Raw genomic sequence first — 144,179 nt, 5'->3', positions numbered from 1 at the left:
GCTCACTAGTTGAAGTTTAACGTCACTCAACGTCAATAACGAGTATGCCCCCGTGAGCATTAATAACTGCTTGGCATCTCCTGCCCCTGGAAGCGATGAGATGACGAATCACATCCTGTGGAATGGCTGTCCACTCAGCCTGCAAAGCTGCTGCAAGCTGAGGTAGAGACTGCGGTTGAGGTTGTCGCCGTCGCAGTCGTCGGTCCAACTCGTCCCAAAGATGTTCGATGAGGTTTAAATCTGGTGATCTGGAAAGTCAGAGAAGAACGTTGATGTTGTGGTGTCTCAAGAAGACAGTGGTGAGTCGGACTGTGTGAGGACGGGCGTTGTCATGTTTAAAAACGTCATTGACGTTCACCATGATGGGTTGCACATGGGGCCTAAGAATCTCGTCGACGGTTGCGTACGGTCTGATCGGAAATCCTACGCAGCCCTGGTATGGTTGAAACAGTAGACGTCGCAGCGGTGGTCCTATCCCGAAGGTGACGTAACCGGATGTAGCGATCTTGTGCGGGCGTGGTCACACGAGGTCTGCCAGATCGTGGACAGTCACAAGCTGATCCATGTTGTTGGTGACGATTCCATTGCCTTGTGATGGTGCTTGGGTGCACATTCACAGCTCTAGCAACATCTGATCGAGATTCGCCTGCTTCCAAGCGACGAATGGCGTTGTTGCGTTGTGCTTCAGTCAGTCTTGGCGTAACTGTATTGCGTGTCGGTGGCTTAACACTGAGCTATGGAAACCGAGAACCCGTCACTTTTATAGGAATTTTGCACATGTTGCACTTGCATAACATGCAGATCTCTCAAACAAATTTATTGGACACGAATGCGTTTTGGCGAAAAATCCGATGTTTTCCTCCGTTTTCAAAGTGCACAACTTTTATTGTCATTTTGGTCTGACAATCAGTGCCTTAACACGTGTAACATCACATACTCTGAGCTTGTAACGTTATTACATATATTTCTCTTTAAAATAACAAAAATATCCCTTTTGCGTTTCTTTTTTTGAAGAGTATAGTATAAAACTGAGTTGAATCTTAAATTTAATTTGGTAGTTTATTAAATGTAGAGATTATCAAATTTATATTTGCTGACAAGACTGATACACAAATATATTTTAATATATAAATAATAATATAGGGTATAATAACGGTTATTGCAAAGAGTTATTACAGATAATGATTAATAAACAAAAATTGTACAAACTTACAAATGATATTGAGTCTTGTATCTTGTCTGGAGCTGAATATTTTATCGTCTCTTCACGATGAGCGAATTAGTTTTGAATTGATATCAGTAAAGTTCACGGGATAGCTATCTAGATCTCCATTCTTGAGTGGTCTCGTGACATTTACAAACTTATTAATCACCGACAAAGATACGTAGCTTTCTCGTAGAAATACTAACGTCTGAAATTAATTCACTGAATTTAAATGGCTTATAAATTTCGAAATCTATAGACGCTCCCAGTCAAATATCTGTAGTTTCTCGATTAATAAGCGTTTATCACAGTTATAGCTTCGGAGGCTTATAATATACTAACTGCAACAAACCAATAATATACTGTCTCTACACGTGTTGCAATGGCTACCTTTTATATTCATTAAATGAGGTTTGCCAAATTTCAGTTGGAAACAATACAGACAGTCACTTGTGTTTACATACCTGCATGGTACATTGTCGATTCTTACACTCGAGAATCTTCTACAAATTTAGGGAATAGGCGGAAATTTTGCCATACACATTTAACAATATATTTATAAATATATATTCAACTAAAACAAACAATAATGTTAAAATGGATATATAACAGTAAATCGGTTACATCAGTCACAAGCAAATGGAGTAAAAATTCCTTTTGAATATTGTTTTTTTATTTACTTACTGGTTAGAAATCCTTAAATATTATTAGTTTATCAGTAACAGAATAGATTCATTCTTCCTCAGCTGTTAAAATCAATGATAGTCTGTCTGATAGAAGCTGCCACACAGATAGATATTGATACTATTGTTTCATCAGTATTGCTGGTTACAGAATTACAAAACTACATAAAACTCTGGAATGTGAAATTACAAATGTAAGCGTTTATTATATGGATAACTTTAATCTATACGTCCTGCTATCACTCAAAAGACAGTTTAACTCAACTTGGGCTTGTATTCTTCACATTATACCGTTTCAAATTAATAATCTCATTCATAAAAGCAATTCATTAATTACTTTTTGTTGTATATGTTTACGCTGAAATTACATGAGGGCAATTTGCGTTTTATACCAACAGACTAGAGGAAAAGCAACTAGTCAAACAGTACCCACCGTTAATTCTTGGGTACTCAAATCGAATAGTCAAACAGTCTACGTAGCACGATTTTGAGGCAATGGGGTACAAACCTATCACCCTAATTCACAGTTTGGCATATCTTCGCTTAAACCACGCTTGGTGCAGTGCCTTAAATATAGCAAAGACCCTCTGAAAATATAAAATTAACTGTACGAATTTTTAAAGTATGTCTTTTCAAGGATGGTAAAAGAAAGCTTATATATCTTATAATTATGAGATGAATGGGTTATTAAATTATACTGTTTCTTTAACTTTTTCTAATGAAAAATTAAGAAATTCTTCTTACATTGAACAGCTGATAGATGAAAACAATATAAAACAAAACTATATTTGCATTAAATGTTTAACTTGTTAAGAAAAGAATTGGGAAGCTTAAAGAATGTTAAATAATATTTCCCCACAGGTTTTGATGAAGTTAAGAAATGTATATGTGAGGTACTTGGTAATATGTTTTGTAAATCCTTAAGTAGTGGAAAGGTACCAAATAATTAATTTGAAGGTACCCAATGCTACGCATCTTATCAACGGACATGATAAATTTGCCCTGTTTATTATTGATCTATTAGTTTCATATTATCGTCGGGAATAGTTTTGGAAAGTATGGTAGAAGGTGCTTTGAAAGTATGTGTCATGCAATGTCCCATAGCAACGTACTGAATGCACTGAAACTGATGCACTGTATTGCCGCTCCCTGTGTAATGCCATTCTATCTTGAGCTTTGACGAAGATTAGACAACCACGTTGATTTCAAGTTACAACAGATCATCAGGGATTTAACTTGATAAACCAAAGGTTTCACAGGTATTTACCCATTAATTTCATTTATCTTTTATTGAAAAGTAAAACATAGCATGCATGTATAAGTGTATTATGTATAGGTCAAAACTATGAAGCATTTAGCCGGTGTTGTGTTCTCTGTGAGATCATTTTGCATTGTGTATCAGCCATCCAAAATTGTACTGATGATTGTGGCATACACTTAAAATTGTGACTTGCAATCCAATTAATGTTATACTTATGATTAGGTAATAACCTTACATGTTAACTGAACAAATAATATTTCTAAACAATTCTAGAATGAATTTTGAAATTATCATTGGGCTATTTAATGTAATGTAGTAGTTACATCATTGTAACAGGTGCTTGTCACACATAATAAGAACAATATCACAATCACAGTTTGGCCTGTATGAATAATGTATACAAATACGCATATTTTTATAAACAGATTATTTTTAATTTGTAATAATGAATTATTAATCAGAGTATGAGTTTCCAATGAAAACTGCATTGAAAACACAGCTCAAAATAGCACAGCTTTCTGAAATGTACCTTGGTATTTACATTATTATAATTTACCATCTATACTTCATATTGATGGCATTTTGGGAAGCCCCTCCACAGTTTACTTCAGCCCCCCCCCCCAACGAAAATATCCTGGCGCCGCCACTGAATAGCACAGATTAAGGAATAGTCAATAATTACTTAAATATGCTAATGATATTAAGTTCATTGTTGTCGTTGGCTAAATTTTAGAATTTGGAATTTTAAATCTTATAACAATGTATCTTTTATAGAACTCTTAATAGGTTTTACATGAAGATTTTAGGGACCAGTCTTAAGTACGAATTTCTCGTTAATTTAAGTTAATTGTTATTTGTTTTATTAAATAACATGCAAAGGTACACAAGAGCTACCTGTGTTAGCTATCACTAATTTTGAAGTCATTGACTAAATGCAAGGCAATTAGTCAACATCACCCACAGCTGACTCTTAGACTTCTCTTTACCAACGATATTTAGATTAAATATAACTTAATAACGCCCTTACGGCCGACAGTTCAGTGACAGGGTTCTAAAGTTTAAGTGAAAATCGATAGTTTAGTCTTTTATTCTCATCTAGATATTTATTTTCAACAAGTAGCAAACAGTGTATGTGATTTTTATAACAAAACCACATCGGCTATCTGCTATGTCCACCGAGAAGAATCGAGCTCCCTTACTTTAGCATTGTAAATCAAAATACTTACCGCTTTCTCACCAGGGCACTAAAGTTAGTACTAAGTATAGTGAAATACGTATATACTACTTGTAAGTCATTCTTTCACATAACTCTACATACATCACAACTGGAATCCGTAAATTTAGCTTTTTAAAAATGCGATTATGAAAGTCACGATCTTTCGCTTTGCTTCTTCTTTTTGGGTATTTGGGTATGTTGAATTTTTTTAAATACCCAGGAGAGTCAGGTGCACAAGATCTCTTCCTCCATCTCTAGCTTTTATATCGGCTACTATTTTGTTGTTGTAGTTTTTTTGGGCCAGAGTACTGTGGGATACTCTGGCCCTTTTCAGGGCAATGTCCTTGTATTATATTGCTTTTCCCTTACCCCCCTTGGCCCGGCATGGCCAAGCGTGTTAAGGCGTGCGACTCGTAATCTGAGGGTCACGGGATCGCATCCCCGTCGCGCCAAACATGCTTGCTCTTTCAGCCGTGGGGGCGTTATAATGTAACGGTCAATCCCACTATTCGTTGGTAAAAGAGTAGCCCAAGAGTTGGCGGTGGGTGGTGATGACTAGCTGCCTTCCCTCTAGTCTTTCACTGCTAAATTAGGGAGGGCTAGCGCAGATAGCCCTAGTGTAGCTTTGTGCGAAATTCAAAACAAACCAAACCTTACCCCCGTTTATTTATTTTTCCTCTTTTATTTCATTTTTATTTTTTTTCACTTTTATTCTTATGTATATTTTTTCTTTCCCCCTTTTTTCATATATATTTATCTGAAAAGTAAAATAATAATAATAATGATAATAATAAAAATAAAACAAAATAAAAAAGAAATAATACTAGTTTTAAGCGTCTAGTGTATGGTGGCCAACTTGATTTATATTTCTTAAATATGTATTCATAGGAGAGAGGTACTTAGGACTATGTTCATCATGTACGTAGTATCTGTCGAGATCACATAATAAATCATTTTATACCAATTTTTATTAAAATAATTTAGTGCGTTATGCAAGAGTCTTACCGATATTGTCCCTATGTTTGCATACTTGTGCATGAATGTGGATGAAGTAACACGTGGTACTTTATAGGCTGAAGTTACGATTATATTTTGTATTTTTTGTAGTTTGTGTAATTGTTTTCGTGTTATGTTTATCCAGGTAAAACATGCATATTCTATTATAGTGTCTGATGTATGTTTTGTAGATTTGTATTATATTATCAGGTGATGTACCTTGATTTTTACCTGACAGACTTCTAGCATAATTTGCTCTTTTCCAGATTCTAGTCAGGATATTGTTAATATGCTGTGTCCACGTTAATTTGGTATTGTAAGTTAATCCTAAAAATTTAGCAGAAGTAGCAGTCTGTAAAAGTGATCCGTTCGTGTATAACTTTGGTGGATCTTTTTTTAGTTCATTTAATCTGCTGTTTCGTATTACTTGGGTTTTCGTAATATTTATTTTTATACTATATTTCTGGCAGTGTTCTTCTAAGTTATTCAGAACTGGTTGGAGGTTTGTTGCTGCTATTGAAGGAGTGTAGTCAGTGTTCCAGACCGCTACATCGTCAGCAAATTGTGATGCAAAACCTAAATTTAGGTCCGACAGTGGCATGTTATTCACATATATGATAAATAAGATAGGGACAAACTACCCCTCCCTGTAGGATTCCTGCCTCGGGTGAAAAGGACCCTGAGTTGGACCCATTGACATTTACTTTACACGTTCTATCGTCCAGAAAGTTAGATAGCCAGTGAATAATTCCCTGGAGTAAATCCATTTCCGTTAATCGGTGGCGTAATCTGTCATGCCACACCGTGTCAAATGCATTCGTTTTTGTTAAAGCTGTCTGTAATTGTTTCTGTTAAGCTATGTAGGTGGTCTGTAGTTTGTCTGTATTTTCTAAATCCGTTTTGAATTTCGGATAATTTTGAATTTACTTCTAAGTATATAAACAGTCGGTTACTAATTATTCTTTCTAAAATTTTGCCGATGCAACTGTTTAGGCTAATTGGGCGGTAAATGTTTTGTTTATTTGCTGGCTTTCCTTCTTTCTGGAACATTAATATTACTGCTTCCTTCCAAGAAACAGGGATATATCCGGCTAATAATGATAAGTTAAATAAAGCTGTTAGGTGTTCATATAATTTCTGAGTACCATGTTTTAGGAGGACAGCTTGTATACCATCTACTCCAAGAGCTTTGTTTGTTGTGTTTTTGATAGCTGTTAGTACTTCCGTTACTGTTATATCTTTTATTAGTTGATGAGTGCTCCAGTCTATTGTTTTCTCTGGTTTTATTAATGTGTTTACTGGGAATTTTGGCATGTATTAGGTTGAGGAATAATTCGTGAGCGTTTTTAAATAATTTCCTTCAAGCATTGCATGCAAGACTATACAATACTTCAATGCATGAACACATTACACCCAAAACATTTATTATGATACTTTATTTCATAAAAACACACCATTTATTACAGCAAAAAATTATCTACCAAGTGACATGAAATATTTTGCGACAGCGTTTCATTTATGAATATATTTTTTTAACTTGAAAAAACGCTCACGAATTATTCCTCAACCCAATATATGGGTTGGAGAAATTTCGTAAATTTCGTAAAAAAGCTGTTCAATGAAATTTATTATAAAAGTATCTGTTCATGTCTGGTTCATGGTGTATTTTGGATCATGATCTTTCCAAATTCTTCAATTTCGAATTTGAAAGTGGGCCTATTTTTGCATTTTTCACCATAAGTATCGCTCGCATATTATGAGCCCACTCAACATACTTGCTATTAATAATCATTAACATATTTGTTGAATTTATGTATATGAAAGGAGAACCGCCCTTGCCAGTTTTCCTTCCCCTTCCCTTTCATTTCAAAAGAACAAGCTCAGTAGGTAGGTTTGAAAACAAATAAAACGCATCACTAAAATTGCACCCGCCCGTGTGGCGTAATCATTCGGTCACTCATGACAACAGAACACGCAGTTTTTCCCGCCATTCTTTGTCGGAGCTGCTGACACTTGGTGGTATGCATTGACCTCGTGCATGTGGTGACCTTGTCTTGTAAATAAAGACTTCTTCGAGAACATAAAGGAACTAACACACTTATTAAGGCTTCAAAACTAAACGAAAAAAAAAAAAAACCGTGAGCAAAGGAACCTGGATTATAAATGTCAGTTCCCGTTGTTCATGAATGAGGAATGAACAACAGAGTTTTCTGCGGGCAGTTTCGATGAACTTGTCTTTTGTCAAATTTCCCTTCTTTGTATTCGCAGTTAATTGTATGTTTTTTTAAATGTAAAAGATAAGGTGGACGTGTACTCACGTTAATTTCGCAAACCTAATATCTATCTTTAGGTTTGGCTATCTTTCAATCTTATTATTTCTATTAAACCTCTTTTTTCTTTGAGTGTTTATCCCGTACCTACCAAAACGTAACTAAATTCTTCATGTTCACAAACTATTTAAGTGTGTGTTTGTCCTGTATACCTGCTAGCATGTTTCACTGTGTCGGTATTTGGGTATTGATGTTGTTAAATACCCAGGAGGGTAAGGTACATTTGACCTCTTCCACCCTGACCTCTTCCTCCCCTGCTAGCATGTTACTTGTTTGTTTGTTTGTTTTGAATTTCGCGCAAAGCTACACGAGGACAATATGCGCTAGCCGTCCCTAATTTAGCAGTGTAAGACAAGAGGGAAGTCAGCTAGTCATTACCACTCACCGCCAACTCTTGGGCGACACTTTTACCAACTAATAGTGGGATTGACCGAATATTGTAACCTCCCCACGGCTGAAAGAGTGAGCATGTTTGGTGTGATCTGGATTCGAACCCGTCACCCTCAAGCATGCTACTTAACTCCCCATATTCACAAATTATTAAATTGCCTCTTTCTCTGTGTGCTTGTCCTTCACCTATCTGGTATGTTACTTAACTCTACATATTCACAAATTTATAGAAAGTAGTTTCTAATAAAAATAAGAATTTTCGAAATTTACTTATTGTTTGCTTCACCACATATTCTAGAACTATGGCTTATATTTTTTCGTTTTGACCCTAATATTCTAAAGCTATGTCATTTAATGTGGCATACCTTATTCTTACTGTTATCCTTGCTAAAAAGGCATTCAAGTGATGTTTATAGATCTATCAAGCACTTACGTAACATGTTCATTTAATTCTTTGTTTAAAAAGTTGTTTAGCGTGTATTTTCAGCCATCGCAGCCATGTTCATGGATCCGAATTGTAAGAGCTTGTAGTTAATGATGAAAATATATTATCAGCTACATTTTATAGCCCAAAAAGAGTTTGTTTGTTTTAGCTACTCGAGGGCTATTTACACTAGCCGTCCCTAATTTAGCAGTGTAAGATTAGACGGAAGGCAGCTAGCCATCACCACCCACCGCCAACTCTTGGCTACTCTTTTACCAACGAATACTGGGATTGACCATCACATTATAATGCCCCACGGCTGAAAGGGCGAGAGTGTTTGGCGCGAAGGGTATGCGAACCCGCGACCCTTACATTACGAGTCGCACGCCTAAACACGCTTGGCCATGCCGGGCCGCCCCAAAAAGTGAATGAAAGCTCATGAGAAATGTTTTTATATTACAGACTAGCATCATTTTCCGAACGTTGCCTGGATATTAGCTGAACAGAAGACCAATATTTAGCTATTTTTAAATAAAAACGATCAAAATCCATCACATGGGGCAAAATAGTAGTAAAAAACGCAAACCCGCACATAAAAACCGCAAAATACCAAACTCAAAATTTGTATGTACTCTCCATGACCTAATGAACCTCCATACGAAATTTGTTGAAGATCCATCTACAGAGTACGAAGTAGTGGTAAAAAAAGCTAAAACGCAAAACCGAAATTTTTTGGGTCCCGTAGACCCAATGAACCACCATACCCGTTTTAGTGACTATCCATCTACACCCAGCAAAGTAGTTACATAGATGTAGAACAGAAAGTACTATTGTATTTACATAGACTAGCTGAAGGAGATATGTGAATTCATGATTAATAAAATGAAACACTACTTCCCTTATATGTACTTTAAAAAAATGCAGAAACGCTTATAAAAACTACAAAACACAAAATGTAAAGCCGCAAATTTGCATGTATCTCTTCATGAATTCAATTAATCTCCATACCACATTTGGTAAAGATCTATTTGCAGGACTCGAAGTAGTATATACAAAACGCCCATAAAAATCGCAAAACTGAAAATTTATATGTCCTCCTTTATAGACCTAATGAGCCTTCTTACCAGTTTTGGTGATGATTCATCCACACACTGTGAAGAAAATACAACAGACAGTACAATTACATTTATATAGATTTATCGTAATTATTCACATTTAATAACTTCATTACAAAATGCTACTTATTGGCATCCCTGTGTAAGACACCCAAATCATTTTATAATTGCGTACAAGGAGACTCCCCAAGCGGCATAGCGATATGACTTTCGAGTCATATAAATCGAGTTTATATACTCGTCGTGGACGAAGTACATATAACCCTTTCTGTAGCTTTTTACCAATAATCGCTAATCGCGTACGAGGTCTTCCAACTAATTAATAATATCATAGATACAAATACACCTTTGTAAGATATTCAAACCGGATAGAGATAGCATATAAATACACCCCTGGTGAAGACATTTTTAACTGTAACATACCTACGTCGGACGTCAAAACTGGTTAATGATGCCATACAAATACAAGTCTGTAGGCTATTGAAACGTATTAACTCTAGCACACAAATACACTTCTCTAAAACAGCTACCTCGGTTAATTATAACACAAAATACAATTTTGTTGAACGTGGAAAGTGGTTAATAATAGTATAAAAGTACAACTCTATAGAGCATCGAACGTAATCAGTAATATACTCTTCAAAAAAAGAAACGCAAAAGGGATATTTTTGTTAATTTAAAGAGAAATATATGTAATAACGTTACAAGCTCAGAGTATGTGATGTTACACGTGTTAAGGCACTGATTGTCAGACCAAAATGACAATAAAAGTTGTGCACTTTGAAAACGGAGGAAAACATCGGATTTTTCGCCAAAACGCATTCGTGTCCAATAAATTTGTTTGAGAGATCTGCATGTTATGCAAGTGCAACATGTGCAAAATTCCTATAAAAGTGACGGGTTCTCGGTTTCCATAGCTCAGTGTTAAGCCACCGACACGCAATACAGTTACGCCAAGACTGACTGAAGCACAACGCAACAACGCCATTCGTCGCTTGGAAGCAGGCGAATCTCGATCAGATGTTGCTAGAGCTGTGAATGTGCACCCAAGCACCATCACAAGGCAATGGAATCGTCACCAACAACATGGATCAGCTTGTGACTGTCCACGATCTGGCAGACCTCGTGTGACCACGCCCGCACAAGATCGCTACATCTGGTTACGTCACCTTCGGGATAGGACCACCGCTGCGATGTCTACTGTTTCAACCATACCAGGGCTGCGTAGGATTTCCAATCAGACCGTACGCAACCGTCGACGAGATTCTTAGGCCCCATGTGCAACCCATCATGGTGAACGTCAACGACGTTTTTCAACATGACAACGCCCGTCCTCACACAGTCCGACTCACCACTGTCTTCTTGAGACACCACAACATCAACGTTCTTCTCTGACTTTCCAGATCACCAGATTTAAACCCCATCGAACATCTTTGGGACGAGTTGGACCGACGTCTGCGACGGCGACAACCTCAACCGCAGACTCTACCTCAGCTTGCAGCAGCTTTGCAGGCTGAGTGGACAGCCATTCCACAGGATGTGATTCGTCATCTCATCGCTTCCATGGGCAGGAGATGCCAAGCAGTTATTGATGCTCACGGGGGCATACTCGTTATTGACGTTGAGTGACGTTAAACTTCAACTAGTGAGCGTGGACTTCGCCTTTGCAGACTTTAAATGTTCAGCAGTGAATGTGCAAAGTTTCACACATGTCATACAGAACTACCCGGAATAAACGTGTTAACAATATGTCTCAAATTTTGCCTTTTGCGTTTCTTTTTTTGAAGAGTATAGTATAGAAATACTCTTGTATAATACATCGAACTTGGAAACTCGAAGAATATATATAATTAACTACTGTCACATGTTGAAATAATTAGAATACAAACATGCCTTTGTAGGACATCAAAGCAATTAATAACAGTGTATAATCAAACCTCTGTGGGTATCTCACTAACTAATGATAGCATATAATCAAACCTACGTAGAGCATCGAAACTAGTCATTGATAGCATCAAACACTACTGAATGTTGCATTCAATTAATTAATTAATAATAATGATATAGAAACACACCTCTGTAAGATATCCAAATTAATTTAAAAAACATACAAACATGACTATGTTGGATATCTAGCTAACTAATAATATAATACAAGCATTCAATTGTTGTGTATCTAAACTATTTAACATTAGTACACCAACGCACATCCAAATGTTAGCAATTATATAGCAATACACTTGACAAGACATCGAAACTGGTTAATGATAGCATAAATATACATCTCTATATTACTTTTAACCTGGCCAATGTTGGCACAAAAACATAACCCTGTATAATATAGTATATTATTATATTTCTTTAAATCATGGAAAGTGAATAATGATAGCATATAAATTCATCTATGTACGACATAGAACCTGAGTGTTGATAGCATAGAAATATACCATTGTGTGGGATGAAAACTGGTAGTAATAGCATGCAAACAGACCGCTGTAGGATGTTCAACTCATTAATGATTGCCTCCAAATACATCTCGGTAAAACATCCAAACTACTTATTAATAGCATATAAGGACATCCAACTACGTTAAAATGATATACAAACAAACATTTGTCGAATGTACAAACTGACATTACACCTGTATAGGATGGTTGGTTGGTTTTGAATTTCGCGCAAAGCTACACAAGAGCTACCTGCGATAGTCATTCCTAATTTAGCATTGTAATACTAAAGGGAAGGGAGCTAGTCATCACTTTTCCCCCCAACTGTTGAGCTACTATTTTACCAATGAATAGCGGGATTAATCGATACTTTGTAACGCCCCTACGACTGAAAGGGCGAGCATGTTTGATGGAACAAGGATTTGAACCTGCGACCCTAAAATTGAGTGTCGAGCACCTTAACTATCTTGCCATGCATCTGACTAACCATCGTTAGTCAATCACAGCATATAAATACAACTCTGCAGGACTCCCAGACCCTTAGATAATGGTTGGTTGGTTTGGTGTTTTATGGCATAAAGCAGCTTGGTTATCTGCACCAAACATCCGGTAAAAAGTTAAAATTGAAGTAAATTTACTAAAATTCATAAGAGGAAATTAAGGTAAAATAAAACAAAGCTTTAAAAAACATAAATATCATTATAACCAATGTTTACATCTAGTCTACAGCGATAAGAGAAAAACTACAGTAATAAAAGTTGTAAAGGACTTTCTGTAGCATAACAGTAATTATCATAACTCACCAGGAAGACTAACAGGTAGATTCAAAAACCACCATCAGTCACCTGAAGTTGGTCTTTCTAGTCCTGGTTCCAAGTTATTTGACGTTATGCCCATTTTCAGAAAGTAAAGCAATAAAGGTTTTAAAAGACTTGTAGCAAAATTTTAATAACAACTCGCCAGGATGACTAACGAGTAGTTCAAACGAGTAGTTCAAACAGCAGCGTTAGTCACCTGAAGTTGGCCTTTTCAGTCCTGGTTTCGAGTTATTTGACGTTACGGCCATTTTCTAATTTCAACTCGAACTAGATATACTTTGATTCTTAAAAGGGAATCACATTAAAAAATGTCTAATGTATAAATTAAAAAAAAACTTAAATGGCATTAAAAAGATTAATGGCCTGTATAAAACTAAAAACATTACCAAGGTGGACAGTGTCACCATCACCAATAACACTGTCTAACGTTATGAACAAACCTTGGGACGGAACATGTTTAAAATGGTACCGTCATTGAGAACCATAATGATGGCAAAACAGTAAAATGTGGCTACTTGTGACCTGAGTGTTTCTCAGACAATACACTGGTGCATCAGTCCCAGATAAAACAAAACGATGAGTTAAAAAACTGTGACCAATGCGTAGTCCAGTTAGAACAAAACAACTTCCTTTTTCGATCCTTACGAAAGTAAAACGACCAAAGTCCAGTATAGGGTTTTATTTGGAAAAGCTTGTTTTCGTGTTGCTTACTCCAAGTCGACTGCCAACTAGCATGGAGCCAAGTCTTGAATACAGGACCATGATCTAAATATAGAACAGGCACAGTGGTGAGAGTGCCAGAGCAGATAGACTTAGCTGCAGTAATGTGAAGCAATTCCAGGGCCATTACAGAACTAAGTGAGTCAGTATAAATAGTGCAGTTTGAGTACTGCTTAGCTTTTATGTGATCCAGGGCAAGATAAATGGCGCACAGTTCAGCAGTGAACACAGAAGCTGTAGAGAGGATTCTGTGTGCAACAACCGAACCACAACAAACCGTGGCAGAGCCCATAGAGTTACCTAATTATGAACCATCTGTATAAATAGGAAAGGAAAAATGGTTCAAAAGATGTTCAACAAATAACAGACAGTATTTTCAATCAGGAGTGTGTGCTTTTCTCAGATGACTTGAAGATATGTCACATTTGGGGCCTGTAAAAAGCCATGGTGGAATGAGCTGACCAGTGGATACAGCAATGCTATTCAAGGACAGACCCAACTCATCCAGCTGCAACCGGATACGAAGGCCAAAAGTGGCAATGGCAGATCTTCTTTTCTGAAAAATTATGGCTCACTAAGGAATGAAAACACAACCCCAAGTGGGATGGTTTGGTAAGAAACGAAGTTTTGAAGTATATGGTAAAGACAGTTGCAAAAGGTGGAGGTGCAAAGAAGGTTCATGAGACTCTATGTATAAACTCTGAACTGGTGAAGTGCAGAAAGTCCTTGATGGTGAATGGGGTCCACCATCTTTAAGGCTGAGGCTTGGTAGAGCCATAGACCAGTGATCCATAGTAGAGTTTCCATCGAATAAGATTACGATATATCTTTAGCATAAAACATCGATCCACTCCCCAAGTGGTGGAAGAGAGGACAAGAAGGATGTTCAGTACTCTTGTACATTTGATCCGTAGTTGCTTGATGTGTGGTATAAATGTCAGCTTATGGTCAAACATAAGCCACAATAACTTGTCTCAGGGACCACAGGCAGCACACCAATACAGAGTTCAGGATCAGGGTGAATACCTCATTGGCGGCAAAAGTGTATGCAAACAGTTTTAGAGAGAGAGAAGTTAAAGCCGTTCGACGACTGACATGAGATGTGAAAGTCGTTGACATAGAGTCCGTTTGCAATAGCCAGAGGGATTTGTTCAGTGATGGCATTAATTTTTATACTGAAAAGTGTGACACTCAGAACACAGCCCTGAGGAACTCCAAGTTCCTGTAGAAAAAAAAACAGGAAAGTGTCGAACCCAAAAAAATTTGGAATTTCTTGTCCATTAAAAACATTTTAATAAAAATGGTCAAATGGCCACGTAACCCATATATATGGAGGTCTCGCAAAATTCCATACCTCTATGTTGTATCATAAGCTGTCTCAAGGTCAAAGAATATTAATACAATATGTTGTCGTTTGAAAAAGGCTTCTCTGATTGACGTTTCAAGTCGAATCAGGTGGTCCACGGTAGAGCGCTGTCGTCGGAACCCACATTGGGTGGACGAGAGGAGATTGTTTGATTCGAGAAACCGAACAAGACGAACATTAAACATTCTCTCTAAGGACTTACAGAGACAGCTCTTCAAAGCAATTGGATGGTAGTTTGAAGTAATCTTGGGATTCTTCCTAGGCTTAGAGAAAGGTAAGACAATAGCCTGGCGCCAGGCATGAAGAAAAGTATTCTCCTGTCAAATCCGGTTAAAAACAATTAGAAGAATAGCAAGAAAAACAGGAGATAGATGGCGCAGCATTTCATAGTGTACATCATCAGGTCCAACAGATGTACTGCCAGACCGATGAAAGACCAGTTTGAGATCCACCAGTGTAAAGAGACAATTATAGTCATAGAGACAATCAACTCGAAAGGAAAGAGGTGATTGCTTTTCCCGAGTCTTGGTGGCTAAGAAGGTGGAGGAAGAAGTGGAAGTGCTAGATATCCGGCAAAAGCTTTCACCTGGAGTATCGGTGATGCTCAGGGCATCAGCTACTTCCTGGCTATCAAAGAGCAAGATCGAGATGAAGACAGAATTATATTGCCCACTCACCTTTCGATTCTTGTACCATATGACTTTGGAACTGGTGGTAGAAGAGATGCTAGTTGTGAACTTAATCCAATATTCCTTCTAGCTTTGACGTCTTACCCACCGAGCATGTGCACGGGCCTGCTAGAAAGCGATGTGGTTCGAGAGTGGGATATCTACGGAAAGTATCCCAGGCACATTTTTGAGCTTTTTGTTCCATGTGGCAAACAGGATTCCACCGCGGACGAGGATATCGTGGAAAACGTGTGAAGGTTTTAGGAATACATTGAGTCGCTGCTTGTATAATACAGTCAGTTACTGCTGCCATTCAGTTGTCTATTGATGGCTATCAAGTTCTGCGAGAGCCGTGAGAAAGGGCCATTTTGCTTGATCCAGCTTCCACCGGGGCACGCGGGTTGGGTGGCATCAACCACGGCCAATCTTTCCCAAAATTATAGGAAAATGATCATTGCTTCGTGGATTATTGGCAATCCTCCATGAAAAATGGGAGAATAATGAAGAGGAGCAAATTGAAAGATCAATAGCAGTAAAGGACTGACTAGGTGCATAAAAATAAGTGGAAGAACCAGTATTGAAGAGAGAAAGGTTGTGATAAGAGAGCCCACGCTCTACGGAGCGATCCCTCCTATCAATATCAGCACTTTCCCAGAGGGGATAATGTCCATTAAAATATCCTAGGTTTGAAAAGGGAAACGGAAACTGTTCAATGAGAGCATTAAGGTTTGATTGATCATAGATCTCTCCAGGTGACATGTAGAAAGAACAAACAGTGATGGTACGACGCAAGGAAACACGGATGGCTCTGGCCTCCAAGGGTGTATTGAGTGACAAAGACAGGGTGGGCACATGCTGATCAACCAACAGTGTCACCCCTCCATGCACTCGTCTATCACACAGTCTGTCATTTCTGTACAAAGAAAACCGTTGAAAGGTGACTGTATCGGCAGGTTTCTGAAATGTTTCCTGTAAGGAAAGACATACAGGAAGCAATCAGTGTTTTGATGTCATCCAAATTAGAACAAAAACTTCAACAATTCCATTGTATCAAGGTGGCCATTTTTATTTATGTGTTGGCGATTTGGGTGGAGAACCCTTCTGTTTACGACCACGTCTTTTTCTTTACAGTCTTTATTTGAGGGAGGTCTATCAACCTCCATGGATCTTGCCCTGGGTCAACTGTGCAGGTCTTTGCTGTTGGAAGAGGATTCCAGTGACTGAGGATGTGAACGAATGATTGTTTTGCATCTTTGGGTGGGAGAAGATGATACACTTGAGGAAATGCCAGTACCCTGAACCAAAGGAAGTGGATCTTGAGATTTGCTGGAATATATGTTTCGACAGAGATGGGTGTTGAAGTTGATTCATCAACCTTTTTAACATTGGAGGTCAAAAGACTTTTCATTTGGTTTGAGAACGATTCTTTTGGAGGCACAAAAAGATCCATCTGCACTCCCACTGTAGCGGTAGAATGAAGTGCAGCAGCATACGTCCGAGATGAAGTGGTGGACAGCAACTTTCGAGCCTCAGGGTAAGTAATGTTTTGAATCGTTTTCAAACGCTGCACCTATTTTTCTTCCAACCATTTAGAGCAAGAATGAAAGTCGGACGGATTTAACGCAATTAGGGTCCATTTCACAATCATAGGCATCGTGGTCCTTGCCACTGCAACAAGCACACATCAAGGAACAACGACATGACGTCTTTGAGTAACCAAACCGCTGACACTGGAAACATCTGTGAGGGTTTGAAATGTATAGCTGTAACCTGCAATTAAGATAATCTGATTTGATGGTAGCAAGTGAACGTGGTGATGTAAATGTCAGAATGAGGACATTGGTCGGAATTGTAATTCCATCTTTGCGAGAGGAAATACTCCACATTAAAGAAATACCTTGGGTGGAGAAACCAACAATAACTCCTTGTGATGAATTCAAAGTAGCATGAGGTGTAACCTCAATAGATATATTCCTAATCACCTTTGAGTGCAAGAGGAGTTCACTGTGTTGAGATATGAATCTTTCCACCACTATGTCACCAGATCAAAGCTTCTTTACTGACTTTGTAGAGCCAGCTAGTCCCTCTAGTCCCTTCTAAATAAAAGGGAGACGTTTGCCCTAAAAGTTTGTCTGAAAGAGAATGTGGAATAAGAAAATGAGGTACAACATGTGTTACAGATGTTGAAGATTGGTGCTCAAAATGACACCATACACGTGCACCTCTGTAGAATTTGAAAACTGGTTACAGACAGTATACAAATACACCTCTATAAGACATGGAAACTGGTTGACGATAACTTTAAAATAACCTCTGTAGAATATCGAACCTATTAACAGATAACATAGAAATAAAACTGTAAGATTTTTAAAATATTTTATGGTAACAGAACTGTTTAAGACATCAAACATGTAAATAATAGTATACAAATACACCTCTAAGGACATTTAAACTTACTAATGGTAAAATAACATTATAGGACAAAGAGGTTAATAATACCATACATTGACACTAATTAATAATAACATTCAAATTTTGAGCAGACATTATTCGAACCGTGTGACATAAATAAATCAATACTGTTTGAGTAATGTATTCTGAATACAGCTGTTAACGGTAATTAGAACATTAATTAAAATAAAGCAGAGAACATCACTTACCTTTACGCAAATAAAACATTTGTTCCACAGTGTTTTCCAATACCATATGAGTCACTTATTTTTTTTTCCATGATTCTTCATGGTTAAGTGCTTTTATTCTAATATTGTTTGTGGTTTGGGAGAATCTGATATCATCCACCTTTCTCCAATAAATCTTTTATTTCATAGAATTTCGCATTACCATGTGATATGCAGTAATATTAGTTTTCAACATTTTCATGATCAACTTTTTCTAGTTTGCTATTTGTCAAAAATTAGATATCACCCATATTTTTTTCCAGTAAAATATTCATTGCATAGAGGTTTTCAGTACTGTATGAGATGCTGTAATATTTCTTTTCGAACGTATACGTTACCCACATATTTGTTATACACAGTGTCTATTATGGCAAATAATAGTTGTTTTAATGCTATTTTCCCAAGATTCATCACGGCCACGAGTGTATTTCTCAATGGTTATTTTGTAGAATTAGACATCACCCACCCGTATGCCAGAAATATATTTATTCCATAGAATTTCCAAGTACCTTGTGTTGCAGTAATATTATTTTTTCATAGATCCTCCACGATTCAATTAATTGTTCCTAGCTTGCTATTTTTTATTAGTTTATAAGAACCAGATATCATTTAGCATATACTAGCAAAACATTTGTTCCATAGTTTCTCAATACCATCTGGCTTGTGATATAACAAATTATACTTTTAATATGTTAAGGTTTTGTTTACCTTTCATTTGTTATTCCTTCTAGCCTGAAGTTGAAATACAATTTTTAATCACATTAAAGTGCTAATTTACAGTCTATGAATAACACTTTTATTTAAAACATGTATGTATCATGAACCTTACAGAAAATTCCCCTAGAGGTGATGTATTTATATAATTCTGTGAAAGATTTTATAAATTTATCGTAACAGTTAGTCACCTGAGAAGTAGCCTTGTGGTTAACCATTGAATAAAATTCTTTCTTCGTCTTGAAGACTGGTGAGTTCAGAAAGTATAGTTAGAAAGAATTATTGCAATGTATTTATTGATCGATACTGGTTTTAATGTTATGAAGAGGTATAAATTTTGAAATATTGTGCTATTCTGTGCGAATTAGTTTTTTCCTTTTCCTAGTTCTTTCTTTATTCCTTTGAAATTTATCAAATTAATAACACTGGGATTCATTCTTTATTGTTTAACCATGGAAAATCTTGGAAAAAATAATCTTATAGTAACTGGGAAAGTCTATGGAACAAATGTTTAACTAGCATATAAGTAACCTGGTGATATCAGGTTCTCCAAAATTAATATATTAGAAATGATTAACCATGAAGGATCTTTAAAAAAGAAATATTATAACAAAGCATATGCTACTGAAAACGGCCCAGCATGGCCAAGCACGTAAGGCGTGCGACTCGTAATCCGAGGGTCGCGGGTTTGCGCCCGCGTCGCGCTAAACATGCTCGCCCTCCCAGCCATGGGGGTGTATAATGTGACGGTCAATCCCACTATTCGTTGGTAAAAAGAGTAGCCCAAGAGTTGGCGGTGGGTGGTGATGACTAGCTGCCTTCCCTCTAGTCTTACACTGCTAAATTAGGGACGGCTAGCACAGATAGCCCTCGAGTAGCTTTGTGCGAAATTCCAAAAAAAAAAAAAAAACAGCTACTGAAAACTCTATAGAACAAATGTGTTACAGGTATACAGGTTGGTGATATCAAGTTTTCCAAAATTAAGGAACTAGAATCTCTTACCAGGCAATCTTCGAAAACTAATATTACAGCAAATGATTTGGTACTGGAAAAATGTACCGAAATATTTTCATGCTAGCATACAGGTTGAAAACATCTGGTTCTCCAAAAATCGCAAACTAGAAATACTAAATCGCATGAAAGTTTGGGAAAAGAATAATATTACAGAAACTTATATGGGAACATGAAACTTACGAAACAAATGTTTTAGTGAATATCAAACTAAGAACACTTAATAATCAAAAATCATAAAAGATGGAAATAGAAGTGCATAATTTTAGTGCACATCTCATACTTATTTTGCACTGTTTTACAAGTTTGCATTTTATTATTTTTTGTGTATTTTACAAAAATATTGTAAAATTTATTAACTCTACCAAGCTGAATCTCAAGATCTAGTTTAAAGTTTTCTATAATATTTTTTTCATTTCACAGTGACCAAAAATCTATATTTGATTTTTTGAAAATTATTTGGTTGGGTTATCATGAATATTTTTAAATAAAATTACGAAACAAGTAATAATTTGACAATTTATTTAACATCATGCACAAAGAAATCTATGTAATGTTAAACAAGCAATACAAAACTACTATAATCAACAAAAAATAATGTGTTTAGTGAGCTCCTTAGTAGCACAACGGCATGTCAGCAGACGTATACTGCTAGAAACCAGGTTTCGATACAGGTGGTGGAGAGAGCATAGATAGCCCTTTGAGCAAGTTTATAGCAAATAACAAGAAGTGTCTTGTGAAAATAATTGTAAGGTGGGAATCTGTTCAGTAAATATAACAAATCTAAAATTGATCGTCTCCTTCTACAAACGCTTTATATTTACACCAGACATTTCCCTGCTTGATATATGCATACCATATTTTATCAGTTTTTAGTGTTGACAGTTTCAACAATATGTTTGCATTAAGTATGCTAAATAAACAATTCCATTTACAAACCCCTGAAGCTATGTATATGTATATCTTGAATATCGTATGTGATATAATATACAACATATGTTTTACTCAAAGTGTTCTTTTACTTCATGAATGTTGCTCATATTTTCTTTCGAGACAAAATCCCTGTTAAATGATATTTTTGCTACCTAAAAACTTTAGTAATTTTGAGAACATATCTTGTCAAAATGATTGCTCTACAATACCTATAACGTTTAACTATACAGATTGTAAAATATTTATCACAATATATCATACTGCTCTGAGAAACCAGTGCAGTCAGTCTTCAGGAAACGTGGAAGACTTTAATGAGGTAGCTAGAAAAAAGATGAAGCCTAATAACATTATGTAACAAAATTTTTACTTTTTCTCGTTCATGGGCAGAAAGTGTTATTTCTCAATTGCTTATGCCTAAAGTAAATGGAAATTATCTATTTTTCTCTTCAAACTTTGCTTTTGTGACCAGGGTAATGAAATTTTCAAATTTACCCATTTTCCAGTAAGAATTTTCAAGAACCTTTTAGAATTTTCTCGAGCTTTCCATAGTAATATATATATAGGGGCTCACCACTTCAGTTTAGTTCTAGCTGCCAAGTGAACAAATAGACGTACCTGATTTTATCAGGGATGGCATCAAGAAGCTGCAAGCATTCTCCAAACGCATTCTGCTATGTATGTGGCCAATTTACCAAGACAAGAGCGAAAAAGCACTCTGTGACAGCATCTAATAAAATGTATGAAGCCTTCAAGGCATATTTCGGCATGTCTGTCGGGAATTAAGACAAACCCTGAGCACCTCATTTTACCTGCAAACACTGCAAAAAATTCTAGAAAGTAAGACAGACAATTTTTGCTTTATTGAATAGTAAGATTTTATATTATACACATTTTAGACCTTTTAAAACGTAAATATATTTTAATTTCTTTTTAATTTTCAATAGATTAGAAAAATATCACATATAAAATATATTGCATGAACCTCTTACACACTAGGCTTTACCAAGTTTCCCTGTTATTTTTGCTTTTGGGACAGCAGGGACATCGCAGCACACTACAACAGAAAGCACTGGCCACAATGGACCGAGTTCTCTGTCGGGTGGCATAATGTCAAATGTGAGCCACTAGTGAACCTCCAGAAGGTGTTGTTCCCATCATTGCAAATAAAATTGGGTCTTATGAAACAATTTGTTACAGCTCTTGATAAGGAGTCTGCAGCCTTCAAATACCCTCGAGATTTCTTTCCTAAGCTACATAAGGCAAAGATCAAAGCTGGTGTCTTCATTGGACCACAAATAAAGATCCCGGAATGCACAGAAGGAAAAAAAAGTTTGGGGCAGCTTAGTCACAGTAGTTCGGGGCTTCTTGGGCAATCACAAGGCCGAAAATTATGTGAAACTGGTTGAGGCTCTGGTGAAGAACTACGGCAAAATGGGCTTCAGGATGTCCCTGAAAGTCCGTATCCTTGACGCTCATCTTGATAACATGGGAGCATACTCAGAAGAGCAAGGCCAGCGCTTCCACCAAGATATACTGCACCCTGAACGTCGCTACCAAGGAGCGTATAACGAAAACATGATGGAAGAGTATATTTGGGGGCTGATACGTGAAAGTGATTTACATTACAGTCGCAAATCTCAATAAACTACTCACTTCTAAACATTTTTGTATAACTTTAGTATAGATACTTGTAAATCTTGATTCATATGTTATTTTATATGAAAATGTGCAAATGTGCCTCTTTTTACGTAGAAAATAGGTCAATTTCTAAATTTCATTATCCAGTTTCCAAAAGCCAAGTTTGAAGTGAATAATGGCCATTTTCTGTACTTTTACAATATAAGCAATTAAGAAATAACACATACTATCCAGGAACAAAATTTGTGTTACGTAGTGTAATCGAACGTACAAAAAAACACAAATAAAGAACTGCTCGATATAAACAGTGGGTACCATTTCGCGAATTAAAACAAGAACTTTAAGTGTGAAAACGCTTGTCAAAAACGACAACAGAAGTAGTAACTAGTAAATGTCATAGAATGTTTCAAAACTAGCATTTTGTAACAAATTTTGCCAATTTATCTACATCTATCTTTTTAACATATCAAATGATAAAGACAGGCAAAATTATTAATCCAAAATCTGTCCAAACAAGCGTAAGTGGTCAAGTCATCCAAGCAACTAACACAAATAAATATATTATACAATTGTTAAAGAAATTTAAGCTTATCGTGATCATACAAAAATAATTCAAGTTTGCAATACGACTTATAGGAAAAAAAAGTTTTCAATAATTTTATTTTCCGGTGGTAAATCTTATTTAAAAAATAGCAAAAAATATTCAATAATTTGTGAGAACTGGTAATAAGAATTAATAATTAACTTACTGGCTATTTAGATTTACATGGTAACTTATTATGGTTGTAAAAATCTTGAAATTTCAGTCTAAGAAGCCTGTTTACAAAAGCTAGATGATGTCAGAAAATAGTTAAATATCACTATAAAAATAAAGCAAAACAATAAATTAGAAATATAAAAATCATAAATGGTAACGAGAAAAATGAGTGCAAGATTTTGACTTGAAAAAGAAGTCTCAAAAACTGAATTATTTCCTGACACTCAGTCCAAAGACTGAACCGGTTTCCAACATTAGCAACTTGCAACCTTTTCTCAGTAAAATAAGTACTAAAATGCAACCAAATCGGTTCAAGTAAATATTTAACGACCGAAATGGCTAATTTACACATTGTTAATTAATGTTACGTTTTTCTTGATTGAAAACTAAATGTTCACTGAAAGTTCGTATTTCCCATTATATGTAGTTACAAACTGTGGAAGATCCTCTTCAGGAAAGTATTGAATATGATAATTTTCGATTAAAAATATATAGACTTAAAGTTCAAAAATCCAGTTTGGACACAGGAGGTAGACCGATGTTGCTTTGTTCGAAAGTAAAACATTGAAACAATAAATCAGACAATTGTGTCTTCATACGACTTAGCGATTAGTGTGTAAAAAAGTAAAAAGTAACCCCTTGTAATTTAAAATCAGTTTAGCAGCCTGTGATGTTCAAAGACCCTTGATAAAGGCTTAAGCCTGAATGTCGGGCACAATATAAAAACAACAACATTACCTGAATTTGTTTGCCGTCTTCATTGAATAAAAATTTTATTCTTAAATCATCTAGAATTCTCTGAAAGTATAGATATATACTCTTTAAAGTATTCATTATTTGAAAGTATATAGAAATCTTATGTTAAAAATATTTACTATTACTTGAATGTAAAGATTTTAATTCCAAAACATCCAGCATTATTTGAATATAAAAAATTATATTTCTTGAAGGAATAAAATGCTCTATTTCTTAAACTTTCAACATTATTTAAAAGTAAAAATATATTACTTTTAAAATATCCAATATTATTTTGAATTACAATGTTTTAACTTTAAAATTTCCAGCATTAGTTAACGGCAAATACATGTTTTATTTAATTAAGCAATAATTTGTGTAAGTAGAAAACAATAACAATATGTAATAATGAAAAAAGTTCGTTATTTATATCTACATTAGAACTTTTGAATTAAAACTACTTGTGCTAAGGTAATTAGTATTTTCTCCTTAGTTCGTATTTTAATATTTGATTGCTTAAAGCATTATACGTATATTACTAACATCAAATAATTTCTGTTATCATAAAAAGAAATGTGGCAGTCTGATAACTTTTCGATTCGAATGTTCAGAATTGTTTAAATACAATGTACTTAACTCTCTGTAATACTTGTGTATAATTCTCTGCAGGTTGTAAAGTTCTCGAAATAATTAAACAGAGTTAATCTTAAAACGGATTATCAAAACATTAATAGTCTCTTCAAAACACTTACGAATGAATTTGAGCTGATAATTTTGTATATTATTGAACAAAGTAACTTGCTGAATTTGCTTTTACACATGTAATCCTCCCCGATAGTACAGCGGTAAGTCTACGGATTTACAACGCTAAAATTAGGGGTTCGATTCCCTTCGGTGGGCTCAGCAGATAGCCCGATGTGGCTTTGATACACAAAAAACACATACACATGAAAAGAAAATAAATAATACAGTTCGGTATTTCAACAACACTTCACCTCAATGGCACAGTTGTGTTTCTGTGGGGTTACAGAACTAGAAACCAGGTTTCGATACTCGTGTTGGACAGAGCACGGATATACCATTGGGTAGCTTTGTGCTTAACTTCAAATTGACAAATCAATGATACTTTTAACTACAAACTTGTTTCGCTAAACTATAAACCTTTATTGAGATACAACGTTTCGTTTAACTTAAGTTTGATTACACTACACAACAAAGTTTTTGCTTCTTGAACACTGTTGGGTGTTCCTTATAGATTTTTGGCTGCTGATCACGAAATTCACATCCAAATTTTCCCATCACGTACCTTTTCATCGAAATCTTCAGTTTCACCAGGACATTGCTACAATGAAAAAACGATATCAGGGCATCTGGAATCCGTCAATGCTTGCTGACTACTGTTTGACACTGCAACGTGATGCACGGGAAATTGAATACAAACGAAAATCAGGAGCAAAACACTTTTAATTATGTTGAACTTAATAGCGTATTAGAAACATAAACGCAATTAAATACGTTATTGCTAGTAAAGAGTTAACTGTCTATTTCTTAGAGTTCCTGCGTGATGAAGTAAAACCAAAACTGTATTTGTGCATACCCACCAGTAAAGATTTACAAAAACTTTTCAAAAAAATTGTCGTGCAGTGTTATGAGATAAATGAAACGACAAAAATTTATTGTAATAAACGAATACTGTTAGCTTAATCAAAAACAAATTAAATTAACGAAAATGAAAAGAAGTTGTGGACAGACAGTCGGTGTAAATCTCTTAATTGTAAAGATATACAAGTAAAATATAGTCGTATGAAACTCTTTGTTCTAAGTCTTTAGCCTTAAAGAAATTGTTTTGATAGAGATTCTTTAGCTAATGACTGACAAAAAAGTACAAACTAATAACGTCTCTGTCCAGACACAGTTTACAGCGTCCTCTAGAAGTCAGGTCTCAGTATCTTCCGTTTGATCATTAAATTGTGTTTTATATAAACCACAAACCACACACCAACATAACATTTTTACTGCTTCCCTGTAACGAATATTAATAATGGTCTCCAGTTAAACAGCAATTTTAAAGTACAAATAATAAGAGCATTTTGTTAATGATAAATATTATTTAATATGACAATATGTATTTCACAGAAAGCTATAATGTTTCGTTTTCTGTAAAGAACATAACAAATGAATACCATATTTCACATAAAATAAAGATGTAAACTGTAAGCAACACATTCGTCATGAAACGATACAACTATTTTCATTGTGCTCTTTCCAATACTGATAGTTGCAATGATAGTTTAAATACTGAAAGTTTCAAAGAATTTTCCCTGTTCTGATCATTTCAGTGAACTTTTTTTTCTGTTTCCTGATATTTTCAATAAGTTTCCCTAAATTGTTTAGTTCAGTTTTCCATATTCTGATATTGTTATAGAGAATTTCGCTATGTTAATGTATTCGGTGTGATTCTCCTTACTTTTGTAGTTGGCCCGGCATGGCCAAGCGCGTTAAGGCGTGCGACTCGTAATCTGAGAGTCGCGGATTCGCATTCCCGTCGCCCCAAACCTGCTCGCCCTTTCAGCTGTGGGGGCGTTATAATGTGACGGTCAATCCCACTATTCGTTGGCGGTGGGTGGTGATGACTAGCTGCCTTCCCTCTAGTCTTACACTGCAAAATTAGGGATGGCCAGCACAGATAGCCCTCGAGTAGCTTTGTGCGAAATTCAAAAACACACTTTTGTAGTTTCAGTAGAATTTTGCTATTGTGATACTTTCAAGAAATGTTTTACTCGTTTAAGTAATTTCAAAGACGCCTTATAAATTTTATCAGCCTCAGGGAGCTTTAATTAAACATTACCTCTTGTTACTTACATAAAGTAGGTAAGTAATTCATTACAGCCACATAAACTGATATTTTTGCTTTATTAATTAATAACAGGATAATAATAGTGAAATTGTCACCTTGAATAAAGATGTTATTCAAAAATATTTATCATTCTTTCTTTTATTTTAATAAAATGAACACCTACAATAAAGATATTTCACTTTTTCCGTCTAAAAAAATATATGAAAGTTTTTCATTTGGTTAATAATAATAATGTGTTATATGTTTAGAATCACCTGAAACATACGCAACCCTTTTCTTGCGAATATGAAAAAGAAGAAGAAAGGAACACCCTGATCGGCATACTTTCTAAAAACTAGCCCATTTATTTAGATTAAATAGCTTATAATGTTTTTCTTTATCAAAGTCGACTAATTTGAAAAATAAATACAAATTTAACAACAAAAATGCTTATAGTTCTTGAATGTTTACAGTAATCAATATTAAACATTGCAATCACTAGTTTATTGCAGCTGCTGTCACCTAGTGATGCAAAATAAAACTATTGACTTGCTAAGTTCACCATTTTTATTATACTTGTAAAAGGCTACTGGCAGTTAAAACCATATAACTTTAAACACTTTCTACTGTTGTATGAAATTATTCAATAATAAATGTAAAAATTGGTAAATAGTTTAAACATTTTTTAAGGATTTAAAACAAAAAATTGACGTGATTTACACGAAGTTTTATAAATCCAGAATAAAAGATTATAAGTAGACAAATAATTATTACCTTGAACATTTATTTTTAAACACAAATACCTTTATAAAATGGCTTCAACAGAAATTCCAAACTTTTCTTATAGTGTACATTATTAGCTGTATTTTAACACTGCTTCCAACCTACTTATCATGTACAAATGTTTCCCTATATTTCATAAGTTTCCAACATCCTCTAATCATGTACTACTCTGTACCATTTAAACAGTTCTCCCCACCTATTTTATCACGTACCATTATTCACCTATTTTCATACAGTGCTTTCAACCTCTTATCTTGCACCATTGTCTGCCTATATTTCAATTTTGTAACAATTGGTTATTTAGTTCACGCTGTGTCTCAGCAAAGAAAGTATTGTTTTCTTTTCTTTTTTGCTATCTTATATTCAAGTTCGTTTATTTCATGTATTAATACCAAATCCTCGATTGTTGTGTACCTAAATTCAGGATATCAATTTAATTAAATATTCACCTAATGACTCATTATTGACACATTTGACTTCATTCTATCTAATGTTTTTAAAAATGACATTTATCTTCTCCCCCAATTTGTCCAAGGTAACTCCTTGTTTCAACAAAAAATTTTAGGAAGTTTATTTGGGCAAACCGTTTTTCGCTAAATTCGTAATAATTTGCCTGAATTTATCATATATTACAGTAAGCTATCAAAAAATAAATAAAAATCTACCTTTCTAATCTCATTAAGAAACAATAAACATCCTACAGACAAGGGTTTCGTAAGAGTAAGAGGGGTTATAGAGCACTTCGACTTTACTTTACTATTGAAATGCTGTTAAATGGTCCAAGCGTTTGTCAGAGTATATAGATATAATATTTCTTCTCAATTCAGGTCTTGCTTTTGGAAACAGTGGATGAACGTCAAGAAGAATGAAACATTAAGAATTGATCCAAACATTTCTATCAACACAATTAATTTGCGAGTAACACTTTGTGAATTTTTTTTTGCTAATGAAATGTTTCGTTCTTAAAAAACAAAATAAAAACAGTCATATGATGGGTGTTTTCAACTTCAACAGCATCATATACAACAACTGGACTAAAGATTTTGGTCAAAAACCGTAAGACTCAGATGAATTCAGCTATAATTTAGAAATTCTGACAAGAGTAAGTGTACCCAATCAACAGCATCTGCCGCTTATGTAACTATTTATTAACTGAATAGCGTTAAGTCTTTGGATTTACAATGCTAAAATCAGGGGTTCGATTCCTTCGGTGGATACAGGGGATAGGCCGATGTGGCTTTGCTATATGAAAACTCACACACACATACTAAATAGTGATATTCATTTCTACACTTATTTGAAAATGTAGAATGTGTCTAGTCCCAATTTCATCTTGGACTTTTCAAGTTCACAATTCATGCAAAACTCCAGGTCACGCATGGTTTATTTCATAAAATGACTACCAGAACTATATCTAATTTCTTTATCTAACGTCAAATTCAAGAAATGCATTAAGTACTTCACTGAAAAATTCTCAATACACTTGAAGATTCATTAGATTTACCTACCCTCATTATACGACATACTGTTGAAGTATAAGCCTTAACCAATAAAAACTGTTGAAGTAAAAAGCTGAAAAATTATCTATTTGATAACAAACTACGAAAGTAGAAATTAACAGCCATTCTACAACTGTAAATACAATAGTAGAAAATAGTAACCATTCATTAACTCTAAATAAAATACCAGAATTATTAACCATTAATTAATTTTATATTCGAGAGTATAAAGAAACAGTTATTCATATACTGTAGACATAAGAGTAGAAAGTAGTAACCATTTACTCTAGATAGAATACTAAAAAATAACCAATGGTCATTAATTTTAGATTCCAGTGTAGAAAGTAGCAGTTACTCATTAACTCTCAATAGGAGAAGAGAAAATATTAGTATTCATTAACTATATATATGAGAAATGAAAGTAACATTCATACATTAACTCTAAACACAAAAGTAGAAAGTATCAGCAATTAATTCATTCTGACTACGAAAGTAGTGAGCAAAAGTAATTCATTAACTACAGATAGGAGATTAAAAAGTAAGAGCCTTTCATTAACTACAGATACGAGTTAGGATAGTGAGAGCCATTCATTACCATTAGATATAAAAAAAGAAGAAAGTACCAAGACATTCAATAACTGCAAATAGGAGAGTAAAAAGCCATTAACCAACGATAATGATTTTTGGTTTGCTTTGAATTTCGCGCAAAGCTATACGAGAACTATCTGCGTATTAGACTAGAAGAAAGGCAACTAATCGTCACTACCCATCGCCAACTCTTGGGTTACTCTTTTGCCAACGAATAGTGGGATTGACGGTCACATCATAACGCCCCCTTGGCTGAAAGAGCGAGCATGTTTGTTGCGACCCTCAAATTACGAGTCGAGTGCTTTAACCACCTGGCCATGCTGGGCAACAACTTTAAAAAACAAAGCACAAAATAACATTCATCCATTAACAGTTAACCCTAGATACGAGAGTATAAAGCAGCATCTGTTTATTAAATCTATATATAAAGTATAAAGTAATAGTCATTAATTTACTATAGATACGAGAAAAGAAAGTAAAAACCATTTATTAATGCTAGATATGAGATGGAGTTGTAACAAGCAATTCGTAAACTCTAAACACGAGAATAAAAAGTAAAAACAAGTTATTAACAAGAGATACAGGAGTGAAATGTAACAACCTTGACTGACTCTAAACACGAAAGTAGAATGTTTGAGATATTCATTAACTATAGAAACGAAAGTAGAATGTAACAGTTATTCTTAACTATAGATACGAAAATATAAATTTAAAGACTCTTCATTAATTGTGTATAGAATAGTAAAAAGTAGCAAACCATTAATAAAGAATAGATACGAAGGTATAAAATTGCAGCTATTAACCAACTCTTGAAACAAAATAAACAGCCATGTATTAACTCTAGAGACGATAATAATAAAGTAACAAAACATTCATTTACTCTAGATACAAGAGTAGAATGTAACAACCCATTCATTAACTCTACATGCAAGAGTAGATAGTATCAGCCTATTCATTTACTATAGATACAAGAAAAGATACAAACAACTCATTAATTAGCTCTAGATAGAAGAGTAGATGGTAACAACCCATTCATTTATTCTAGATACAGCAGTAAAATATGTCAGACTTTCATTACCTGTACACACTAATGTAGAAAGCATCAGCCATTTGTTAACCATAGATTTGAGAGAAAAAGGAAATGCTATTCATTAAATACAAATGTAGAAAGTAATAGCCATTCATTAATTTCAGATACGTGAATACTAGGTACCAGTGAGTCATTAACTGTAGATATAAGAGCAGAAAGTAACAGCTTTAATTAACTCCAGATACGAAAGTAGAAAACACCTGCCATATATTAACTGCTGATACATGAGTAGAAAGTAACAGATATTCATGACCTATAGCTACAAAACTAGAAAAAAAGCAAACATTTATTAACTATACATACGAAAGATGAATCTAGAATCCACCAGTATACTTTAGACGCGAGAACAGAAAGTGAATGCCATTAATTAACTTTAGGTACAAATGTAGAAAATAGCGGCCATTCTTTAACTTTAGGCACAAGTGTGAAAAGTAACAAACATTTATTAACTTTAGGGACAAGTATAGATAATTAAAGCCATTCATTAAACCTAAATACGAGAGAAGAAAGGAGAAAGGAAAGAAGAAAGAAATAACAATTATATTTTGTCCTTATGGTAGACAGTCTAAAGCGCTAGATGTGTAGAAAATAGTCCTCTTCATTAATTGTACATAGAAAAGTTAAAAAACAGCAAACCATTTATTAACTCTAGTTACAAGAGTAGAAATAGTACCAGCCAATCATTAACTATAGATACAAACTCAGGAATTACCAGCCATTTATTAACTATAGATACAAAATTAGGAATTACCAGCCATAAATTAGTTGTAGTTACGAGAATAGAAACAATTATAGATTCATTAACTATAAATACAAAAAAAAAGTAACAAGCACCCCGAGCTATAAATACGAGACAGCAAACATCCATTTGTTAATTCTAGATATGAAAGTAGAAAGTAACAACCATACATTATCTGTGAATACCAATGTAAACGTTGAAGCCATTCATTAACTGTAGATAGGATAAGTAACAATAATTCATTAACTATACCTTGGAGAGAAGAAACTAGCAGTTGTACATTAAATACAAATATGAAAATAGAATTTAACATCTTTTTATTAAATGTAAATACCATTGCAGGAAGTATATGTCATTCATGAAGATTCTAAAATAGGAAAAAACACTAATTCCTTAACAATAGATACAAAACAAGAAAGGAGTATTCACTCATTAGTATTAAATATGATAACAGTATGTAACAACCATTCATTAACACTAAGATAAGAGAGTAGAAAGTACCAGTCATTCAATAGCCCTAGATATGAAGAAGGAAAGAAAGAGAAATTCGTTAACCTTAGATAAAAGAGTAGAAAGTACCAGTAAAAGTACCAGTCATTCATTAACTCTAGAAAAGAGAGTTGAAGGAAACGAGGCTTTATATATAAGCGTAGAACGCACTAAGCAATTAACTTTGATTTAAACTATATTTAGTTTCACACGAAACCATCTTTTTAAATATAAACACCACACTTATCAAAAACTGGTTATAAAAGAAAGTGCTGTCCCTCTTTAAGCCTAACACTAAGCTTTTTCTTCAAATCATTTTTGTAAGCGTAAGAAAATAGAACCAAAGCAGTGTCACCTATGTCAAAGGCCCTGTTCATGTTCAAAATTGTGTGTTCAGAAAGATGCGTTTCTCCCACTCAGTCCCAACCTTTTCCAGTCAGTAGGTTGGGGCGGATTTTCTGGTTCACGTGTCATAGCGTGTTTTGACAGATCAAGGCTTATTTCCGCCCCTTTACCGTTAATTTTGTTCTACGTTTACACCTTCAGTAAACAGATGCCATGAACGAACAAAAGTGTTTTAAAACTACCCAGCGTATAGGAACAATAGACGTCACCAGGGGGCGGTGTAGGGGCATCAACACTGGTATTGTAACGTTTGTTGGCCTGTCAATTTTCTAAGGTGAGTTTTGAGGAACACGTTCGATCGAATCTAAATAGACAAGGCGGGAAGAGACCTCTCACTGTGACCCAACACAGCTCAGAAAATAAGGTACTGTCATAGTACTGTCTTGTCTTTTACCTGTGATAAAGAGAGTTTTTTCTTGTTTATGAACTACGTGTTCAAATTGTTAATCGACAACCAGCGGGAGTCCTGAAACCCCCTGGTGGGCGTTTACAAGCATCGTCTTCTGTGTGCTACACACAACTTAAACGAAGAAGACCTTCACGTGATGTAAAAAACAACTGTGACATGACTCCAGAACACAGACACGTGAATGTTTAAACCACGTCTGAACGGGTTTTCTGATGGGTTAAACGTAAATCGCTAAGCGCTAATTGCTTTTCTGGAGACTATCCATGATATGGCTATTTCGTAATTCGTTTAGAAACCTGTCCGAATATGTTTAGAAAGACTTGCCAATTGTCTCTTAACCTATTTTAATTTTAATCGACTACCGTAGGAGACAAACTGTAGGTGAGAGGAGATAACTGGAGAAAGTGTGGTTATTAGATTTGCATTATTAAGTCTCTATAGGATGACCTTATCATCCTTAAGATAACCTTATCATTGTGTTAATGTTACAGCAATATAGCAGGTAAACTCTTAATATTCTGAAGATTTGTCAGTATACCTAGTTGACAATAGTGTATTGTTAACAATAATATTTAATGAGCGAGTATAATGCATAAAACAACATTCTGTAGAACACATTAAGAATGTTTTACAATATATGAATAGCTACCCACATGGATAAAGAGCCATATAATATTAGTTTTCAATGGGAAATTTTTACTGTAATGAATTAACTAATGTATATTTGTTTTAATATCGATGTTTGTTTTAGTTAAATATATATTTATAAATGTATGTAGCGTACATTTTTAAATGTATATTGCGAAAATCCTGCCTGTTCTCAAGATTTATAGAAGATTCTTGAGTGTAAGAATTAGCAATGTACTGTGTGTAAGTTAAGTATTATTGCCAACTGAACTTTCGAGAACCTCACCTATAGTTTACAAATCGACGCACCAAGAGACAATTTTCATAATATTGTTGGTTTGCTTATTAAGTGGAAAACTACAAATATTTGAGCAGGAACTTTTATAGATTTCGAATATCACAAACCATTCAACTTCAGAGAATTAACTTCCGAAGTTAGTATTTCTATAAAGACATTGTATAACTTCGGAAGTGAAAAAATGTACGTGAGACCAGCCAGAAATGGAATTAGCTAGCTTCCCATCAAGTGAATTGTACCTTTGTATCAATATAAAATTAATTCGCTCGTTGTGAACTGTTCAAAAAGTATTTAGTTCCAGACCAAATAGACTCAGTATGGTTTGTAAGTTTGTATATAAATCATTATCATTTTATATATTAAAACATATTTGTGTTAAGAGAGAAAATTGTGTCTATCAATCTTGTTGGTAAATGTCATAAATTTGATACATATCGACACTCAATCAAATTCTAAATTAAAATTAAAATTTCCGATTATCTGAAATCAAAGTATTTAGCAATAAATCGGAGACATTATAATACGTAACAATGCACACCATATAAAGAAATGTAATCTGTTTTTGCTGGAACTTTTTTACAGTAGTAATACATACATATATATATATATACATATGTACAAGGTATGTAATCTCAGTTTCACCTGGTGCACAAAATAACTTTAAAAATGAAAATGCACATCCGAAAATCTATTGTTAAACGTCACCTTGGTCTTTCATGAACAACACTGAAAACATTTTACGAGAGTAACACTTGCCCACACGTGCATATAAGCATGTGATCTCAAAATTCCTTGCAAGACTTTGTTATTTTTTTTACAATAGTTATATATACCTACAGGTGCACAGAAACACATGATCTCAATTTTCTCTTGAAAATTTTGAGAACACTTTATAATCGTATTACACGTCCACATACTCATAGAGAAATAGATATCTGTTTCCCCTGAATAATGATGAAATCAGTTTGAAATAGTAGAGCACTTACATATACGTGTAGAGACATGCGATGTCAGTTTTCCTCTAAGTTATGATGAAACCATGTTAAAATAGTAATACACTCCCACATATGTATAAAGACATGTGATTGCAATTTTCCTTTGAAAATTTTTATATTATTAATACATACCCACATATTTATCGAGATTTTTGACTTCAGTTTTCTGGAGAAATGTGGACTTTTTGTACTAGTAATACACAACTAAGTATGTACATTGACATGTGAGTTCAATTTTCCATTTGAAATGTAGATAAATGCTTTAAAATAGTAATAGAAACGAACTTATGTATGAAGATGTGTGAGTGGAGTTGTCCCTGATAGCAGTTGAGAACAATTTACAGATCCACATATTTATATAGTCGTATCATATTAGATTTACCTGAGAAATTTAGTGATATTTTACAGTGAAAATACACTTACAAAATACACAGATTTTGTTACCTCACTTTTCCCCATGAAATATGAAAGACATTTTACAGTAGTGATACACACCCGTACTCGTGAAGAGACGTGATTTTTTCTCCATGGGAAATATTCATATCATTTAACAATAAAAATACACGCCAGCATTTTTACAGAGTTACGTTATTTCAGTATTCCCATGGAAATGTTGCGAAGGTTTTGCGACGTCTTTATTTTAATATATTGATATATATGTTGGCTTATCCTTGCCCAATCAAAATGTCTTCATGACAGGCACGAGAAAATAATTACAACAAACATTTAGAGCAACTAGGGGCTCAGTTTAATGCAGCTAATGTGTTTTCTGTTCTACATCCATCATGGTAATCGAATCAAAATGTTGAGTGTTTAAAACCATCTATCTGAGCAATCAGAGGACACGTCGAATATTTGACTTAATAACTTGGCAAGTTTAAACTTTTTTACTCTAAGTAAAAATTGATATTACTGGACGATGTTTAATGGTATAAAACAGAGCAAAAATTATTTGGTGCTAAACTTCTAAGGTACAGATTACTGTTCTAACTTCACAAAATATTAAAAACACTAGGCTAGAAAGCCGTGTACATAACCCGCTTTAAATGTATTCAAGATTAAGATCCAAGACAGGTTTAATATTCAAGCTGTAAAACTGTGTGTAAAGCACGCTTCAAAGTGACAGTATTGAAGAATCAGAACGTGACTCAACGTTTGAAATATGAAAATGTTTTCATTCGTTTCCTGTTTCCTACCAAGTAAGTTACCTCTGCGATTTAGTACTTGTATGCTGTTTTGAGCAGATTTTGATAACAAGCTTGCTTTTCATTCATGGTAAGTGCATCTACTACACCAAGACAGTGACAAAAATACTCCTACATAGACAGGAATGAAGCAGAGAATGATTTGAAAGAGCGTAACAAAAGAGTAAAGGTGGGAAGATGGGAGAGCGGATTAAATATGCACTGTAAACTCGATTCACTGAACCTGTCAGTGGTTCACTGTTAGGCTTAACGCTCGTCAATTTTCATTGTTAAATTGTGTTGGCTGGTTCCGTCGACCTGGCAGCAGAGAAAGTCAAATTAGCCCCCATGTAGCTGCCGTACGCTAAGAGGTGCCTTGTCCTTTTATGAATCTCCAGATGGCAGTCGAAACTCAGACTTTCCCATGTTTAGGTTCAAAGAAAGACCTCAGATCCAGTTTGTAGAGTCCGAGCGAATGGCAATTGTTTAATTCCATCTTCCTTTGTTGACATTGCAAAAGCGTTTACAGAATAAATTGTAGAAGTATAATTCTTATGGCCATCCTAATCATAGTAATCTAATTAATTTGAACAATGTTTTTTATTTTCTTTAATTATCAAATAAAGTTGTCATTAAACTGAAAACTTTCACATATGTAAAATAAAACATTAGATTCGTGATACAAAATAATGAACGAGATTCGCATTGTCGATAACTCACTAAAACTGAAATTATATCTTCATTTATGAGCCAGTTATTCGTTTCTGTTTTGATCTCATGTGAACATAAAAAATGGAAAAACTTTAAACAACGTTTTCAGTTATTTTCGTTTGTATGAAAGTGAGAGAAAATTACTACATGCTGTAACAATCTCCTATTTAAAAAAATTGAAATACTTTCCCTTTCAACATCAGAAAACAGGAAGTAAACTGTGATATTCTATGCAGTTTTTCTGTTTCTAAAACCATATGCATACATTAGAAGTAATAAATTTTATTGTATAAAGTGCTGTTTAGATTAAGCAGAATCAGAAGAATCATATAGATTGAAACGGAAATAATTTGACCTAAAATAATAAACGTAGTGAGAAAATGTTTATAGTTTTTACGTTAGTTACAGCTCTCATTTAAGGCAACTTGTACAGAAATTGATTGTTTAGTTTGTTTGCTGAATATCATGCGAAGCTACCTGCGCCAGCCGTTCACAATTTTGAAGTGATAGACTAGAAGATTTCTTTCTTGTTTCGTTTTTTTGTGTTAAGCACAAAGCTATACAATGAGTTGTCTTTGCTCACTATATTAAACACCATCCACTGTCATATCTTGTACTACTTCATTATCAACGAGTAGTTAAATTGAATGTCACGTTATAACGGCTGAAAGGGCAAGCATATTTGATGAAGGGTTTCAAACCAGTGCCCAGCAGATTTTTAAGTAGAGTGCTATAACCATCAAGCCATTCCAGACCTAATTATTACTAAAAGGCAAATATAAACGACTCATAAGAGCTTCGTTTTCTTACGAATTTATTGTTTCTCTTAAACTTCTAAGGATAAAGTTGTTTGTTTGTTTCTGAATTTTGCGTAAAAGGTTTGTTTGTTTGTTTTTTGAATTTCGCACAAAGCTACTCGAGGGCTATTTGTGCTAGCCGTCCCTAATTTAGTAGTGTAAGACTAGAGGGAAGGCAGCTAGTCATCACCACCCACCGCCAACTCTTGGGCTACTTTTTTGCCAAAGAATAGTGGGACTGACCGTGACATTATAACGCCCCCACGGCTGAAAGGGCGAGCATGTTTGGCGCGATGGGAAAGCGAATCCGCGACCCTCAGATTACGAGTCGCACGCCTTAACATGCTTGGCCATGCCGGGTCCCGCGTAAAAGGTATAAGAGAAGTATCTGCGCTAGCCATCCCTAATTTAGTAGTGTACTAGAGAAAAGGCAGCTAGTCATCACCACCCACCGCCAACTCTTAGGCTACTCTTCTATCAACGAAAGTGGGATTGACCGTCACATTACAACACCCCCACGGCTGAAAGTGCGAGCATATTTGGTGTGACAGGGACTCGAATCCACGAATTACGAGTCGAGCGCCTTAATCACGTGGCCATGACGGAAGGATAAAACTGAATTTATAACAGAATAGAATTGGTCATAAAATATACTTAATTAATCACGTAAGAAACAGATAAGCAGACATTTTGTGAAATACACTTCACGCACGTTTTATACATTCCATGTGATTAACTATCCTTTAGCCTAAAATATTGAAAGTCGGAACACAGCTAGAGTATAGATTAACACAGCCAGATAGTACAAACCTGCACCGTTTGAATAAGCCCCTCAGTAGATAAATGGTAAGTCTGAAGGCTTTACCGCTGGAAACTGGATTTCATACCCGTAATGGACACAGCACAGATTGCCCATTGTGTACCTCTGCAGCTAAAAACAAATAAAATTGCGATTAAGAGAATTTTAACACAAACACCTAGGTGGAGCACCCTGTAACTTGTTTACGTAGCTTACCGACCTAAAAACCTAAAAGGAGTTAATTACCTGTAGCTTATCAAAGTGGACACATAGAAGTCATGTGTAATTTGTTAATGTGGACACCAACTACTTCCGCCATTCAAAAATATCTCCTTCTTGTTGTAGCTGCCATCGACATACAGTCATGTGAAAGCCTGTGGATTTTTGTAACGTTGTTGGATATATAGATATTTAATCTCAATTTCAACGATACTGAGAGATTATAGGAATATAACTAAACAATTAAAACTGAAGAAAAGACTTTTCAAGATCTTCTGTAAATGTAATTCTACAAAAATGCATATTCTAACTGAGGAAAAAGTTAGGACACCCCCCCATTTATTCACACTTAAAATGGCTCAACTCGCACACGGGTGTATCACACCAGGTGCACATGATTAGAAGATCGTTACTCAGCATTTTTAATGCGGCTTGCCCTACTTAAACCTCAGACATTTAGTTTGGTGTGCTCCTGACTGTTGAAGTGAGAGTGATCATCATAGTGAGAGCAAAAGAGCTGTCTGAGGCTTTCGGAAAGAAAATTGTAGCAGCTTATGAGTCTGATAAGGGATTTAAAAAGATCTTAAAGATTTTGAGACTAGCTATGTAACAAAAATGTTAGAAAAATACACAGGCTTTCATAGGGTGTCCTAACTTTCTCACATGACTGTATGTATTTTACTAAACTTTTTAACAGAACAATCTAAACCAAAGTTTCAATGTTGCTGTTTCTCCCATCACTGTGTGTGGTTTATTCCACTTTTTAGGTTACCAACGTGAAATAACGTTAAACAACATGCCACAAGTTTACGTGGTTTATTCAAATTAACTGACCTTTTTAAAACAATGTCAGTCAGAGGTATTAAAGTATCTTGCATTTTAACTGACCATTCAAAAATAAACTTGCTTATACCGCAGCTTCCATCAGTGAGTAAAGCTCTTTAAGTTCATTCGCCAGTTTGATGTTGTTTTATCTATGACCAGGGTGTGATTCTTTATCTCACTTTTTAAATATAGAGTTTCAAACTATGTTTTATGGTACTGCAGCTACCATCAGATTGTGCGGTTCATTCTTCTTTTTAATTGGTCATTCTAAAATTAGCTCTCTTTTCTGCTGAACTGTGTGTTGTATGATTTTCTTCTTTTTTTTTTTTAAATAACGAACTTGAAATTATGTCTCTCCGTTATTGCAGTAAGTGTGCCTGGATTTTAACCCACCATTCAGAAATAAATTGTTCGCGTTGCTCAAACCACCATTAACGTGTGTTCTTTAATTTTTGTTTGTTTAACTGGTCGTTCAAAAACAGTGCTTTCGTGTTGCTGTAACTGCTACAAGTATTGGTTGATTTCACTTTTTAAATGATCATCAAGTTAAAATTATGATTAGTTTGAAGGGTATTGATGAATTCGATTCTTGTTTAACACAAAACTACATGATGGGCTATCTACATTCTGTCCACCATAATGATTAACTTCAACAGCTGAAAGTGAGAAGAGCCTGTAATCGTATTCCATCATCTACCATAATGGGTTGTTGCTTATTTCACCTTTAAATCGCTAGTGTAAAATAATGTATTCGTACACATCCATTTCTTGGTAGGTCGTATGAACTATTCTACTTGTGTCCAACTTAAAATAATGTCTTTCTATAGATGCAATTGCATCAGTGTGTATGGTTTATTATACTTTTTAACTAACTATTCTGAAACAGACTAATTGCGTTGCTTCAAGTGTTATCAATGTAGTTTATTCTATTATTTATATTATCGATATGAAATAATATTTTCTTCTGCTGCAAATGTTCTCGATTAGTTAACTTTATTCCACTTTTAAGTGACCAGCCTAAAATATTGTCTTCATGTTGTTGAACTTGTCACCAGTGTGTGTGAGTGTGTGTGTTTATTTGTTTGGCATACTCTATATTTTAACACTTCAGCACAACAAACTTAAAATATTATCTTTATGTTGCTGAACTTGTCATCAGTGGGATATCTGCGCTACCAGTTCCTAATTTACTAGTGTAAAACTAGAGGGGAGGCAGTAGTCATCACCACCTACCCCCAATTCTTAGACTACTCTTTTACCAACAAATAGTAGGCTTGATCATCACATTATAACGCCACCAAGGCTGAAAGGGCGAGCATGTTTGGTGTTACTGGTATTCGAAGCAGCGACCCTCAGAGAACGAGTCGAGCGTCCTAATCACCTAGCCATGCACGGCCTCTGTATTTTCTTTCAGTTAAGTTTTTCACAGAGCGTCGCTTACGTAATCCACATAAAAATATGGTTTATGTCATTTTAAGATACTTGATGCCTTCTTTGTTAAGAAGTCAAATGATAATTAGTGGTTGCCACGCCCAAGCGCTCACTGATTATAGCGAACGGTCATGTTGGCAGGGTATGGTTGTATGCAAACCCGGCTTTGTTAATATTATGTTTTGTACTTAAAGCCAGATTTGCATTTTTTGTGAGTTTTAGCTTTTGCATGATTTAAAGTTACAATGTTTGAACTTTGATTAAATTATCAGGGTTATTTTGCATGTTAACCTTTGTTTCCGTATAACTTACAAGAAAGATCACACTAAACAGGTAAGACAAATCGATTAAAAGTTTCTATTTCTTACAATTTCAATACATTCACCACCCTTGTCCTTGCTCTGTCTTGTGTTATATATTGGGACGTTTATTAGGTTTTTATTTTTTTGTAATAAAGATCATTGTTACCCACCATATATGTGGCGTTCTTTTCTTCCCGACGAAATCAGTCAGTTAGACACTTCGAGCCCTTAATTAACAGACCCTAACTAACTACTGTACAGAAATCCGTGTACTGGTTAACAGCACAATACTAACATTTAGGTAATTTGGTTAAGTATCATTATCCTTAAGCGCCTATAAAAATACATTAACATAATGAAATACTATGTGCGTTCATATATCTTAAAATCTGGAATATATTCTTCATCCACACACATTACAATGTGGTATTCCGGTAAATTTAGAAACTTACAACGTTCAAATCCGGAGTTTGATTCCCCGATTTGAATACAGCAGTTAAACCTATATCCCAAGACTCATATATTATTAACTATTTAACTTTGTCTATTATGTCAAGTAAGTGAAATGTTTGGTTTTTAAAGCTCTTTTAAAGAATGGAAAAAAAAACGTGCATGATTGGGTTGTTCGATTACTTTTTGAAATTCGTTGAAATAAGAATGAAAAATACACGAGTTTCAACTTAGCAAAGTGTTAACTTTTTGTTTCACTGACCTGTTAAAGATAGTGCATAACTAGCTGGGAGCGAAGGGGCCTTTTACGTTGGCTGTGAATTACACTTCTGCGAAAATTTTGGTATAAAATTGCCAAAAGAGTAGTTACAAATTTGATGAGTCCATCAGTTTGGCCGATTTTTAACGTTCGAATTTCCAATAGTTTGCTGTCAATGTAAGTTCAGATTACCGCCGTAAAAATAGGCAAGATGACCAATTTGTTTGAATAGACCAACAAATAAAGGAACAACAGATATTGCGGTTTTCTTTTGTTTTTTTCCCCTCTACTAGCAAACTTGTAAGTCATCAGATTTATTGTTCCATTGACAGTTGTTGTGACAGACATGTTACTGAAGTTGAACAAATCTGTAATACTGGATAGATTGGTTTAACAAATCTGTAATACTGGATAGATTGGTTGAACAAATCTGTAATACTGGATAGATTGGTTTTACAAATCTGTAATACTGGATAGATTGGTTTTACAAATCTGTAATACTGGATAGATTGGTTTTACAATCTGTAATACTGGATAGATTGGTTTAACAAATCTGTAATACTGGATAGATTGGTTTTACAAATCTGTAATACTGGATAGATTGGTTTTACAAATTTGTAATACTGGATAGATTGGTTTAACAAATCTGTAATACTGGATAGATTGGTTTTACAAATCTGTAATACTGGATAGATTGGTTTAACAAATCTGTAATACTGGATAGATTGGTTTAACAAATCTGTAATACTGGATAGATTGGTTTAACAAATCTGTAATACTGGATAGATTGGTTTAACAAATCTGTAATACTGGATAGATTGGTTTAACAAATCTGTAATACTGGATAGATTGGTTTTACAAATCTGTAATACTGGATAGATTGGTTTTACAAATCTGTAATACTGGATAGATTGGTTTTACAAATCTGTAATACTGGATAGATTGGTTTAACAAATCTGTAATACTGGATAGATTGGTTTTACAAATCTGTAATACTGGATAGATTGGTTTTACAAATCTGTAATACTGGATAGATTGGTTTTACAAATCTGTAATACTGGATAGATTGGTTTTAACAAATCTGTAATACTGGATAGATTGGTTTAACAAATCTGTAATACTGGATAGATTGGTTTACAAATCTGTAATACTGGATAGATTGGTTTAACAAATCTGTAATACTGGATAGATTGGTTTAACAAATCTGTAATACTGGATAGATTGGTTTAACAAATCTGTAATACTGGATAGATTGGTTTTACAAATCTGTAATACTGGATAGATTGGTTTTACAAATCTGTAATACTGGATAGATTGGTTTTACAAATCTGTAATACTGGATAGATTGGTTTTACAAATCTGTAATACTGGATAGATTGGTTTTACAAATCTGTAATACTGGATAGATTGGTTTTACAAATCTGTAATACTGGATAGATTGGTTTTACAAATCTGTAATACTGGATAGATTGGTTTTACAATTTATTTGTTTTATATAATTCTTATGTGTGCTTATTATTTACCAGTCAACTTTCGATTTGGCGAAAACGAAAATAACATTTTTATGACGTATGCTTTATTTCTGAATATATATAAAATTGTTAAAAAAAAAAAGAGTTAATATGCTTGGGACTTAAGAATGCAATTACAGAATGAAACTTATATATACATCATACAGATGTTATCTTGTGGGTCAGAGGTATGTTTCCTATTTACAACGCTAAAATCCACGGTTCGATTCCTCACACCGAATATTGTGCATTTATATAGCTGTGTAGCATTTTCTTAAAATTCAACAACAGAAACAACTATATCTGCTTTACTTAGTGGCGATGCGACCTTCTGGCTAATACCAAGATTAATGAAACTGATTATTTACCTTATTAAATTGCAAAAACAAGAACTGCTGTAATGTAAACTAGATTATGATTTATAAATTATAATTAAGGTACGGGTTAACGAGATAATATTACTTACTTGTTTTAACACCAGTTATTTCTCATGATTGTTTATTTTCACTTGAAATAACTTTGTTTATGATTCAGAAAAACCGGCTGACCAGCAAACTAGTCTTATTGTTTCCGTAGCGAAGTAAAAAAACCACAGCTCCAATGGGAAAAGCATTATTAATTCTAAGTACTTGTGAATGAAAGAATGTATAACAAGTTATCAACCATATTAAACCTACTATATTCATTATCGACCAGGCCTTTTGTCATTATCAGAGTTAATTAGATCTCCCTGGATGCGACGCAGTAACACTTGAAATACTGAATAAGCAACAACAGTTACGGTCTTTACAAAAGTGTATGTTAAGAGTATTTTAGTGCAGTTTCTAAGGAAGTACATATCTACGTGTCTCTAACACTGTCTTTATAACAGTGTTCATGAAAGTCTCTGGACAAGTATAAATCAAAGTAACTTTAATACTTTAATGTCTTTACAGAAATGTACGTGAAGGTTATTTCGACACATTAATGCCCATAAACAAGTATACATCAAAAGGTACCTTTAACACTTTAATGTCTTAACATAAGTATACAATAGAGTAACTAACACTTTAGTCTTTATAGAAATGTACATTAAGGCATTTAATGACTTAGAAAATTTGCTTTATTTATATTACTACACTTGGACATGCAAGCATCTCTTACCATTACAAAACGTTTTGTTACAGAGTCATTTTTTAAATTGACCAAAACTCACAAAGGTGTATAAAGACCACGTGTTTACATTATTAGTATTAATAACTTCATTCTGCTTTCTTTTTGTTTTTCTTACAAGATGTTAACGTTCAATTCCTTTACAAAATGAATCCTTGTCAGACTCCTTACATTTAGAAGGCATATCTTAATATCTCTTTACAGTTGACGTGATACATACTAGTTCCACATAAGATTTGATTTGAAGAGACGCAAATTCTTACGGTGAAAAAGGGATCGTAAATTCTTTTTTTTTTTTTAAGAAATGAAAATGCAATAATACATGAATTGTACTGAATTGACCACGAATTGTACTGACTGTTACCAATACATGAAATAAATTCATATAATTGGTACTTTATTGTCAGATTCTTCTAGTCTTCTTGTAGAAATGTTGTTCTAAGCTTTCTTCGACAACATTGTTTTAGTTTTCAAATCTCATACACATTCAATTGAAAGAGAAATGATAGAGTATAATTTTTGTTATAATTAGATTATATATTTTAAAGGAAATATAATTCAGTATTTAGGGAAAATAAAAGTATCAATAAGCACAGTTACTTCATTTTTCAAAAATAAAATAAGAGCACAAAATAAACTCACAAAAGATAAAATAGATTAGTTCTTAAAGAAGCATAATTAAGAGAGAAAAACTCAAAGATTTTTACTATTGTGTCTATTCAACTTTTGTCATATCAAAACAATTTTTCAAGTGAGTTTCGTTATTTTTTAATTAATTATGTAAAAATCAAATATTTTATTGGAAAAAGTCACCAGGTGTCATTTAATTGACATCAAATATAAAAGATAAAAAAGCGATTATTTTTAACCCAAGGTATCGGTCATTACGTGCAAACTTAACAAGAAAGAAAGTTTTAGTTTGCGAATTTAACGCAAAACTACATTAGGGTTATCTGCTCTATCCTTCCCTAATTTAGCAGTGAAAGACTAGAGGGAAAGTAACTAATCATCACCACCCACCCCCAAGGCTACTCTTAGGCTACTCCTTTACTAACGAATTGTGTGACTGATCGTAACTTTATAATCCTTTACGGCTGAAAGGGCCATGTCGAACAAAGAAAAAAGAGAGAGAGAGAAAAATATGAGAATTTCGAAAGATCTGATTTTCTGAGGACGGTACACAATATTAGTTACAATACAGTTAAAGTAGGTGAAGGTAATTGAACTATGCGTGGTCTTAATCACTTTTTCAGAAATTCATAACGTTTTACTAATATGAACTTTGAATAACATATAATGTGTTAAAACTAACGTTTGCTAAATGTATTGTATGTAAAAACTCGTTCGTTCTCTTCCAGTTAGCCAATGACAACCACCAGAAGGCATTGTTTTTTATCCTTAATGATTTAACTTCAGATAACGCATCGTTATTCTCTTCCAATGGATTTATTATAATAATTAAAAATAAACTATAAGAAGCTATAGACCAGAAATTGATACAAGACTATTAAAATAACTAAAAATTTCACGAACTAATGTATACACTAGAAGGAGTTCAGACTTTGGCGTATGCATGAGTCTATAACAGTGATCATAATACAAGAGTAGTGATCGTAACACAGTTACTTGGAACAAAACTTTCTTTACTGAATTTAAAAAAAAATATTGGCACTGTGATCCATTTCAGGCCAATTATATGAAATTGATGAATTGTATTTATTACTGTAAAATATAGAAAATACATTCATGCCAACCACCAACACCTTATTCTAAAGTAAATCTATAGAGTTAAAAACACATTACAAATAAACCAATCCAAAAATATGAGAACTCTAGAAAAAGCTACAGTATGGACTTTAACGTGTAATTACAATCAAATAACATATCTGTATTCTTCGACTTTGATTCAGATTCACACATAATTCATCAAAATAAAAAAAATAAACTATTTAAAGTTTTAATCATTTTTTTTAAATTTACATAACACAAACATGCATACTCTAACCAAAACTATGTATATTTTTTCTTCTATAATATTTTTCACAAAAAGTAAGCGAGTTACGAAGGAGATTTTTGTCTAGTCCAAGACAAATGTATCATGCATGTAATATTTGTCAATTTTTCAAAATGTTTCTTAATATGTAAACCAAGAGGCAATTTCTTAGCTCCAAATCTTTTTTTTTTTACTTTTTTCAAGCACACGTTTTCCACAGTATGTTATTTACATATTTGATTCTATAAAATCACCCTGTGTGCCAGCGCCCTGCGACGCCTCCAATAAATAGAGTGTTATTGTTTTTTACGTTGTAATAGAAATCTTTCTCTCACATAGTAGTGGCTTTTCAAAATAATATAATCCAAATTAATCAGTCTTTTTCTTTCTTTATATTCGATATGCAAACTAAAAAAAATCAACACTTTTTGGATGTTTAAACAAGATGTAAAAAGTTAATTAGTTCAATATTCATTATGTAAACCTCTATTTTTTTATGAAGAAAACAAGGATTCTTGAAATTCCCTAAAGGACTTGTTATAGAATGCAGTTTAAAAAAAGTATAGTAGAAATAATACTTATGATTTCTAATTACAACCATGTTCGCCAGTTTAAAAAAGGTGTTCACATCGTAACAAGTGTTTGTTGTAATAAGTAGTGTTCGGACCACTACTGTGTTTGTATATCTTAGCCAGACTGAGGGGCTCTCGATTGTCTTAACGGCAACGGATGAGGTGAACATAGTATAACTGGAATACAATTATTATACACTTCTGTAATTTTTAAATTCCTAGAGACTAGTTGAATAAAGTACTATTTAAAACTGTAAAAGACTAATACTTATGTTTAATAACATAATTATAATCATGTTTCAACATCTTACAAAAAGACATTCACGCCATAATAAGTGATAACTTATATAATTAGTATAGCAATTAACCGAATAGTAATTCTTATATACACAGCATTTTAAATTTGTTAACACTTACATGCAATACATTATTCAATACATAAACATTGAGCTACCCAAAATAAAATGAATGAAACATTTTAGCAACATACCACCTCATAATCGTAAATTTATTAAGTGTTTTTAATTCTAACCGTTTACTAATTAATGATCAGGTCTATAGGTTGAATCATTGGATAATATTATGGTGCAGCGTTCAGTTTAAAAAACTAATACATCCACTGAATGAATTTGTTCACTTTTTATGTAATATAGGAAGTGGTGTTTCATAAAGTTGATTTAACTGAAACGCTGGTGATATTTCTAAAATATTTTTGTATCTCGTGTGTTGTTTTAGTGCCTACGTAACTACCACTCTTATTGTCACTATACAATCGAAGTGTTAAATTGAGATAACCGTTTGACTGGCAAAGCCGTTATTTTTGGATTGTTATTTATAGGTAAATTTATACCGTCTGGATAATCAGGTACACTTTGGACTTCTTCCTTTGTCACAAAAAAACTGGTTGCTTCTTTTTTGAATCTCGCGCAAAGCTATCTGCGCAAACCGTCCCTACTTTTAGTAGTGATGAACTAAAGCTAAGGCAGCTACTTACTACTACTAACCACGAGCTCTTGGGCTACTCTTTACAAATGAATTACTAGATTAATCATCTCATTATAATGCTCTTACAGACTAAAATGGGAGAAAGCTTGGTTACGGGATTCGAACCCATGATTAGAAGCCTGACGCCCTAACCACCATGCAAGAAAACTAAAAAGGTAACTAAAGCAAAGTTTTAAACAAATTTATTTTTAAACTGATATAATATGTTTTATAGTACTTTCCATTCTTTTTCACAATTTTCGCAAAAAGTAATTTGAGTACATTAATTCTTAGTAATATGTTGTTTTTCTTGGTTGTGTTTGTCTGAGTGAACTGAACGTATGCGTAATAATTATTTGTATTAGTATTACCTTTAAAGCTATAACATGTTCGACGCTTTTGTAAATGTTAGCATTTGAATATTTGTATGTGACGTGTCTTAGCTTGATAAAACAGCATAGTGCTAGATTAGCTCTGACTTGGCTCAGCTTGATAACACTATAACATTGTGGCGCTATATTTAATTTGATGTGGCTCAGCCTGATAAGATTGTACGCTGTAATGCTAGGTTACCATGCAGCTGGTTAACTGTTCGTATTTTATTAAAAGTTCTTCTTCGTTTTGATTACGGGTTGTTGTTCAGTTTTATAAAATACCACAAGATATGGAGACAATTAAACTCAGATTTTCATTTGTGCTTAACTATATAGAACATGTTTATTTAATACTGTTAAATGTTTTATGATAGATTTATCTATTCTTGTTTGATAAATGTTATTTACTTGTTTCACACACAAATTAGTTACTATGTTAACAGCCTAAGAGAGGAACAATAACCAAACTATGTAATATGAAGCGCAGATTCAAACTTTTCTGAAACTTTCGTCTTAATAGAAGAAAGAGGTAAAATAATTTTGTACTCAGAAAACTTATTAGAAAATACCATCAAGTTAATGAATGTACAAATTATTTATAGCTATCTCATTCCTAAATAGAAGAATAAGTAAAATGTACGCATTCCTCCGTTTACTGTACATCCTTTTCATGAATACATTATTTATTTTTATATTTTGAAAAATGTAACTGCTACGTATATAACACGTTTCGATCACTAGATCGTCGTGATGGAATATTTTACGTCAGAAGTACACTTGTTTTTTGTTGTGTTTGTTTGTTTTTGAATTTTGCGCAAAGCTACTCGAGGGTTATCTGCGCTAGCTGCTCCTAATTAAGCAGTGTAAGACTAGAGGGATGACAGTTAGTCATTCCTACCCACCGCCAACTCTTGGACGATTCTTTTACCAACGAATAGTGGGATTTACCACCATTTTACATTATAATGTCCCAACGGCTGAAAGGGCGAGCATGTTTGGTGGGAGCGGGATTCGAACCCGTGACCCTCAGATTACAAGTCTAGTGCCTTAACAGTCTGGCTATGCAGGGCCACTTGTTTATTAGTTTCTATTTTAGTTATTTAGTTTCTAAAAAGGTAAATCATGGCAATGATTTTGTTGTCTGCTATAAGCTATAATAATACTTCCAAGTTACTAAGGGTGCTTAACTTGTTCAAAACCTAGCCCTGAGATTAATTAATTTAACATGGTTTAATATCTTAGTGCCCACTCACTAAAGATCGTAGAAATTAAGGAACGTGCTTAACTACATTTTACAATCTCACCATGCTTCAACACGAAAGTAAAATATTATAAAAACCATATTCACCCGAAGCATCTTAATCTTTGTAAAATAAATTACAATTTTCATTATCTGTAACCAATGTTACATTAATATCAAACACAAATACATTTTTTTCTGTCCACCACCATCTTTGTTCTTGACAGTTATATCATACTTATATTTGATGTTTTTACACAGAAGAGTTAATAGTGGTAAGCTGTTTAGTTACAACTTAACTTTAGGATGATCACAAATACACATTTAAGACATAATCGTATTATTTCCTTATACAGTTTCACAACACAATTCTTTTAATACTATATACATTAAACGTTTAATTTCCAGCTCTCCAATTCTTATGAACATTTGAAAATTACCAATAAAATAATTCTATCGTTAAAACAGAGATGTTATTGACTGAAGAGACGATTTTGAGGTAGTGTTTGGAACAGGTGATGAACGTCTATGAAGTGCCATGTTTTGTCCAAACGGGTGGTTCGAGTCCCTTATCTCATGATACGCCATGTCTTGTCCCGCTGGCTGATTCGAGTCCCCTGGCTTATTGCTCTCCATTTGATCTTCTCTCACGTCAAACATCTTGGTACTGAACTGTAAAGCCTTCGTCCTGAACCCCAAGGTATCTGCGCTGTTACATCTCAGTTCCTCACTATTAGATAGCGGGTTAGAAGAACTGTGGTGTTTAATAGACATACTCACTAGTGATGACGGTTCTTCACAAGAGTTTTCCACCGCCTCTTTTGATCGTTCTACTTCAGATGTAGTCTCTAGGCCCCTCACCTCGTGTTCGTTGTTGTCCGTACTACTGTCCGAATCCTTCAGTTTTTCGGCTGCTTCCTGGGACTTCCGGTACATACCTGTTTGCGACAGATGACCAGACGCCGTTAATGTTAGGCCTAAGTTGCGGTCTTCATGATGGTTCAACACTAAGAGAGGGTAATAGGGTGGGATTTGTGACATCATTTATTTAGTTTAATTAATGTATGTGCTCTGTCACACAGAATTAAATGACATCATACTGATTTTCCTTATGTTGTAATTTCTTTTCTAAGTTAATACTTTTAGAAAAGAGTCATATTTGAAATTTAAATGTAATGTTCTGGATCAGATCAAGTGGATCAGTACGGATTGAATATTAATACCAACAAGGTTTGTGTATTAAATTAAAAGTAACATTTTTTGTTTTTGTTTATCAGTGTTTGGGCAGCAAACATTCTAATATTAAATAAAAAATAGCATTTATTTGTTAATAGTTTGTATACAAGATATTCTCAAATTATATAGTAAGCCACGTTTCTTTACTAACAGTGTTTGTATAGTGACATCATAATATTACGTTCACAGTAGAAGAGGAGTTTAGATCCAAATAATAATTTTTGGATAAAGTTGCATTTAATAATAATAATGCTTTGATACTGATTACTATAGGACTTGTAAACGCTTTAAAGTAATTTTATGCCCAAAGGTTTTCATTTTACTTTAATTAAAAACATATTAACGTGACATATTGAATTACAAAGAGTTATATATTACTTAATTAAAAGGGAAAAATGATTGAAGAGTTTTACAAAGAAAGATGTTTTTCAAGTTAGTGATAGATGTATACAATAAAAATTTAACAAATTTACCATCACTCGTAATCTCAATGTTCCAGAAAAAAAATATTATTGTCGTGTTCTCTATAATGAATTACATATAATAAAATATAATATCATATTATTTTTTTACTTTTAAAGAAAGTGTAACAAAAGGTAAACGTTAATTGGTCATAAATTTATATTTATGCAGATTTAGTATTGCACAAAAATTGAAAGCACCTTAGAACTCCGACTTTAACTCGAGTCATTTGTAGATTTAAGTAAGTTTCAAAAGAAAAAGTCAAAATAATTGATTCTTCAAACACAGCATATTTTCAACAGCTATTTAAGCAAGTTTACTGCAGAAAACAAAACTACAACGGCTAATTCCAAAACACATGACAGTGTACATCCCTCAAGTGGACAATCAGTTCTAATAATGAAGTAGACATGTTTACAGATTCCTAAACAAACGACTGTGTTCAAACCGTAAGCTAAGGAACGTATTAGCTGTATCTAAGTCCTAAATAGATAAATGTGATCAGACTTTTAGGTAGACGGCAGTGCTTTATCCTCAAAATAGAAGACCATGTCTAGACCCTAAGTAGACGACTGTGTTCAGACTTTGAGTAAACTATCATGTTTCAACTCCTATATAAGTGGTTGTATCTAATCCTTAACTAGTCGACCTGTCCTATTTTCAAGTAGATGATCATATTCACCACCTAAATACAAGACGTATTTACCCCTGAGTAGACGAAGAAGTTATCTCTTCAAGAAGGTTATTGTTCGAGAAGCACTGAGTTTTATCGGCAAAAGTTTGAAATTATCAAGCTAGTATGCATTAATGTAAATATTTTTATAAATAATATGATTGTTTTTCCGTTGCTAGTGACACCTGGTAACGCGAAAATTACGTTAGATGTGAAGCGCATACTCTCATAGTTTGTGCGTAGTTTTAGGGTAGTTCTCTATATCTGATTCCGATTAAATTGTAATAATGTTCAAGAACTGAACCAGCATGCTGTAAAATGTAGTGAAAAGACTATGTGTATTGTGTTTTCAGTAAGATACATGATAATCTTGTTTCACGAAGGTCAAATTCAGCCCCTCTGGCAATATCAAGGTGAAATCGGACTCTTATAATATTATAGAAGTCAAATTGAGCTATTCCAGTATTAACATCATTAATTGCATACGGACGCTAATTGGCTAATTAAATAAAAAACAAACAAAATATAAACACAGGAGACCAGATCAATCACTTTCGTCTAGAAAAAATTACGTGACAATAACTTTATCTACTCCTACTACTAGCGCTAAGAAAATGTCTGTGAACACAAAATACGTAAGAAATCACATGTCCCCGAATTATGAGATTTGTCAATACATTGTTGATAATTTATTATGCATAATACAATAAAGGTGTAGCTGAGTTATAGATTTGAATAACCCTGTAATGTTGTAGTCGCAATGTCACTGCTCATTCTGGCTCCAGGTAAAGAAGTCCAACCCATGTCATCGTAATTTCTTAGTTATATGAACTTGCTTTTGATCGATATTAACACAGAATATTATGGTAAATTATTATATTATCAACTAAGTGTGATAATTTCCCAATTTAATGTTTTATGCCATTATGAGAGTCGTGAGAAAGACATAGGATTACTCTTCCCGAGTTTCTTATGATTTTCTCATAAAATGTTCCATTTAAGATATGAACGACTTTGCAACCACCTTGGAAAATAGGAAATAACTCTAAATTACCAATTTTTCTCTTTAAAATAACCATAGGTTGTAACTCAAAACAAGTACACATGTTTATTCTGAATAGTTTGCGGTTTGTAAAACTGAGTATTTTTTTTTTACTTAACTGTATTATTTTATTGCCCTTTTGAGCCATCTAAAGTAAAACACATTCCCACTGCTTAGCCCAATCTACTGTATTTAATTACATAATTCCAAGACACTTGCTTACGGTCTTGCAAGGGTCAGTGTCAGTCCTGAATGAAATTCAAGCTTTTAATTTTCACAATCATGCTTTTTTCACACTAAATATTTTCCACTTATTTAAACATGCTTCTAGAAACATAGAAGAATCACAAACAACAAGCTAGCAATATCTTATAACTATTACAATTTATCTGGTTGTTTTAACAATAGCGTAAGCGAAATTTAGATTTTTCGTAGAATATCCATAGCATAGTTTTAAAAATTTGTATTAATCTTTGTACTTCAGAAAGGGATAGTAGTTAAGTTATCAAAGGTAGAAGGTTTAGAGAACTTACTTCACGATTGTCGTATACTGTCAGTTTAATATTTTACTTCAATATTATCTTTGCAAATTGAAACATTAAAACTTATATTACAATCTGATTTATTATCTATGTTTTGATACCAAATGTGTTTATGCAAGTCGACAATAATAAGATTTGTTTTTAAATTGTGATGACATGTTCTCTCCACTCCAGCCGAAATGAAAGGGTTAAGCATATTCTTAGACATAGTGTCCCCAACAGCAAGTCAGCAGGTCGACTATCACTTGGATAGTAAAAACTGGTTGAACTGCATGTGAAATGGACTTTCTATTTACTGGTAGATCACTATACTTTTGCTAAATTGGCCAGTATAATGCGGTTTATCATATGTGAAAATTATGCATAGTAAGATATAAATAGAAAGATATACAAGCATTCATACCTATACTCTATTAGTTTTTCATTGAGCAAGATATTTCATTGTTGTTCTTGTTGCTGTTTTTTGTTACAAGAAGAGTAAAAATGATTCAGTTTTAGTTGTATTTATTACTGATGCTCAATTGCAAAATGTTTATGAATGGTGTTTCCAGACATTTGAACCTTGAATTCAGTTGGCTGTTTCAACTCATATTGATGACTTATATATATCAAATATATTTTTCTTTTTTACCTTAAAATACCCTTCCAGCTGAAGAATGTCTTAAGAATATAAGCATAAATCTGGTGTAAATAAGAGGAAATTCAAACAGTAGAAGAAAAAGTAGAAGAAAGCAAACCCTTTTGTTGTTGGTTTGGAAAAGAAAAGTGAAGATCAGACCAATGCTTTCCATTCAGGGTCTGATGTAAGTAGTTACGATGAAATAAGTGCTACTACTTTCAATAAATTGGCTGATCATGATCACATATCAAATGGGAATAATACGAATGACAATTACATTTGCATAGCCTATTACAGAAAAACAAAATGAATATCTACAGCTAAATGTAATTACTACTGGAGGAATAATTTCAGAAAATGTTCCTGAGAAGTTACGTCAGCTCAGTGGCTTCCATGTTGCTATCTTAACTGACGAGAGTCAATTGAAAACTTTGACCCAGCTGTTAAAGATGGAGTTCTACAACACTCTAAAGATTTAACTTTTCCACGTTTTAATCTATAATCTTGACTGCAAAATGGTGAATACAGTAAACATGGCTGATTAGTTTGGAGTAATGTTAGTCAAACTTTGTACTGTTTCAAATGTTGACATCACTTGTTGCATTACTCCCTACAATTACAACTGTAAAAGTCTGGTCGCTAACAACAGGCTGGAAGAAACTTTATTATAAGTTCTTAGAGCATAAGAGAAGTGTTCATCATAAGAAATGCTATACTGAGTGGCGTGAGCTTAGAGAGACATTTTAGAACAAACTACTGTGTTGATTTGCAGTTTGAGAAGAATTTTTTATTTTCAAGAGCAGTGAAATGGAAGGATATCCTAAAGAGAACTGTAGATGTTGTCCCTTACTTGGGAAAGACAGGTTTAGTCTTTCGTGGATCATCATAAAAGGATTGGTATACTTGATAATGGTAATTGTTAGGAATCACTGAGCTGCTCAGTCATTAAGACCTAGTTTTAAAAAAACATGTAGAGAGAGTTGTAGAATCCCAACAAACAGTTTGACATCCTTAAGTTTATTACTTGTCAGTTGAGTCTTAGAATGAATTTATGGCAACCTCTGTTCAGTACATCTGTCACATTAGTTTGCAATGAAAACTTGGAGCAAAATACTTTGCTATAATAGTATATACAACAACTGATTTATCTCATAAAGAAGAGACAACTTTTATTCAAGCTTCAAAATGTTCTTCTTTTGTCGTTTATAAAAGGCTTCTGTAATTTGCTGCCTGTAATAAAAATATTACGACTAATATTTCTAATTTAATACTTGATTGCTTAGCTGGTCATGAAATAATAAATAATGGTTTGCAGAGTCCAAGAATATAAATACCCTGGTGAGTATAATGGTGCTCAATTTCTATTAGTTATCACCATTAGATTCCATCAAGGAACATAGGGCCGCAATCGCTTGCGGATTCTTCGACAGGTATTTAAGTGAGTAGGTTGTTAGCCCACTGCACCGAGCCGTCCCTAATTTAGTAGTGTAAGACTAGAGGGAAGGCAGCTAGTCATCACCACCCACCGCCAACTCTTTTACCAACGAATAGTGGGATTGACCGTTTGGCGCGACGCTCGGATCACGAGTCGCACGCCTTACGCGCTTGGCCATGCCAGGCCCCTCAATTTCTATTACTGAAAGCTAATCACCTGGATAAATTTTGACGATGATAAAGTCATTGGACATTCTTTGGAATAGCTCAAAAGCTTTGCAATCTATTTGTCGTAGCTCACAGCTATGGAGCATTCTTCTTATGAATATAGAACAGTAAAATTTTTCAACTTAATTTTACATCTCAAAATAGATATAAAGTTAAATGTATGCATGACTATGTGCAGTCGTTTTCTTGCATTTTGATGGCTGGAATTTAGTTAAATGTATTTCTGATAATCAATTAGCGTTTTCAAGTATTGCAAGCATACAGAGCTACTACTGATATTATAATGATCAATACTGAAAGTCTGTTAATTGATTTAAAAACACTGCATGGACACTGGAACCAATTCCTAATCAACCTAAACTGATTGCAAATGATACTAATCTTCTGTCACATCATAATTAAAATAAAAATGACTACTTGAAAAGACAATGAATCTGTAACGAAGACAAAATTTAGACTAAACACATATAATGAAAATCATGGATTCTGTTATTGCTAAGCTTACTACAAGATATGAAGCAACCATGAATATTATCCACACAATTTGCTTTTAGTTTTACAGAATATCTGTGATAGATACATCAGAGAACGTTCTGCATTCAAAAACTAGGAAGTTTGTTGTCAGTTATAGATGTGATGTGTCAGAAGACTGAAGGTCATCCACAAAAGTGACTTTGGTGATACCACATTAAATCCTTTAAACAAACTAAACAGATTAAACCTACATCCACTTTTACCAAATGTTTCGTTAGCCTTTCCATTTGTTCCATAATACTAGTCACAGTGACAGAAGAGGATATATGTTTCAGCAAGATGAAACCGATAACAAATTATGTACACTCCACTATTGCTAAAGACCGACTGATATGTCTGGGAACCTTTGCAATTTAAAACCGTATATCCCTCACTTTGAATTTCAGCAGGATCATTGATCACTTTGACAGGCAAAAGGCAAGAAAAACTACACTTTTAACAATGAGAATCATACCGTAAACAATTATCTGTCTTAATGATGGTAAGCCTGCTTATGTAATTAAATAGAAGGAAACTATTAAATCTGTTATGTGTTTGATCAGTTTACCTTATTTTGCTATTGAACAACTTAATTGTGTCCATTTAAGTATTACTTTCATATCTTCACCATATTAAACAAACATGAAACCCACTGTATGAACAATTTTTTCTTTTTATGACATTTTTTATTTCTTTAATAAAATTCTTCAATCAATGACTTTTATTATTTTCTTTACGGTGCAATACGTTTGTGTGTTAGTGCATTTTTCAATTGAATGGTGAAAGAATTAATAATTTATTCCTTAAAAGGAATACTTGATTCCTTATTACGGCGCATTTTTATTTGAGTAGTTTGTTAAAATATTATTAATAGTGATTAGATACATATTCAGTGTGTTTGTTATGTATACAGCGAATACAATAAGCGTAAAGCTTCATAAGTTTACATACGTTGCTGTATTTAATTAATACAAACTAACGACTAATAAATCTGCATGAATAATACTCTTACAAATCTTCAAAATATAATATTCAGCTGTAAAATCTATAAGAAAAAACACAATAGTTTAATATGATACATATGCTATGGAAAAACTACCAAGATTGTATGTTATAGTGCGTGCTTTAATCCAAGGTTGGATAAATTATCTTTTTAAGCATTCGGCTTGCCTGACTGGGAGTTAGGATTATTATAGTGCAAGCGCCAGATAAGACTTGTTTATTACAAAATGAGATAAGAAGATGGTGTTAGCCCTACCTGTAAGTATTGATACCAAGTATTTATGCAGTTAAAGGCAGCATGTATATCGTGCTGGAACCAACACGGTAAAAGTAGAGTTTAAAGTGTTGGAAACTTAAAGCTGTTGAATGCAACTATTTTTTGATTTGTGTTATCAGTTTTAATTATTCGCTTTTGCCCTCCAGTTTGTGAAAGGCGGTGATTAAAAATTATTGAAATTTTGAATTTATTATGTTTGTTACAGAACGTTTTCTTTACAACTTACATGTATAGTGATCAGGGGCCAAATCTTTCTGATATTTGCTTGTGAACCACTCTAAGAAATAAAAATAGTTCTTCCCTTAAACACACTAAAAATGATGTTTTGTTTTTATTAGAATGAGTGGTTTTACATGTTGAAGTACAATGCATTAAAATATATCATGATAACATGTTTAAAAAGAATATGATTATAACAACATTACTGATAATATTATTAGTTAAGTGTTATGTATATACTAGGAAGACATTCAAAAAACAACAATTAAATATAAGTTGTTTTTATCCTAAATAATCACATCAAATAAAATTTGATGTTTTAATTTTTTTTTAAGTTATTGATTTTTTCTTTAGTTCATGAAGATAACATGATATACCCCTTGGTTGTTAATATGGCATCAATTGTAACAGTTTAATAACACAGGACTGCGAATTTAAACTTCATAAAAGTTGTTTTGGTTTTGATAACTGGTTTTTCTCTAATTCAGCTACACAGATTTCAATAATAACATTCGTATATTTCTGTCATGTAAGAACATTTTTACAAATAGAGAAGATTTTTACGTATATCAAACTGTTATTTCGTTTACCACAATGAATATTTTTATATTTATATCCGAGTGCTAGAACGATAGGTTAGACTCTCACGTCACGATTGGTCGAGAGAAATCTATAGCTTGTGGTTAATAAAGATTTTAAGCATAACAAAATGTGTCCCAATTTCAATGAAAATGATTCATTTGTGAAAATTATATATGAAGTTTTGTGAAAAATCGGTACGTAATGGAGAAAATATATATCATTTTCGAATTTATATAAAATTTTCAAGACGATAAAATTGTCGCAGGCTATGTAACCAATGAATGCACATATATTGTTCTGAAATGTGCCTGCTTAACAACCAAGAAACGTTTAATCATGATTGTTGCCTTGACAACATATGAACTTACCTAATAACCAAGGAGCACAGGAAACCTCTCCTCCTTTATTGTTCCTCGTAATGCTGTCTGGAAGAGGAAGTGAATGTCTAACCATTGCCCCGTATAGTCCGTATTCAGCCATGATGGTGCTTTTGCCCCAGCACTTCTCGGTCTTACGCCACTTCGCTCGTCGGTTTTGAAACCAAACCTGTAAAAGAAAAAAGTGAAAAAAAAAGACAAACAGTGTTGATTCTTACTGAAAGAGAATTTACGTCTTTAAGATTTCAATATCGCTATATATTACTCAAGCAATTACATATTAAACGAATTGTTGTAGATATGCTTTTTATGCCTATCCCAGGTTGGCCCATCGCCAAGTTTAGAAGCCTTTTACGCTAAAATCCAAGATTCGGTTACTCTGATGGGCAGAACGCAAATAGTCTATTATGTAGATTGCGCGATATATATATATATATGGTATATATAAACACCTTTACACAGCGCTGAATATTTTATTTGATTGAACAATTAAAATATAATTAATGATTTAAAAGTTAGAAACTCTAAAAATATTTTCCAGTATAATCTTTAAAAAAAGTTTTATAATGCCACAAATTGCTGTTTGGCTTAAACCTTTGTACCTCTTTGTATGCAATAAAATGTGACTAAAATAATTTGATTATAGCATATTAATACTTGGGAAATTTATTGTTCGATATACTCTTCAGTGTTTCTATATGTATATATATATATGATATTCAGTGCTACACAATACATAACATAAGTATGTGAGTATTCTGTTTTAGCCAGTTATTAGGGTTTTATGTGTATGAGTGGGCTGGGATTCTTCTACAGTAGGTGTCTGTGACGTGTTAGCAATAAATTTGAACAATAAATAGCCAGTAAACAACCCACTTGTTTCAAAATGATATATTCAATATAAGTCTAACATATGTAGAAAATTCTTTACACAGTAAAATATCATAGTTGTATCTAAAATTCTTAATCAATCTATTTCCCTCTCAAAAGTCCACATAGGTTGATTCAACTGGCAAAACTAACTATTTTTCTCTACTCTATTTCTTATTGTACAATCTGCGATAAATTCATTTACGTTATCCCGTCAGTTACTACAATTATATCCAAAACTTTAAATAACACAATGTAACAAAATTTTTACTTTTTCTTGTTCCTGGGCAGAAAATGTTATTTCCCAATTGCTTATGTCTAAAGCAAATGGAAAACGCCAAATTTACTCTTCAAACTTTGCTTTTGTGATCTGAGAGCATATAACGAAAACATGATGGGAAACTATATTTTGCGGCTGATACGTGAAAGTGATTTGCATTACAGTCGCAAATCTCAAAAAACTACTCACTTCTAAACATTTTTGTTCATTTTCATATGACTTTAGTATAAATACACGTAAATCTTGATTCATGTTGTTTTATTCAGACCTTATGCAAATGAAAATGTGCAAAATTGCCTTTTTTACATAGAAAATATGTTAATTTCTAAATTTCATTATCCAGGTCACAAAAGCAAAGGTTGAAAGGAATAATGGCTATTTTCTGTAGTTTTGCAATATAAACAATTAAGAAATAACACATAATATCCAGGAACAAAATTTGTGTTACATAGTGTAATTATCTCATTTTCGTCAAAGTCCACATAGATAGGTTCAGTTACTTTACAACACTTTTTGACAAGACAGACTACTCTCCTTATCTGTGTTCAACTGTAAAACTTTCTCCAAGGATTTCCTGTCACGGCTAAACTGACAATCACCCAATTTAACTTCACTTAGCTTATTCCACATAGGCTGTTTCAGTTACATTAGAACCAAACTGACAAGACTTTCTAGACCAGATAGAAGACTCAGTACAGTTTGTAATTTTCAAAAACTTTTGTGTATAACTCATTATCTTTAATAACTATTTATAATAATCATTTTTGTAAATTATATTTTTTTTATATATTAAAATATATTTTGTTAAAAAAGAAAATTACGTGTATCATTATTGTTGGCAAATATTATAAATTTGATATATATTGACAATCACTCAACTTCTAAGTTAAAATTAAAGTTTACAGCTATTTGAATTCGTAATGCATAATGTAATAAAGTGGAGATTCGTCCAAGATAAATTGTAATACATAACATAATAAATCAAAAACTCGTTCGAGATAAATAATAACAAGTAACGTAATAAAATTCAATCTAAATTAAAACTCAAATCTTAATTCAGTATACATTTTCAGTGCCAACAAGTTTGATCATATCTGGTTATCAAGGTTTTCTAAAATCACTCTCCCTTGAAGAACTAGAAAGATATAACAAAAGTGAATTGCTTGAAATTGCCAAAGGCTTAGAATTAGAGGTCAAGAAACAAATTAGAAAACATGAACTTAAAAAGTTTATTATTGAAATATTAGTCAATGATGAGTTGATGTCTAAGGAAGCATTAAGAAAATACTTTAGTGTCTCCACTAGCCAATCTGAGGTGAATGATAAAGGTAAGCCAGAAATCCAGCTAAAACTCAAACAAATCAAGCTTGAAAAAGCTTGTATCTCAGCTGAAAGAGAAAATAAGCGTCTAGAGGCTGAACAAGCCCGTATCTAAGCTGAAAAAGAGAAAGAACAAACTCGTATCGAAACCGAAAAAGAAATTAAGCTGAAATAAATGGAAATAGACTCAACTACGATCAACAAAGTCAAAATGGTAACTTTGAATTCTATAGATGTATTAAAGTACCATTAAAGTATCATTTAATGAAAATAAAGTTGATAAATATTTCAAACATTTTGAGAAAGCTACTTGAACCAAAAAATCTCGAGGTTATTGCAAACAAGATAGCCAAACTTATATGGAATTTGTTCGTGTTTAGAGGTTTATGTTGATCGATGATGTAATTCTTTAAATATTAATAACAGTTTCGACAATATAAGACAATTAATTTGAGAAATTTAAACGATGTACAAGTAACGACTGACCTCAAAACGTACTTGAATGAAACGTTTGTTTTGTTTTGAATTTTGCGCAAAGATACACAACGGGTCGCTGAGCTATCCGTCCCTAATTTAGCAGTGTAAGACTAGGAAGAGGCAGATAGTCATTACCACCCACCGCCAACTCTTGGGCTACTCTTTTACCAACGAATACTAGGATTTACCGTCATATTATAAAGCCATAACGGCTGAAAGGGCGAGCATGTTTGGTGTGACGGGGATTCGAACTCGCGACCCTCGGATTACGAGTCCAGAATCTTAACCACCAGATCAGGCTGGTGATGAATGAAAGGAAAGGTGAACCACCACTTTTCATATGCCCCCTCAGCATAAACCTGCAACTATTTAATCCACTAAACTTCAGGATTCTTCTAAAAATCCATCTTCTCTAGTTCGAAATCTTCTAACAGTCACGATAAAACTTTATCAACATCATCAAGACCTGTCTGTTATTTTTGTAAGAACCTCGTCATGTTATTTCCGAATGTTGATAAAGAAAAGGAGGCAGCATCAAATGCAGTCATGCCCACATATGGATGTAGTTGCACCAGATCACCCAATGTTGTTGACTTGGTCACTAATACAAAGACTGATGTAATTAGGAAGGAATTCAAACCTTTAGTGAATTTATGACCCTAAACCAGGCAATGTAGCTGATTGCATCTCCTTACAGTGACAAGTGGAAATAAACAGCATGCATAATAATAATAATTTGATGTTATATTTTGTCGTTATGTGTGTTTTGGTAAAGGTCTGTTGTGATAGGTGAAATGCTGAATTACATATCTTTTCACAGCTGTCTGATAAAATTGTTTACTGTTATAATAAATCGTTCATGAAATTTGTAAAACCTGCCTCGTTATGCAAATTACATATTTACAGTACTGTGCAAAAGTGTTAAGACAAAATCAAAAATAGGTTTCAGACTATTTTAAAAGGACAGTGGAGAATAAATCAGAGGTGAAACATCATTATTCACATTTAATACAACAAAAACTCAGTGGAAGTGCTTGAGTTCAGTAGCAGTTAATATTTTGTGTGTTCCCCTTTTGATTTTATAACTGCAGACAGTCTTCAAGTATTGTTGCAAAATACTTAATCAAACTGTCTTTTGGGATTTTACTCCAAATATCTCTAATATATTCCCATAAATATTTTTGAAGTAACTTTCAATTTCTCAAGTTTCTTGATCTATCAAATCTCAGATTTGCTCTGTTCGGTTGAGATCGAGGCTCTTTGAGAACCATTGCATCGTTTGAATGACTCCAGCAGCTTGTTTCTTAGCTACGTGATTTATACATTGCTTGGATGAATGGTTAAGGCCATTATCTTCTTGATATTAGAATTCTTTACCAATAATACATAAACAACTGGATATACTATAACAGATTATCTGACAGTACTTGCGTCAATCCATTATTCCATATATTTTGCAAATATCTTCCGTCGCCTCATCAGAAAAATACCTTCAAACTATCACACTGCCTCCCCTATGACTCAAGGTAGGTGTTATGCATTGAGGTAAGTAGCTTTCACCTTTCTTCCGCCAGAAGTACAATCTACGTTTTGAACCAAGTATTCCAAGCCTGGACTCATGCGTCCATAATCCCCTTTTCCAACCATAAGCAGTCAAGTGTTTGAATTATTTAGCAAATTTTAGTATTTTGACAAATATTTGAATATCAAAGTAATAGTGTTTTAACTACTACGACTAAATACTCCATTTTCGTTGAGTCTCCATGATCTGGACACTTTTCTTTAATCTGGTACATGGTCGTTTATCTCATCATTGAGATCAGTGGCAGTCTTCCTTCTGTCCAGAAGGCTGCATAAACAAGGATACTTAACATCAGCAGCATTGAGTTCAAGTGTTCTGGCTCTTCCTTTTCTAGTGTTAAATTTACCTGTCTCGGTCTCACTATCCAAGGTGTATATAACAATGTTTGGGGAGCATTTCAAGTCTGCAACAATTTGTCGGAAAGTCCAACCAACGTTACGTAAAGCTTTTATATGAATTCTTTGCTGTACTGATAATTGTATACACTTTTTGGACAGTGGCAAATAAAACAAAATTACTATATAGTGTTAAACACTGTTTTTTATCAAGGTTTATTTGTGGAATGCTATGAAATTAATTTTTTACGGTACCATATGCTATCCCTTTGCTATCTTTTCTCTATATAGTTAAGACATTGTGTGGGGTACCAGGATAGTTTATTTCAGACCCTAAATTTGATCAGTATGTCCATTCAAGCAGAACTCTTATGACATGCTCTTGATAAAAGTATGTGGCAATTTCAAAGAATGATAAGTATTCTCACACTGGTTCATTCATTTGTCGTTAGTGTTGAGATTTACATTCTGTAATGGACAGGAAAAATTATCTCCATAAAATGTAAAGAATTACTAAATATTTTCTTGTCCTAACACTTTTGCACAACATGATAGATTTTTAATATAACACGAATTTCTCAGTTTGACAGCCCTACGTGTATTTGTATTCCACCTTAATAATAATGATCTTATTTGTTACAAAATAAGTAAACATTATGGCCTGTACAATACAAATTATTCCTGAAAACCTACTGTAAAATCTATATGAAAAGTTTTGTAAAGCCTTGTGTAATTACAGCAATAAGTAAAAACTCCTATACACAAGATGTTGCAACACTTTCTATAATCACAGCAGTAAGTAAAAACTCCATTGAAATTTACAGTCTTAACGATCTTCACAGTTTGTCTCTATAGAAAAGTTCTCCGGTGAGTCTACAGAAATTTTATAGACTTACAACGTTAAAGTATGGCATGCGGTTGACAAAGCGTGTATAGCCTATTATATCGCTTTGCCCTAAAACAACAAAACGAGCTCTATAAAAATGGACCTTTTTTTCTTCAACCTGATGTTGAGCAAAACACAAGATAATTGTATTCAAACTAACTTGCATCACGCACGTTAATGATGTGATGTGAAAAAGAAAATAATCACAAACAAATTAACCTGTGGCAAACACGTGGCATTCTCAAACTCACTAATGATAGAGAACGAAGCATAAGGAAATCATATGCAAACACGACATATGACAATCAGATCCATATAACCTATGGCAAACACTCGTCTATCGCATCCATAGTTATGATGTGGAGTAGAACACAACACATTTACTTTAATATGAAAGTTTCATCCACATTTATGACGATAGCAGAAACATAAAAATTACATCCAAACTATATATATACATATATATATATATGCGGTGAAGACAATACAATCGCATTCATACTAATGTTGTAGGTCAACACACATGTCAGTTACATTTCTTTTTACTTTTCACAGATCGCAGAGTGAAACACACAGGTTATTTATATATAGATGTTCGACGTATATATATGTATGAATAAAACATCTATATCTCTTGCGCTTTCGAAAGGTTCACTTTCTAAAGCGCTCGAGCAATAGGGTTTTTATTAATTTACATTAAAACTTCTTGAACTTACGTGTTTTTATAACATCATGAATGACATATATGTATGATGTGTCATATACCGTATATACACACGTATAAGTTGAAATTTTAGGCCACGATTTGTGTTCAATAAATTCTACCCTCCATTAAAACAAGTGATACAAAATCGGTAACGTTTTTTTATAATTTTTTCTTTCATTTTATGTCATTAAAACTTAAAAATATTAAAAAAGCAAGCTTCACCTTTAAATTATTCATTCTATTTATACAAGGGTTATCAGTAAATCATCTCTGTTTCTTACTTACATTTAATTGTTGATTTACGTATGAGTGTATATGAACAAAGGTTAAAAACTGTGTAAAGGTGTGTGTTACATTCATTGAGATTTCACTCATAATTTTTAGTAGACACACAGAAACCACATATAATAACGTACAGATAACATTAACATGGTAGAAGCTTATTGATAAACCATTTTCAAGCATCGTTAAGAGGGAGTGTAAGGGGATCTACGTACACATAGGATAGTAAAATACGAGAAGAAAACATCCATTTCTATTACTATTCAATCGGTCTTATAAATTATTTTAAAATCTAAAACTAAACAGTTAATTTTTGTGTATGTTACGTATTATGATTTATACTGGACGAGCTTCCGATATATTTGTTACGCGTTAAAATTTGAAATAGCCTGAAACTGAGTTAAATTGTAATATAAATTTAAAAGTTAATTAAATCTTGATCTGTATTAAGTTTACAATATTTGCCAAGAAGATTCACACACACAGTTTTCTTTCTTAAAACAAATATATTTTAATACACACACAATAATGCAATTTATAATAACGGTTACACAAATAGTTATTACAAATAATGATATATATATATATATATAAAGTTTTACAAACTTACAAATAATATTGAGTGTTCTATCTGGTCTGGAACTGAATATTTTATCGACGGTTCATTAAGAACGAATTAATTCTGAGCTGATATAGATACACTTCACTTAAGGTGTGGTTAGTTAGCTCTCACCGATCACACGCAAATTTTACACAATTGAAGTTATATAATGTTTTCGTAGAAATATTACCTGCCGAAATTAATCCGTCGAAGTTAAACGGTCTGTAATGTTCGAAATCTATAAACGCTTCTGGTCAAATAACTGTAGTTTTGCGATTAATATGTGTTAATCACAGTTATAGTTTTCGAGGTTTATAGTATACCTTCTGTAGAAAAACCAACAATGTATATTTTCTATTAGCGGGTCGGTTTATAAGTGTTAGGCGAGCGAAATTCTTGAAATTTCAATTGGCCCAATAACACGGGCGATCACCAGTATTTACATGCACACATAGGATTTTGTCGATTCTTTCACTTAAAAATCTTCTACGACTTTGGTGAATAGGCGTGAATTTCGCAATACAGATTTAACAATATAAGTTACATGCATTTCTAAATAAATATTTAACTGAAACAAACATCGATATTAAAATGAATAAATATTAGTAAATCCGTTACACGTATTAATACATAATAGCTACCCAGTGGTACAGCGCTATGCCTCACGACTTGCAACACTCGAAACCAGGTTTCGATAGAGAACACAGATAGCCCTTTGTGTATTTATGTGTTTAATTCAAAATAATAATAACACATCAAAATTATTATTTTGATATAAAGAGCTACACGATCCTTCGTGTTATTTATTTTAAAAATTAGATAAATTTTTACTAACGTGTAGCAACCAAGTTTTAGGATCAGTTTGTTTTTAAGTTGGTATAGGCATTTCTGATGCATGATATAAGAACAGGAAGGCAGGGACTTGGACCCACCCAGAAACCTCTCTGTTTGCTTTACTGTAAATATGCATAGGGGTTTCAATATCTTGCTTCATTTCATTTTTATTTAGTGTGATTACAATACAATACAAAAATGTACGACATATTCTGCAACATATGATAGCATTTGTAAAAGAACTATAAAACTATAGTTCACTTTAATGTGTAACACATCACGAAGCCACTTAATAACAAAGGATACAATAAAGTTATTTCCACGTTGATCCGACTACTTAACCCATGACCTAAATACTATTAACTCGCCACTCTCCAACTAACTAAGGTATTTTGCACTTGGTTTACTTTATTCACCCAAAAACAATAGGCAATACCCTAACAATATCGTCCCATCTCCCCAATGGGTCGATCAGGCTGTAATTTTATGAACTTGCAACTTTTAAATTCCAGGGTTTGATTTTTCTGTGGTACACAGAGTGCACACGCAAACAGACTGTTGAATAGCTTTTCGCCAAAACAGACATGCTTAACTTTACTTGCAGCGATCTGTGTTACAATTTGAAGAATCTACAATTCAATCTTACCTGTATTCGATCTTCTGCCAGGTCAGTTTTTAAAGATAACATTTCTCTGGCGTATACATCCGGGTAATGAGCCTCTTTGAAAGCATTTTCTAGTTCATCCAGCTGAGAACTTGTAAAGATTGTCCTGGGTAGAAGCAAAACCTTATTTTATTTATTAATCACAGTAAAATGTTTCAACATCAAATGGACTTCTACTTGCGGTAAGGATGCGATGATCAGATATCAACCAATCTCATGGTTAGAAATCCCTACAACTTAGTATCAATCGATAACAATTCCTAAACCACATCAAACCATCTGAAGAAGAGGAAAAATATCACTTTCAACATTCTTTCTGAATGTGGACTTCATATGTTGGGGAAATAAAAAGGTCAACAAGAGTTAGAATTTAACATCATACGAAACATACAAAGCTCGATATTATCGAACTATTTGTTATAACTCATCATGTTAGACAAAAAAAAATACTATAAGATAAACGGGAATAACAGTCAAATACTAGAAAATGATCCACAAAAAAAGAAATATAAGAGGTTTTTTTATGTTAATCCATCTGATAACACCATCAATTAATTTGACATTGAAGTAATTAAAACAGAGGAATTTTCTTTAGAAGTATTCATATAAGCTATCTAGCTCAATTCCTAAATGGGAAGAAAGAAAGAAAGTATACTAGAAAATAGAAGATCAATCTTCGGTCACCACCAATACAGTCCTTTTTAGACTGTTAGCCTAAAAGGATGACCTATACCAACAAAGATATATTGTGTAAGTGTAACCTAAACGTAGGAATAAACAATGTAAAAGTATAGTAATTGTTATATATTTGTGGCCTAAAGATACGATAGGAACTAATTAATTCATACTTATAAAAAAATAATAAACATCATTTACTAATTACACTTACGTGATCGTATAGATTCCTGACAGTGACAGTGGTCAAACCCAATTACCAGCCTTCTTTTTTTTGTATTACATGTATAATAAATTTGGCGTTTAAAACGGCCTCTGCAACATATATATTTTTTTATGTTTGCAGACTGTCGACTAAACATTTATTGTTTGACAACACACAAATGTGTCCCAAGGTAAGTGAAGGTATGCTTGGTGAAATGAATGACGTATCGGGTTACGTTACACAATGTTCAAGTTTCGACTCCGCGACAGGCAGTTGAGCATGTTTCTCATTTTCGGGTTTAAGGCATTATAATCGTGTTACCGAGCCCCGCTATTTAGGTAGTAAAAGCTGTGTAGGGGGTGGAGCTGATCATTGGTTACTCTCTCTGTTTTCAGATGGTTATTACCATAATTGTGGCTTACATAAGGTGCAATATAGATTGAAAATACCAAGATAATTAAATGGCTATTTTTAACTAATGTTTTTCATATTCAGCCTAATTATCAAGCGTGATGGATAGTGAAAAGGATGAATTGAGATTTTATATTTATAGTTACTATAATCCCTATAGAATAAAATGTTTATAACACAAAAGCAGCGAATAGTGGAAATATCTTAAAAGATATTATAGATGTATATTTTATATGTTTTGGACTGAGTTTATGTATGAAATTGTACATTGATCAGGTTATGTGTTGAAGAGAGAAATAATGAATGGTTCACTTTTATTCAACTCAAAATGTTACTGGGAAATGTGGTTATTTCATATAATGGAGGTAAAACTATAATAAATGAATAAGCTCATACTTAGAGCTTTGTTTGTTGAGTTCTGTTCCACGCACTGAAGTAAACAGATAGCTTGCTTAACGTGGATTTACTTTGAACAAATGAACAAACAATTGTTAAGTTTTAATAAAATCGCATGTTTGAAACGTTTCAGTAGATTGTCATCCTAGACCTACATTTTTGTACTAAGAAGACCTTCAGGGTGAAGAAAAAAGAAAGGTAAGTTCTGACTGTTATTACTATTAAATAGATTATCTGACGTATCAAACTCAAACAGAACAGTTGACTTTTATCATTATTAAGCAGATTATGTATCGTATCATATTCAAACACAACAGTTGCCGCAAGAGCAGTAACTGATTAAACAACCCATCATGTCATAATTTGTTGAATGATTTTCCAGAATACCTCTTGGAATTTCTTTAATATATGAGAGGAACGCGAACCGGGCATGGCTTGTGGTCAGTATACGGACTGGGAATCCAAATATATATGGTTTGTGAGTTGTTGCCAAAAAATGACGCTCATCACTTTGGGAGTCACGTGCGCGCTATAAGAGCGACGGTCAAATCTCGGTGTTTGATTGAAGTAGTTCAATAACTGATGGTTGGTGCTGTTGACTATTTGCTTTGATTTTATTCTACTACTTCATAATGAGGAACGGATAGAGAAGATAACCCTTAGCGTAGCTATGCCTGATTACCTGAGACAAGCAAGTTAAGGATACCGATTGTTTCAGTATGATAAGATCTTAATTGCACGTTTAACTTATTTAAACTCAAATGAAGTTGGACACGAACAGGTATGATATTCGATTCCATTTTCTTCTGAGATACACAGATAATTTTTTTTTCTGGGATTTGCAAAGTTACAATTTTAAGAGAAGAGCTGGAACATGTCTTGAAATTGATTATGTTTTTCTACATCTACTTAAATGTTTCAATCAAACCTGATCAAAAGACCATAATAACCAAAATAAGGGATTACAAATTAAAATGAACGACACACACATATAAATATATATATAATATTATAACAAAGAAAACTGTAACAACTGGTCTCGTTCCTGCATTGATAAAAATGTTATTAAATAGATGATAAAATCAGACACATCATCCCGTAAGCTGTTCACACAAAGAAACAATTAGCAAGTCGTGTTTTTCTCCTATTTGATAATCTATTTCTAGTTTTAGTTTCAATGTTTCTATTAAGGGGAATGTTATATCACTTAAAATGGCATCCATCTTCTTTAGTTATCGTTCCTTTAAACGTTATTAAACTTTGTACAGTTTAGTCACAGAAAGTAATTATTAAACGAAATTCATTCTCTTAATTTATTACATAATAGAACGAGTGGAAAGAAACTGTTTATGTAGGGTTACAAAAAAGGTTAAAATGTGTTTGTTTTCCCGAATTCATATTCTACAATGGTTAAGAAAGAAAACCTTCCATTGAAAATGTAGAATATTTTCTTCCTAACAAAATCAAAACGAGCTTATTAAGTAACATAACATATGATGCACTTGACATACCTGTGTCTTCGTTTCTTCTTCTTCTTTTTGTTTACCCCGAAGACGTCTTCATTATTACTTCCATAATTCTGCACATCAGGAGAAAAACCTGTAGAAAATAAAATAAAGAATCAAGTTAAGAAAAGAGAAATTCAACGAAGTTGCCGTCCGGCAACAAACGTATATCGTAAATTGTTTGCTCCACCTCAATATCATCAATCATCAAGAAGATCACACCTTCCATCTCTAACATGTCGACAAAAATCCAGACTCATCATAACCTGGCTACATCAATCTAGACCTTACATATCATGACGACGACATAGGTCCTGGACTGTCTGATGCAACGACGCAAACTCACGCATCATAGCACGTTGACGTATATCTTGGCCTGTCTCATATAAAGGCATAAATCCATAAATCCAAACTTGATATAGCAGGACGACATCAATCCAGATTCTTCGTAACATGCAGAAATCAATATAGACCAAAAATGACATGCTAAGATCAATCCAGACCCATCGGAGCAAGTCCACTTCATTCCTGATTAATAATTGCAGGACGATGTCCATTTAGACCCATCGTTGCGTGTCAGCATCAATATTGATTTGCCATATCAGACAACATCAATTCGGAATCATTATAGAGCTGGCAACAGTCATTTTTCGTCAGTTTGTTTGTTTTTAATTTCGTGCAAAGCTACAGGAGGGTTTTTTTCTGCGTTAGCCGTCCCTAATTTAGCAGTGTAATAATAGAGGGAAGGCAGCTAGTAATCACCACCCACTGCCAACTATTGGGCTAACCTTTTACTAACGAATAGTGGGATTGATCGTAACATTATAACTCTCCCATAGCTGAAAGAGCAAGTATGTTTGGTGTGACGAGAATTCGAATCCGCGACCCTCAGAGTACAAATCGAGAGCTCTCTAGCCACATAGCCATGCCAGGCCGTCTGCAGTCAGACAGGAATATTTATTTATTCGTAAGTAACATTTATTTCAGTAGTTTATTAAGAATGAAAGCCTGGACAAAGAGAATGACAAAACGTATTAACAAAATGAAACTATATTTCATTTTCTTGTCTATAGTATACAGCTTATATTCCTATTTTACACTTTTCTACCGTTTGCTTAAACAAACTTTGGTAATCAAAATTTACAAGTAATGAAAGTTGCCCACTGCGTTCTTCTGCATACAATGAACTTAGATCCATTTTTTAAAACAAAGCTAATATTGTAAAAGAGGATTGGAAGAAGCATAATTAACTTGAGTACATTTTACATAAAGAAAAATGAAAATAACGCATATTAACAAAGAACATAAAGCATTTTTTGTCAATTAGATTTCTATTAGAATAAACCTTATGCATGTGCACGATTATATTTGACCAGTTCTGAGTTAATTGTTGTAGAATTAGTAATAGTTCACGATAGTAAGTTTTACATTAATGAACTAACGGACTACCAATGTAATTATCACTTGTTTTCAATACAGGCACCAAGAAAAGCTAACTCACTTGTAGTGTGTTTGTGTGTGCAAGCCCTAAGATTGTATTTCACTGATATGCACGCGGTCTTACATGAAAAAAAGCCTAAGATTGTGCTTTCCTGACAGGAAGGCCTACAGATATGGTTTTTCAACAGGCACGCTTTCATGTATGGAAGTCTTAAAATTGTGTTTCAACCACAGACAACAGGAATGACTTCTCATATTTTTTCTCTTCTTATTTTTTGCAATAAATCTGGTGCTGTTAATGAATTAGAAAATGGTTACTTAATACACAAATACTTAACTTCTTGGTAATTGTATAAATGTTTTTGAAGTTATTCTTTCAATCACATTTTTTCTGATTATGGTAGATTTTTATAACGTATATTTTTTATTATATTTTTAATCTGCATCTAATAAGGCAGTATATTAGCAACAAACAAAACGAAACAGAAACAAAATTGTCTATCGACTACAATTATATATTACAGTTTAATCACAAATAATTTGTTTGTTCCTTTAAACAAGAACTACATTTCCTCCATATTTCCAGTACATATTCAGTAAGTATAAATGTGTGAGACGTATAGATAAAACAATATAAGTGGATTTTAGTTAACCCTTCTTGGAACGTCGTTAACCCTAAAACAAAGAGCTGATTCTTTAAAATTAGTTCTTTTATTTCTAATTAAAATAACTTTTAAAACTACAACGTCTGTGAAAATGTATTTAAGCAGTCTGTATCAGCTAGAAAGTTGAGATTTTCAGCTTGTTGATTGAATTCTAATTTTCAGTTAAAAACCGAAATAGTGGTGGTTCAGTTGCGAACTAGCTTCACTAAAACTGATAGCCTAAAGTATCTGATAGTATTGAATTCATTAATCAGTGGATGTTCTATAATAGGTGTGAATTGTTGCGAAACCTTTGAGTGGTTTCCTATATGTCTGTCTGTACAGAACTACACAAAAAAAAACAATCCTATAACCTTATATATATTGGCTTCTTGAATCTACGCGTTTTTCTAACATCAGGAACTACAGAAAAGTTCACTAAAAATTACCAAAAATAATTACAGAAAAATTAAGGAACACCAATAAGTTCTGTACAAAATGACGTGAAGAACCACCAAAAAAAGGTTTCTACAGAACTAGGTGAAGAACCATCAGTATGGTTTATAATGAATGATGTGATAAACCTCAAGAATATTTGTACAAAATGATGGAAGGAAACATTAAGAAATCATTTTTGAAGAATGTATGTTTGATAAAAACGTTTTGATATATTAAACACTACCTAAAAGACGTGTTCCCTTAGCTTTCTTAAACTATGTCGTGAGTAGTCAGTACTATGGTGTTTATTAACTATACATAAATCCAATATTTAACATTAAATATATCAATTTCCAGATTTCTTTAGTAAAACCCTTTCTATAATTTCATTAGAGATATCTTTGTTTTTATCTTATCAGCTTACTAATTATTTTATTTTATAAATATATTTAACATATTATAGTTATAAATACTTGCATAGGATTTTCGTACTTATGTTTTCACGGGTTTAGTGGTTGAAATTTGTTATTGTAGTTATTTATTTAGGTGTGGAAAGGGTAAGGTTTTAAGAACTCGTTGGGTACACGCTTGCACACTTACCTAACTTAGAAATGTAATATAACTTAGTTTTATAATATTTAGCTTAATTTCTGACGTTATAAAATCAAATGTTTATATAATTTGTCACATTATGGTTTCAAATAAGTTTACTTCTTTCCTTAAAGGAAATGTAACATTTTTATTAATTTTCCCCACTTTGTCAATTAACACTTAACTTCTGATTAAACAAATTATACTTTATTTATCACGACAATCAGATTTAAATGCTTTTACCTGTTTACAAGTTTTGGCGATATTAAGTTTTGCTTTTCTTTGCTTTTAGAGCGGTGACTTCGCCATTTCATTATAGGGTTTCTTCGAAGTTCTGTTTTGTGTACTAACATCTTTTAATCACCTTTTATCTGCTAATCCTTTGATAATTATTCGTTTTTTAATTTGTTTTTTGTTTCTTCCGTCGAAGATTGCGTCTTAATGAAGGCACGGTTTCCTACGTCCTTTTATTGAAAAGGCCACTCTCACATATTAACTATTTTAAATATCAGTTGAAAAGAATTCCGAACATCAAATTAATTAACACCAAACTCCCAAGCAATCTTCCTAAGATCGTAATTCTCTTATGAATGTTAATTGGTTTTCACTTTTGATAAAGTTAATCGTCAGACGTTATTTCTCATAGAAATATTTATGCACGTAAAGCGACTTCTATTCCATAAAACGTGTCAAGAAATTCCATGGTGCCTCGGGTTTTCATCTCAAACTTTCTGGCAGACCTTCATTTTAACGTTACTAAAGAACCTAATGACTCAATGATCACTTCTAAAATAGAATGACGACAACTTTCACAGTAGGAAAGTTCTGATTTTAATAATTACAGTGTTTCGAGTCATCATCTTATCTTTCATCTGTATTTCTACAGGTAACTGTGTTTTTGTTAATTAAATTTTGGAGTTTCTGTTTGAGACATTAAGTTTATCACAGAGCCTAATAACGAATTTTAAACCTCTTTTGATTCACTTTTTAATACTTAATATCGACCGAAAACTGTAGAAATGTCTTCGGAGAAGTTTAAAACAATACTGTTTTTAATTCATTTCGACGTTATAATAACGCTTACTATCATACATTTCAAACAACCAAACCATAAAATAATTTATTGTCCTACATTATACGAATAGAATATGTAGAGATGAAAAATATATGTACATTACCGATGATACTAGCAGTCCAAGAACAACCTCCATTTGTATACTCTTTACAAAGAAAAAAACTTAATGGTACTTGTACACTAAAACCCGGCAAGATTCCACTACCTTTGGAGTGTTTCATTGACACAAGAAGGACAGAAAATCAATTGCTTGTTATGTTTTGAGTATATTAATGTAAAACAACCTATCTCGTGAGTCACACACAAGTGGTCCTTCGACACCAACTAGAATGTGAAGATGTAATAATTACAACATCTGATAAAGGTGGCAATGTTGTTGTTTGAAGGGAGGTTTATATATAGTGGAAACTGGTAGCGCCTCTTGCACTACTAAACATGAAGTCGGAATAGCGAAAAGATGGCTGAAATATTTTTATTATTACCTGTAAAATAAAGGTCTTTTTTTATCTATTCTTATTGTCTGTTTGTTTGTTTTTTTCCGTATAGCAAAGCCACAAAGGGCTATCTGCTCAGCCCACCGAGGGGAATCGAACCCCTGATTTTAGCGTTGTAAATCCGGAGACATACCGCTGTACTAGCGGGAGGCTTCTTATCGTCAGCATTAACACTATATAGAGGAAATATAACAGTGTATATATATATATATATAATATAAACCAATACTATGAATTGTCTGTATAACAGAAGAGTATATATCTTATATCTGTAAAAGTTCTCCGCTGGTACAGCGATAGGTCTACAGATTTAAAACGCTAAAATCAGAGGTTCGATTTCCCTCGGTAGATTCAGCAGATAGCCTAATGTGGGTTTTCTATAATAAAACACACACACACACACACACATACATATTTGTAAAAAATATAAACTAATTCCATAAAGTGGGTTTGTTTGTTATTTGGAAGTTGAGCACAAAGTTACACCAAAGTTATTTGTGTTCTGGCCACCACTATCGTAACTCGGTTTCTAGTAGTATAAGTTCGCAGACATACCGCTGTGCCACTCAGAGGGAGCTCCTTAAAGTTTACGTATAACAACAATATACATATCTGTAAATCATATAAACTAACGCTATGAAGTGTCTATATAACAATAAGGTAAATAACTATGTGACTATGTAACAACAATATATATGTAAATTCTTAAACATTAAGCCTGAAAACAAAGCAGTAAGAATAATCAGTTATTATATTATATTTAATATTATATTCACATTATAATGTAATGAGTTATGAAATATATCGTGAGTTTTGAGGTATCTGCAAAAACAGGATCTACAAAGCTGTTGGGATACGCCGTCTCCAAGGTTGATTCTCAGTATTTGGTGACATAAAGGCTACAAATCTCACATATATGCTATTTTTCACTGTCTACAATAAATTATTTAGAAAGTACCTGGTTTGATATAATGAGAGATACAGTCATGTGAAAAAGTTAGGACATTCTATGAAAGCCTGTGTATTTTTGTAACATGTTTGGATATATAGATATTTAATCTCAATTTTAACAATACTGAGAGTTTATAGAAACATAACTACACAATTAAAACTGAGGAAAAGACTTTTCAAGATCTTCTGTAAATGTAATTCTACAAAAATGCATATTCTAACTGAGAAAAACGTTAGGACACCTCCACATTTATTCCCACTTAAAATGGCTCATTTTAAGATCGTTACTCAGCATTTTGAATGAGGCTTGCCCTATTTAACCTCAGACATTTAGTTTGGTGTGCTCCTGACTGTTGAAGTGAGAGTGATCACCATAGTGAGAGCAAAAGAGCTGTCTGAGGCCTTCAGAAAGAAAATTGTAGCAGCTTATGAGTCTGATAAGGGATTTAAAAAGATCTCACAAGATTTTGAAATCAGCCATTTCACTGTCCGGAAAATAGTCAACAAGTGAAGGGCTTTCAAAACAACTGCCAAAATGCCCAGATCTGGTCGTCCAAGCAAGTTCAGCCCAACAGCAGACCGCAACATGCTAAAAGAGGTCTCCAAACATCCTAACATGTCATCACGGGACCTACAGCAGGCTCTGGCTGCTGTTAACGTGAAAGTGCGTGCCTCTACAAACAGAAAGAGACTGCACAAGTTTAACTTGCATGGGAGGTGTGCAAGGCGGAAACCTTTGCTCTCTAAGAAAAACATCAAGGCCAGACTAAAGTTTGCCAGAGAAAATGTAGACAAAGACCAGGACTTCTGGAATAATGTTCTTTAGGCAGATGAGTCCAAAATTGAATTATTTGGACGCCAGAACAGAGGACATGTTTGGCATAAACCAAATACAGCATTCCAGGGAAAGAACCTCATACCAACTATGAAGCATGGAGGTGGAAGTGTCATGGTTTGTGGCTGCTTTGCTGCAGCAGGATCTGGACAGCTCATAATCATAGAATCCACCATGATTTCTACTGTATATCAGAGGGTGCTTGAGGATCATGTGAGACCATCTGTACGAAAATTAAAGCTGAAGTGGAATTGGACCCTGCAACACGACAATGACCCACAACATACCAATAAATCCACCAAGGGCTGGCTGAAAACTAAGAAATGAAGAGTCCTGGAATGGTCGAGTCAAAGCCCAGATCTTAATCCCATTGAGATGCTGTGGGGTGACTTGAAACGGGCTGTACATGCAAGACACCCCTGAAACATCTCACAGCTGACAGAATTCTGCATTGAGGAGTGGTGCAATCTTTCTTCAGACCGATGTCAGAGACTGGTAGATGGCGACAAGAAGCGTCTCACTGCAGTTATTTCAGCCAAAGGGGGTAACACTAGCTATTAGGGGGTAGGGTGTCCTAACTTTTTTCTCAGTTAGAATATGCATTTTTGTAGAATTACATTTACAGAAGATCTTGAAAAGTCTTTTCTTCAGTTTCAGTTGTTTAGTTATATTCCTATAATCTCTCAGTATTGTTAAAATTGAGATTAAGTATCTCAATTAAAAATACACAGGCTTTCATAGGGTGTCCTAACTTTTTCACATGACTGTAGATGAGTAATGAAAAGATATGCCTTTTTAGGTCGTAGCTACACTATGGACTATTTGCGGTGTGTCCATCGCAGAGAATCAAACACTGAATTTTAGCGTATGAAGTTGGTGAATTTACCATTGATCCACTGGGGAACTGAAACAAACAAACAAGCAACAACAAAAAGAGAGAAAACAACAGGTTATGACAAGGAACCACAGAAGAAGAGAGTAAAATCTTATATTCAGTATCCAACACAGGTTTAGTCCACTGGATCGAGTTTGTGCAGATTCGGTTAATGACGTATAGTTACTTGATGCAACAGAAATGAAATATTTCTTACTTGTATAACTATTGGCAACATATGCAACGTACGTAAACGTACCAAGTGTGAAAACTGAATTAACACAACAAGCTCTCTACGCCAAAATAAACAGAGAAAATTAAATTATTAAAAATAATTGAATAAACATTTTATGAAATTTGACTGTTTGAATATGTTTATAGTAAAGTGACTGAGATTGTTTACGATCAAAAAAGTGTAATATAATAAATATAATTATTATATTAATAACAAATTCCGCAAAATCTTAACTATTGTCCTATTACTATAGGAAGAAGAACGCCTAGACGCTTAAAAAATAATTTTTTAATGACGAATATTCGTATCACAAGAACAAATATTGAGATGTAAATAATGAACTTCTAAATGATAAACAGAAATATTTTATCTTTGTTGACCAATATAATGTACATTATAAATATAATTATTTATATCTAGATTATTTAATCGAATCAGTTTATTAATGTATTTTTAAGTGACTTCTAATAAACTAGCATTTGAAGCATTTTTCATAAAGCTATGTAGGCGGTTCGGACATGTGAAGTTAAGAAGCCAGATTCTAGTCAGCGATGTTCACAAAATATTTGTTTTTGTTTGTTTGTTTTTGAATTTCGCACAAAGCTAGAAGGGCTATCTGCACTAGCCGTCCCTAGCTAGTCATCACCACTCACCGCCATCTCTTAGGCTGCTCTTTTAGCAATGAATAATGGGATTAACCGTCACATCACAACCCCCTACATGGCTGAAAGGGCGAGCATGTTTGGTGTGACGGGGATTCAAACCTGCGATTCTCAGATTACGAGTCGGGTACCTTGACCCTTTTGGTCATGACGGGCCCACTGAGAAAAATCAAACCATGGATTCTAGTGTTGTAAGTGCTTAAACTTTTCATTGTCCTACTATATGATATGAAAGCGTTAACTTCATTAAATGTTGTCAAAAATAAATTTATGTGTTTTAATTTAAGCCACAAACAAAAGGGACAAATCGTTAGTCTAATTAATGGTTTCAATGTTTCATCTTTAATTACTACATTCAGTTGTTAAATTCTGAGTCTGAGTATGTTGCTTGTAAATTTAGAACTGACACTGAGACAATAAAATGGTGCATTCTTAAAACCTAATAAGCAAATAAACCATAATAAACTATTTCGTTTGAAGGTATTATTAGATAAATAGATTGTAAAACATTTAATGAAGCAACATTTTAAACATCCTGCACGTTGAAAAAGAGCTAGAACATCCTACTTGAAAGTACAAAAGCTGTATTATTTCTTCATAAAAACTTATATAACCCTACACTCCTCATAAATTATCAAAATAGTATTTCTTCAAGTGTTTAGCTTTTTTTCCTCTTCCATAACAGATGCTGTGTATTCACAACCTATTCCGAAAAATGATGATGTTCATTCGTCCCCTTTGCATCTCTAACCCTTCTTTGAAGAATAGAGAATAATTCAAAATGTCCCCGCTTACCCACTTACTGCCAGCGAGCTACCAACATCAAAACATATTTTATTTGTAAAGGTTTACAGTCCAAGTACAGAAAAACAGAAAGCAACTCCTACACGGCTAAAGGTTGATATAAAGAACATGTCTGCTAACTACTTGAAACTTTAAGGGGCTTTCTCAAATTCGTTTTGCTAAAGGGTTTGTTTAAAAGGTTTACGGTGTAAATTATGTTCATGTTGTTGATGAATACTTCAACTTATGAATATTAAAAACGTGATTGTGTTTCACACACAATTAATTCTTTATGCAGAAAGCGTTTTATGGAAATTTTTCGCATTTAGTAGAGGAACATAGTAATCAGGTATCCCAAAATACACACTACTTCACGAAGGCCTGGTATGGCCTGGTGGTTAAGGCGCTCGACTCGTAATATGAGGGTCGCGGATTCGCTTTCCCATCGCGCTAAACATGCTCGCCCTTTAAGCCGTGGGTGCGTTATAATGTGACAGTCAATCCCACTATTCGTTGGTAAAAGAGTAGCCCAAGAGTTGGAGGTGGGTAGTGATGACTAGCTGCCTCCCCTCTAGTCGTAACCTGCAAAATTAGGGACGTCTAGCGCAGATAGCCCTCGTGTAGATTTGCGCAAAATTCAAAATCAAACAAACTACTTCACGAATGTGCTATTTTATATGGTTTTGTTACTTTTGTTACAGCCACCAGGAAGTCTCTAAATAGTCTTTCCGAGATGCGAAATTTTAAAAGTCCCTTTGTTATTTGGAATAATGAGTGCTGACATGAAAGTATGGTAGGTGCTATGGCTGCAGCATACATGCTTTATTTGCAATCTATGTTTTAAAGAACACGTTTTAAAACGAATGCTCAGTAATGATTTTGTAACTGGCAATTAACTATGGATCGATCTTCATGTGGTCAAAATAACGAATAGCCTGTTTAATTTGTAGTTACTTGGCAATATAGATATGAATATGGGAATGGTTTAATCAATCTGATATTACCTAGCAACGTAGATATGAATAGAGGATTGGACAGATGAAGTTGGTGTTACTTTGAAATATAAATCTTCGGAATAAAAGATTGTTTTTAAAAAGAACTGTGGCTACCTAGAAATGCAAATATGGTTAGAGAGTTGGTTTAATGATTTGTTGATCACAGAACACATACATGTGAATGGGAGATTAGTTTAATGAAAAGCATATCTCCAACACGTAAATGACAACAATACAGACAATTACACTAATAATCAGATAAATTGACAAATGGAAGTTTCAAGTGAGTTAGTCACATCAACAGTGATATAAGAAGAAGTAGGCAGCCATAGCTCATCAGGATAATGATATACGTAATCTTGATATTAAGGAAGTGAGGAAAACCCTTTAAGTACGTCTTTCAACCGCAAATTCGATCGGAGCAAGCTGGTTACTTAAACTAAAACGATAAACCAACCCGGTAATAAGCGTATCTAAATGAATATGATGTTTTGGTATTCTTGCTTATAATAATTAGATTCCATTGTTTCACCAGTTGGAAATCCTTGTTATTAGCAATATTTCGATCCTAAACAGAGTAAGAGTTTACGAGGTTCGACAAGGTTAGAAGATACAGATTACTGTTAAGTTTGCATACAAAGCTCACAATGTACAGTTATTACTATTATTAAATATGTTAATAAACGATTACAACTACTAAAAAATATGAGACATTATTTCTAGTACTGTTTATGAAAGTAATAGTACAGAAACATGAAGTATACTTTACGTACAGAACACAGGGACACTATTTGTTAATTTCATGAAAAAATAATCCTTATAACATAAGATCGTATAAAAAGAATTAATAAAAATGAACTGTTCTGATTTTCCTTGCCTTTAAACCTATATATTATTGTACATTTTTATAATTATATTCTAAACTACAGAGATAATCCCTCAATTATAGCACGAGTAACAGAGTAACACGTGTCTATTGTTTTAGGCTTGTCGCTACACAAAAATATTAAAAAAGGAAACTTCTCTCGTCCCAATAGATACATAAGTATTACAAGAACACCACCTTATGTCAACACATCTTAAGACTAATAATCATTCCATCTGACAGTTAAGAGGTGAGAACAGATCAGAGGTGTGCCCTCTGGTGAGTGTCTACGTGCATTAGGATTATGTTGGCTGACGAAGGAAAAGGCCAGGAACATGCATTTAGAGGATATAAAACAAAAATAAAAAACTGTTCTTTAACACAAGTATCTTAACTTTAAATAAGGGACAATTGTCTATCCAAATATAGAATATAAAAGCTTAGGTTAATCGTTCAGAAATTCATTGAAACAATTTCATCACTTATTTTCTGTGGCGAGAGACAGAGGGAGCGGTTAGTTACTCGAACTATCAACATATCTTTTTGATAACTTTCATTTTTCCTCAGGAATGGAGTAATCGGAAAAAAAAGAACTACTTGCGAATTGGAATTATATTCATGATGCAAATACAGACAGCTAAGAGTTTATCATTTTGTGTAACATGGACGTTTCTGTATTTTACAACAATCTTACAACAGTGGTATACAACAGAAGTCTCATTAACATCATAGAAAGGCATCACATTTAACTTTATTTCGCCCCCCGCTAGTACAGCGATATGTCCACCGATTTACAACGCTAAAATCAGTGGTTCGATTCCCCTTAGTGGGCTCAGGAGATAGCTCGATGTGGCTTTGCTATAAGAAAACACGATATAATTTTAAAAGGTTTTTATAATCCTTTAAACCATATAACTACTAACACACTTTGAAGCTTTAACATGTTAAATCCCTTAGTAAACATCAGCAGAATGTAATAATCATTCAAACTGTTCCTATTACCACTAAACGTAGTTGTAAGTCTAACATGTTAAACCATTTATCAGACAACTACGGTAGATCTTAATATTCTTTTAAACCTTTTATATTACATGTATTTCAATGTGTCCTGTTAATGATAGATAAATAATTATCAGCCTTCACATCATTAGAGAATACAAGTGTGAGTCCGCTGTACATTTAGTCAAATATTTAATATAATTTAAAAGCTGGGGAGATAAGGTAAAGGAAAAAGGCAGACATTTTCTTGAAGTCTCAAAATAAGCCTCAGTAATATAAGCATTTCGAAGAGGATACTCTAAACTATTATACTTATCAAATAAAAAAAGACAATAATTAAAGAAATATATCCCAAGCGATTCATGTATCATGAAAGTATATTGTGAACGCAGAATGTTACTTTTTAAACTATCCTATACAACTTATGTTTCATGAACAGAGAAACAGCTTTACTCAAACACAGGGACTATTTATTGAGACGTTATCCCAGGCCGATGAAATCTTTTGTTCAGCAACAGAACTTTTCATCTTCAGTCAGGTAACTGAGTTGCAAGTGATGTTAATGCATTCTCATTGGTTTGGTTTGGTTTGGTTTGAATTTCACGTAAAGCTACTCCAGGGCTGTAGCTACTCCGTCCCTAATTTATCAGTGTGAAACTAGAGAGAAGGCAGCTAGTCATCACTACCCACCGTCAACTCTTGGGCCACTCTTTTACCACCGAATAGTTAGATTGACCGTCACATTATGACGCCTTCACGGCTTAAATGGTGAGCATGTTTGGTATGACGAGGATTCGAACCCCCGACCCTCAGATTACGAGTCGAGCGCCGTAACCGCCTGGCTATGCCGGGCCCATTCTCTTTCGAAAGTCGTACTGGTCCAATAAAGAATTGTATCACTTAAAGGATTACAATTAATATTGTGATGTCACGTAACGCATGTAAAATTCCATGATCCACCAGCTAAGACGTTTTATACTACAGGACTTGATGTCTCGTCAAAGACTGATAGTGGTTAATCTACGGACCGCAAGGTTCTAGGTTCGAGCCCACAATATGCTGCTGAAGACGTTCAGCACTGTCAGCTGTGAATGTGCTATAAAATTGGAAGCAAATGTCATTGTTTAGTTAAAAGTAAGCATCTAAGTGACATATGTCGCTGATTAGTTGTCCTCCTTCTGGTTAGCAGTCCAAAATGAGAGACGGCTATGCTGAACTTTTGGGGTGACTGATCTTTCCTTCGCAAGAGTACTGTTCAGAATAAAAATACCTAATACTTTGCATTTTATATTCCAAACTAATTTATGATTTCTGGTATTTAGCGAAAGGCTACGTCGGCATGTTATGGCGTGCAACACACAAGTTATAGAATTGAAACTTGATCTATTAACGAATAATGTAATTTGAATTAAGATCAGTTCTTTGTCATTCCACTGAATGTATTACTGTAAAAAAAGGTATATTTAGATGTATTGAATATAACATTATGTATTTTATGTTTAAAAAAATCAACCTGGTGATCACATCTCAGCTTAAATGTTAAAAAATCTGATTATCAAATTTCCGATAAAGTATTACTTTAAATTACTTATTTCATTGCAAGGAATAAAAAACAACTGCGATTATTAATCAACAAAGTCTTGATTTTTATTAATTATCTACTACAGAAATAAGATATTGATTACAAGCATCAGTGAACAAAAGGTAATTAGTATTTTGTTGCTCATCTACTATAGTAAACTGAAAACATAATAAATACACTAGAAATAAAAAACGATGCATTCGTAGGCGCTGAGAAATGATTAATAAAGACGAGATTTATAAATTATTATTCAATTAATTAATTTTCAAATCAAATGCTCTATAATATTTCAGATTTCTTCTTATACCTAGTCAAAAGACAGAGTAAAAAATTAAAGACATGAGAAAACTTACCAGTCTGCTGCTCTTCTGTTTCATGAAAAACACAAGACGAGGCGAATCGGTCATACTGCCAAAGGAAATCTGAAATAATGTGATAAAAATAAATCTCATAAAAGCATCAAAATTAACTGGAAATATTTAATTTATATTTAAATAAGCAATTAAATGTCTAATTTTCACCAATTTCTTATCAAACAAAGATCTTAACAAAACCTAAAAGCTAAAGGAAAACAAGATAAAACTGAAAACAGGTTTAAAATAAACTAAGAAATTAAAACAATAAAACTTAAAAACAATGAAACGTTTAAATGCATAAACGTAACTGAAACGTTACGATACGTTGCTAACATATACAAGTTAGCAGACTAACTTCCACCGTTAGTTTATTGATCTAACCCGCTATATCTGTGTTGGTGTAACTTTGAGGAAATGCTGTAATAGTCTAGCATGATACATAATCCTTTGCATAGGTTTGAAAGAATATTTCAGTAGTCTAAAACTGCATCTGTGACAGTATAGCTTTCAGAGAATAGTTTACTGACTTAAGATACTGTATCTGTGCTGCAAAGGAATGGCTTATTGATCTGAAAAGCTGCATCTGCATTGAAACACCTTTTAGGAGATACTTTACGGTTCTATGACGCTGTTTTTTGTATTTAAAGAATGGCTAGTTCGTCTAAAACACTACATGTACGTTTGCAGAACTATAGAAGAATGTTTTTTATTTATTTACATATTACATTTCTGTTAGTATAATTTCAGAAAAAGGCTAAGTCGTCTACGACGCTCCGATTATGTTAGTGTAGCTTTGAGTACATGACTTAGTGGTTGTAGATGTTGCATCTGTACTGATAATGCTGTAGCAATGGTTTTAAGAAAATACATTTACAGTATAATATATTTAGTCTGTGTTTTTGTAGTTTTGAAGGAATGTTTTTTTAATGAATAACATTGCACCTTTCTTGATGTGGCGTTGAGTGAAAGGTCTAATGGCTTAAGACGGTGCATCTGTGTTGCATTAATTTAAACCTCCAAACCTTTCTTTGAAAACAACACCTTCTTCATTCATATTCTTTTGAGTGTATCATTAGCGGCCTAAGATGCTGTATGTTTGTTGATATGACTTACTGGCATATTTGTTGATAGGTATTTTACAAAATTGAGTAGTACTCTAAGAAGTTACATCTCTGTTGATATATCTGTGAAAAAATGACTTGCTCGTTTAAAATACTTCAACTACTTTGATATGTAATATATTCTACATCTATCTTAACATTGCTTTAAGGAAATAGCGTAGCTGTCGTAAGCACTGCATATGCTTCTGTATAGCTTTAAGGAAATTTTTTAGTGGTCTAAGATGCTACATATTTATATTTGTATAAACATTTACAAGAATGTGCATTATGTATGTATAAACATTTACATTATGCATGTATGAATATTTACGAAAATGTACATTATGCATGTATAAACAATTGGAAGAGAGCATAGAATGTATGTGTACACAATACACGTGAAAATATTAATCCTTTAGGAGCGTCCATCGTCGTCTTAAATCATCTCGAAGTCAGGTGATATATAGATCTCTTCCTCCCTTCGACGATAATGTCAAGTCTGTGCGACAGTTCTGTACATTTACTAATAATTCCCTGGAGAACTGCAAAATTTTCAAAAGCTTAACTTGCTAAGAATGTGTTTAAATATATACCATTTTAATATATTCATAATTTTTCACTCTAATGATAAATTTTATTTACTAACTGTAGGTGGCTTATTCATTATAATTAAAGTAGGTGTTTAATGGCGATAGGTACCTAGTTATCTTTTTACCAAGTATGCAGTATCGTCTAGCTCACATAGTAAATCATTTTTATAGAAGGTTTTCTGGCACTCCGAATGTTAGTAAGATTTTTCTTTCTATATTTTGTAATTTTTTTGTTATCTGAATGGGAGACACATTAAACCAAGCAGAGCTTGCATATTATAGTAGGGGTCTGATGTATGTTGTGTATATTTTTAAAATGTTTTTACTGATGTCCCTTTTTATCACCTGACAGACGCACGCCTTTTAAATTAACGCGTTTCCAATCTCTATTTGTTAATTCATTGATATGTTTTACCCAACTTAATTCAGAATAATATACCAATACAAGAAATTTTACAAAGTTTGGGGAGAACTTCCATATAGGTTAATATTTGGTGAGCATTTTCATGTCATGTTTGATTTTGTAAATGGTACTACTTGAGATTTGGATACATTTATTTTATACTATATTTTTGGCAGTACTTATGTATTCTATTTAATTGAAGTTGTAGATTTGTAGCTGATATAACAGGCGTACTCTGTTATTGGCCGTATGTATTGTTTGCACATATTCAGTATGTTGTTGACCGATGTTTCTGTATCATTTCCAGACAGATTTCTTACCTGAATAACTCGTCTCCAGATTTTATTTATGAGTTCATTTATAAGAGACATGAGATCGAAGAACGGATGAAAGAAATTGATGCAGATATGATATTCATAACTGAGACCCTAGCAACTACAAAAACAACAACCAAGCCACTGGATACTCAACATTTCGAATAAATAGAAATGATAATAGAAATCACAACAGGGGTATTGCCCTATGCTACAGTTAGTTATGGTCTTAACTATAGTTACGGTCATAATTGATTTGTAACATAGGGCATTAACCCCGTCTTGTTATTTAGTAAAGTCACATTTGCAGATATGCACACTCATTTGTGCTTATCAATTTTGTAAGCACAAATAGGCGCATATCTAAAGATAAGACTTTATTAAATAACACAACTGTTACAGTTATCGGGATCTACTGCTGTACCAATATAATAACTGATAAAAACCTATTAAAAATATTGTTAAACATAACAATTACAATCTTTAATCTCTCCCTCATATCAAGTACCTCTCCGCGTCTCTTGAAAGTAAGCCAATATTATCATTTTTTTAAGAAAGAAAAACCAGCAAAGAAATTACAGAGGTATAGACGAACCACCCTGACAAGCTGTGTAGAAAATATTTCAGAACGAATAATACAGCAATAGAATAAACATACATTCATGATCACCAGAAGTACAAAACGATTTAAAATATTTCAACAAACAACCGATATCTAATTTAGATTAACTGTTTGTAATTTTTGTTCTGTTTTAGAAAAATCTTTCAGTTGTTTTTCTTTTGTGTGTATGTATGTATGTGTGTGAGTCTGTTCTATTCGTGTATGCAAGATTCCATTTTCGTTTGTTCGTTTCTAATGCTAATGTGCATATCTTTGATCAAAAATGATTTTGGATTAGGTTGTATTCCAGGAATATGTGGGTCCGGCATGGCCAGGTGGGTTAAGGCGTTCGACTCGTAATCTGCTCGCCCTTTCAGTCGTGGGGACGTTATAATGTTACGGTCACTCCCACTATTCGTCGGTAAAAAAGTAGTCCAAGAGTTGGTGGTGGGTGGTGATGACTAGCTGCCTTCCCTCTAGTCTTACACTGCTAAATTAGGGACGGGTAGGCAAATAGCCCTCGTGTAGCTTTGTGCGAAATTCAAAAACAAAACAAACAAACCAGAAATATGTATGATGATACTTTCAAGTGCTAAAGAATCTTTAAGTCATCCATGTAGAAGATGACTGAGGTCAGCATACTGCTAGTATCCTACTTCGGGATCTAGATCCACGTGGAAAAGAGAGGTAGAATTTTGACCTCTTCCTTCTGCATATTGCTTCTGCTTGTGGCATGAAGTTTTAGATTTTTGGAGGTATGGGAGTGTTCGGTTCGTTTTAACCTCGTCTTCTTTTCAGCATTTGTTGATTGATTTTTATTTAATATTGATGTAATTAATAAAAGAAGATCATGCTTTCACTCTAACCTTTTTAGGGTCATGTCCATGTGTGTCCACATATTAATATTAATATGTTAAAGGACACACTACATGAACAATTCTAGTTGTGTTATCACATTTTTCAACAATTCTAAATTTCAACGAAAGCATTCACGTATATATAAAACCTTTTTAATGCTGTCTCAGTAAATCTAGCTTCAAGTGGCCTTACTTTATTTTTATTTCGTATGTATATGTATTAATTACTTTTATCATGTACGCAGAAACGGTCGAGTCCACAAGCAGATTTTTTTATTTTTTGCCATTTTTTCGCAAAATATCTAACAGTAAGAGACTGTTGGTTGACATTTATATATTTGCATATCCGTGCATAAATATTGAAAAACTTGTTTTAAGTACTGTACGTATATGCCGTTGTAAGTAATGTGTTCTGTAGTATTTATGAATTAGTTTTAATCTGTCTTGGTGCTATATTTATCCAAGTTGGTGTTGCATATTTTATTACTGGTCGTATGTATGTTTTATATCATTTTCAGCTGTTGCTCTGCTATTTTTACCCGTTAGATTCCTTGAATAGTTCGTGCGCTGCCAAACTTTGGTTTTCATATTACTTAAGTGTTCAAGCCATGTTGATTTTGAGTCGTATGTTAAACCCAGAAATCTGACCGATGCTTCATTCTGAAGATTTGTTTGTTTGTTTTTAAATTTCGCGTAAAGTTACATGAGGGCTATCTGCGCTAGCCGTCCCTAATTTAGCAGTGTAAGACCAGAAGGAAGGCAGCTAGACATCACCACCCACCGCCAACTCTTGGGCTACTCTTTTACCAACGAATAGTGGGATTGACCGTCACGTTATAATGCCCCCACGGCTGAAAGGGCGACCATGTTTGGTGCGACGGGGGGACCCGCGACTCTCAGGTTACGAGTCGACGACTTTAACCCACCTTGCCATGCCGGGCCTCATTCTGAAGAAGTGCTCCATTCATATTGAGTTCTGGTGGATGGTTTAGTGTTTTGTTAATTTGAAAAAAATACTTATTGACTCTCTGAGACATTAATTTTAATGCAGTATTACTGACAATATTTAAATACTCTGTTTAATTGAAGTTGCATGTTTGTGGGTGCAATAGACTGGGGAGCATTTTTCTGTACTGCTGCATCATCTGCGAACTATGAGGAGTACTCACGAATCAGATCATTTACAGGTATGTTGTTAACCTACGTAATGAACAGAATAGAACTAACTACCTCTTCTCGAGGAACACCTGCCTTAGAAGTGAACGAATGTGAGAAGATTCTTTCTACATTTGTTCTATATATTCTGTTTTCCAAGAAGTTGGACAGCCAGCGAATAATACCTAATGGTAGTTACATTTCTTACATTCGGAACCTCAAACCACCATGTCATACAGTGTCGAATGCTTTCTTGATATCGATAAAACATTATTATTATTATGCATTATTCTTTATTAGCATTGTCTATAATGAATTCTGGAGTCTAACTAGATGGTCAATTGTCTGTCTGAACTTTCTCGATCTATTTTGTACCTCGAATAATTTTGGAGAGTCTGTTATTGATTATTGGTTTTCATATTTGTTTCGTAAAGTAATGATCAGGTTGATTGGGTGATAATTACTTAATTTATCGTCTAGCTTTCCCTTTTGATGGAACATTAAATATTCGCTTGCTTCCAAGAAGCTGGGATGTACCCTCATTTAAGTAATATATTAAAAAGTGCCGTTTTAGCTTTTATTACTTGTTGAACTTTTATTACAATTATGTCCGTTTTGTCTTCTGTTTTATTCTTATTATTTGTTTCATAATTTCTTATTTTAATAGTATTTATATTAATTGAAAAGAACAGTTTGTACGTCAGTTTCTTAGTTGTTACAAATTAATTTACATTATAAAAGTGAGTATTCTTGTTTGGTTCGTGATGTGTTTGAAACGTTATTTGTAGTTCTTGATTACTCTCTCTGGTTGCTCAAATCAAATCAAAAGTCTTTTACAGTATTTCAGTCGTAACCTTCTTTGGGGGTAGTCAAGTTTCTCTTTCCTATATAGTAAACGTTAATGTCCTATTAACACGAGGGTTGGAGTTAACATCATGAAGACTTCGTCCGACCCTTTTCGTAAGGCCATGTCTATGTATAATACATTTTTATCATTTATGGGAGGTGAACACTTTTCTGACGCTGGATCGGTGCAATAGTCCTGCACTATCACTAATAGTTCTGTAATCACTAGTGCACTTTTTACTAGTTAAAGTTAGTAGGAGTGTTTCCATATACACACTTTAATATACTCATTGCTTGTTTCTGTTTCATCTGGATTTATATCCGTACGGGCCTGGGAGGATCAGGTGCGAACTTGACCGTTTCCCCTCTCTGCACTAATGTGATAAATATACTGTTTGCATGTAAAACGCTAACATAAACGAGGACGTTGAATATACAAAATGTTATTGTATGATATTCAAAGTCCGGTGTAACGTTCATCGTTCTCATTAAAATACACTAGCTACCTGTAGTCTATATATACCAATGTTGTTTCATTTGGTAGTTTTCCTACTTGTCATGTAAGTCTAGCAACAGTGGGAGATTACTAAACCTATAGAACATGTTAATAAGTAAGAAATACTTAGGCCTATTTCCATCATGTATGGTATAGCAACCCAATGCATGTAGTATTTCATTCTTGAGCAAATGTTTCTTAAAATATTCGAATGACCTTCTTAGAAGTCTGTCATGGAGTAGTTGAATGGTTGAATATTTATGAAAAAGTGTGAATTTGTTGATGTTGGGACTTTGTATGTATTTGTAAGAACTTCATTTTGTAGTTTCTGATGTTTACTTTTGATTTTCTTGGGAGCTACATTGATCCATGCAGAAGCAGCATATTCTATAACTGGTCTTATGTACTGTTTGTATATTTTAAATATATTAATTGGTGTTTCACTTGTATTATTTCTAGACAGACCTCTAACTTTAACTCTTTGCCAGGTTTTGTTAGAAGTTTTGTTTACGTGTTTGTGCCAAGTTAATTTAGTATCATACCTAAATCGGGAAATTTTGCTGGAGTAGTTGTATGTAAAAGTGTTTGTTGGAGGTGTAAATTTGGGATAATTTTTATTTATTTGTGTAAATAAAATAATTTGTATTTTGGTACGTTTATTTTTTTCCCCTTTCTTTAAGCAGTATTTAACAGTGAAATTTAATGGTGATTGTAGATTTGTGGCCGCGACTGATAGGGTTGATGAACTTTTCCAGATAGCCACATCATCAAAAACTGTGATGGCGACAGTATAATGCGGTTTGAATTTACCGCTAGAAGTGCGAATGAGCGCACAAAATCAATAAGCAAACACTAATCTGCACAGATAACGATCTCAGCCATCGATTCGTATCTAGTATGGCATATGCTGCTATGGAAAAAGTGGTAATATTTTAAGTTGAAATTATTTAAGATTTTAGAAAAGGGATCCAAAATAGCATCAAATCTGTTCAGTGTTTTTTTTTACTTGAAGAGCCAATTAAACTTGTTGAAGCTGACAATGATTTTGGCTCTAAACCTGAATTATCTTACTATGATTTTGCCCGTGATATGACTGATACTGATGTGGATAATTATAGTAGTAATGATAATAATGAGAGTGATTACGAAATGTTTATTTCTAAAAGGGCGTAATTTCAAAGTAGAATTCAAGGAAAATCTTATGGCCATGGTTCAAGATGTGATAACAATACACCTGTTGCCATTGCTAGTACAGGTGGGTATCCAATTACATATATTTGAGCTCCCAGGGCATGTGAGCGTGGTCAGTTTATTCGTGGCTGTCAAGCTCGGTATGAACTTGGTGTTTTAAATAACGAAAGTTAGAAGGCAGTTAATGGTGGGTGATTAATATTTTCAATCTCGGATTTCCAAAGTTAATGACAGATATTTAGGGCAAAGGTATAGCCATAATCTATATGATGCAGACCTTGTCAATGTTTTACAGTTATTCCTGTATAATGTTGTGTTTGATCACACTATAACATAAAATAAAAACTATCGTACTGATCAGTTTTTACAAAGAAAAGGTGTAAATTTGAAACTATTTTCACGATCTGGTAAGTGGGTACTTATGAACCATCCAGGAATAAAAGTAGCCATTGCTTTGAACCTTGTAATAAGGTTAGTCGATAAACTTGAACAATCGGACTACTGGGACACATTTTAGCTAACTTACACTTCTGGTTTCTGTCGTATATTTACTAGAGGTAGCTTGAAATTGATCTTGAGTTTCCTACACTCTGCAAATAATAATGATCAAAATCCCAGAAGTATTGCTTTTCGTGACAGGTTATTCAAGGTGTGTTCACTTACTGACATGATAATTCTCAAATTTGCACATTTTGTTACAAAAGTAAATTGGCAATGGATGGAATGACAGCCGCGTTCAAAGGGTGGAGTGTTTTGAAACAGTATAATTATTCTAATAAACCAGATAAATTTGGATTCAAGACCTTTGTAATTTCTAAGTCGAAAAGTCGATGCGTTGGTCTGTTTATTTGTAATTTCGTGTAAAGCTACAGGATGCTCTAGCCATCCCTAATTTAGCTGTAAATGTTAAATAGAAGGCAATTACTAACCACCTCCCACCACCAATTTTGGGCTACTTTTTTATCAACAAATAAAATGATTGACCATAACATTAGAATGTCTTTATGACTGAAAGAATTAACATATTCTGTGACGAGGATTCAAACTCTCCATTCAGAGGTTTCAGCCGGGTATCCTAACCACCAGACCATACTAGGCCACCTTAGAAGCATGAACAACTAAAATTTAAATATACTTATACTACAGAGATGTAGATTGGTAAAGCTCTATAATAGGCTTTATTGGTTTATTGGAAGGATGTGAGATAAGCAAACCCTAGAGAAAAGCTCACTAACCACTTTATATAGACTAGTAATGAATCTGTAAACTTCACTTTACTGCACTTCAGTAAAGTTGAAATGTTATATTTTCTACAAACTTCATACTAAAGAACTCTAAAATCGCTTTTGCCAGAGATTTCTGCACAAATAATTCTATAAGGGCTGCTTTCGTGTTAACGGAAAACTTTTCTTGTCTCTTGTGATCTCGTGTTTCTCAAAAGTTTCGCTTCATGTTTATTGTTAATATAAACTTGACTTATAGATTCTTCTGTCAAATTATATTTTAAAACGAAACTGTTTTTATATTTTTATGAAAGTTCTATTCATATTTCTAAAAGAAAACATTCACGATCATAACAGTAATAACTGCCCCACCTCACAGGCGGATAACACATCAAGACGGAAGTTGAGAAAGATATGATGCCACAAAACATATCGAGGCCATAGTTACAAAAGATATCATCTGAGAGAGTTTTGTTAAAGACGCGTTGATAGGCCGCCATGATGAATGATTGCGTCACAAAATATAGAAAGCATTTTTAGGCTGCCATGAAATGATACAATATGCCTCAACATGCCGAGAACACTATGTAACACAAATCTTGTTCCTGGATAGTGTGTTATTTCTTAATTGTTTATGTTGTAAAAACAGAGAAAATGGCTGTTAATTTCACTTCAAACTTTGCTTTTGTGACCTGGATAATGAAATTTAGAAATTAACCTACTTTTTCTGTAAAAACGGGCAAATTTGTACATTTTCATTTACATAAGATCTGAATAAAACAACATATCAAGATTTACTTGTATTTATACTAAATTTATACAAAAATGTTTAAGAGTGAATAGTTTTTCGAAACTTGCGACTGCAATGTAAATCACTTTAACGTATCAGCCCCGAAATATAGTCTCTCATCACGTTTTCGTTATACGCTCCTTGGTAGCGGCGTTCAAAGTCCAGTATATCTTGGTGAAAGCGCTCGCCTTGCTCCTCTGACTATGCTCCCATGTTCTCCTTGAATTTATCAAGATGAGCGTCAAGGATATGGACTTTCAGGGACATCCTGCAGCCCATTTTGCCGTAGTTCTTCATCAGAGCCTCAACAAATTCCACATAATTTTCGACCTTGCGATTGCCCAAGAAGCCCCAAACCATTGCAATAAAGCTTCCCCAAGCTTTTTCTTATTCCTTCTTACTGAGCTTCTTGAGGAATTCTGTGCACTCCAGGATCTTCTTTATTTGTGGTCCAAAGAAGACACTAGCTTAAACCTTTGCCTTAGACAGCATAGGGAAGACGTCTTGAAGGTACTTGAAGGCTGCAGACTCCTTATCAAGAGCTGTAACAAATTGTTTAATAAGACCCAATTTTATGTGCAATGGTGGGAACAATACCTTCTGGAGGTCCACTAGTAGCTTACATTTGGCATTGTGCCTCCCCACAGAGAACTCGTTGTGAGGATGGCTGCTTTCTCTCTGGCAGAGTGGGTACAGGGAGCCCAGGACAGTGTGGCACTGGAGCGATGGATGATAGAAGGTCCAGATACATGACAACAGATGCATTCTCCCCAGCCCGACGTTTGAAACTGTCCAACATGCAGAAGTAGCAACTGCGTGAGTGATCAGCGGGTTCACTCCAAATTCTTGGAATAGCGAACTTTATGGGCTTTCTTTTCTCCTCTGTACCATCCTGCAAAAGAGCAAAATAAAATTGTTATTATGAAGAATAAATTTATTTTATCCACAACTAATGTTTAAGAGGTTCATTTAAAATATTTTGTATGTGATATTTTTCTATACTATTGGAAATTTAAAAAAATGAAATATATTTAAATTTTAAAAAGTCTAAAAATTGTATAATATAAAATTTTACAATTCAAGTAAGCAAAAATTGTCCGTCTTACCATCTAGAGTTTCTTGCAGAGCTCTCAGGTAAATGAAGTGCCCAGGGTTTGTCTTGATCCCCGATTGGCATGCCGAAGTATTTTAGCAGATACTATCACAGAGTACTTTTTTCTCTCTTGTCTTGATAAATTGGCCACATACATAGCAGAATGCGTCTGGAGAATGCTTGCAGCTTCTTGATGCCATCTCTGATAAAATCAGATAGGTCTATGTGTTTACTATGGCAGCTAGAACTAAACTGAAGTGGTGAGTGGTGAGCCCCTGTATATACATTACTATGGACAGTTCTAAAAAATTCTAAAACGTTCTTGAAAATTATCATACGTTCTTTAACATTCTGGAGAATTTTTGTAAATTCTACAACATTCTAGAAAGTTCTTGAAAATTCTTGTAAATTAAAAAAATTATCTATCAGCTACTCAGCACTGAATCTATCTGGAATGTTCTGGAAAATGGATAAATTTGAAAATTTCATTACCCATGTCACAAAAGCAAAGTTTGAAAAGAAAAATAGGCTTTTTCCATTTACTCTAAGCATAAGCAATTGGGAAATTACACTTTCTGCCCAAGAACAAGAAAAAGTAAAAAAATTTGTTACATAGTGTAATTAATTCATTAAATCACCATAAAAGGATGTTTAACATTAATTCATTCATTCAATTCGTTAAATCAATTATAATTAATTCATGCTAAAAAGGACATTTAACACTAAGTTATCAATTAATTGAAATTCCTGTTCTAAAATGATGATATATGATATAAATTTATTCTTTTAATTATCAATCAAGTGGTTTTCAATGACATAATATATTATTTAATGCACCATGGTAAAAATGTATACAATTTAAATCTCTCTAAAAAGGGCAATATTATGCAACATTGAAAACTTTTCTTTATACAACAATTTACATTTCCAATAAAACGTTTATTATGCAATTAATAGAAATGTTACTACTTTGTAACAAAACAATTTCCACACATTACTTTATCACGTGTTTTACAAAGGCAGAGTCCTAAAATGGACATAACATTTCCTTATCATTAATTAGTCCTACGTTGACAATACGATAGTTAAAACTTACTCAAGTGGTTAAAGATTTTCAGTACTAAATTATTACTTATCCTGTCCTAAAGAGACTATATCTTATTCAATCTGATGTGTACAATACCTGATTATATGTTTAAATAGCCCTAAGAAAGACAATATCATAGAATAATTAAAACTTATACTTTACAAAACAATTTAGATAGTCAATAAAACGTTTATTATGCAATAATACTTGTACTAGTTTGTGACAAACGAAATTACACATGTTTTACAAAGGTGGACTTTCACGTATACTTAATCCTATTATTACCGTAGGATTTTAACAGGACATGTCATCGACATCTACATTTAATTGTGTCAACATTTATTATCTGTAATAAAAATAATAAATGACTGATTTACTGTATTCATCCATTTTTTAAATAGCCATTAATCACCTCCGAACACCCACAAAACTTGTGAAAATATGAAATACATTTCTAAACTCTTCTTTGCTGTCTTTGCTATTTAAGACTCTTCTTTCATACAATGTTCTGTTGGACATTTAATGTTTCACAAATCCTACATATGCAATCATTACCCTACAGATAAATATAATAAATGATATAATTAATTAATTGTTGACATACGCAATGTATCAGTCATAACCGCCTAAAAACAGCTTGTCTACTTTGTGACATAATCATCCATCATGGCTTCCTGTCAAGGCGGCCTAGTAAAGCATCCCTAACAAAACGCCCTCTGATGATAACGTTTGAAACTATGGCCTCATCATCTTTGATGGCATAATCTTCCTCTCCCTTCCCCAACTTCCGTCTTCATCTGTGATGGTGTAACATCACTTCCGTTCGTGAAGTGTGATCCTTACTACTCAAGATGGGCTCAAGTATGTTTTTACCTTTTCTTTGCAAAAGGTGTCTTAAACATGTTATTTTATCAAAACATAAACCCAATATTGTAACGGATTTTCTATTATATATTTAGTTTAATGTTCATGTTTGTTTTGGTTAAATAGGTATTAAGAAATGTATATAACTTATGTTGTTAAATGTGTATTGCAAAAGTCCTACTTATTCTCTAAACTTGCAGAAGATTCTCGAGCGTAAGAATCAACAATGTACTCTGTGTATATGTAAAATACTAGTGATTGCTAGTATTATTGGCAGTTAAATATTCGAGAACCTCGTCTAATGATTAAAAAATGTAACCATTGCAACCACGGAGAGACAGTTTAATATTATTTGGCTGCCACAGTCAATATACTACAAACCTCGGAAGCTATAACTGTGATAAATGCTTAATAATCAGAAAAATACGATACTTTTATAGATTTTGAACATTACAAACTATTCAACTCAGAGAATTAACATCGGACGTTAGTATTTCTACGAAGACATTAGATATCTTCCTCAGTGAAAAGTGAGCTTGTAAATCACGCGAGGCCAGCCAAGAATAGGGCGAGCTAGCTTTCCTATCAAGAGAAGTTTACATGTGTTTCAACATAGAATTAATTAATTAATATGAACCGCCTATAAAAGATTCAGCTCTAGAGCAGATAAAAGACTCAGTATTATTTGTAAATTTGTAAAACTCTTATATATAAGCCATTGTTTGTAATAACTATACGTAATAACTGTTATGATAAATTGTATTGTTGTTTGTATATTAAAGTGTACTTGTGTTAAGAAAGAAAACTATATCAATCTTCTTGGCAAATATTATAAATGGCCCGGTGTGGCCAGGTGGTTAAGGTACTCGACTCGTAATCTGGGGTCGCGGGCTCGATTCCCCGTCGCACCAAACATGCTCGCCCCTTCAGCCATGGGGACCTTATAATGGTCTGGTCAATTCCACTATTACTTGATAAAAGAGTAGCCCAAGAGTTGGCGGTGGGTGGTGATGACTAGTTGCGTTTTCTCTAGTCTTACACTGCTAAATTAGAGACGGCTAGCGCAGATAGCCCTCGTGTAGTTTTTCGCGAAATTAAAAACAAACAATATTATAAATTTAATAAATACTGAGATTGAAAAGCTTCTAAATTCAAATTTAAAAACCATAATATGTAATATAAGTAGCATAATAAATCGGAGACTCGTCCGAGATATATTGTAATACGTAACAATATTTAAAAACCATAATATGTGATATAAGTATCATAATAAATCGGAAACTCGTCCAAGATACGTAACAATATTGTCTAACACAACAAGTTTCAAATTCAAAATAATGAGTGTTAACGCAGGGGTGTAGCCAGAAATGGCCATTGAGGGGTTAGTTTGAGTGCTTGATGCAAGCGCCGCTGGCGCAAAGCCATGCTAGGGTGGTCCGAGTGCATGACCTCCGGGAAATGTTTAAATAAAAACATAAAAGAAAAGCCTGAATTATGCATTCTGAGACCATCTTTTTGGCAAATTTCAGAATGGCAAACTGAGGTGTTTGTCTTATTTTTTTAATAATAAATAAATATATAGGCCTATATAATTAATATATAACTTAAAGTTATCAGGCCCAGCAAAGTAGGGCTACAGTCCTGTCATCAACATATAAAATATAGAGTCACTCAGGAGAGTGCAAAATACATATATAGTGTCTATAATCTGTATTCAAATATCGTGGATAGTGTATGTTCAGATTCCCTAGATTTCAAGAACTAACTTCACAAATAAACAGTGGGTGGCACCATGGCAGGCTGGAAGCACCGTGGCAGGTTGGAAGCACCATGGCACTAACCTAGTACCATTGTCGCCATCTATAGTGAATCATTCACTATAGATGACGCCAATGGTACTCTGAATGTGACGTTGACAAACAGAATTTTCGATAAACAATCAATGTCAAGCCTGAAAAAGCAAAAGACACTGCATGAATTCTTTAAACCTATTCACGAGGCTGAACCTGATCAATCTGCTGCAGCCAATCAGGTTGAATCAGAATTGTCAACTAAAATATATATGTAGAAACGGTTTGGGTTCAGAAATGTTTTTACGTAAAGGAGCAAACAACGTTACGACCTTCTTCGGTCATCGTCAGGTTCACAAAGAAAGAAAGGGGTAACTGACCGGAAGCTGGTTACATGTTTGAAAGGGGTTGTGCAACTGAGTGTAGGGATGTAGAGAGCGTGCTTAGATGTTTGAATATATAATTTTATATTATTTATTTTATTATTATTATTTATTATATTATTTTCAATATAGGTATAGAGGTGCTCCTTTGTATTGGTTTATTATGGGCTTGAGTTGTTGTATAAGTAAGGCTTCTTTAATTTTGCGTTTCTTTATGTTTGTTTCTTTATTTAGTATTTGAGTGTTTTCTATGATTATGTTGTGTTTATTTGACTTGCAGTGTTCTAAAACGTGTAAAGATAACTTTTTATGTTCTTTGAATCTGGTTTCCATTTTTCTACTTGTTTTTCCAATATAGAAGTCGTGGCAGTTATCACATTGTATCTTATAAATAATGTTGGTATGGTGTTTGTCAGTGTAGTTTTTACATAGAATAGACCTCAGTTTTGTGCCTCGTTTTTGAATAAATTTGGTATTAACTGGAATGTCATATTTTGTTACTAGTTTTTGCCAAATGTTAGTTATTTTTCTGCTGATGTCAGGAATATATAGTATGCAGCAGTATATAGTTTCGTGATTTTTTGATTCGTTAGATATATATTTACTTTTGTTGGTTGATTTTGCTTTCTGTCTAGGGTGTGTATAATGTTTTCTACGAATTGTGGAGGAAACTTATTGATGTTGATGAAGTATTGTTTTATTTTGTCTAATTCATCGTTAATTTTATCTGGTGAGCATAGTTTTATGGCTGTGTTTATTTGGTTTCTTAGTGTGTTGAGTTTTTGTTTTGTTTCATGTGCTGAGTACCAAGGAATGTATAGTCCAGTATGGGTGATTTTTCGGTGGATTTCTCTTTTGAATTGTGTGTCGGTTCTTGTAATTTTGAGGTTAAGAAATGATATTTGATTGCTTTCTTCCTGTTCACATGTGAAGTTAATGTTGGGATGTATAGAGTTAATGTGATTGAAAAAATTAAGTGTGTGTTCTGTAGATTTGAATCCCGCAACCGTGTCATCTACATATCTGTACCAGTATAATGGTGGATGTAATGCTGTGTTAATTGCTTATGTTTCAACTTGTGTCATAAAAATATTGGCTAGAACTGGTGATACTGGGTTGCCCATGCTTAGGCAATTTGTTTGTATATAGTTGTGGTTGTTGAACATGAAGTTTGTCTTTATCGTGGCGAATTCTATGAGGGTTGCTCATTGGTTGCTGGGAATGTCTATTGATGGGTTAGGGTCTCGGATATAGAGTTCTAAGGCTATCTTGCAGGCTTCAGCGGTTGGAACTTCTGTAAAAAGGGATATAACATCGAAACTGGCCATTAAGGCTTTATGATTAAGTTGATTAAGATTAGACTTAAAATTAAAGGAGTTTTTTATGAATGAGCTGGCTGATGTTACATATTTCGAGAAAGCCCATGCTATGTTTTTACCAAGATTGTAATTAAACGATTCATATGTGGATATTATTGGTCGTAATGGACAATCTGGTTTATGAGGTTATTTGTGGTGTGCGTGAGTCGGTTTTGCGGAAGTAGGTATAAAGTGTTTGTGAAATTGTTGACTTTTTTCATTTTTAGTAGTATTTTATTTAGTTGCATTTCGTGTGTCTTTTTAGATTTGTGTGTATTGGTTTAAATTTGTTAGTGTCTGATAGGATGTTCTTCATTTTTTGGATGTATTCATTCGTGTTCATTATGACTATAGCATTTCCTTTTTCTGCTTTCAGAATTTTTATGTTTCTGTCTTGTTTTAGGTTTTTAATGGAGCCAGCTTCCGGTCAGTTACCTCTTTCTTTCTTTGTGAACCTGACGAGGATCGAAGAAGGTCAAAACGTTGTTCGCTCCTTTACGTAAAAAATTTTCTCAACCCAAACGAGCCGTTTCAACATATATATTTTTCTTTACAAGTGGGTTTTCTCGACATCACTGATTAGAATTGTCAACTGAATTGTCAGAGTCTTCACCTGGGCCTTCTACCAGTGCTGCCACTACCACCTTAGGTCCAGTCTGGGACATTGAAAATTACATTTTTGATGATGTCAGCATTGGTAAACAGGTAAGTCAACTCCTCATTATATTAATTTTGTATTAAAATCATGCAAACACTCTGATGGGTTTTAGACTGAATATTCATTGCTGCTAGTGATTGTAGGCTTACAGCCACAGAATGTTAGGCCTGCTCTGTGAAGTACAGCTCTAAGCCTTTCTCGTAGGTTATTGTACTCTCATAACAAACTTTCCTATGTGCAAAATAACTTAATTAGAACTATATCTTTCTGTCCCTTTAGATAAACGATGAAACCAAAAAATTCCTCCTTGAGAATGCCTGGAAGCCAGGGAGTGATTATGTTTTCCTCCAGTGTGGTTCAAGAAAGCTGCGTTTTCAGCATCGTTGACTTTCACAGTGGAGATGGCTACTCTACAGTCAACATCCAAAGGGTGCTTTCTACAAATTACTGCTGTCATTTTGCTCCTGATGGTGTTGGTGTTGGAAGCCAGAACTTGGGACAACTAGCGAAATTTCCATACACAAACTGGAAGAAGACTGTTGAAGACTTCAAGGCACATGAATTGAAACAGCACCACCAAGACAGCAAATAAAAAGCTAACAATTTTCTACAGATCGTAAACACAAGTTCATCTGTGCACTTGCAGCTTGATGCAACTTACAAGTAGGAAATTGAACAGAACCACCAATATTTAATGCCTATTGTTGACACTGTATTGCTGTGTGGAAGATAGGGTTTAGCTTTGAGGGGAAAATATGATTCTGGTCCAATGTTTGTTGGTGAAACTGATGAGGAGCCCACCAATAATGGTGGGAATTTTCGGGTAATTTTGCGTTAAAGGGCAAAGAGTGATGTCAAGCTTTCAGCAAACCTTAAAAGTACAAAAAGGAATACTATGTATCTGAGTCCTCAAATTCAAAATGAAATCATCAATGCCTGTAATACTCATGTTCTTGATGCTTTGGTAAACAGGATTAATGCTGCAAAGTGTTTCTCAATATTAGCTGATGAAACAACAGATATTTCAGGCATTGAACAGTTTTTGCTGTGTGTTAGATATTTGCATGCCAATGACAACTCTGTTGCAATGAAAGAAGATTTTTTGCAATTTATACCTGTTTATGATGTGACAGGCAGAAACTTGGCTGATGTTATCATAACCAATCTGACAAAATATGGTATTGACATGGCTTACCTGCTAGGACAAGGGTACGACGGTGCTGCTTCTATGAGTGGGAAATTCAATGGTGTCCAGAGACACATAACTGATAAATTCCCACTTGCACCCCATGTACACTGCAGTGCCCATTCCCTAAACTTGGCAATTTCTAATGCTTGTAAAGAAGTTCCTGTGCAAAATTGCATGGGAGTAATTTCTAGCATTGAAAACTTTCTCAATACACCCAAACGAAAGCACGTTTTGGCTCTTTCGGTGGAGAATAAAGCACCTGAATCGAAAAAAAAAAAAAAGTTTGAAAGGTCTCTGCCCCACCCGGTGGCTTGAGAGGCATGACTCAGTCATTGTCTTTCTAGAATTAATCCATGCAGTTGCAGATGCCCTTGAGACCATATCAGGTTGGCAAGACAGAGATTCTGCCACGCAAGCCAATCAACTGTTGTGTTCTATAACACAGCCAGAATTCATCATCTCTCTACTTACCATTGCTAAATTGTTTTCCTTTAGTTTACCTCTGTGCAACTTACTGCAGCAACAGAACATTGATTTAGGTGCTGCGATGCATCACGCAGAAATAGTGGAAGATTAAATCTGTTCACTCAGAAATAATACTGTGAATGAATTTAACAACATTTTCTGTGAGGCTCAAACTCTGTGTAGTGAGCTTCAAATTCACATGATAATGCTAAGGCAGGCTAAAAGACAGATGTACCGTGCCAACCCACAAACCACTAGCCCTGAGGAGTACTTTCGTATTGTTGTATTTGTACCATTTGTTGATCAGTTTATTTCACAAATATGTGACCGTCTGTCCAGTCACAAAACTCTCCTTACAAACTTCATGTGTCTGCTACCATCAGGATCTACCACAGAACGGTCAGAACCTACAGCACAACAATGTGACCAAATTAAAGAGTTGGTCAATATATACAAGGTTGACATTGACAGCACTTCACTAGCTGCAGTAGGTGAACTTAGGGTTTGGTACAAATCACTTGCGAACAATAGACAAAAAAATGTCATAGATGCATATGCAATGTGCAATGCAAAAATGTTCCCAGTCATTTCTAGACTGTTGAAAGTAGTTGCCACGCTGCCTGTGTCAGTAGAGCTCAGTAGAGCGTTCGTTTTCAAATCTCAGAAGACTCAAAACGTATTCGAGAAATACCACCACTGAAGATCGACTGAATGGCCTGGCCTCAATATACATTCACCGTGATATTAAAGTTGAACCAAACTGTGTTGTAAATGTCCTGACAAGAACGAACAGGCGATCGAGCCTTTCATAGATATTCGATCGTATTTCTCTAGTTCTGACAAAACTTGTTGTATTAAAAGTGTTCAATTAGAAATTTGCATTTGACCATTTGTTGTTGTGTGTGAAATTATCTGCCATGCAATCACGGATCTTTATGAAACTTTACAGGTGGCAAATGAACTTGTCTAAAAAGATTTGGGTCCATGGGGGTTAACCCCAACCCCCCTTGGCTACGCCCTTGTGTTAACGTGTAGGTTTAATTTGAACTTATTAGATTTTTCGGAAGCTTGAACTTTCTATGTGGTTCGTACGTTCCTAAGTTTATTTTTAAAGGTTTTCTTTCGTCAAAAGAGGTTAAAAGTCTCAGAACGAACAACTCAAAACATTTTTGGGACATTCTTTTCGTTACTTTGGCTTAGAACAAATATTGTAGGACTGTATCCATTGTTGTTCACATAGTAATCGAGTACTGCAGCAAAGCATATATGATATATGGAAAAATCTTGAAAGTGTACTTTCAAATTTTTTTTCACAGTATTAATTGTGAGGTATTTTGTTTTATAAAACTAATGTGGCCAACGATTTCGTCTGAGTATAATAATCGAGTAGTATTTATTAACTAGTTACCACAAAGCAATTCATATAACAAGCACATAATGTAATTGTTTTTCATGATGTTATTTACAACGTGTACCTATTATAAATCACTTCCTGGAAATTAAGTACTGATTGAACTGATTTTGAATTAGTACAGACATAGTAAAACTATGAATTATGTTCAGTAGTTTCATACAGATAACACATTTATACGTGTCATGACATCATAAAAGATATCCGTAAGTGAAATGAATTCTTCTGAAAAGTGTTTTCACCCACTCTCAAAATTAGAATATTCTGAATAAATTTCTTCCTTAAAAAAAATGCTTAAAATGAATATTTCCTATAATAATTATTCTCTGAAAGGCAAAACATTTCTCATATTCGCGGAATGAGGTTTCCTGGATAAAATTACTCCACGAAAACATATGAAGCGCACCCTAAACACACACTCACGAAACGAGGTGGTCCTGTACAAAAGATATGAAAAGTATCTCTCCCCCTCACATACTTATGAAATGTAGTTTTCTATCAAAATATGTTCTTTGAAAAGAAAGGAAGTTTACCATACTCACGAATTAAGATTATGCGTAATAAATCCCTCCCCCCAAAGAAACGTTTTCACGATGAGATTTCATTTCTTAAATAAGCATAGACTTCAATGCTGTGTAACAACAAAACATAAAACTATATTTCATTTTGTATTTTTTAAACGTTTATTGGTTTTTGCAACATAACTTGTGATATGTTTAGGCAATTTTACCGTGCAATTTACGTATACTATTGAGATTTTTTATTGTAACATAACTTGCAAATGTTTAAGGATAGGAAAATAATTTTGCATCAGACCAGAACAACAAATTAAAACAAATAAAAGATAAAACAAATTTTGAATTTAATGTCATATAGTGAACTGTAATAACAGTTTTCTTAAAAAATCATAATAGGGTTTAACTTTAAGTAAAACACTTTAAAATGAGGCCAATTGTGTATCTTGTGGCTCTGTTCACTGTGAGGAGAGTCATAATAGTATACCATGATTAATGATAATTTTAAGATAGTGCATGCGTCCCCAAAAAAAAAACATAATGGAGCGGCTTACGTTAATGTGATCTTTGGACTGAAAGTGTTTTAAAGCACACACCTTTATGATGTATGCGTCTTTCCTTAGTGGTCTTTAGATTGAAAGTGTTGGAGAAAAAAAAAATTTGTTATATAAGTGTCTTGCGTTAGATTGGTCTACAAATTGGTGGTTTTTAACATACTTAACTTTGAGATGTAAGTGTCTTGTGTTAATGTTCTTCTGAATGAAAATATTATAAGACACCAAACATTATGATGTAAGATTCTTGCGTAAAATGTTTTTCTGACTGTTTTAAAACATGAAACTCGTGTAACCGTTTTGCGTTTTAGTGATGTGCACTTTATAGGTTTTTAACACACTAAACTTTATGATGTAAGGGTGCATCTTGCGTTAGAGTGATCAGAAATCTTGAGTGCTGTCTTGTTAATGAGATTCATAATGAGAACAAACGTAACGGGCTTACTAAAGGCAAAACGAAGAAAACCAAAGATAAGTGCAATAAGTTAATAAAGTTTTTAAATTAAAAAATAGGGTGGAAGTTTTATTAAATATAAAAAAATTGAAGTTTGTTTAAAATAAGCTTATGAGAACCAACTGTCCGATGACGTTAAACTAACAGCAACGATTGTTTAAAGGTAAGTAATATCAACATGAGAATTAGGTTTTTAAAAGATGCTGACGTAATTTTTAAGGCTGAAATGGTTGAGCTTTAAAATTATTTTCTCACTCTCTTTTCTTATTTTATTTATTTTTAATAAACTGGAATTGTTATATATAAAAGAAACAAGAATGCCGCCGTGAGAACTTGTGATAGTATGTTATTAATCAAAATGTCCACGTAAACAAAAAGGTAATCAAAGTATAACTTTTGTGTGTATTTCACTCTATCTAGTTAATCTCATGCAGTGTTTCCATTTGTGTTCTATTGTATCTAGCTGAACTTTCGCAAGGTTTGTGTGCGATCCATTGAGTCTAGCTGAGCTTATGCAAAGTTGTGCGTGTGCCTCATTGTATCTAGCTCAGCTTTGATAAGGTTTATGTGTGATCCATTGTTCCTAGATGAACTAACGCAAGTTTTGTATCTCACTGTCTCGAACAGATCTCGTGTAAGAATTTTCTGTATTCCACTATCATTAACTGAGGTTACGTAAAGTTTGTATATGTTTTAGAGCGAAAGCAAATAATAAAATTGATCAACATAATTTGTAATCTCAGAAGCTAGAGTCTCCAAGACAACCATAGTTGATTAAAGTTGCTACTTTGGAAGCCAAAAAATATTCACAATAAATTCAGTCAGTTAATTTCCAGATTCCAAAAACTAAAACGTTAAACTAATATACCTGTAACATGGTATTCACGTTTCAATGTTTTATTAATAAAAGTTAGTCTTTTTTATTGAATTAAAATTGATTTTTATTATATATTGAAAATAATATACCTGTAACATGGTATTCACATTTCAATGTTTTGTTTATAAAGGCTAATCTTTCTTTTAGTAAATGTATTGTGAAGTAAAGGTGATAAAATCTCCAATTTTACCAAAATGTGTTTTCTCCTCCTACTAATAATTTCAAATTTTAGTTTTTTGTCATTTTCTGTAATGTAAGTTCAAAATAATTCGATAGGTGTTGCAGAGTTTCTTAAGATCTTCTATCTTTCTTCTATCTCTTGATAGACGTTTTATGCTTACATAACACCATTACATTGATAGCAGTTGGACAGTTTCTTAACACAAATCCTTTAATATGTGTTGCGTGGTTTCTTAACACAAATCCTTTGATAGATGTTGCAAGATTTCAACACTAACCCTTTGATAAGTATTGCATGACTTCTGGTGTTGGATGGTTTCTTAACACTAAGTCTTTGATTCACAGTTACCAAAGCAACATATCTTCTCAGACACATTTTAACACATAAGAGATAAAGATATATTTGGCTATTTAAGAATAAAGAGACGAGACTGGCTTTATTATACAACAATGAAGTGAAAGAAACCCTTATTAATAAATCTTGTTAATAATAAATTGTCAAATTAATCTGAAAAACAACAGCGTCAACAAATGAGAATAACAATGGAAAAACTCCAAATTATAAGTGTTTTGAGTAATGATAGCTGTGAAGACGTGTCGTACAACATTTTCAACCAACACACTTTTCACGGAAACAACTATGGAAATACTCCAACAGTGTGAAATTCAGAAACACTGGTTGCCCTTCCATACAACATTTTAAACTAACAAACTTTTCATAGCAACAAACTATGAAATAGTCGAGATAGAGAAGTGTTCCAAGAGTATGAAGTTCTGAAATCCTTGTTGTTTTTGGCATAGAATATTTTCAAGTAACAAACTGTACACGGAAAGGAACAAGTCGTGGTAAGGAAATATTCCAACAGTATGAAATTTAGATACGCTGGTTATCCTTTAATATTTAGAGCATTACATAACTGGTAAGGTTGTATATATTTTTCGCTCTTTGATAAGTACGTGGACGTTGTGTAATAGAAATAAATAGGAATCAAAAATACTTATTGGGTCAATGACTTATATTTCAATGAGAAAGTATCATTCGTATTGGGATATTAATATATGTATTGGTACGGGTTATGTTCTGTTACATTAAAATGTTTGTAAAAACAGCTGGTTTGGGTTGAGAAATTTTTCATGTGGATGAGCAAACAACGTTTCGACCTTCTTCGGTCATCGTTTTCTTTATGAAACTGACGATGACCGAAGAAGGTCGAAACGTTGTTTGCTCCTCCACATGAAAAATTTCTTAACCCAAACCAGCCGCTTTTACATATATATTTCTCTACAAGTGAGTTTTCTCGTCATCACTAATTATTACACTAATGTTTCTTCCTGTCTTAAATATTTAAGGCTTATAGTTTAATTTATTGATGTTTTGAGAACGACACGTTTAGAGTAGGTTTTAGTCAACTTTTTCTACTATGGATCCATGTTGTCAACAGTGATTAGTGGTCAGCTGTGAGTCGATGTAGTCAAGTATCAATGATACTGACTCGACATTCTGAACTAGTTTGTTTATACGTAAAATTTCAGTAAGCGCTATTTAAGAGTATATGTTAACATTCTGTAGTTCATATGATTAAGTAAACAGTCCCGGAATCAGGGAAAAGCTTACCTGTTGATCCATGTTGTCGGGTCACTGTTGTTGGTTGATCAAGGGTCAACATAGGCATACAATTTGAGACAGTCGTCATTCCTGGCATCCTCGTCATACCGTGGATTCCCGTGACACTGGGGATAAAGGCAGTTGACCCCAGGTACATGCGACTCGAGTCTGGGAAACATTGAGCCGAGTTAGACTGGGTGCCAAAACCTCTGGGTTGAAATGTGGGACAGGCAGATCCACTTACAGGTGTTGGTGTAGTCAGACTAACCGACGTGTGTCGATTAGAAGTCTGCGAATTCTGTCTGTGGTTGTCAAGACCTAATAGTTCTTGGATAGCGAACGGAGTACGTTGAGTAGCGAAGCCGCCAATACCCGAACCGAGAGGCTGTGCCATCGGAGCAAGTGAAGTTATGTAAGGGTTTAGGGTGTTTGATGTAGAGACGTGAATCGCGGGTCTTTCTCCCTGCAATAGATTCATCACAGAAACCATTTTGACTAGGCAGATAAAGTTTGCTGAAATCGAAAAATATTTGGTAAAAGCTGTTGTATTGGTGTGTATTTCGAATAAGAACCTAGGCTTTGAAAGAAATTGTCTTTTGCAGAGATGAAAGTGTTGGAGATCTAGTTACACGTTGACTTAAACTGGTTGATCTGCTTGCTACTCTTTACGTATCAAAAGAGGCACTTAGTAGCACAGCTAAGCCAATTTATTCTGCAACGTCATACAATACGGAATGCAGGTTACGAACGAACGATTTCAAATATGTCTGTTACTTACCTGAGTCAGTTAACGTTTGGCTAGAGGCAGACCCCCCAAAGTAAACACCTCCCAATAATGACGTAACATTTGAGGTATTGGCTGTAGTCAAACAACAGCTTGCACGGGTATTGGATGGTGCAAGACTATGGATGAAGAGAGAAGCTTGTTTGTTCTAACCTCTTTATAATATATGCGATGTACAAACTATAAAACCTTCCTAAACTAATATCGCAAAGATATATTCTTAGTACAAAACTAACATAACATATTTAACATATTTTCAAAGATTATTTTGTTGAAAGATGATAGGAAGTACAGAAGTACACTTGGATTTTAATTCTTTCTTCTCTCACTTTGTGAGCACTCTGAGTTGTGATCTCTAAAGCTTGGGAAAAATTGACCGAAGCCACTGTCTATGAAGCTTGAACCGCCTGCTGCGAAATCGATTGGCACTAAGTAGGTAAGTGATTGGTTGTTTTTGTTAAGACAGTAGCGAATTACGTACCTGTATATTCTGGTGTTGTCCTGTAGGCGAGTCTCCTGGCAAATAATTATGATAATTCACAAACAGCGGTTGAACAGGAACTGAAGTTTCTTTTGTTTAAGGAACGTATATTGTAAAAGTAAACATTCACATCATTTTTCGTATCTTCTGAGAGGTGATATGTTTGGAAGTAAAGTTTTCATATCTGTTTGTACATACACCTTTTGTGTTGATTGATAATTATAATATTGAAAAGATAAAATAAATCTATCAATAACCGAAACATAGTTTAATTGGTAAGTCGGGTGGTAAATACATAAACAAATTTGCTTGTAAATCTTACTGTAAAATATTAGCAGCTATGCTACTGAACAGTTACAATCAATAGTAAAATATAATAACGTAAGTTAACAAATATAAATTGTAATTATTAAGGTAAAATAATGTAAAATTACATCGCCATTGAGCTTCACGGAAAACTTTGTATTAAAATTAATACTTTTGTTATTTCACAACGTAGTATTGCTGTGAATATATATCTATATACTCGTATATATTGCTGGTATCTAAACGATCAAGAACATATTATCATAATTTTTGGACTGGTTTCTATAAAAATATGATAACAAAAACTGAGTCTTCCTGATGCTCTAAAGAAAACTGCTTTACTTTACACTAATAAAAGAAGTATAATGTGCGATTCTTGAACGTTGGAAAAACTGGAGGTGAAAATTTAGCAAACGAACTCTGTACGAAAAATTATTAACGGTGAAACTAAACAATGGCCACAACGGACAAACACATTCATAATTCAGGCAATAGTTACAATTTTGTTGATTCCATGAAGTTTCTTAGTAGTATAATGATGTTTGTGGATTCGCACAGCTAGAAACCGGCTTTCGATGATCGGGGTGGGCAGAGGACAGATAGTTCATTGTAGAGTTGTGCCTAATTCAAAAAAAACATTCCATAAAAAATAAAATAGGTCCATTCGTCTCAGGTTCATTTCTTTCCGCAAAAGTATTTCAGTTAGTACATAATCTGAACATTTGTTTCCTTACTGATAACTTAAGTAATGATGTCTTAAATTTACCAAAAATAATCTCGCATTCATAACTACTCGTTAATTCAAAATCGGAAATGATTTTAATGAATGTCAACATACATGGCCGTCTTTTTTTTTTCTTCATTGACCTTAAAACCTACAATCACGTTTTAGAACTGACGCAGGTAAAACATCTAAAAATTTAAAGGTAACCATATATTTTCATACAACTTCTGTGTAAAAATAATACGACTCTCTTTATCTCGAATACATTAGTTTAATTTCAAAGATGAAATGTTATCTGTTGAAATTTTAGGCTCTTCATGTTAATCAGTTTTATTATATTTGGATTTTTTTCATATTTTAATCAAAATATTAAAGAAAACATTAAGTTTAGGTAAAGCTTTATCAACAAACTTATTATGTTTTGAAAGAGCAGCTTTCTAGAATCTCGTAGTCTAGACTCTAGAGCATAGAATACTGGCGAGTTGAATCCGGCTCTCTAACGTATTTTTTATTTAGCTCATGTTTGTTTGTTTTAATCATGAAGTACTGTGCAAAAGTGTTAGAACGAGAGAATATTTTGCCCTTCTTTTCATTTTAGGGAGTTTGTTCTTCCACTCAATTATAAAATGTAAATGTTAACGCTATGGTAATGGTTCACCGATGACAACTGAATGAGGCATTCTTTAGAATTCCCATATACATGTAACAGTTTCAGTATGGTCTGTTTTGTTTTCTATCTGATGTATATTCTTAACTGTTTATTGCGCAAATCCCGCCTGTTCTTGAAATTTGTACAAGATTATTGAGAGTAAGCATCAACAATATTTGTATTACTAAAACGCCCTAGAAAATTATTAAAAGTTCGACAGACTCCTCTGATTCGTATAAAAGCCGAGAGGTGGTTACTGAAGAAGAATATTATTAATCAACTACAGTAAATGTGATTTAGGCCTCAGAAGCTACAATTATGATTAACGCCTACTAATCGGAAAACTCCAGAATTTGACCAGGATTGTTTATAGATTTCGAACATCACAAACAATTTAACTTCAGTGAATTAACTTCGGACGTTGTTATTTCTACGATAACATTAAATATCTTCATCTCCGGAAAAAGTTGTATTTTAACTGGTGTAAGGCTAACTAAGCTAATTAACTTAAGCGTGGTGTGAAAGTATCAACTCAGAATTAATTTGCTCGTCGTGGACCTGGATCGTTGATAAAATATTGAGTTCTAGACCGGATATAAAAATCAGTATTATCTGTAAGTTTGCAAATCTCTTGTATATAAACCGTCATTTGCAATAACTATTAGTAATAACTATCATTATAAATTGTATTGATTTTTATTTGTATATTAAAATACATTTGTGTTTTAAAAAAGTTGTGTGTGCCAATCTTATTGGCAAATATCGTAAATATAATACATATTAACATTTAATTAACTTCTAGATTAAAATTAAAATTTCTGGTTATTTGAACTAGTAATACGTAACGTACATAACAACATGTATCAAGAACAAGTCATAAGGGTTCTGCTTGAATGAAGATTCTGATCAAATTTAATGTCTCAAAATAAACGTCATTGTGCCCCACGAAATGTCTCAATTATATAGAAAGAAGGTAGCAAGAAACTAGCATATGATACAGGTATATGCTAGAATAAATTAATTTAATAGCACTCCACAATTAAACCTTGATAAAATAGTGTTTAATACTATATATTAATTTTGTTGTTATGCCTTATGCCGCTACCTAAAAACTGTTGAGAATTATCAGTAGAGCAGAGACAAATTACTGCAGAATGGAAGTGCTCCCCAAACGCTGTTAATTATACATTAGAAAGATGTAGAACACCTAAACTCAATGATATTGATGTTAAATATCTTCGTTTATGCAGCCTTTGGGACAGAAAGAAGACTGCCACTGATGTCATTGATGAGATAAACGACCACATACCAAATGGCAGCAAAGTATCCAAATAATGAAGATTCAGAGAGAGTGGAACATTTGGTCTTGCAGCACTTAACGAACTTTGTTTCGATTCGAAATATATCAAGAGACTGAAATTTTCTTTAAAAGTACAAAACTTGAGTTCTGATGGTTGTAAAAGGGTGTTATGGAGAGTTGAGTCCAAGATCGAGTTTAAGCGTAGATTGTACGTCCGGCGGAAGAAAATTGAAAGATTCCTCAATGCATAACAGCTACCATGAAGAATGGGGAAGACAGTTTGACGGTTTGGAGTGTTTTTCTGCTGAGGCAACAGGAGATATTTGCAAAATAGATGGTCTTATGGACCAGCGTAAGTACCATCAGATACTGATCCGTCATGATATACTCAGTGGTTTGCGTATTATTTGTAAAGGATTCTACTACCAAGAATATAATGACCACAAACATTCATCCAACCTATGCAGAAACTATTTATCTGACAAAAAAGCTGCTGGAGTCATTCAAGTGATACACTGGTTTCCATAGTCCCATTCTCAGCCCCTTTGAACAGACCTGGGATTTGAAAGATCAAAAACCTGACAAATTGAAAGTTACTTCCAAAGAAACTGTGTAGGAGTGTATTAAAGACGTTTGGAGTAAAATTCCAAAGAACACTTTAATTAAATAAGTTGGAGCAATGCCTGAAAGACTTTCTGCAGTTAAAGTAAAAGAAGACACTGTTTGCTAAACCCAAACACTTCCACTGAGTTTCTGCTATAAAAAATACAATGATTAATAAAATATTTATGTTTACCTTTCACTGTTTTTAGAAGTAGCCTAAAATTTAATTTTGACTGTTCTAACATTTTTGTGCAGTACTGTATATTTTGGCTAAACTAACAAAAAGAATCCGTGACCAACCAAACTAGTCCATTAACGTTTCTGAGAACTTTCTTCAAATGTAACTCAGCTGTTTATTCAAATATTTATATTAACTAAATGTCTTTTAATAAAAAGTAGGATTTAAAATTTAAATCGGGCAAATATTTTGAATGTATTTTAGATAGTTGTATCATTTCAACCCTCAGACTACAGTTTAGGAAAAAACTAGCTCACAAGCATGAAGTTGGTCGTATCTAATTAAAATACAGATATAATATTTTTACAGTATATTTTAGGTTAACAGAAATTAGTTTCTCAGATAGAATTTCGGTCAAAAATTGATGGTTTTGAAAATTATACATATTAAATGAAATTTTGACACACGGGAGTAGGATAAAAATTGTAATAGACGACGTTACATCCACTAAGGGGTTTGTACAGCTTTTATTTGTTAATAATGTAAAACTGCTCTTCGCTCTCACCTGTTACATTTTAAACTGAAAATAAATGTATGTGAGAAAACAGGATTATATGCAAAGGAACTAAAGTGAAAAAAAAACACTTAAAATGCGATTGGAATTGATAAGTGTGAATACAACGTTTAAAACTACGAGTAAAATATCATGAGTTAAATTTTTAAAAAAATGATAAAAATATTGTGCTTTTTTTTTTTCTCTCCTTACATCTGGGACGAACTGAAGTGTTTTTGTTCTGTCTGGGTACATTATATGAAAGATATAAAATATCCAGGAGTAGAGCCAATGTTGCTGCAAATATTTTGATACTACATGTAATAACATTCTGTTAAAATATTATTGCAATTATACGTTATTGTAAAAGGTACACAAACTGCATAAGTCATAAAGGAAATCAATGAAAGTTTATGTTATTGGTTACATAGTGAACCCTTTAGCAAAATGGACCCTATCTGGACAACCTTGTGGTTGTTTACTTAACACCAGATTTTAATATTCATGAAATTTTTGGGGAGATGAACACTGAATAAATTGATACTGATGATTGTGATGGAGTTCTTGCTTCTGTGGAACAATGACTTGGTCAGTCTTTCGATGGTTTATCTGTACACACGATTTAACTATTAATCAATGATTGAGAGATAAGTTATCAGCTTTTAATGCTAGAATTACTTCATATATTTCGTAAATTAAAAATATTTCTACATAAATAAGTGAAAATTTATATTTACTAGTTAGGAATGGAAATTAGTTGAATAGTAGGATTAATTGTTAATTATCAAATTTTGGCAGGATGACGATTGGTTTGGTTTGTTTTGGATTTCGCGCAAAGCTACACGAAGGCTATCTGTGCTAGCCGTCCCTAATTTAGCAGTGTAAGACAGGAGGGAAGGCAGCTAGTCATCACCACCCACCGCCAACTCTTGGGATACTCTTTTACCAACGAGTAGATGGATTGATCAAACACATTATAACGCCACTACAGCTGGATAGGAATTCGAACCCTCGAATTACGAGTCGAGTGCCTTAACTACGTGGCCATGCTGGGCCGAAGGATGACGACTTCTAACCAAACATTACAATTGCTCCTAAACAATCTCTTATTACAAACATTAGTTAACACTTTTATTTGATTATTGAAACCACGGTAAATATTCTATGTCTGTGTGCTTGTATACTATAGATATTGAACAGGATGTCTCAGAAGTCTGGACCCATAGGGTAAAATACACAATTTATTCTTAATTTATTTACTACACAAGTTCCATACCATTAATAGTCATTAACGAACGTTTCTTAAGACGGAAACACTGATATGAGAACATCCATTACGAATGTTTTTACTACTTTTTCCCGAAATATGTAGCGATACCAATTCCACCTTTGTTTGATTGGTATACTGTGCCATCAGGGTATTTTCTGTCCTAAAATTTGTACAACTGATATTAGAAATGTTTGTTTAACTTTAAGAATACAATGTCTATGTTCCCTGTACGACTAAACTTCTGGGACGCCCTATATATTTTAAGCGTTACCTACTTCTTCAAGCACCTAATGGTTATCATATCTGAGCTAGTTCTGTGTTACTGAGGCTAGTTTGGTTTTGTTCCACGAACCACAGATCCGATAGTATCTCCACTTGGCGTTCCTCTTCCAGATATTTTGAATTTTCCCTTGCCATGGAAGGTTTGAGTGTGAGTAATATATCTTCAACATTTTCTCGTCTTTCATCCACGACTCCAAATTACGGTCAAATTATTTATAACGGAGAACTGTTGTTGAATCACATTTGCGTTTCTTTCTGTATACGCAGGAGAGGATATTAATGAATCAATGTATCAACATAGCCGCCGAAACTACCACGGGGAACCAGGGAAAAGATTGTTATACGCGCTCCCCTTTCTCGGCCCATATAAGAACTGACTGTCAACAAGCCGAAATTTGTGATTCTTTAATAGGGTAATCTATCCAATTTTGGATTAAAAGTATGCACAATTACTTAACATATTGGCAGATTTACCATGACATATGTAACCTACTAACTAACTGTTGTTGTTCGTTTTATAAATTTTACAATTTGATATCATATTTTGAGGATTTTTGTGGATTTGTTAGTCATTAGTTTGTCATTATTAAGCGCCACCCGCTAGTACAGCGGTAAGTTTACGGATTTAAAAAGCTAAAATCAGGGGTTTGATTCCCTCGATAGGTTCAGCAGGTAGCCTGATGTGGCTTTGCTATAAGAAAAAGACAAACACATTATTAAATACAGCAATTTACAAATAATTATGAAGCTTTATGCTTATTTCATAAGTTACTAGTAATAATATTTGAAGAAACTCAAATAAAAAAAAAAAGGGCCTGGCATGGCCAATCGTGTTAAGGCGTGCGACTCGTAATCTGAGGGTCGCGGGTTCGCATCCCCGTCGCACTAAACATGCTTGCCCTTTCAGCCGTGGGGGCGTTATAATGTGACGGTCAATCCCACTATTCGTTGGTAAAAGAGTAGCCCAAGAGTTGGCGGTGGGTGGTGATAACTAGCTGCCTTCCCTCTAGTCTTACATTGCTAAATTAGGGACGGCTAGAGCAGATAGCCCTCGAGTAGCTTTGTGCGAAATTCAAAAAAACAATCAAATAAAAATGGGTTAAAAGTTTTTCAGGAGTTAATGATAAATTCTATCCCAATTCAATTGACAAATGCATTAACACATAAAAGTATTGCTGCCTAAAAGTCAGTTATTAAAACTTATTATTAAATAAGTGAATATAAAGAAACAAAATGCTCATCTAATGAGTTTCGTGTTTGTTTAATGTGGTTAATGTATGAAAGCAACGCTTTAACTGCACTTAAACATTTGAATTATTTAATAGCAAAATATGACAGAACTGGTTAGACACAAATCAGGTTTATACTTCTCGTCTATCTTAATGCATCAGTGGGTTTATCATGCTCAGACCAGACAATTGTTTACTGCATGTTTTCCATGTTAGAAGTGCAATTTCATTGCCTTTTGTCTGGCAAACCGATCAATAACTCTGTAACTGAAATTATACAGAAAGTCCAATGAGTTTCGGAAACATTTGGTAAGAGTGTATGTAGCTTTAATGTGTTTAGTTTCTTCAGAAGATCTAAATGATTTAATGCATCAGTTAGCTTCTCACACATAATGTCTACAGTTGGCAACAAACTTCCTAATTTTTGAATGTAGATCATTCTCTGATATATCTAGATACTGCCAAAAAGAAAAAGTCTGGTTAATATCCATGACTTTTTCATATTTTGTAGTGAGCCCGGCAATAACAGAATATAAAATCTTATAAAATGCGCTCCGTATGAAATTTGATTTTAATACAAGTTTATTTTCTTTGCAATTAGGCAAGAAATCATTTTTATTTTCATAGTGAAAATACTTGGGATTTTTTTTTTCCATTTTACAGACAGTAGTGGTAGAAGATTAATAATATTTTCGACCAATAACTTCCTTAATAATTGAATTCCAGTGTTCACGCAGTGTTTTAAATCAGTGACTAGATTTTTGATGTTTCTTCCTTTAGTAGCATTGGTAGATTTGTGGTCCTGCAGTACCTCATTGCGCTAAACGATGATTCCAAGTATTTTTAAGCATGTTCCCAGATATCATGTCGTTAATAGCATACTGACTGAACTGCACATAAAATAGAGATCCTCTTCATTGGTAAATTTCTCATATTTTTCTCAACTAGGAAGGATACTATGGTATATTATTTATGAAACAATACGTATGGTAAGATATATATATATCGATAAATATGCATTCCTACCTATACTTTATATCTTTCATTAATCGATTTTATTGTTATTTTTCTGCCATAAGAAGAGTGAAAATGATTTAATCTTAGTTATATTTATTACTAAATTACACTTTCAGGTTTTTATGAATAGTGTTTATAAACCTAAAATTTAGTTTGCCGTTTCAATATGTATTGATTAAGTAAAGTTGTCAAAGGTTTTTTTTTTTTTTTCAGAGTAAAATCCCATTTCAATTGAGACATGTATCAACAATATAAATATAAACCTGATGCCCAAAAGAGAAAATTCAAACATCAAAAAGAATATGCTAAAAGTAGAATGAGACAAACTATATATTGTTGGTTTGGGAAACAAAAGTGAAGATCAGCCCAAAGGTGTCTGATAACAGTAATTACCATGAAGCAAGTGCTATTACTAAATCTATTGAAAATGAGGAAACGTCATATAATACTAATACAAATAACAATGATAATCTCACAGTATATGCTGTTACAGAAAAACAAAGTCACTATCTAGAGCCAAGCATAATCACTACTGGAGAAAAAAATTCAAAAAAATGTTCCTGAAAAACACACAAACCTAAGAGTTGGTACCTTAACTGATGAGAGTGTATCAATTGAAAACTTTGACTCAGTTGCTAGAGATGGATTTCTACAATAATCTAAAGATTTAACTTTCATTGTTTTATTCTATACCTTTAACTGCAAAATGGTGAATACAGTAAACATGGTTGGTTAGTTTGGAGTAATGTTAGTCAAACTCTATACTGTTTCAAATGTTGACATCACTTGTTGCGTCACTCCCTACAATTACAGCTGTAAAAGTCTGGAAGAAACTTTATTATAAGCTCTCAGAGCATGAGAGAAGTGTTCATCATAAGAAATGCTATACTCAGAGGCCTGAGCTTAGAGAGACGTTTTAGAACAAACTACTGTGTTTATTTGCAGTTTGAGAAGAATTTTTGTTTTCAAGAGCAGTGAAATGGAAGGATATCCTAAAGAGAACTGTAGATTTTGTCCCTTACTTGGGAAAGACAGGTTTAGTCTTTCGTGGATTATCATAAAAGGATTGGTATACTTGATAATGGTAATTGTTAGGAATTACTGAGCTGCTCAGTCATTAAGACCTAGTTCTAAAAAAACATGTAGAGAGAGTTGTAGAATCCCAACAAACAGTTTGACATCCTTAAGTTTATTACATGTCAGTTGAGTCTTAGAATGAATTCATGGCAACCTCTGTTCAGTACATCTGTCACATTAGTTTGCAATGAAAACTTGGAGCAAAATACTTTGCTATAATAGTATATACAATAACTGATTTATCTCGTAAAGAAGAGACAACTTTCATTCATGCTTCAGAATGTTCTTCCTTTGTCGTTTAAAAAAAGGCTTCTAAGATTTGTTGCTTGTAATAAAAATATTACGACTAACATTTCTAATTTAATACTTAATTGCTTAGCTGGTCATGAAATAATAAATAATGGTTTGTAGAGTAGAAGAATATAAATATAAACTCTAGTGAGTATAATGGTGCTTAAGTTCCATTACTAAAAGCTAATCCCCTGGATAAATTCTCACAATGCACATAGTCTAAATCTTTGTGGAGCACAAGCAACAGAAAGCTGCAGAGGCTCGGAAATGTTTTGGAATTGTTCAAACACTTTATAATCTATTTAGTTGCAGCCCACAACAATGGAGCATTCTTATGAAAAATATAGGCTTTTTCCTGCATGAATTTCGAAAACACAATGAGCAGACGGTGTGAATAGTGGCAGGCCTTTTGCAGCTCATCTTCCTGAAACTTTGGATGTACTATAAAAAATTATCAACTCAATCCTACATCTCAAAGAAAAACTGAAATAAAATGTGCAACTGTTTATGAGCAGTCATTTCTTGCTTTTTGATAGTTGGAATGCAGAGCATATTCATCATCTTTTGTAGACCTATATTCAAAATTAAAATGAATGTTATTATTATTACTTGTAAGAAGAAACTTTATACCTCAACACGAATAATAAATCACATTTTAATATTTTAATTTGCTGAGGAATTATTTCATTTAAATACATAACATAACTATTATCCCTTTTCGAAGTACAAAGTCTACTGTAAATTGACAGGACGATACTATAAATATTTCCACGAAAAATTTAATTTTCTCAGTCTTGAATCTTATATTAATTAGAAAGTGAGATGCACTTGTTACGCCCACTTTTAACATACTTTATTTCAGAATTGTCCAATAAATAAGAATGGTGCTTTACTTCGTCTAATTTATATCTAATAGAAAGACAACATTTTAATCCGTGAACGGTGTATAAATTAATTAAATTAATAAACTAAAGTTATTTAGAGCGGCAGAAGCACGGCTGTAAAAGCTTCAGGCTTGAATTTCACCATCAACTGGCAATGAGCGAGCGCAAGTCCGCGAATTATACAATTAGATACGATGAATTGAGATGAGCAACCAGGTAGGAAGAAGTCTGAGTGACCATGATCCTCCGAGGTCGCACACAACGACCAAACGCCGATACAGCAATGACTGAACACTCGTCGTATATTTTAGTTTTATATGTTTCAAAATGGCGACAAAACAATAGAATTAGGAATAGAAAAATATAATATATTATTAGCCCTACATTATTCAGGAAAAACTAATGTAGTTTTAATTTATAATCTGTATGTATCTTAGAAAACAAAAAACGGTAACTTAGTTATTTCTTATTTTCCATGGTGGGTAAAAGTTCGGTTAAATCTTACTTGACAAATGTTATGAGAAAGTAACGTGAAACCTGGGACACGTTATCCTATGTCTCTCTCACGACTCTCATAATGACATGAAACTTCAAATTAGGCAAATATTACATTTCATTTTTAATATAATGATTTGCCCTAGTATTCTATGTTAATATCGATCAAAAGCAAATGGGTATAACTAGGAAAGTACTATGACGTGGATTAGACTACTTTGCTTGGAGCCAGAATGGACACCGGTATTGCGACCACCACATTAAAGGGTTATTAAAGTTTATAACTCAGCTAACCATTAACTGGGCTATACAAGCAATAAATTATAAAAACAAATGTGTTGAAAAACCTCACAATTTGGGGACACAAAAATGTCCACGGTCAACTTTCTATAATTACGCATATAACCGACAAGTGTTCCTACAATCCTGGGGATGATTATAATTTCTCATACAATGCACTTTTGTCTTCTCATTGATCTCGGTTATGGAAGTCCATACTTTAGTTGTCAGCGCCGAATGATAATCTTTATATTTATTACTTACAATGTATATGTAGTATTTAATCAATTACTTTATTATTTTTTAATTTATCTCCCCTCTCTTCCGTGTCCCCTGCGATCCCTAGGAATTTCATCCCTGTATCTCCGCATTCTGTTGGACCTGTGCATCATCGTGAATACATAAAACACTGTAAACATAAGTCACTAACTCTACTCCACTCCCCTTTCTCCAGGGGTTCAGCGTTAAGTCTGAAGTCTTATAACACTAAAAGTCGGGTCTCGATAATCGTGATGAGCCCAACACAGATGATTGTGCAACTTTGCAAGTTTAATACGTATAACACACATCTTCATATCTTCTTTAAATATATGCTCAACAAGTTATTTGTAGTTTTCAACAGTATGAATTTGCTAAAATATTTAGAGTTCTATCTCGAAATGCATCAAAAGTAAATAAACAGTATCAAAAAAAATATTGAATCATGCTGAGATTTTCTGTGTGACCGAAAATCGTTTCCAATAACTGTAATGTTTAAATATATATATATTTAGGGCCTTCAATTAAAAGTTATATTTTACCCTCTTTAAAATCTTTGAAATCGCTTGCAAATGGTGAAAAGTATTTATCATAAACAAACTTTTTGAAGAAAACTTGTTATGACCAAAGTTCTTGAAGACAATGTTTCGAAAAGAAACAGTAAAATACGTAAAGAAACTTGTCGTGACTAAAGAGCTTGACATGTTTTTCTCTGCACAGAGTATAAGTTACATATGGGATGAAGAATATTTTTTAATCATAACATGAAATCACTTTGCACTTAGACTAGTAACGAAACAGACTCTATTTTTTCAAACATATTTTTAGTAAAATATTTCATTAAAAAGTGAGAATATGTCATCGTGAAATATATTAAGAGCACTTCGTGAGATTTCCAGTGATTGGTTGGCGTAGCTTTGTAATTAGTTATTATTAAAGCTGGGGAGATTTTGTTTAGTAAATAAACTTTCCTTTATGAGTTATTCTAGAATAATAACTGAACAGCAGCTCAACTTTTGTCCAGTTAAACCTATTGTTATTCATTCTTTCTCACTAGTCATATCTTAATAATTGTTCTTATTTAGTTAGTGTTAATTCATATTACTTTTAAGTTTCATTCACTGGCTTTTACACTCCTCACTCTACTTATATTTGTTTACCGGAGTACACAAGTTTATATATATAGATAATAAAGTTGAAATCTACAGTAACGGAACAATACCAAATTTAAATGGAAACAAGTTTCAACATTTAATGTTCTCTTCAGCCAAATGTCAAATTTAAACTTTCCTGTAAATGAATTTGCATGGTATTGTATGGTTACATAAGCTTTTGTTTGACATTCTGTTGATTACTTGTAATTATAGTTTTTGTATTTATTGTAGTAATTTGCTGAGGATGGAATGTGTTAATTCTGAATCATCCAATAAGTATGTTTTTATTCGTTACTTCAGTGGTTTATTGTTCATTCATCATCAGAATTTCTGTATTTTTGCAAGATGATATTCTTTGACTATCAAGATCTCAACGAATGTGAGACTTAAATGTAGAATATTTATTAAAACGTCATAACTAGTTATTAAATTTGCTAGAGTGTGAAGTATTGAGAATACTTTTGTACAAATAATACTGAAGCATATGACATCTAACAGATTTGGTGCTATGGCCATAAACTTCACATGTAAACATATCAAAATCTGTGAGATTTTATTGTCAAAAAGTTATTTTGCAAACAAGCACTTGTTTTTTTATTTGTAGAGCTAGTTCCTAAATTTCATATCCCAAGAGTTGGCGGTTCCCTCTAGTCTTACTCTAGCGAAGATAGTCTTCGTGTAGCTTTGAGCGAAATTTAAAAAACAACAACAAACTTTTATATATATATACATTTCAAATAAGCTTACGGTCTTAGTTGTTTTTCAGATTTAGACTTTTCATTCCTAAGTATCACAAATATGCTTATCCTTGAAACAAATGTTATCCTTTTCTCCGAAAACCAAATCTGGGATGAATTTTACACTTCCAAACAGGACGTTGAGCTGGAAGTATACAATAGTCAAAAATATTTTGTTATCATTGTCTCAAATTACGCTCACGATTTAGTTTAATAAATAAACTTTACAATGTTAATATAAAAATCATAATTGAAAGATTTAACAACTGAATCTTGACTTAGGTAAACAAAATGGAATCCTCAACAGCCTCGGCTCTTGAAATTATTTTAGGCAGGATTAGAATAAATTAATCTATGAGATCCTTTTTCTCCTTCTTGTTAGATGTATTTTTATTGGTACTTACGTATTATTGGGAGCCATTAAAATCACTCGAATGTATGAGAAATTTAAAACATATTGATACAATATTAAATGTATACGGTTTATTTAGAATAATTTATGTTTCTTTTATTTTCACGAAAAAAAAAAACTTGATAAGAAAGCATTAGATTCGTATATACCACACAGAAGAAACAATTGTTTCTGAAGGCCCAAAATTTTGATAGCATTAAGAATGGAATTGCATAGATATTGATGACATAGCAACTTTCTTCACCTAAATTCAGCTAAATATGATTCTAGATGACGTCGTGCAATGCCTCAACGCTTTTTATTTCTTCATTTAGCTGATCCCTAGAACCTTTCGATCTCTTGTGTGTGAGAACCAGTTTCCGGGTCGACGAAATTGTGCTTGTGGTTAACTTTAAAGTGCTAAAATCCTGACTCCAGTAAAAGTTCCGAATTGTATGACGGTCATAAGTCTGAGTAAATTATCAATCCCTGAACAATATTGTTTTGTATAGCTTACATTAAAGTGAACGTAGTACTACGAGGAACTTGAACTAAAAAACATTCATTAATTTGATGACAAATGCTTCCAAATATTCATTACTGTGGAAGTTGACGGCCGGCATAATTCTGTTGCTTACTAAAGAGGCTTTCGTTGATCTCTACAGTTAAGTAATGACCTCCAATAGACTGAGCTATTAGAGCATCTGATGAGTATAAGGTAATTATTCCAGTCTATAGGAGTTTTGTCCGTCATGTCTAATTGTCGATGGCATCAATCTATCGAAGTCATTTCAAATGCCCAGCAGTAACTAAAATGAAGACTTGTTACAAAAGGAAGAGTGATTCCATAAACCAGTTCCCAACGCTTATCTTTACTTTAGTTCGATAACTTCTAATATTACAGCAATATTCAATTGTTTCCCCATAGTACAGCTTCATCTTGTGACCTTTTTTACATATACGTTCAACAGGGAGAATTTATTTGCCTTGCGAAAAAGAGACCGCGTCTTCTTCACTTCTTGGTCGATTCCAAATTTTCATTGTCTTTGGGGCGAGGATAAAACGTGGCTTAACTAGGAACTTTCTATAAAGATTGTTACATTAACTTTAATCACATCACAGTTATATTAAATCTGATAAAAATTAATTAAGAAATTAATGCCCCTTCCCCCTGTTAATACGTAAGTACCCTTTTGTGTGTCAATAATATCAAGCGTACGGAACGCGTATATGCGATTCGAATTTATTTCTCATCGAAACCTCTACTAGTCGACCCGGCATGGCCGGGTGGGTTAAGACGTTCGACTCGTAATCTGAAGGTCGCGGGCTTGAATTCCCGTCACACCAAACATGCTCGGCCTTCTAGCCGAGAGGGCGTTATAATTATACGGTCAATCCTACTATTCGTTCGTAAAATAGTAGCCCAAAAGTTGGTGGTGGATGGTGAAGACTAGATGCCTTCCCTTAGTCTTACAATGCAAAATTACGGACGGTTAGAGCAGATAGCCCTCGTATAGCTTTGCGCTAAATTCAAAATAAACAAACAAACCTTGTGGTTTTTGTTTTTTATCAACAAGAATCAGGTATTAATATTCTACCCCCACCCGCCTCCAAAAAAGTGGCAAATGAATCCAACAAACAATAATGAAATATTTAAAACAACGAATGAGGAACTGTAAAATAATGCCTTGTAATTTTCATAGAATAATTAATTTAAAAACACTAAGAAAAAAGAAAGTGAGAATGAATATACTCTTAACTTATTTTTTGTTATTTGTGGATGTTTTTCGATCTAGTGTTTGTCACTTATAAAACTCTCGCTGTCACAAGTATAATCTGTTATTTGAAGGTATTTCAGAGAAAGGAACTCAATTTATTAATAATTTAAACTATTAATACATACTGTATGATTAAATGTGTGCCTTCAACAATATCATCAACTTAGTATTTAAGAGTGCCTAATATACGTTACAACTGGATGTTAAAATGCAAATTTTTGTCTTTTATTTGTTTTTCTATATCGTTAATTCACAAGGTTGACGGTTTCACTACCTAACATTTTCTTTTAGGCTGCATAACAAAGTTCCTCGTTTCATCCGCTAATTATGTATCAGCCGTTCTTTATACAACATGTCTGTTGATGTGATAACCTATTTATTTATCAATACCTGTATGTGTTTATTTCTTGTTAAGCACAAAGCTTACAATGGTATATATGTGCCCACCCCGAGTATCGAAAATGGGATTTTAACGATATAAGCTATCAGATTTACCGCTGAGCCACTGTAGGTCTTAATGATTGTACAATTTATTATTACGTTTCTTTTCAAATTCTTTACTTATTTTCAGACTTGTATCACGTCTTATTACATAACAAAAATATATTAAAGTTTAAGCCGTGCACCTAAGTATCCCTCAGTAGATAAGCGCGGTAGTTCTCAAACTGGAGAGAAGTGGGGAAGGCGACCGTATCTTTTGCAGGACTTGTGCTAAATAATACTATAGCAATAAAAAGAAACTGTACAAAAATAAAAAGTACAACACTTCCAGCTACATATTTTATTATTTGCAACTTATTTCGACTTCCTGCAGTGCTTTGTAATTAACGAGCAAAACAAAACGAAACAAAAACGGAACAACTTACGTGTACTTTTTGTTCTTGATTCTTATCATTAACCGTTCACAGCTGCGGACCAGCCAGCCAAAACTAAATCCCTTCCAATTTAATAGATTAATGTATTTCACCAATCACAGTTCTGTTTAGGACAGTTACAATAACAGTTCTGATTGAGATCAGAAGAGCTTTGGAACAGTTTTAATCTCCTAACGTTCAGAACCTCTGAAATAATTTATTGATTATTTGTTATGAAATCCATTCTATTGGAAAGTTAAAAAATGAAACAAAAATATTGGTAAAAACATTATTACGTATAATCTATGTTAAATTTTTATTTGATTGTTTTGGTTATTTTTTACGCAAAGCTGCACAATTGGCTAACTGTTCAGAGTTCGAACTTCTAATCATAGCATTACAACAACCGAAGTTTATGGCTGAGCTGTTGGGGAGATATATTGAAGACATTACATTAGTGATATAAAATAAGTAAAAGGATTTTAAGCACCTATTATACACGTAGTTAATGTTTCAGATCGCCATGAATATTATTACAAAATCTTAGTTTTGATACTTTATCCATAAAGTTACAATTTTCTGAAGAAATTAAAATTAAGATCTTAGGTTTTTACTTAAAAAGATTATTGACATAATTTTACTTTTCAACACTAGAAAAACTGTTCATCATGTGAAGAATGTTCAGTAGAATTGATTACTTTTATTCTTTACTTTTATTTTCGGCTGGAAGGAATATCTGGAATTTCTTAGAGAAAACAGTTACCTAATCAGAATAGACTATATGGGAAGGTTAACTATTGGTTCGACGATAAGTTTGCATCTAACCGAAATGAACATTGTAGAAAGTTTAACAACCGAAATGAACATTGTAGAAAGTTTAACAACCGAAATGAACATTGTAGAAAGCTTAACAACCGAAATGAACATTGTAGAAAGCTTAACAACCGAAATGAACATTGTAGAAAGCTGAACATTGTAGAAAGCAACAACCGAAATGAACATTGTAGAAAGCTGAACATTGTAGAAAGTTTAACAACCGAAATGAACATTGTAGAAAGTTTAACAACCGAAATGAACATTGTAGAAAGCTTAACAACCGAAATGAACATTGTAGAAAGCTTAACAACCGAAATGAACATTGTAGAAAGTTTAACAACCGAAATGAACATTGTAGAAAGCTTAACAACCGAAATGAACATTGTAGAAAGCTTAACTAAATACCTTTTTTTGGCAAGTTTAGTAAAAATATTGGGGTGTTTTGTTTTGTCTGTATACTTTTGGCAACAGACTGATGTACATATTCTCCCTCCTCCTCCTCCTCCTCCCCCAAAAAAAATAAAGACTACTTTCGGGTTTCATTACGGGAACTAAGATGTGCAACCGCCGAATAGGTGGACCGCTGTATGAAAAAAACTGTGAGTTTCTTGTAATTGTTTGAATTTAATTAAGCTCAAAACTACACAATGGGCTATATGTGATCTGCCCACCACGAGTATTCAAAAACCGGTTCATAGTAGTGGAGGTCCACAGACATTCCGATGTACCACTGGGAGGCACCCAATGTCATATAATAGAGCCGAACCCAATTCACAATTGTTGATATATTGTTTGTTTGATTTTGAATTTCGAGCAAAGCTACAGCGAGAGCTATCTGCGCTAGCCATTCCTAATTTAGCAGTGTAAGACTAGAGGGAAAGCAGCTACTCATCACCCCCCACTGCCAACTCTTGGGCTACTATTTACCAATGAATAGAGGGATTGACTGTCATATCATAATGCCACTACAGCTGAAAGGACGAGCATATTTGGTGTGACTGGGATTCGAACCCGCAACTCTCGTTTTACGAGTCGAGCGCCCTAACCACCTGGCCATGCTGGGCCATTTTGAAAGGAACGGCTATATATCACCAGATTTGACAATGTTTACAACGAAATCTACACAATTTACACACAACTCTTAATCCTGTACATAAATTGAAAACGATTTATTTACAACATCACAAGTGGCATAGATATATTCAAATTAAACAAACATAAGATTTCATAAATATTTATGAGATTTATAGACAATCGTGGTAAACGTATATGTAAAAAAAAAATATAGAAATACTTATATATTCACCCAAAGTACAATGATTATACGTAGATTCCGAGAGGTCAACTGCTAGTAGGCGTACTAAAATGTTTGAGAGCCATGAGCTGTCCACGTTATATCTAAACCAAAGGTACAGCGAACTGCTATATAACCGAACACGAGTTTGTCTCATACTGATATAAATGCGATCATTTAGCTTCGCGCATACATATTCCAAATTTATAGAAATACTTAAACAATTAATGGTTACCTAAATTTAGCTGACACATGACTTAACTTTAACTGAGGCGCTGTACTATCAGTTTCGATTTATTTTTTTAGTGGAACGCACCTGAAGAAGCTCTAAAGCGGAGTGTTGAGTGTCCAATTAAAAAAAAATTACAAAACTGGTTATTAGGTCATTTATTCCTAATATTAAAATATATTTTATGCACCAATAAGCACTACAGATATTAAACAATAAGTTATCAACGACCTAGTTGAAGAGAGAGTTTATAAATGAACAGAATAATCTTGCCGTATTAAACATTGATCATGCAAGAATCTCTTTATAAATTATCTAAATTATCTTGCAGCATTAAACTTAGATCATGAAAGAGTTTCTATATAAATTTCAGAATAATCTTACATGTATTAACTCCTTAATATTCAACATGGAGAGGACTGAAGCTGTTTACTGAACAATGCTTCATGTGGGTACTCTTGATGCAGAAAAGAAAAACAAAATTTAGAAAATTGAAGTTTTATCATGTATGGTTATAATTATGAGGAAACCATTGAAAAATTCCAACAGAACGCGCAAAAATCATGGGTTTTAAGAGCCAAAAACACAGCTTAATTGCATGCGAAATAAAATATATATACTTTTATTTAGCTTTCATGCTTCTATTTTGAATGTGAGTGGTAAAAATTTGGAATTTTCAGTTTTCCGAGCTCTTGGTATAGCCTGAGTAGTGTTTCTCTTTCAGTGAATATCGAACTGTTATTGCATTATACAAAGGTACTGTTAATGTTTCTTACGTGAATGTAACAGGTGTTAGAATAGAATTGATACGCATCATGTATTTAGCATCAAATCACGTATAGCTCCAGTTGGATGTCCATTCAAAATATGAATCTTGGGATTAAAAGGAAATAAAAACACTTTGTGTTGTAATAATTATAGCCGTTCGAAAATAAATGTAAGTATAAAAATCGAAAGCAAAAAAAGAAAGTAGTTAAACTATTGAACGTCACCAGAGACATCTGCAATAGTACTGTTGGATTAATTGTGTATTAGTATTGTTGGGTTTGTTGTTTATTAGTATTGTTGGGTTTGTTGTTTATTAGCGTTGTTGAGGATGAATAATTTTATGATTACAAATTAACAGAGAGTAATTTGAAAAATTAATGCATGTTTTTAAGAAGTAGAAACTAGGCGTGGTTGATTGCAATTAGCTTTAAGGTAATATTCACCAACTCTTCAGTAATATTTTTATTTAGCGTGTTAATATCTGAAATAAACTAAGTATTTACTAATCTTTGTCTTCATAAAACAAATAAGACATTTTCAAACATAATCTCAGAAATATCATACTTCTGTATGATGATAGTTGATAAACTTGGGGATAAATAAGGCACTATTATTAAATAATAAGTTAATTAAAGTGAGAAATAATTATTTTAAGTCACCACTGATGGATACAAATTGCACGATATTTAAGAAAATAAATAATAACATTAACTCCTCACTTGTTGGTACATACAAGCATAATATTCATGACGGTAACTCCTATCTTATTAGTACACATAAACACAATATTCATGACACTAACTCTTATATTATTAGCACACATTATTCGTGACAGTAGCTCCTTTCTTTCTGTTATACACAAGTATCAAGTCTAATACAGCAATATCCCTTTTGTTGGCACAGGCAAGTACAGCATTAATAACAGTAATTCAACTTTCTTGATGGGACACATAAGTATAATATCAATGACCGTAACTCTTCTCTTGTTGGTACAAACAAATCTAATATTAAGAGCTGTAAGTCTCCTGTTTTTAGTACACTCAAGTATAACATTAATGACAATACTCTAATGTTCATACACGCAAGTATAACATTAATGACAATACTCTAATGTTCATACACGCAAGTATAACATTAATGACAATACTCTAATGTTCATACACGCAAGTATAACATTAATGACAATACTCTAATGTTCATACATACACGCATAGTATTAACATACTCTAATGTTCATACACGCAAGTATAACATTAATGACAGTAGCTTCTCTTTCTTGTAGTGACACATACACACACGACTGTAACACTTATTTTTTGACACACACGATTATAATAATAATAAGAGTAACTCATTTCTTCATGTAACATATAAATTCTACGAGGGGTGAGAACGTCATAATGAATCAAAACTTAATTTTGACATTGTTTGGCGTTTTCTAGGAAATGTGATGCTATCAAAAAATATTCATTTTTTGAAAAGCTATGTGCAAATACTTTCCTACTCAAGTATTCATGTACATCATAAAAGTTTGTTCAACTAGAAGATTTAGAATTCACGAGAAGAGATATATCATATACTTAATGACACTGAAAACCAAATGAATATAGAATTAACTTAATCAGTAAGATCGCCTAGAAGGAGAATTGTAATAAGTCGAATTTCAGCCATAGAAATCAAAGCGTGCCACTTGTAACAGGTAGGAAATCGCGAACGCAAAGATCAATGGTAAGAGTTATTTACGAACTCTAAGCAACATTACTAAACATAATCAAGAAACAGAATCAACAGATCAAAAATGGGTTTGCCAAGATAAGGCTTCCAGTCATACCTTTCAATCAGCTGACTTATGTCTCAAGGCATTGGAGAGTTAAAAAAAACACGAGGACTTATACGTCAAAGCAATGTAAATCATACTGTTGAAATGGGTGATAAAAAAACTGTCGTCGTCATATATTAGATGGAACATTGAAGGTTAGCAGAAATAAGTGGTGTGTTTTGACCATGACAGTTTTACAGCAGTGCATTTTGCAATGAATATTACACTAGGTGAAGTTATTGCCAAAACGCTCGCTTATCAGACAGAGCGTGAGCGGACGTGGCAATATGGACTGTAACAACGTGTAGAGGTTTCGAAATTGTTTTGATATAATGTACTAAACTTCTATAAAATATTAATGAAAGTAACTCCTTTCTTGTTGTGTCACATAAGCACGATAATATCGACATTATTTTTTCTCTTACTGAAACACATAGAAAGATTAGAACTGACAAAACGTATCTCTTGTTTTAAAAAATACGTGTAACGTTTGTGCTCGCAGGTTAAGTTGTTACAAGAAAATTCATTATTAGTAACTGTTACGTAACCTTTTGTGTGACGCACAGCTACTTTGTTATGGCATAATAATAATGGCTATTAATTAATTTCTATTTTAACACACAAATATGTTATTGGCGACAATGTCTTATCTCATGAACAACGATTATAATAATATTGGCATTAATTTAATTCATATTGAGGCAAATAAATGTAGTGTTAGAGTCAATGGCTCATAACACACAAGTGGAACAATGCTAACGAAATTCTTGATAATTATAACACACAATGATGGTTGCATTGGCAGCCACTAACTTATAAAAAAAAATACACAGTATTTACCTTATAAAAAAATACACAGTATTTACTGAGAATCATTTGTTGTCGGTTATGGCACATAAAAATAATAGATAGACTTATACAGACAATTATACAGTATTTACTCTATTGACAGTAAGTCACTCGTTGTTGATAATGGCACACAATAACGGTTACATTGACAATGATTTAAAGGAAGGACTTGTACTGAATGAGTTACACAGTATATACTATCATGATAGTAAATCTTTGTTAATCATGACATGTTAAGATAAATCAAATTGAGAGTGAGTTAGATATATTTTCTGTATGTGAAAATAACTCTTGTTTAGTTGTATATTGGTTGGTTCACAAAGACACTGATGTACAGATAACCATAAAACGAAATAATAAACGTGGGACCATTAACTGTCGTGTGTTACAGAAGTAACACAACCTAAGTTGCACTTGTACGTATAGGTAGAGGTATTCCAAACCCCTGGACAAAGAAATTCTTTGAAAATCACGGAATCTACAAGTTCTAACTAAATTATTAATAACATGTGGATTTGTTTTATTTATATAAAAAAGTCCTGTTGGAAGGCAGTAGGAAAGGAACATTTCTAGAAAAACACAGTACTGTTTTTGTCTAAGAGATTTCAGCGCTCTCTTTCTGGAGATCTAGCATGGTCTGATAGTTAGGGACTTGACTCACAATCTGCATTCAGTTTACAAGATCTGAACCTATTCCCAAAGTAATGGCCTTTCAGCCATGGCAGCGTTATATGCGCGATCAATCCCACTTCTTCTTATAGATATCAAGCTAAGTGAAGATGTTTTTTTTTCTCACATTTCTCTTAACTTCTCCGCTATGACTCAAAATCACAGGTGTATAAAGGTGTGTAGCTCACAGGTGAATTTCGGATCTGCTGTAACTTTAGTTTTATAACAATTTTTAGGCTTATCAGTTTCCAATAGTTCGTCGGCCTTCGTCGCTTGAACCGTAACTTTTAAAATATTATAGTGCACGTATAAAAAGAATTTCATAGTCAATGGTTTCTGCAGACTTACAATGCTATAAACAGTGTTTCGATACTTGTGGTGTGCAGAGCACTTATAGCTTATTGTGTAGCTTTGTGCTTAATTACAAACAACAACAGCTCATTATCCGGCCCAACTGATGAGTTATAGTGTCGAATAAAAAGTTTATGGGGCAACGACTTGTGGGGGACAAAAGATAGATCTGAAATGCTATTATAACCCATAACCCACCTTTGTTTTCGAACTGTAATGGACAAGTTAAGAAGAATGTGAGAGAAAGGAACTGCAGTTAACTTATATAACAATTTTGGTCCTATCTACTCCAAACACTTCACCGGGTTTCAGCGTTTAAACTCACTTTTTTGTTAGAAAAGAGTATTTCAAGACTTGGTGGTAGGTGTTGATTAGCTGCTTTTCTTTTTGTCTAAGAAAAAATTCTAATTAGTCAGAAACACACATAGTCCTCGAACAGCTTTGTTTAAAATTCAACAAACAAAGAATGAAATTATTTTTGCAAACTACCCATATAATAATCTAGGTTCTTCGTTTTCGGTGCTTGTTTCTCTTAAAGAGTAAACTGGACTCTTCTCTTATGTGTTTGGGTCATTAATGTAATTGAATGAAAACAGATTTGATATGAATTAATAGCTAAAGATTAGTCTCACTATGATCAGTGACAATACCACGGACTAGGATGTGATTACCCGTGGAGGGCAGATCGCAAGGCAGTCTATCGTGCAGATCTGCGTAAGACCAAACAAGTTCTTCAGTTTATGTGGCAAAACGTACCAGCTCAAAATTTGTTTGAAAAAAAAAAGAAAAGACACGGAAAACAAAAGCTTAAGAAACGGCACAGAATTATTTCAAACTACATTATTCTCAATCGCTACATTAGATTATATATGTATAGAATCAATAGTGATAAACAGATAAACCCACTGTTATAAATATATCTTTTTTATTTTCTATGTAAAATTTTACGCATGCATTTGTCAAAAAATAATAAGATGGAACTAAAATTAAAAGCTAATTTTTGTTTGTTTGTTTGCTTATAATTAAGCACAAAGCTACACAATGGGCTATCTGTACTCTGCCCACTACGGAGATCGAAACCCGGTTTTTAGCAGTGTGAGTCCTCAGGCATTCCGCTGTACCACTGGGGTGGGGGGTGCAAAAGCTAACTAAGGAAGTTAAATACATGGAGAAACTATTCGTACAAACCAGTTGCATTATGTGGCTAAGGTAGATAAACCGTTCCAACCAAGCAATGAAATCACATGGCTATTGTTAAATAAGTTGATCATTCATATAAAGTAACCACGTGGCTGTACCTAAGTTAGTTTTTGTATACAAACCACTGAAATAGAATGGATATACATATTTACATTGTTCATACAATCTAGAGAAGTCATAGTTTTTACATATATCTGTTGTACTAGAAACCATTGAAATCAAGTGGCTATATGTAGCTAGCATAGTCGTACGAATCAATGAAGTCACGTGTCTATATATATACAGTTGTACAGTAACTGTTTCTGCGGGATTCATTATTTTTACTAGGATTATTTCATAGATCCTGTCCAAACAATTTGACCACATGTTGAGTTCTAGTGGTATTCTGTCATAATTTGTGAGTAACCGTTTGCCCAAACATCAAATTTCAATAATGTTTTATCAAAACTGTGTCAATTAATTTGACCAAATATTATGTTATTGTAGTATTCATCACACTCCAAAAATTTGAGTAACTTTCTTGTACTGTGTCTGTATGTATACTCTCTATACAAACTAGGGAAGTAATAACTTTTCCATATATAATTTGTACTACAAGTCAATGAAACCACAGGGCTATTCTACTTAAAACGTGCTATAGACCGAAGGTAGATCCTCAGTGGCTCAGCGTAAGCTTATATGTTCGCAACAACAAAAATCGAGTCTATTACAAATAGGGTACAGACAGCCCATTGTTTACCTTGTGGTTAACAACAAATAAACCAACCAAGAAAGACAGTAATTTTTTCACTGTGGTAAAGAATAGCGATTACATCAAAAAAATCCAAAAACTCTCAATGAAAAATATTGTTTTATATATATATTCTGCACTTTATATTTACTAACAAATATAACGAGCAAGGTAAATAGGATTTTAGGTTGTATCTTTAGAAGTATTAAATACGAATCTAAAGAGGTTAATAACCCATTGGTTAGGTTAAATTTGAAGTATTATGTTTAGTCTTTTGCTTTTAACATTAAAAAAGATACATAATTGTTGGGAAGGGCTCGGAGGAGGATTGATTATTAGGCTGACGTCTGGGATGGAAAGGTTGTCATATAAAGCAGCCTAAGATCTCTGAAATAGTTTTATTCTGAAAAAGAAAAGTTAAGAGATTTGATTGAAACGTTTACGATTGTTAAGGAAGTCGATAGTATTGATGCATGATATTATTTTGTACTTAATTGTGAGAATGGTAAGACCAGGAGACACAAATATAAATTCTGGCAGACTAGGAGTCATCTTCAGCTATCACAACTTTACTTTATAACAAAGTGAATGGCCTTTGGGATGGGTTGTCTTTAGATGTGGTGGTCCAATCGCGCTTTATGTTGTCTTCCAATTATCAGTGATAGTGGTGCATTGCCTGTAACTTCGTGTAATGTCATTTCATAACTCATACGTACAGTCGAATATCTTCACTCCGTGTTTTGTTTTCTTTATCCGAGCTAGTTGGTTTAAACTTTATGGCTATATCTCTCCACCATGCCATCGAAAAATGGAATAAGAGCAGTTGTCCTAGTTTTTTTTTATTCCAAGGGGTTGACATGTTTCTGTCTCATTTAAAGTTCTATCCCTAGTCTGAATGAACTCCTTTAGCTACTATAAATTTTGAAACAAATTCATTGATAAGTTTGCTTTTTTTTGCTTGAGTTTTTGCTTATGGATAGCAACAGCATATGCTTGTGGACATTTTGTAAAATAGTATATCACAACCTTTAAGTATGTATTCTAATTATTACTCTATGGCAGAGGACACAACAGCAACTCAAGTATTTTTCCAATACAGTACTGCTGCAAGTTTCCATGCTGATCCTTTCGTGGCACTTTTCACTCACAACATAATTCAAATTATTTACACCAGTTATTTACAGACCTTTAGCATATAAGCCAACAGAAATATTCTCTTATTTCTCCAGTGTATTGTTAAAACCTAATTGTTCAATTTTATTTCTATATATACCTTCCGACTTCTGACATACCAAGCTCTCTTGTAAGCATAATGAATCAAACAGAATCATGTACATAATTTTTTGGGCTCTTGGAATGACTGGTACTATGTGGGTTTTCTCTGTTAAACTGGCTACAAACTTGTACGTTTTACCAGTACATCTTTCAGTTGAGCTTTTCATCATAGCTTGTGGATGTCCTATCTTGGATATCCTCTGTTGTAAGTTACGTTGTTTGTATTTGTTTTCTATTCCTCCTATCTGTTCACACTGTTTGCATTATTCATGAACATCAGATATTTGGAATAATGCATCAGTAGTTCTGTGGTTCTGTTCAGGACAATGCACAGTGTTAAAGTTAAGCTCCTGGAGTTTCTGGAGCTTTATTGCTGCTTGACTTCATGATTGTCAAAACTTATCAGCCAGTTCAACGCTGCATGATATATCCAGAGTATAAACTTTGTTTCATATATGTAATGTGAGAATGATTAAGTACTAGAACAACATGTCTTGAGTTGTACAGTAACTGTTTCTGAGGGATTCATTATTTTTATTATAACAAGCAATATTACGTTCTTTTTTGTGCACTTATAATAATACTGCTGTCATTGCAAAATCACTGACATATCTTTCTCAAACGAGTGGAACTTAAAGAGCTCGTTATGATAATACGTGAGTAGTGGCTGTTCGTTCCTACAAATGGTTGATTGGTTGTTCACAGTCAGCAATCCAACAAATCTTTATTATTTTATCAAGTAATTCATGTAGAGATTTATGTATATATAAGAAAATTATTTAATAAACCAGAGATTAAGAACATAGTCTAAGAAGTCTTCTCACCTCAAGCCAGTCCTTTAGTGCTGATCAGTTCTGGATTTATTCAATCTTAGATGAGTTTCTAGACACTTTTTTCTGCTGATGGAACAGTTCACTCTTCCCAGGATTCATCTTATGGTACTTTTCTCTCATCCAACACAGATCTCTGATTGTCCCATCATACAAATTATCAAAAGTCTTTCCATGTTTCATTATAATATCCAAGAAGATGTGTATGATGTTCCACGTTAGTTCAGAGAAAGCATCTTACATCAGTGAACTGAAATGTAGCATGTACATTACATAATTAAAATTGTGACACAGCATACTACCACAATTCATTTCAATAAAGTATATGTTTTCTCTATTTGTTTCGTTAACTTGTACTTGCCAAAATTCACTATTCAGATCCAACGTTGAAGATAATTTCGAATTTTGATCCAGGTAGAGCATTCAATGTAGAAACAATTCTTGGCAGTTTGTAAGAATCATTCTTTGTGACTTCAATGACCTTCAGTAGTCGACACATTATTTTGTGCATCCAAGCTTTTCCTTCGTAGGTACAATAAAATAAGACCATGTATTTGTCCACATAATGATAACAAATTATTTTTTCTATAACATGTCTTCAGGCTACCTTCATACTCTATGCAACAACTGTACAGTGTAAAGTTGCCTCATCTAATTTTGTACACTTTGTAATATAGTGTACACTTTAAACATTTCTGTAAATTTCTATTCCAATTTCTACACTTATGTAATGGAGAATATTTTCTTCTTGCTCTTTTTTTTCACATGGCTATCCAATATTTCACTGCAGTTTCATTATCAAAAACTATAGTTACTTCAGAATTCTAGAGTTCACAATGGACCTTTATCATTACGTCTGGATCATTGTGAAATTTCTTTGGTATACTTCCATTCACTGGACGAATAGGGCACTTGAAAGTACACTATACTTTATCAGTTTGGTGGTTCTGGATATAACTATCCTAAAACCTATTGGACTAATCTGTCACTTTAGGATATATCTGTCTTATATCCAATTGTCCAGGGTATTATTTCGAATATAGTCCTTAGACCATTTACCCAATAGGTAAAACGACGACAAAAACGATTTAGAATGGAAAAAATTACAGGAAAGACAATTATTACGGTTTTGTTTGAGAAATATCAGTAACATGATTTCAAATTCAAAATAAAACCATAAAGAAAATAATTTAAAATTATTAAAAGGGGTGATACCAACATGTCACCGCCAGTGTGTGTTATTTTCTCAGAAGTTATTGTATCATTGCGTATTATTATGTCTGCCGTTTTCGTGATCACGTTGGTACTTTCATGCTTAACTATCTTACCATTTATTAGAGCAGAGTGGCATTTCTGTGTATAACTGACGATCTTAGAGTCAGATGAACAACTGCATCCCTTTTTTTAGTTATAAGTTTACATAATATGGTGTTCTAAATGTCTTTTAGTCAATGCTTGGTAAACTCCAGATGCTCAGAAAAGCTAAAAAGAATGTTATTAAAGAGTGAATCCCTCAGTACTAAATACAGGATATTTCTGTCTACAAGAGTAATCTTTATGTAATAATTGTTTAAGAACATGACGTGTGCTTTGTGAGAAACATGCATATATATGATATTTACAGCTGGTGCTAACTCTGTCCACATTTATACCAAGACTTTAAACTTAAAACCTACACAGTTATTTAAAAGCATCAATCTAAATTCTTAAAATTCAGCCCCATTCAGCGGCTCAACTAAATGTATGAAGACTTATAACAATAAAAACTGAGTTTCGCGACACATGTTGAACATAGTACACAGAGCACATTTGTGCTTAATAACAAACAACCAAGCAAACAAAAACTTACGTTACTCTGTTTTATTGATTACGACTGCAACATTGGTCTGTATTCCGAGTTACCTATACAAACTAGGGAAACGTGAATGAAACAATGGTTTACTATATTCTTTTTAAACTCTCAAGAACAACACATTGCAAGTAAGATTAATACATCTAGGAAAACTTTTTAAAGTTTTTTCTTTAGTTATGTCAAGGAAGATTTAGTTATGAAAGGTTATCTTAGGACATGAAAACTTGCACCCCTCATATATATATTTGTAATAAACTTGAGGAAGTTGCATGAACATTCAACAGACAGTACTATAATATTTATATGGACTAAAAGAGAAATACAACAATACAACAAAACAAGATATAGGAGAAGCTTCTCTATGTATGTATTATTCTCTTTGACTTTAAACAAATCTTTATTGTTACACCTGAATATTTAAGGACGTTTTTGTTACAAAGTTGTAGGAAAACATAAAAACGTCAATTTAAATATATTTTCCTTGTGATAGGTTTTGGGTTTTGCCCATAATTTTCTCGACTAAATTGGTAAGTACCGAGTAACATAACGTTTCGATTACTGTAGCCAAACAGATTTTATGATATATTTTTAAAGTAAATTTCAAGTTAGTTAATGAAGATGTTCAAATAAGACTTTGAGAAACCCACATGAGCTAGAATTTTGTGAAGCTATAGGTCAGATCATGAACGCTAAATTACTTTATCAAACAATACTCTTTATTTACAACAGTACAGTTTAAACATTGGTAGTTGGTGAAATATTACAAAATCTACAGGCACATTGCACATGTATATGTAAGAGAGGCTTCATATCAGCTAACAAGTTATAGTATTAAACAAAAGGCCTCCTGGGCAGTGACTTGAGAGAAAGACACAAAGTAGACCTGAAATACTATTCATACACATATTTCACTTAAACCAAAACAAGCAAAGTAAGAGAAATTTGAAACACAACAACAAGATAAAAAAATCTGCACTATGTGTGGTTTTTCTCTTAAGAGGTTAAGTTTATCATTTTAATTTAGATGGATGTTTTCGCTTGTATTATTACAATATAGCATAAACTGTTAGAATATACTTAACGTTTTAATCAAACAGTGAAAGCTGACAAAAACTGTCAGAATAAAATGAAATAATGAAAAACATCAGTAGTGGCATAAAATAAAAATATTTTTGTTAAAATGCTACTACTCCAAGCTGTGGTTTAAATATAGATTAATATAGAGTTGTGATATAAAAATTTTGGAGGGTCATGGTCAAAGGTTAAAGTCAAAGGTCACTAAAATAAAAAACATATTTATCTGTTTACATGGAGACCGATTTTTCTTACTATTTTTTCTCTAAAACTTGGTTACAAATGATCGTATTTAGAATAAACTTGGTAGACGCGTGTAAAATATTATTTTCCATTTTTTTAAGAGTCGTACATGATTCATGGTATGTGGTGGAAGTATGCGCTCTACTCAGTGCCCCCTTAGGTGTAGTATAATATCCTGGGTAGAAGAAAAACTACTGTCGAGTTTGTTTCTTGTTATTATAAAAACGTGGATATCAGAGTAATTATTGTTTGGTTTGTTTTTTATAAAATCCTGGTTAGATATTCGAACTAGCAAACGTGGTTATCGTAACATTACACAATGAAATTTGGATCGAACTAGGAGTTCCTACCACCTTCACTATAATAAGAAAAAATATTTTTGAAATGGATTATATGAGCTCCGGTATTTATATTCTCTGACAAAAATCAAGCTATTACCTGAAATATTCGTATTTTATGAACTACAAACAAAACTCATCGAGTTACGTAATGGCTCAGTGATAACTCTGAAGACTTATAACGATGAAACAGGGATTTCGATACCCATGTCGAACACAACAAACATAATTCTCAAAACCAGGAAGTGCTGAAAGAATTATAACATGATTTACTTCTTTTTTCTGTGGATACACTGAAATTGAAAGTAGTTATTGTTGTTTTGAATTAAACACAAAGCTACACAATGGGCTATCTGAGCTCTGCCCACCACGGGTATCGAAACCCGGTTTTTAGCGTTGTAATTCCGCAGACATACCGCTGAGTCACTGGGGGACGAAATTGAAAGTAAATTTATAGTATTAATATGTATGTTGTAAAGTATTATGCAGTATATTTGTTATAACAAAGCTCGTTTATTATTTTGTAAAGTAATAAATGAATGTTTTGAATCTATTCTGATGTCTCTTAAACAAGTCACTTGCTTAAACTTAAGGTTGGTTGTTAATCACTTAAACACTGGCGCATGTCAGGAAATAAGAACAATCAACTTCCAAGTATTGGGTCTTAAGGTAAGATTGAAGGTTAAACAAAAAACTGAGGTTAATTACATACAAGTTATATACGTCAGGTTATAAACAGTTAACATTGTCATTAATGGGTTATAAGATCAGCTTCTCCTTAATCAAGTTAATCACACTCCAGACATTTATGCAAATATTTCGTAGCCCAAGCTTTATCAAATTTTCTGTTAAATACAACCTCAAATGTAGAGAAATAGTATAATTTAAAAATATAATTATCTGTTTGTTAATATTTTTTCACTGTACAGTATTAGTTATTTGGGAAAACGCAGCTTTACTTATCATCTCTCTACGGGCACAAGCAACGCGAGCTGGATTAACAAAGTAGGAGAAACAACACCAACTGTTTTAGATCTGACGTGCGTGTTCAGAATACTGAATATATTCGGTTTATTAATCGAAGCTAATATACTTTATACAGATGTGACAACCTGGAACCCACACTCCTGTACATGATAACTACACCTAGCTGAAAACGCAGGTAAAGTACGTTTCGTAACATACAGATCTGGCAAGAAGAAGACGAAACAAGCTCAACCCACCTGGACTGCCACATGTCACCAAATGGTTAAATTAAACGATGCAATTTATTGCCTCGTTGAAGAACACATGAAGACAAACAACTGTTTTATATTGTTGCTTTCAACCTAAAGTACGGTGAACTTTAACAATACCTAGTTGTTTTTCACAAACATTCCCTCAACCAAATCTAATGAACAGGTCTAATAAAAATATAATATTTATAGAAAGTAATGGTTTAAACAAATTTGAAAACCATCTGAAGACAGCTTATAAACTATACCTTTATCCACTTACTTTGAAAGCAATGTTAAAACTAAAAACTTTGTTTTCCATTATTTTGTGTTCTTAATTTTTTTACCAAAAGTATTCACTTATCTGAATCAACGTTCGAAAACAGCCCATGTGAACACGGTCCGACTAAACAGTTTGGTCAAACAGTTTGACCAAATGTTGTGATATAGTAGCATTTCATCATAAAATGTTTCCAAGCAGTCGACAAAATGTTGCGTTCTAGTAGCATTTTGTCATAAATTCAATAAGTATTATCATACGCCTTCTCCATAAAATTTATCCATCTGTTATTTTGTCATACAGCGTATCCAAACAATTTGACTTAATTATTTGTACTAGTAGTATTATATTATACACTGTGTTCAAACTTTTGGGGCAAATTATTTGTTCTAATTAAACTACATAGCTCACTGTGTCCAAAAAGACGTTTGATCAAATACTGCGTTCTAGAAGTATTCTACCAAGCTTTGTAACTTAATATTTTGACCAGATATTGTGGTGTTTTAGTAGTATTTTATCATACAGTCCAAACAGTATTTTATCCAAACAGTCTAATTACATGATGTTTTCCAGAAGAATTTTTATATACTGTGCGCCTAGCATGGCTAGGTGGTTTAGGGCCTCGCGTCTCGTAATCTGAGGGTAGCAGGTTCGAATTCCTATCATCCTGTCAGCCGTGGGGGCATTATAATGTGATGGTCAATCCCACTATTTGTTCGTAAATGAGTAGCCCAAGCGTTGGCGGTGGGTGGTGAGAACTAGCTGCCTTTCCTCTAGTCTTACACTGCTAAATTAGGGAAGGCTAGTGCAGATAGCCCTCGTGTAGTTTTGTTCGAAATTCAAAAAACAAACACAAACCTACACTGTATCAAAAAGCTTAAACAGGTTTTATATCTAAGAGGTATTATATTCTTATATTGTATTTTATCATATTTTGAATCTAAACAGTTTATCCAAACGTTATCTAATAGTATTTTATCCTACAATGTGTTTAAATACGTTGAATAAATGTTATGTTCTATTAATATCTTATATACGCAGTGTCCAAGAACTTTGACTAATCTTATTTTGAAATGGTATTTTTATGATCCAGTGTATCAGAACAGTTTCACAAAATGTTTAATCCAAACCTTTGGCCAATAAGCTGTTTTAGAAATATTATATCATACCTTGTATCTAAAGAGTTTGGTGAAATGTTGACTTATATTAGGATTTTTTCATAGATCCTGTCCAAACAATTTCATCACATGTTGAGTTCTCGTGGTATTCTGTCATAATTTGTGAGTAACCGTTTGCCCAAACATCAAATTTCAATAATGTTTTATCAGAACTGTGTCAATCAATTTGACCAAATATTATGTTATTGTAGTATTCATCACACTCCAAACATTTGAGAAACTTTCTTGTAGTGTGTTGTCTTACACAATATCGTGCCATATGGTTAATTTACTTATCGTATGACATATCCAAGCAGTTTGATCAAATGTTATTGTACTGATGACGTGTTATCGAGTATTGTGACCAAACTCTTTCACTAAATGTTGTATTGTAGTAGATGTTCTTTGTACCGATATAAAAAGTTTCATAAGATGTTGTGTTCTACCAGTAACTTATTCACTGTGCCCAAACAGTTTCACTAATATTGCCTTCTAGTAGTATTTTATAATGAATCTACCAATTTTGAACAAATATTGTATTAGTATTTTATTATACACTCTCTCCAAACAGTTTAACAAAATGTTGAAATGTAATAGTCGTAATTTTGATACGTTAAACGCAGTTTCCCAAATTTTGTACTGCAGAAGTTTCATCATACACGGTGTCAAAACGTCTTTAATAAATGTTGTTTTTTCTAGAAGTATTTCTTAGTAATCCACGTCCATATAGTTTTATTAAATGTTGTGTTATATTTTTAGTATTTTTAAAAACATTGTGTCCAAACAATTTGATAAAAATTAGTGTTTTAGTAACATTTTTAAAAGTGCCGTATTCAAACAGTTTCACCGAA

At 33.5% G+C, this 144,179-nt stretch overlaps 1 protein-coding gene and 1 long non-coding RNA gene across 5 annotated transcripts; one reads left to right on the top strand and one right to left on the bottom strand.

Moving 5' to 3' along the window:
• Positions 1–25,290: 25,290 nt before the first annotated feature.
• Positions 25,291–109,545, bottom strand: LOC143244612 (uncharacterized). Of its 4 annotated transcripts, none has more exons than XM_076489608.1 (6): positions 108,776–109,545; positions 84,714–84,782; positions 70,904–70,991; positions 67,688–67,811; positions 58,860–59,037; positions 25,291–25,508 (listed from the first exon to the last, which is right to left on the bottom strand). In XM_076489608.1, exons 1-6 carry the CDS (start codon positions 109,254–109,256, stop codon positions 25,444–25,446), a joined length of 1,005 nt encoding a protein of 334 aa, XP_076345723.1. In that variant the 5' UTR covers positions 109,257–109,545; the 3' UTR covers positions 25,291–25,443. The 4 variants fall into 4 exon arrangements, with proteins under 4 accessions (XP_076345723.1, XP_076345724.1, XP_076345721.1 ...); XM_076489609.1 differs by having other exon boundaries at positions 25,291–25,443; positions 108,776–109,542; XM_076489606.1 differs by lacking the exon at positions 25,291–25,508 and adding an exon at positions 44,279–50,669 and having other exon boundaries at positions 108,776–109,544.
• A 98-nt stretch (positions 109,546–109,643) lies between these two features.
• On the top strand, positions 109,644–119,667 carry LOC143244614 (uncharacterized). Its single transcript, XR_013025237.1, has 2 exons — positions 109,644–109,986; positions 118,356–119,667. It is a non-coding gene; the product is annotated as an uncharacterized LOC143244614 (long non-coding RNA).
• The last annotated feature ends 24,512 nt before the right edge of the window (positions 119,668–144,179 follow it).

The sequence above is a fragment of the Tachypleus tridentatus genome, chromosome 2 (assembly GCF_004210375.1).
Source record: "Tachypleus tridentatus isolate NWPU-2018 chromosome 2, ASM421037v1, whole genome shotgun sequence".
Taxonomy (NCBI): domain Eukaryota; kingdom Metazoa; phylum Arthropoda; class Merostomata; order Xiphosura; family Limulidae; genus Tachypleus; species Tachypleus tridentatus.
This window is presented reverse-complemented; position numbering and strand designations above follow the sequence as displayed.

What these genes read in the sequence shown, in the direction of transcription:
- LOC143244612 (XM_076489606.1), bottom strand. Translation starts at nt 109,256, where the DNA reads ATGGTTTCTGTGATGAATCTATTGCAGGGAGAAAGACCCGCGATTCAC. An exon ending in AACAGAAGAGCAGCAGACTG is followed by an intron (nt 70,992 to 84,713) that starts GTAAGTTTTCTC and finishes TATTTTCTACAG; the next exon opens with GTTTTTCTCCTGATGTGCAG. An exon ending in TGGCAGAAGATCGAATACAG is followed by an intron (nt 59,038 to 67,687) that starts GTAAGATTGAAT and finishes TTTCTTTTACAG; the next exon opens with GTTTGGTTTCAAAACCGACG.